The sequence below is a fragment of the Tasmannia lanceolata genome, unplaced genomic scaffold, assembly GCF_043159265.1.
Source record: "Tasmannia lanceolata isolate RefF3 unplaced genomic scaffold, GAP_Taslan_0.1 ptg000013l, whole genome shotgun sequence".
Taxonomy (NCBI): Eukaryota; Viridiplantae; Streptophyta; class Magnoliopsida; order Canellales; family Winteraceae; genus Tasmannia; species Tasmannia lanceolata.
Window position 1 is genome coordinate 33,737,454 of NW_027518690.1, and position 144,179 is coordinate 33,881,632.

The 144,179-nt window shown below is 39.0% G+C and overlaps 4 protein-coding genes and 1 long non-coding RNA gene across 6 annotated transcripts; 3 read left to right on the forward strand and 2 right to left on the reverse strand.

The window, feature by feature from the left end:
- The first annotated feature begins 31,409 nt into the window (after positions 1 to 31,409).
- LOC143891408 (phosphoribosylformylglycinamidine synthase) lies at positions 31,410 to 72,698 on the forward strand. Its single transcript, XM_077395982.1, has 7 exons — positions 31,410 to 32,164; positions 44,362 to 44,417; positions 50,287 to 50,396; positions 51,465 to 51,624; positions 51,930 to 52,022; positions 55,553 to 55,684; positions 72,445 to 72,698. The coding sequence occupies exons 1-7, from the start codon at positions 31,444 to 31,446 to the stop codon at positions 72,487 to 72,489; spliced, it is 1,317 nt and encodes a 438-aa protein (XP_077252097.1). The 5' UTR covers positions 31,410 to 31,443; the 3' UTR covers positions 72,490 to 72,698.
- LOC143890551 (uncharacterized) lies at positions 36,852 to 38,387 on the reverse strand. The gene is made up of 3 exons (XM_077395280.1): positions 38,115 to 38,387; positions 36,908 to 37,981; positions 36,852 to 36,864 (listed from the first exon to the last, which is right to left on the reverse strand). Exons 2-3 carry the CDS (start codon positions 37,978 to 37,980, stop codon positions 36,852 to 36,854), a joined length of 1,086 nt encoding a protein of 361 aa, XP_077251395.1. The 5' UTR covers position 37,981; positions 38,115 to 38,387.
- Positions 72,699 to 73,405: 707 nt separating the features above from the next.
- LOC143891409 (uncharacterized) lies at positions 73,406 to 77,001 on the forward strand. Of its 2 annotated transcripts, none has more exons than XR_013255315.1 (4): positions 73,406 to 73,924; positions 76,145 to 76,305; positions 76,389 to 76,569; positions 76,776 to 77,001. It is a non-coding gene; the product is annotated as an uncharacterized LOC143891409 (long non-coding RNA). The 2 variants fall into 2 exon arrangements; XR_013255314.1 differs by having other exon boundaries at positions 76,392 to 76,569.
- Positions 77,002 to 79,321: 2,320 nt separating this feature from the next.
- LOC143891182 (protein FAR1-RELATED SEQUENCE 5-like) lies at positions 79,322 to 80,539 on the reverse strand. The gene has a single exon (XM_077395815.1). The coding sequence runs from the start codon at positions 80,537 to 80,539 to the stop codon at positions 79,322 to 79,324; it is 1,218 nt and encodes a 405-aa protein (XP_077251930.1).
- A 5,550-nt stretch (positions 80,540 to 86,089) lies between these two features.
- On the forward strand, positions 86,090 to 87,247 carry LOC143891183 (protein FAR1-RELATED SEQUENCE 12-like). Its single transcript, XM_077395816.1, has 2 exons — positions 86,090 to 86,576; positions 86,718 to 87,247. The coding sequence occupies exons 1-2, from the start codon at positions 86,090 to 86,092 to the stop codon at positions 87,245 to 87,247; spliced, it is 1,017 nt and encodes a 338-aa protein (XP_077251931.1).
- The last annotated feature ends 56,932 nt before the right edge of the window (positions 87,248 to 144,179 follow it).

Consider the following 144,179-nt stretch of genomic DNA (forward strand, 5'->3'; position numbering starts at 1 on the left):
TTAGGGATATGATGTATTCTAGAAAATTACGATCTCTGGAATTTTTCATGATTTTAGAAATTAAATTCGATTTTTAATAATTTTTCAAGGTTAAGTCAGATTGATGACATTACAAAACAACACATAGTAAACAGATTCCAGATCAAACCAAAATTTTACAGTGACATGATGATCATGAATAAAACATACTGTAAAAATTCATCGAGTTTTATTATGATTTGCTATCCATTCCAGTCATATCCAAAACAGGCTATTTCGAAAGAAAAAATAAAAAACCATGCTTTCTGGAATCCTAAAATCATGAGAAAATTAAGATAGACTGCATATGAATAATAATATTTTTCATCCAAATTTTACAACTCGTAAACCAATATATCTCCAGAAACTCAATTTTTATGAAAAACACCAATGGTTTTCTTGAAATTCAAATCTGTTTTATCATTAAAAAAAATCAAAAATCCTGTCAAAACTTCATGAAATCCTATGAAAATATTTATATAACATACAAGTAATATATATTACTGGTTTGTAAAGAAAAATTCTGAAAATTATCTATTTTAATATGAAAAAGAATTATAGCACATAAAACGAAGCTTTGATTATAAAGTAATATAGAAAATAGATTTTTCTAAATTTTATTCTACGAAAAATTCCAAATATCTTTAAACTTAAGATCTGAAAAGTTTCATGAGTTTTCAAATTAGTTCGCTATTTATTAAAATTAAGCCAATTTTAAAATAAGATCAAATAAATTCAAAAAATTCTGAAATTTCTTGGGTGATCTAGAAATATAAAAAAATGATTGAAAATTTTATTCAGTTTTGACTTGATTTGATACGTTGTTTATTTTATTCGTCGAAAAATAACAATTTTCTATGTTACCGATCGAAAAATAAAACCAAAAATAAATCAAGCCAACCATGGCTGGAAATTGGGTTTGGCAGAAGTTTTTGAATTTACTATAATCTAAAAAAATACTTGTTTTAGAAAAACTCCAAGATTTGCATGAGTTGTTTTGAAAACCAAGTTGGAAACCCATCTCGAATGAAAATCAAAAGAAAATTAATTTTTAATGGAGAAAAATTAATTTTCTAGCAAAAAATCTAGAATTTAAAAGATTATGATTCATATTCCAACATACTAAAATTTCATCCAAAAATTCATCCATATAGACCATATGCGAAAATCAAACCCTAAAAACAACCTAAAGATGTTTTTTCTAAATCTAAAATTGAAAAGAGAAAGAAAACCTACCGTTGATCGCAAATCCTTGTATCTAGAGTGTGTAGATCCGGCATATTCGCTTTGTAACACCCTTATAATAGCTAGAAAAACCCCGAAGAAAGTTCTAATAATCTCCAATACGTCGAACATAGAAGAAGAATGAAAGAAATAATATGGCACTTTGGAAGAGGTGAAGTGGAGAAGATGATCCAATGCTCTCAATCAAAAGTGAGCGTTTTCCTAACGAGGAGAATAATATTGGACAAAAAATTTTGATCATCCTCATCTAGGGTTTGGTGTGTTGTTTATATAGAAAATCAAGAGTTTGAATTGAATAAGAAGTTTCCTTTGTGACGACTCCATATTTAGTAAGTTTTCAATATTTTTCTCTTTCTTTCTTTCCTTTACTTTCTGAAATAGAGTTATTTTCTAATTAGGATTCCTTGCTAAGCAAGAATCTTATTCTAATTATACCAAAAGAGATTTTTCAAGATTATTCTTGAAGCTTTTCACACATGGGAAGCACACCCTTTTATGAAATATTCCCGTCCAAAAAAGACTGTCCAACGTTGGAGCTCATTTTTTACCTATTTAGAGGCAGAATTAGGAAAAGTCGTAAACTATAAAGTTGTAGCCCTTTGAAATCCCTTTCCAACACATATTTACACTTTAAATTTGGCAAATTGGTTGAAAAGTTAAGATAATTTTAATGGACAAAAATTCCCATCAAAATGGCACTGCCTGATTTTAAAGTTCCTTTTTGACTTGTTTCGTGGAAGAATCACGAGAAGTTGTAAACTAAAAAGTTATAACGAGAGGGGCGCGACCCGCCTCCCTCTCTTGGTCTCTCGTACCCACGCGATTGGAGTGTGCTCTTTGATTATTAATATAAATCATCTTTTTCGTGAACTTGGGATCACCAAAGCAATCCGAATTTCACGCAAAAGAGAATGACCAGAGTCGCCACCTAGGTAAGAGACCTATGACCCATAAGTGACACTGCAATGATCTGCAATCCCAGAAGTCTAGATTTGTTACCTGATTACGAGAATGGATTACCGCCATATGCATCATTCCTGCCCGATAATCTGGTCTTCAATTCCAAAGATTAACTCATTTAAATCTCTTTTAAAAAGCTCATTTAAACTCCCTTGATGCGATCTATGTGACATGCACCCTAAAAATCTAATCTCGATGTGGTTCCTAGGTGCGTCTTTTGATTCTCTTAAATTTGTTTGATTCGATCTATGTGAAAGTTCTCCTAAAATTTAATTTTGGGAAGATCCTAAGTGTTTTAATTAATTTAATTTAGGGTTCAAAAAATGATAAAGAAGCAAACAAAATAAAACCCTACTAAAGTGTATAGGGCCGACTCGTGCAAGGAATGTCGTCCAAACATCCAAGCTGCCTACGTACCCAAGCTTTGCTAGGATCAGAGTCGACATAGTTTGGTGGCCTACACTAAGCTACATGCCTAAGACATCTAGAACACCTATCTAGACTTGATACACTGTTTCAACAGTTTTAGAGAAATTATTTAATTCAAGTTGGGTAGATTTTATTATCCTACGATTCCATCTAAGATGTTATATGGTCCTATCTAAGTGCAAAACATCCCCTAGACTAATGCAAGTGGGCCCTACATCCTAGGTTAACTACGCATGTCCTATAGGGAAAAAGAGGTTAACTAGTGAAATCTAATCTAAGGCTCAGTTGCTATCAATAGCAACCGGCGTGATGGGACTGAACTCCTAACTCTAGGACACCCTAAGACCTAGAACACAACGTGATGTAAGTGTTCCTAAAGGGGCTCTAAGAGTTCCTACGAGGTGTGACCGCAATCCAACGGTTCCAAGATCAACTTGAACTTGGGTTTGCCCAACCCAAATTTATTATTAACTTGATGATTTTTCTATTTTTTAAGGGTTCCTAACACCTAAAATTCAGGGAGAATCTAAGGCTTTAAAGGCTGACAAATCTCATGCTTGGGTTGCATTCATAGAAGGGAATTGTGATTTCCATCCTTATACAATTTGGCACATAAGTTATAATATATTATTGCCTGGCATATTCTCAAAATTTTCGTGGACAATGACCTCGGAGCCAACAACATATTATAATTTAAAACCTTAAACTGTTAAGGATTGATCGCAATTAGGATACGATTATGAATACAATCTTCGCATCTAGAATAGCAAGTTTACAAAAGAGATGAATGATTCCTAAAGTTTTTGTTTCAGCCACTTAAGAATTACATGTTTTCTGAAAAATTATGATATTATGGAAATTTTCATGGTATTTAGCATTAAATTCAATTTTAATGATTTTCTCACAATTTAGGCCATATTAGCACTTTGTGAATGAAGTTATTGATTTTTAAGGTTTCTGTTTAATTGGCTAACAGATTACATGCATACTGGAAAGCTAAGATATTCTAGACTTTTTAACGATTTTTGGAATTAAATTCAATTTTTAATTATTTAATCAAAATCAGACCACGTTGTTAACATTAAAAAACATCACATAGTAAACGTGGACAAAATTAGTTCAACATTTTACAGTAACTTAATAATAATATTAAAAGCCTACTGTAAATATTTCATCAAATTTTACGATGATTTGCTACTAATTTAAATTCTAAACAAATCTGGATGTTTTGAAAGAAAAATCAAAAACAAATAATTACTGTACTCCTAAAATCATTAAAAATTCACAGACGATCAAATATTAATCATATTATTTTTTTTCCAAATTTCAACCTTTTGAAGATAAGTAAAGTTTCCAAACCTCAATTTTCAATGAAAAATCAATGATTTCCTAGAAACTATAAACTCAAAACACCATAAAAATTTAAAATTTAAATCAAAACTTTGTGAAAATTAATAAAAACTTTTCTACATCATCTCAGTAACATAAGTAACGGGTTTGAAAAGAAAACTTTTGAAAAATCTCAATTTTACATGGAAAACTGTAATCGCACGTAAAACGATGCTTCAAATAGAAAACCATGAAGAAAAGTGATTTTTAAAAAATAATTTCATAAAAACCTCCAAATATATTTAAGATATTGATCTGGAAAGTTTCGTCGCTTTTCGAATTCGTTTGGTATTTTTAATAATTTACTCAATTTTAAATTAATTTTTAAAGGTATTAAATTATATAAAAAATCTCAAAAAAAATTCAGTGATTTATAAATAATAAAAAACTACTGCAGTCAAAAGTTCAGCTAATTACAACTTGTTTTGCTATATATTTAATTTTTCTCTTCGAAAAATTCTTTTTTAAACAATTGCTCGAAGAGCGAAATTGGCGTCAAAACGAATCAAACTTGGCTAAAAATTTAGGTTTTCAGAAGTTTTAAATTATGTTTTAATATCATAAAAAATTAGGTTTGAAGAAAATCATTGATTCAAACCACTTGCTTTGAAAATCGAGTTTAAACCCATATCGAAAGAGATTTGAAAGAAAATTGATTTTAAATCAAGAAAAACTAATTTTCCAGCAATAATTTGAATTTAAAAAGAATGTGAATCATATTAGATCATATCAAAAATTCAATTAGAAACACATCCATATGCATCACGAAACCAAAGAAAATCAAAAATCTAATCTAGCATGCTTTTCTAGTTCCTAGTTTACATGAGAGACGAATACTAACCGTTAATCGCTTTCCTTGTCTCTAGGGTGTATATATTGAATTTAGAAGAACGATGGAATAAATAATATTGAACTTTGAAGAAAATGAAGTGTGGAAGATGATCTCTACACCCCAATCAAGATGGGACGTTTTTCCAAGAAGGAGGCCAAGTTGGACATTTTTGCAAGCTCTCCATCCAGGGATGGAGCCAAGGGGGGTCCAGGGGGCAATTGCCCCCCCTGAAAATTCAGAATTTTTTAAAAGCCTTTTTTGGTAAATCCCAGGATTCTTATCCGTGAAGTGAGTTTTAAAGCATTTTTCATAAGCACCTCTCTCTCTCTCTCTCTATCAACAACAAAATATCTTAGAAATTTGAGGGCCAAAAGCGGAAATAATTGAGATTTTATATTGTGTGTGACGGTATGTGTTTTTCAAAAAGGACTGTACCCAATTTCATAGGATGATCCAAATTGATCATTTGTTTGGCCACAATGTAAATAGTTTGTGCTCCATAAATCATTTTCATAGGATGATCCTAACCCTCTGTGGACCCCGATCCCGAGGACGGGTGCCGAGGACACGAGATCCCCTACAATCCTCAAAGATCTCCACAATGTGAAGGAGAGCTCTACCAAGGAACTCTCAAAATGTGTGCCACTCTCATAGCATAGCATGAATGGCGATACAAAATGAATAAGATACTTCTTGATTCAGAACCAGGGTTCGAAACCAAGACATACTTAAAAATAACTCAAAGTCGTCATCCATGTATACGCCATGGAACCGAAAACAAATGTTCTGTTGCAATGGATAACCAGAGATACAAAAGGTTCGTGCCTGGTGACGAATGGAGAAGGTCCGAAGAGCGCCCCCAATTCGCCCGAGTGCGAACACTTGGTCTCTTATGCCATTTATTTATGAACCTTGAAGAGTTTTGGGCGAAAATCATGTAAAATGGGAACGAAATATCCCCGAGAAGACATCTATCTAATCATGCATGACCCGGGGATGAAATAATGAGCACATACAAAATAAAATGAAAAAAGTGTTACCTAAGCATTGCTAGGTTATGAGTGACATGCCTAATGGGTGTCTAAGTTCTTATGGATAGACACATGCATGCTCAACTATAGGTATAAGGTCCGCACAAGATATATCAAATACAATAAACAAGATAAATGATGTACAACTAAACATATGATCAAGGTAAACAAGCAGGTAAATATTACAGCTAAGCACGTAAGTAATCAAAGAAATGAACGCACATTATCAAGATCCTATGCAAAAAATCATCATCAAAATACCAACATAAACCCTAAAGTACTAACAACAAATCCTAAGACTCTAATGCCTAAACCGAGTCTTTAGATGATCTGATGCTCATCTAAAGAAACTTACGTATCCCCGCCTCCACAAGAATCAAAGTCACATAGTTCTTCGCGCCTATTCTAGGCTATGATGCCTAAGACATTTAGACCTCTATCTTAGACTCGATCTAAAAGACCTGACTATTTATTAAAGCTTCTTGTACGATTATTTAAATTCTAATGGATTGTGGATTTTAGGACAACCTATATGCCCTTAACTAAATGCAGGTTAGCCCTAAGCTAATGCAGGTGGTTCCTACAACCTATGTGTAACTAGGCTGTGTGTCCTAAGGAAAACAATGGGATCGCTAACGCATCCTAAACTTATTCATCAGTCGGCGATGTGAATCACCAAATGACCGGACGGAGGCGGAACAAACTCCTAACTCTAACACAAACACGAACAAACACTCAACACATCAAAGACAAACTCCTAACTCTAAAAAAAAACTCTCTATTTAGGACCAACTCCTAACTCTAGAGGAAGATCTTTTTGAAAATAATGTTTTAAAGATTTTTGTGCTTTTTAAAGAATTCAAATGATTTATTTACAAAATTTGGCTGGACTTGGGATAAAGATCCCAAGTTGCACTACGTACCTCGTGGAAGAGGATCAAGCCAACGTAGTTCGAAATCGAACTCTCCTACTACTAGGGTTGCAACTTGGGTCGGGTTTTACCCGGCCGGCATCAGCCCGGCCCGAAAAAAGCATGGGTCGGGTTCAAAGTGGCCAGGTAAGTTGTTGGGCCGGGTTTACTTTTCCAAAGCCCGAGTGATTCTCGGGTTGGGCTGGTTTTAAAGGTGGAAAACCCGGCCCGCCCGAAAACCCGCATTTATTCCTTTTTTAATATTATAAGTTATAAATAATAACATTGATATGGGTAATTTAGTAATTCTCATTTCTCATCTCACCAAGACAGTAAGAGTGTAAGACACGAACGAAAGAATGTCTATTTCTCGCATTTATGCCTCAATTGCCTATTGCTCTGATGGCCATCAAAGTCATAAGAAGGTCTATTTCTTGCATAAAATAATCTTTGTAGTTCTTTAAGTTGTTTACAGTGGCATCTTTACTCATATTTGATTGTCCATTTTATTCATGCTTTCCATTCATGTACATGTTTGTAGGATACGTATCAGTATATCACCACCACAAAAATAATTTTATGTCATTCTCTATAGGCAAACAGAGGCCATGACTACATTCTCTTTTTATCGAACCTTAGAACCTGTGTTTTGCATAAATATTTAGTGAGTAGTGTTTAAAAGCTTACAGATAAGTCTGGCCACTAACGAGTTCATTGAGAATTAGAAAATGTTTAAATCATACTTTGTCTAATCATATCACTTACCAGCATGTTTCAATCAACATGTTAAAATCAGGTTTAAAGTGGGTTTAGAGTAAATTAGGACAATTTGGAATAAAAAGGAGGGCATTGCATGAAGTTGGAGGCGGCAATGCGGAAAAACCCAACCCGACCCGACCCGAGAAATTATCTCGGGTAGGGCCGGGTTTAAGAATCACGGGTTTTCCCCAAAAAAACCCGGCCAGACCCGACTCGAGGTTGTTTCTTGGGTAGGGTAGGGTTCTAGAAAACCCGACCCGAGTTGCAACCCTACCTACTACGCTCCTAAAATTCAACACTTTAGATTTTTTAAGGTTTTTGATGTTTTCAAATGTTTTTTATGTTTTTGGAGTTTAAAATTTTCCAATGCTTTTTTGTAAATTCAAATGATTTCAATGCTCTTGCGATTTTAAGATTTCAAATGTTTATGGATTTCTAAAATTTCAAATGCTTTCACCCTTTTGGTCAAAGGCCAAAAGGAACACACAAAGCAACACCCTAGGGTAAAACCCTTAGGGTAAAGGGGAAACCCCAAACCAACAAACTAGCATCCCAAAACAAGATGTAACAATCCATGAAGAAGTAAATAAGCATCCCAGGAATAGAGAAAACGATCTAAGATCCCTAATAATCAAGGTTCTAATAAGACTGAGTTAGTCTCTAATCAAATAAGGATGACTAAAACTCTAAAGGAGAAACTCCTAGCTACAACACTAAAGAAGGAGGGCGAATGAGTCAATGACTCTCTAATAATGTTACTAAAATTTGAGGGGAAATAAGTCAAAGACTCTCTCTAGGAGAAAGGGGGCTCTAACATGAGGCTAGGTAAGCCTCCTAAAGGGGAAACTCTCCAAATAAGACAAAGCTTGCCTCCAAATAGGGCTCTATAAATGAGGCAAGGCATGCCTCCTATACACAAATGTTGGCTCCAAGTATCCTTATCATCGCCCTTGCAATGATAAACATGGATGAGACAACTAACAGACTGAGTTGGTCTCCAACTAGTAGGGTACAAGCTTGGGTACAACTTAGAAAAGATTCTATGAATGAGGCAAAGTATGCCTCATATCGGCTAACTCTAAACCAAGGTCGAGATTTACTCCCTAAGGGATAGGCTCTAAACAGCAAGGCTTGTCTCCAAATGAGAACTGCCTTAATAAGAAAGAGTGTGTCTCACAATGTAACTCGCTAATGAGACCACAATGGTCTCCTAAATGGAGGCTCTAGATAACTCTTTCATTACCCTTGCAATGAAAATCTCACAAGACACTTTTTAAAAAATATTTTGGTACAAGAGTCAATATGAATTTTCACAAAAGAAGTCCTCTACTTTGTTTTATTTACAAAGGTAGTCTCTTAATTTAGTAACTTGCAAATACGGATATCAAACCAGAAGGAATATCGCAAAGGAAGCCAACCCATCGATTTATGACCTAAATAGTTATGTGCCAAAAATTAAGAAAAGTGACCCTAAGAGAGACCAAAGCATCCATGACACTATAAATGGATATCTGCAAGATAAATCAAACCTATATCCAAGCCCAAAGAGGCTCAGACACAAGGGAATTATATCATTCTAGCAATATGAGTCATCATGAGTATTTTGGTCTTTTGTGAAGCACTAGTATTATCATAATATGACATCCCTTAGTTTTTTATTTTTATTTTAAAGTGAAATGTGCCATTGACGTTTTGGGCCACGAATGAACAAGTTAACCCAATTTAAAACACTCATTAGAGCTTGGTAATCACACATTAGCAAGTTGCTAAACAAGGAGACCCTCTCAACATTTTGACTAAATAGAAAACTTCAAGTGTTAAAAAAAAATGCAAGCTACACAAGAGTATCAACATCTGCATAGAAATGACTAAAGAAATAGTTTTAGAATAACCACATTTCAGTGTTCCCAAAATTCATCTTGTTTCTTAGCATCGAAAGGCTATCAAAAGGTGATTATCTTTTACAAAAGAACATGCCACTCAAGATGTTAATGGTCAAAATAAATCTGTAGTTATTCTCACATAGACAACAACCTTCGTGTGAAATGAAACTAGTGAAAAATGAAAGCCAATTTCTCTTCCATTCTTTGTTATAAAGGAGGCAAATGTCAGGATATTATTACACTCCTCATGAACAGACTAAAGAAAGAAGAGTAGGGGGAAAGATAATTGAGGTAAATCACAGTATATTGCAGATAATTGCAGATGATTTTATGATGGGAATGAAGCATATCTACACAAAAAGTTCCGGGCATTCAATGGGAATCCATGGCTGGAAATGAAAATACTAAAGAGAAAATAACTCCAGCAAAGTTATTGGGCTACTTGAACATTATCCAAATTGCAAAGAGTATTATCATTTAGGAGTTATCTGAGCAATTTAAAGACACTGAACTTGATTTGTTGCTATAGTATGTTAGCAGCCACTATATAATTTCAATGTATGAGATCAAAACCAATTCCTAACACAGACCATTGCTCAATCCATTTGTAATCATAGATCATCAAGTTTAAAATCACAATAACACATAGGAACCATGTAAAAATCAAATCCACATTATACTATAAGAAACAAATTCCTTCCAGACAAACAAATGGGACAGATCTTATAATGTACGCCATGTAAGAAAATGAAATCGGAACAGAATTATTGAATGGACAAAGAATCAAAGTCATAAGATGAGAAAAGAAAAAATACCTTAAATGATGAGGGCGGGCCCTGTTGCTTGAACGTTTTTTTTTTAAGCTTTACCTTTGTTAATCAAGCTGGATCTGCTTGAGGTGATGATTGTCGGGATAGATCACCAGAGATCACAAATAGATCATCAAATGCACATTGAGGATTGTCCAGATGTAATGGACAATCGAATTGTGATTTCATATGTTTCAGAAATTGCAGGAATTAGTTAGATCTAGGTTAGATCTAAGGTTTGGGGTGAAGGTAGAAGGGGAGAAAATGAGATTAAAGTGATGGCAACTCGCGGCTATCGGAACTCAGGCAAAATCTCGGAAAAGATGATCGGAGACCACTCTCTTTTCCCTGATTTCTCTTAAATCTCTCTTCTCAACTCTCAATTTCTCTCCTCTCTCTGATTTTTTTTTTAATCTGTTAGCCCCTTCCTCTATCTCTCAGCTATGCTTTCAAACCCTCTCTCCATGCTTTCTCCCTCGGATCTCTCTCTATTTCTAATTTCCCTACCAAAAGAAGCAAAAGATCATGTTGATGATGACAAAAATGTTTTGGCCGGATCTAATAAAGATCCGATGAAGATTTTGCCGGAATCCATGGAATTTTTTGCAGAAGTTTGGGTTTAGATTAAAAGAAAAAGGATTAGGGCAGTGAAGAAGAAAATGAGGATGGAATCGGTAGGTGTATGAGAGGAAGATGGAAGTGGCAATGGGTTTTGTGGTGAAGATTGCCAGCCGGCAAGCTCGAGCTCCCCTCTGCAAATCCCCTCTCTGCTAGGGTTTTTTTTTTCTCAGATCTCTCTCTGCTTTAAACGAAAATGAGAATCTTCTCAAATCCTTGCTCGGAGGATGTGACCGGGTCAATGGTGATGAGGGTTTGGGGGTGCCGGTCAATGGTGGAAAAGGTGGAGATGAAAAACAGAGAAATGGGGGATGCAGCTGGAGGTAGAAGATGAAGAAGAAGATGGTGGCGCGGATTTGGCCGGAGCTCTGATGGGAGATGGAGCCGGAGAAGAGGGTGGTCAGAGGTGGGTTTGTGATTTTTTTCTCCTCTCTCTCTCTCTCTCTGTTTGTTTTTCTCCCTTTTTTCATGAGAATGGGTTTTTTTATATAAAGGGAAAATGATGTATTCACACCCCCTCTCCTTACTTAGACAGCCACCTATAGTGCATTTTGAATACCTTTTTAACACACAGGAGGGGTGGTCTCGGGTAAGACAAGCCTAAGCTAAAAATTATGTAATTGCCCCCCCTCCCTTTCCATGGACAGCCTCCTCTGGTGCATTTATAATTATCTTTTATACTGGCAGGGAGTGCCCAAGTAATTAACAAAAGGGAAATTTTTATGAAAAATATCTTCTCCTCCTTTGATCTTAACCCTTCAAATCACCTTTTTATTCAAGAGTTAAGATGAAAGAAATCTTAACCACCCAAGGAAGCTTCATAATATTCCTTCCCAACTAGTCATAGCCTTAAACATCATTAGCTCATGATTAGGCCTAATTGTGACTTGATAAGGAAGAAAGAAATCTTCCCTATATACCAAACTGCCCTGCTCAAGGATAATGCACCCCCTAATTATGCTACACATTAATCTGCATACCTATATATCTTCCTGGACAGCCCCATCGTAGTAAATTTGAACTGGCTTTCCAGATTCCAGCACACCCCATTATCTGGCTAAATCGCCACCATTATTCCTACACTACAAACTTCGCTCGTTTACTAGGCAAATCGCGACGGATTCAGACGAAATTTTATGGGGATCTAAATGAGACTCTAACTAATCTAGGAACAGATTGAGGACACTAAAACACTAGTTTGATAGGGTTTCTATCCTAACGACGTTATTAGGGTTCGGTCAAAATGGGGTGTCTATACCCTCCGATCTAAAAGGGATAACCTCTACAGATCAGAGGGTAAGGATCATCATATGGAAATGAGTTTTGGGGCACAACCTATCTATGGTTGGGCCCAACAAATGAACGGTTTTGGATCATTCCATGATGTGGGCTGTACAGTCCTTTTTGTTAAATGGTGGACCATACATCCCAACACTAAACTCATAACTGAGATAGGTAATTACTGAAATTTAATATGTTGTCTGCAAGTGAAGTCCAATGTTTTTCAAAAAACTATTGTGTGGCACTGTCGCCCACTTCATAGGATGATTCAAATAGTTTATTTGTTAGGCCACAATGTAATAGGTTGCACTCCTTGAATCTTCTCCATAGGATGATACTAAAGCTCGGATCTACAATGTGATTGCTTCATAGGATCATCTTATGGAGATTATTTATGCGTTGCAGCCCATTTATGTTGTGGCCCAACAAATGAATGGTTTGGATCATCCTATGAAGTGGACTCAGTACTTTTTGAAAAATATTGGACTACATGTGTGGGTAACATATAAAATTTGGAGAATTATTTGGATTCTCATAGCAGAAAGGGATCTTTTTTTTCTTCTGGGCTATGGTATGTATAGGCTATGTCCATCATAACATGAGGTGTAAATATTGGGCCCTATTATATCAAAATATGAGGTTTAAGTTTTGGGCTTCACCTTATGCATGGGATAGGGGGAGATGGTGGGCCCACCTATTAAAATTTGAAGTCTAAAATGGTGGGTTCCAACATGCTATAACGCCATTCTTTGCCCCCCGTGGAGCAAATTCCTAGCTCTGTCCCTGTCTCCATCTAGGGTTTGGTGTGTTGTTTACATAGAAAATCAAGAGTAAAATTGAATAAGAAGTTTCTTTTGTGAGGACTCCATATTTAGTAAGTTTCCAATATTTTTCTCTTTCTTTCTTTCCTTTACTTTCTAAAATAGAGTTGTTTTCTAATTAGGATTCCTTGCTAAGTAAGAATTCTATTCTAATTATACCAAAAGAGATCTTTCAAGATTATTCTAGAAGCTTTCACATATGAGAAACACACCATTTTATGAAATATTCCCGTCCAAAAAGGACTGTTCAACGTTGGAGCTCATTTTTTACCTATTTAGAGACAGAATTAGGAAAAGTCGTAAACTATAAAGTTGTAGCCCTTTGAAAGACCTTTCCAACTAGGGGTGTAAATGAGCCGAGCCGAGCCGAGCATGGCCCAGCTCGGCTCTGCTCGTTAAGCTTGATACCTGGGCTCGGGCTCAATCCAGGCTCAAGCTCGGCTCGGCTCGGCCAAGCTCGCAAGCCTTACCGAGCTTGTTAATGGGTCAATTGAGGATTCATTGAAACCCTAATCAAATCCTTGTTGCAGGATCTGATGCAAGAAATCTGAAACTATAAAATGTTTTTTCTTAAATCAGTCTAACAAAAAATGGTTTTTCTTAACTCAGCAGACTGATGGACTAAGTTAGATGAAAGAACTTAAAAATCAAAATCTAGATCCAGTTTTTTTTACTTTTTTCAAATTTTTGCAACAAAAAACAAATTGGACAAGAGAAAGAGGGAGAGGCTTGACTGAGAAAAGTAAGTTTTTCTGGGTATTTGCTTATAAGGGAAGGGAAAACAGAGGTTTGACTTAGAAACGCGAGTTTTTCTGGGTATTCGGAGGATATTCTATCATGAATCTTGAAGAAGAGAGAGGTCCAAATTGTTGACCGCTTCCTCTTGCTTCTTCTACTACTAAGGAGGGGGAATGAAGATGGCAGGTAGAGTTGGCGAGGTGGCCGGACTTCGGAGGTGGCAAAGGGAGCTCTCAACCCCTCTTCTCTGTGTAGAACAACCCCTCTTCTCTGTGTAGAAAACCCTAGCAGCGCTCTTTTTCATTTTAGAGGTGTGTTATATCAGCACACCCTTGTTTTGGTAGTCACACCCCTTCTTTTTTTATTTTAGTAGAACAAGGGGTTACGGGTGTGTTGATATTACTATGTCTATATAATATATTAAGTTCTTAACGAGCCTTAACGAGCCGAGCCGAGCCTGCCCTAGCTCGAGCTCGACTTGTTAAGCTTAACGAGCTGGCTCGGCTCTGCTCGTTAAGGATTCAAGCCCAGCTCAAGCCGAGCCCTTACCGAGCCGAGCTCAAGCGAGCTTCCGAGCCCGAGCCTAAACTGACACCCTTATTTCCAACGCATATTTACACTTTAAATTTGGCCAATTGGTTAAATAGTTATGACAATTTTAGTGGGCTGGAATTCCCATCCAAATGACACTCCTAATTTTGAAGCTCGTTTTTTACTTGTTTCCTGAAAGAATCATGAGAAGTCGTAAACTAGAACGTTATAGCGCTTCTAGAGACGTTTCCAACAAATACAAGTACGAATTTTTCGGATGAGTGGTTAAAAAGTTATGGCCGTTTTAGTAACTTTACCATATTAGCCCTTTTCTCTTTCTCATCTTTTATGAAATCCAACCCATTTCAAAGAATAATTCAAAATTTATAATGGTGGGCCCACACCATATGATGCACATGGTGGGTTGTGGACCCCGATCCTAGAGAGGTGGGGGACGAGCCCCCAACGGCCTCTGGATCATCCACGTGCAAAGGAGAGCTCTACCAAGGAACTCTCGAAACAGATGACACCCTCATAGCATAGCACGACTGGCGATAAATGAAGAATACCTCTTGATCTAAGGATAAATCCTCAAACCAAGACGTACCTAAAACAAACTCAAAGTCGTCATCGATAGGCCATGGAACCCCAAAAATAAATATGCTCTGTATACCATGGATAACCAGAAATATATATGGGCTCGTGCCTAATTACGAATGGAGAAGGTCCGAAGAGCACCCCCAATTCGTCCTGGTGCAAGCACTTGGTCTCTTATGCCATTTATTATTAACCTTGAAAAGTTTCGGGCAAAAATCATGTGAAATGGGAACAAATATTTCCGAGTGAACGTCTACCAAAACATACATGACTTGGGGATGGAAGAACAAGCGCACACAAAATAATGAAAAAAAAAAGTGTCACCTAAGCATAGCTAGGTTATAAGTGTCATGCCTAATTTGTGTCAAAGTTCTGGGGACAAGGACATGCATACTATAGCTAAAGGTAGAAGGTCTGTACAGGAAAGTAAGAAAACACAACAGAACATATAACACAACCCGACTTCGCATATGATACAACAAGACAAATCCTAGACTCTAAACGTACTCCTCGACTCTTGGATAGTCTGATGTTCCTCCAAGCCGCCTACGTATCCCCGCCTCCACGAGAATCAGAGTAACGTAGTTCTTCACACATATTCTAAGCTATGATGCCTAAGACATCTAGACCTCTATCCTAAACCCGACCTAAAAGACCGGACTAGTAATTAAAACTTCTTGCGATTGTTTAAATTTCAGTGGATTGTGGATTTTAGGACACCCTATATGCCCTAGCTAGATGCAGGTTAACCCTAAGCTAATGCAGGTGGTTCCAACAACCTATGTGTAACTAGGCTGTGTGTCCTAAGAAAAACAATGGGATCACTAACGCACCCTAGACCTAGTCATCAGTCGGTGATGTTAATCGCCAACTGACCGGACAGAAGCGTTCCTAGCTAGAACAAACTCCTAACTCTAACACAGACACACAACAAATTAAGGAGGAACTCCTAACTCTAAAACTTTCTATCTAGAACAAACTCCTAACTCTAGAGGAATAGCTTTTTGAAAACAAGGTTTTAAAGATTTTTGTACTTTTTAAAGAATTCAAATGATTTATTTACAATGTTTGGCTGGACTTGGGATAAAGATCCCAAGCTGCACTAAGTACCTCGTGAAAGAGGATCAAGCCAACGTAGTTCAAAATCGAACTCTCCTAACTACCATTAAAACTTAACACTCCAAAAGATTTAAGGCTTTTGATGTTTTCAAATATTTTTTATGTTTTAAATTTCTAATGTTTTTGAGTTTTCAAATATTCCAATGTTTTAGGACCTTTAAATGTTTTCACTCTTAAAGGGAACACGCAAGCACAAGCACAAACTAGGGCAAAGCCCTAAATCTAAAGGAGAAACCCTGGACAAGCAACTAACGTCTCAAAGAGACGATCCATAACAAGTAAACTAGTGCCCCAAGTACAGAGAAAATGATCTAAGATCCCAAGTAAGCAAAGCTCTAATAAGACTGAGTTAGTCTCCAATAAAGAGGAGTGACAACAATAGTAAAGAATAGACTCTTAACTAACAATGCTAAAGAAGGAGCGCAAATGAGTCAATGACTCTCTAATAACTCTACCAAAAGATAGGACAAATAAGTCAAAGACTCGCTCTTAACACTACCAAAGTATGGGGTAAATAAGTCAAAGACTGGCTCCTAAATGAAGAAGAGACTAAAATGTGATAGTGAGACTAGACACAGAGATGGGCTCCAAGTATCCTTATCATTGCCCTTGCAATGAATAAAAATGGTACACGTGACTAACAGACCAAGTCAGTCTCCAACTAATAGGGAGTACAAGTTGGGGTACAATTTAGAGAGGGTTCTATTAATCATGCAAGGCATGCCTCTTATATGCTAATTCTATACTAAAATCAGGGTACACTCCCTAAGCGGTAAGATCTAAACAACAAAGGCTTGTCTTCAAGGAGAATGGCCTGATGAGACAACGTGTGTCTCCTAATGAAGGCTCTAGATCACTGATTTCATGGGGTTTTCATTCAATCAAAGCAATTAGGGGTTCGGTCAAAATGGGGTGTCTACATGGGTCCTACACACATGGTCTAACCTCATTCACCCCTTGGAAAAATCTTTTTTGCCCAAAGGACATCGTTTGATCAACACATATCAAAAAGTGACTAAAATGCCCTCAAACCGAACTGCCCTTGAAGGAGAAAGTTAAAAATGGAAAGTCTTCATGGTCAAACTTCTAAAATAGAAAGTTTTTAAGTTGGCTCCTTTTAGTGGGTGATATCAAACAGGCTCACTTTGAATCTTCTAAAAATGCCCAAAATGCCCTCGTCTCACAAAATTTCCAAATTAAGTGAAAACCTTGAGAAGTTCTAAATTTAGAAGGTTTTAAAAATTCATGGAATCACTCAAGATTTCTCAGACACAACTTGGGGGTCAAATGGGACACACTGGAAATAAACAAAATACCCCTATAGTGCAAAAATTGATGAAAATAGGGAAAACCCTGAGAAATTCCAAAAATAGTAGGTTTTCCTACTTGATCGGAAACTTGAATTTTCATCTTCCGGAGGCCAATGGAACCCCTAGAGACTATTACGATTGCGAATCAACTTCAAAACTTATTAAAAATGCAAAAATACCTAATCTAATGCGGAAGACCGACTCAAGACTCGATGAAACTTCCAAATCTCTCGGTTTTCAATACATAGCAAAATGGGGTGTCTATAGATGCCCCTCTTTGGTAGAGATGACGTAGTCATCGAATACCAAAGCAAAAGTAACAGAGCTATTTTGCTCAGCTTTAATCAACAAAGGACTCTCTAGACAAAATACAACATAGACGCTAAATGCTTCCTAATGCAAAACCCTAGACGAAGTCCTAGAATTGGAATGTTATAAAAAATTATTTACTCGAAAAACCATGACCCGGTAGTTTAGAATAATGGAGAACTAGATTCAATCTGGTGCAAAAATCGCGCAACCCAGAACGAAAGAAAATTATGATGTGGCGTCGTTTTCAAACGAATGATGAAGGAAAGAGGCACCGTTTACGAACGAGCTTGGAGAGAATGAGAGAATTAGCCTATCTACGAGCAAGATGGGAGGCTAATGGATTTATGATCGGATTCGATAATTGAGAATGAAACTGGAAATGACAATTTAGAAACTTGAGGACTCGATAACTAGAGAATTGGAGGATTAAGGACTTGAGAACCGGAGAACTGAGAAACCGGATAATCGAACAATGGGTGGACTAGAGAATCGGAACACTGGATAACTTAAAACTGGAGAATTGAAGATTTGTTGAACTGAAGAATTGGAGAACTGAAGAAGTAGAAAATTTAGGGACTGGATACTCGCAGAGCTGAAAACTGGAGAACTGGATAATTAAGGGACTTAATAGTCGGATAACTGGAGAATTAAAGAACTCAGAAATTGAAGAACTGGTTCACTAGGAATTGAAGAACTGGTTCATTGGGAATTGTAGAACTTGATTACTGTAAAACTAGAGAGCTGAAAATTGATAATTGGTGAACTGGGGATTAGATTGGATTGACATTTTGATTGATTCCTCTGGGATTGGAATTTGATCACTGGATGTTAGGACTGGAAACTAGAGAACTGGAATCTTGATCTAAACACCGGGAACTGGGAATCTAGAACAAGGACATACTGGATACTAGAATTGGAGTACTAGAACACTGGATTTCCAGACAATGGAACTGAGTACAGGAATTGGAGTGTCGAAATACCGAGATACTGGAATTGAAACTGGATACCAGAACTGGAGTACTGGAAAATGGAACACTGGAATACTGGATACTGCAATACTGGAATACTAGAATACTGGATACTGGAACTGGAATACTAGAATACTGGATACTGGAACTGGAATACTAGAATACTGGAATAATGGAACACTAGTTAACTGATGTCTGATTGAACTTGAGATTGGTGATAATGATATCAGTTTGATAATTGTAATTTGGGAGTTAGAGAACTGGAAATGGATAATCTGGAAGCTGCAATTGGTGAACTGGTACTGGCGAATTAGGCTTTGGTAATTGATGAACTAGTAAACTGGTTTTTACACAAGTTTATTTGAATTGTTTACTGGGGATGAACAAAAAAGTCTCACAGGGCGTGAAATATCTTGGATTAAGAACTTCCTTACAGGGGATATGAACTGGGACCTTGGAATATTTGGACACTAGTATAGAGGATTCTTCTTTTAACAAGCATTCAGACAAATATTTCTTGACAATGATGGTATTCAATGAACCGGAAGGAAATTCTAAACTTTTATGATTCACCTTTCTTGAGAAACTGGCTCAACCACCATTGCATCCGAGGCTCTTCCAAGCTTAAGGTGCCTTTCCGAGGTATGATCTTCTTATGGGAACTGCGCTTTCTGATGTTTCTGCTTCTGAACTCTTTCTGAATTGATTTTTGCTTAATCTGGATCCTTTTCACTTGATTCTTGAAGTCCTTCCCTCAGGATTAGCATGACTCTGGCGTAGTTACAGGAGCTAGCTACACCGGGCATCTTTTACCTAGACAGTTGCATCATTTGGACACAAGGATGGCGATTGACTCTTCTTAAAGAGGAAATTTAGGTAAAGGACACTATTCAAAGGATTGAGGAACTCTGAAAGAGTGAACTTAGAATAAAGATTGACTTACTACACTGACAAACACAGTGATGCTTCTGAATTTGTTAACGTTTTGTTTGGTAAGTCTAGCCTTTCCAGGAACAGTTTCTTAATTGATAAACGCTGGACTTCTTCCTTAAAACAGAAATGCCTCAAGAATTTGATTACCACTCCTAGGATTGCTTGGTTTCAAGCCCCCAATTTCTAGGATGACACCTGAACTCGCTTGAACTTCTTTTCAATCTTCAGTCTTAATACCGGCTGTACCCTTCCTATAATGATTCTCTTACCGGGACCAAGTCACCTCTTCAGGATTTTTAACTTGGTGGACCGTGTTGACTTTAACTTTTGCCTGAATCGCCCTTTCAGGTTTTATACTCAACAGGCAATTGTTCTTAAATTTTGCTTAAACCGCCCTTGCGGATTTTCAGCCGAGCAGATCTTCAAACACTATCTTTTTTTTTCTTTTTCAGTTTTGGGACCTAAATCCTTAATTCTGAACACCGGAAGGACTTTATAGGTAGTGTAGGGCTTTTCAAATAAAAGGCTTATGGCTTTGCAAAAATTTCGACCGAACTTGTAAACAGGTTGCCTACGTATCCCGATATAGGAATCAGGTCGTGCGTAGTTCAGTGCGAATGCCCCTAGTTTGAAGGTAAATTGATTTTTCTCTTTTTTTTCTTTTTGGAACAATTGAACTTTTTTCTCTGATTGATTGACTTTATTCTTCTTTTTTTCTTTTGGAACAATTGAATTTTTTTATCTGACTGGTTGACTTTCTTTTTTTCCTTCTTTCCGATTGACTTCATTTTTTTCTTTTTTCAATTAACTTTTTTTTTTAAACGACCAAACTCGGTTTGACCGAGCTGCCTACGTACCCCAGTGTAGGGATCAGGTCTCGCGTAGTTCAGGGCAAATGCCCCTAGTTTGAAGATAAATTTTTTTTTCTTTTTTTGATTGAATTTTTTTCTTCATTTTTGATTGATTTGTTTTTCCTCTTCTTGGAATGATTGAATTTTTTCTTTTGAAATGACCGAACTCGGTTTGACCGAGCTGCCTACGTACCCTAGTGTAGGGATCAGGTCTCGCGTAGTTCGGGACAGATGCCCCTAGTTTGATGGATTTTCAATGGAATTTTTTTTCAGTCTTAAAGGGTTTGCAAACGGATATTCTTTTTTACACTGGGTCATGAATTTGGGATTTGTTCGGCCAAATGAGGCTTTCCAATGTTCAGGTTTGGAATTGATCTAGGTTGATAAATTCTCTTTATCGTTGTTTTTTTATAGAGTTTGATGGCATTTCCAGGTAAGAGATAATGGGTCTTCTTTTTTCAAGATTCTGATATGTGTTTTATTATTGAGGGTATAGACTGGCCTTTAATATCCTTGAATGTGATATTTGAACTTGAACTTCATTCTGAGAATTTTGCTTAACAACTCTTGATATTGGCAATTGCTTTGCGATATTTGCTTCTGAACTTTCATATCTTGAATTTTTTCCACTTCACATTATCACCTGACGAATTTGGGAACCAAGGTTATCGACTCGAGACATGAAAGTAATTTCCAATTTATGCCCTTTGTATAGCATGTGTAGCTTACTTCCTTCATTCTCTGCTTTCTATCTATGTCTTACTCCTGATATCGGTTATAGCGTTTCTAGACAATCCTTTTATCCTCGAAATGAGTTTATTAATTCTTCGCGCTTTTTTGGAGGGTAATGCATTTTCAATTGGCATTTACTGGATTAAAATTTCTGTGCCAATGTTTATCATTTCAATTTCCTCTTTGAAAGGTCGGGATCGGCGCTCCTCCTTTTGTTCAAGCAATTGCTGTGAATCAAGTGGAGTTTCGTCGATCTCTTCCTCATTTGAGGAGGGAGTCTTATTTTTATTGTTATTAAGATCAGAAGCGTACTTGAGAAACAAACACAGAGGAGCTATTGGAATTGAAATTTTATTCAAAGAAAACCCAGTACATCAAATGACCTATCTTGAACATGCTCAGGATTCACAACTGAGAAGAAAAGCAAAAGCTAAATTGTCTGGACTAGGCATTGACCTTGAATTGTAGAACTGTAAGACTTGACTCAATAACTAGACTGACCATATTGACTTGACCCAATAAGAAGTAGTAAAGGACTAAAACTGTAACTGCTACAACCATCTGGCTTTGGAGGCTCGGCGAAGACTGGTTCATGTCTGGTGCTTTCAATTTCTGATTCTTCTTCACTGCAGATGATCCAAAGCCTCTCAAATCTAAATGGTGTCTAAGCATTATTTGGAGGTGGTGCAGCAACATGATCGAAAGCCTCTCAAATCTAAATGGTGTCTAAGCTCATTGCCGTCAATTAAGCTCTGGATCTTATATTTCAAGGCTATGCACTTATCTGTACGATGGCCAAGGCCTCTATGATATTTACAATGTTCATTTGCTCTTCAACTTCTTGGTAAGGGATTAGGAGGATCCCTGATAGGGGGTAAAGTGATGCGGCCCGATACCAAACATTGTTTCAGGATCTCAGATGGGGGAATTGGGAGAGGAGTAAATTCTTTCTTTTCCTTCAATTCAGGTGAGGCAACAGGATGGTCGTAATCTATGACCATAGGATTCTGAAATTTGGGTGATTGAGAGTTAACATGAGAGAGATTGCTGATTTGAGCTGGGGGGGAAATCTTGAATTCTTTTGAAGCAAAATTGCCCCGGTTATAAGCCCCATATGCTGTGGCCCCTTTGATTTCTTGACCCGTAGGGATCAGACTCAATATATTCTAACCCATCATAGTGCATTGCTGGTCGCGATTATCGTAAGACTTCCTCTTCATTTCCTCAACTGGCTCATACCATGGTTGGTGGTCATCATGAAGGAATGGGATTCCGCAGCTTGATAAAAGATTCTGAGGGTCAAGAAGCTTCATGTCTATAAGGTCTTGAATGTCATATTTCAAATTGAAGCATTTGTCAGTAGCATGACCAGGATGTAAATGGTAATCACAAAATTCTTTCATTTGGAAGGACCTGGGAAGAGGATTAGGAATAGGCTCTGGTTCCAACAGTGTTGTCATTCTTTCCTTGAGCAACCATTTTAGAGCAGGAGATCGCGAGATCGGCAAGTCTGTGAATTCTCTTCTTGGACCCTCGGACAGTTGCTTTTGATCATATTCAAGAATTAATGGCCCAACAGGATTCTGATGATTCCAAAAGACAGAGTTCCGGGCAACAACCTTCTGGACTTTGTTATTTTTGTCAGCGAAATGTTCAGAATTTTGGGACTGACAACAATAGATTTGCATTTGTTGCTTCTTTTGATGAGCTTCTTGTGTTAGCACAGCCATTTGTCTAGAGAGATTCACAATCAGTTCTTCATAACCCATAACCATTGAATTCCGAGAACACTCATTCACCAAGGGGAAGGTAAGACCTTTGCCATTAGAAACAACAATGGTTGGATTAAATTTCTCAGTCAGTTGAGCTTTGGTGGATCGATTTCTTTCTTCAATTCCTTCATCTACTGGAAAAGCATGGTCAAGGCTTCCATGATGTAAGAAAGCTGGGAATTTTTCACAGAGTTTGCCATGAGGATCGAAAGAGGCGATTAGAGACGCTTCCAAAGAAAATGAGAAATTAGCTCCTTACTAACCGCGAATAGATTCAAACCTAAGAAACTTTCCTGAATTTTCAGTGGTGAACAGTCCTGACATAGAAACAATGAAAAGGGTATATGAGCTTGACATACAAGGAGTGTTTCTTCTCAATGACTGAAAATGATTATGAAGTAAATATGTAATGGGGATAATAGGGTGAATCCTAAATGGCCGAGACATAACAATGATGACACAACCGCGTATGGGAATGCCTCTAGTTTAAGGATCATGAGAATGAACTCTGAGAGGCTTAGCAAAGTAATCTTGAAAAAGGTTACCCCTAGAGTAGGAAGAGACCAATGATACGAGTATGATTAGATAATCAAGATCAAATATGACCAGATCATCAGGATTGCATAATTAAAAGATTAAGACTCTGTTCCTGCCAATTAAGAGAAGGAATGAAGACATGATTGATCTCATAAGAGAAAGACAATGGACATATGATCAAAAGATTAGAAGAGATCGCACAAAATTGGTTGGATAGGTCAAGAAGAGTCTAGTCCTATAAGATCTTGGGAAAGATGGGATTTGTATCCTAATCCCATAGGGAAAGCTTTTAATTTTTTTACATCTTATCTGGTGTTACCTGAAGGCATCATATCCTAATCCTAATCTTGCGGAGTATAGAAAGGATCTCGACTCATGACTTTGTTTGTGTACCTAACACCGATCGTAACCGTTGGAAGATGGACTACGGCCTAATCTAGACACATATGGGTAGGATATCCTAATCGAGGCTCACACACGTGATGTGCGCATGTTCGTACTATATGCATGTGTGGGATAATCTAAGGGTAAGCTAAGAGCTCCCTTAGCACAAATCCATGTTCAATATACTGTACCAGTGTCCGGAGTATCAGTACATGAACAAGCGGATCCGTTTATGCACCATAAAGGTACTAGGCTAAGAGTGGAATGCTTCTCTAGTACAGCGGCACCAGGTCATGACCTCCCAGTCAACCATGCTAGATAACACTCCAGGTTCCTAGATAGGACGTGTGTATAAGTGAGATGTAATGGTTTAGATACAAGTTCTGTAAGTGTGAAATAAGTTTGCGTAATCTAAGATGCCTTCAGGTTTTGTTAGATTAAGTTTGCAGGATAATGTGATGAGAAAATAAAGCCAAATAGAAAAAACTAATCTATCAAGCATATAAGATATAAGATAGAGTTTTCATGAGCCAATTAAAATAAATTCAAACGAGTTATCATTTGAATTTTTAATGAAGTTAGGTGGTCCTAAGTAGAGTCGCCGGTCATGGGACCCGATCCCGATCATCAGATCATATCAAACTTGTTTTGTTATATATTTGATTTTTCTCTTCGAAAAATCATCATTTTCTAGGCAATTGCTCGAAGAGCGAAATCGGCGTCAAAACGAATCAAACTTGGCTGAAAATTTAGGTTTCCAGAAGTTTTTAATTATGTTTTAATATTAGAAAAAATTGGGTTTAAAGAAAACCATTTATTCAAACCACTTGCTTTGAAAATCGAGTTTAAACCCATATCGAAAGATATTTGAAAGAAATTTGATTTTAAATCAAGAAAAACTAATTTTCCAGCAATAATTTGAATTTAAAAAAGAATACGATTCATATTAGATCATATCAAAAATTCAATTAGAAACACATCCATATGCATCATGAAACCAAAGAAAACCAAAAATCTAATCTAGCATGCTTTTCTAGTTCCTAGTTTACATGAGAGACGAATACTAACCGTTGATCGCTTTCCTTATCTCTAGGGTATGTATATCCGGGATATTGGGTTTGTCACACCCTTATAAACGCTGGAAAAACCCCGAAGAACAATCCAATAATCTCTAATATATTGAATTTAGAAGAAGGATGGAAGAAATAATATTGAACTTTGAAGAAGATGAAGTGTGGAAGATGATCTCCACACCCCAATCAAGATGTGACATTTTTTCAAGAAGGAGGCCAAGTTGGACGTTTTTCCAAGCTCTCCATCTAGGGTTTGGTGTGTTGTTTACATAGAAAATCAAGAGTTTGAAATGAATAAGAAGTTTCCTTTGTGAGGACTCCATATTTAGTAAGTTTCCAATATTTTTCTCTTTCTTTCTTTCATTTACTTTCTAAAATAGAGTTTTTTTCTAATTATGATTCCTTGCTAAGTAAGAATTTCATTCTAATTATACCAAAAGAGATCTTTCAAAATTATTCTAGAAGCTTTCACATTTGAGAAACACACCCTTTTATGAAATATTCTCGTCCAAAAAGGACTGCTCAATGTTAAAGCTCATTTGTGACCTATTTAGAGGTAGAATTAAGAAAAGTTGTAACTACAAAGTTGTAGCCCTTTGAGAGACCTTTCCAATGCATATTTACGCTTTACATTTGGCCTATCGGTTGAAGAGTTATGACAATTTTAGTGGGATAGAATTCTCAGCCAAATGGCACTGCCTGATTTTGAAGCTCGTTTTTACTTGTTTCATGGAAGAATCACGAGAAGTTGTAAACTAGAAAGTTATAGGGATTCTCGAGATGTTTCCAACAATTATAGCTACAAATTTTTCGGATGAGTGGTTAAAACGTTATGGCCGTTTTAGTAACCTGACCATATTAGCCATTTTCTCTTTCTCATCTTTTATGAAATCCAACTCATTTAAAAGAATAATTCAAAATTTATAATGGTGGGCCCACACCATGTTATGAACATGGTGGATCCTACACACATGGCCTAACCTCATTCATCTTTTGAAAAAATCATTTTTGCCCAAATGACCTCGTTTGATCAACACATATCCAAAAGTGACCAAAATGTCCTCAAACCGAATTGCCCTTGAAGGAGAAAGTTAAAAATGAAAAGTCTTCATGGTCAAACTTCTAAAATAGAAAGTTTTTAACTTGGCTCTTTTTAGTGGGTGATATCAAACAGGATCACTTGGAATCCCCTGAAAATGCCCAAAATGCCCTCCTCTAACTAAATTTCTAAATCAAATGAAACCCTTGAGAAGTTCTAAACTTAGAAGGTTTTTAAAAATTCATGGAATCACTCAAGATTTTTTAGACACAACTTAGGGGTCAAATGGGACACATTAGAAATGACCAAAATACCCCTGTAGTGCAAAAATTAATGAAAATAGGGAAAACCCTGAGAAATTTTTAAAATAGTAGGTTTTCCTACTTGATCGGAAACTTGAATTTTCATCTTCTGGAGGCCAATGGAACCCCCTAGAGACTTTTAGGAATGTGAATCAACTTCAAAACTCCTTAAAAATGCAAGGATACCTAATCTAATGCGGAAGACCGACTCAAGACTCGATGAAACTTCCGAATCTCTTGCTTTTCAAAGCGTAGCAAAATGGGGGTGTCTACACTCCTCTGTCATCTCGACCCGGTGAAAAAGAACTTGCGTTCGCCTACTCCCATCAACAGTAAGGGAGGGGGAAAGATCGCCAGCACCTCCATCAGTTGGTGTCCCAAAAGTATCCTCCTTCAGCTTTTTCGTCGGTTCCGATCTCTCTCCCTCGGACGGTTCCTTCGACTTCCCAAAAAGAGAGGTCAAAGGAGGGGCGGTACCGGGTTGGTTTCCTCCATATTTGGCTCTTCGAGCCCTCTCTAATGCTGCTACCGATATAACGGGAGTCGGTCGCAAAGAAACCTCGGGCCTTTTGGGAGCCTTGTCTTTTTTAGGAACTCCAGTCTTCTCTTGAGCTTCATCCTTTTTGGAAGCCTCAGCCTGTTGAGAAGGCATTCTGTACAAAAGAGTATAATAATTATTAGACTCTTCAACAAGGACATAACTGAACGAATAGGTACGGAAGCGAGAATTACCGCTTTTTGAGGATCCAACCCCTTTGATGGAGACTTTAGGACGAATAACCTTGCGGCACAAGCCATATTCAACGAGATGGAGACTTTATGACGAATAACCTTGCGGCACAAGCCATATTCAACGAGCTTTTCTTGGTCTTTGAACGCCCGGGTGTCAATTTTTAAAGCCCGATGAGACAGATTTAAATATCTTATCCCCCATTTGCCCTAATTTTGGTAGAACGCTCAACCTAGTGGCTGAAGGTTTTCTCCAGTCGAAGGGAAAATCCCATCCAGCATTGGCAGGTGGTCGAACAAATAAAAATTTGTTCTTCCAACCCTTGATCGATGAAGGGGTTTTGGCCCCAACCATTATGTTTTTACGGTGGGTGATAGTTAACCATCCCTCATCATCTATCAACTTGAAGCACCGACGGAAAATATCGACCTATACACCGGCATTCAAAAGTTTGCTTTTGGCAAAGTAGGCTAACAAGTTCCTCCAACTGTTTGGAAAGACTTGGGAGGGGGCTACCCCATAAAATCAGAATATCTGAGGGATTATCCCTACTAAGGGGAACCTTAAACCGCCCTTGAAAGCCTCAAGGTAAAAGGCAGTCTCACCCTCGATCGAACTCTCACAAGCTCGTTCCTCGGAACTTGGCAATCGTATGACATATTCGTCAGGAATGTGATACTCAGTACGAATGTCAGAAATATCCTTATTAACAAGGGTGCAGATTTGAGAGGTGACCACCTCCAGTCTATAAGATTCCCCAAGGTCGCCTATGACCTCAAAGAAATCAGCCGATTCTTTGGCTAAGGATATGTGTTGTTCTCCTAGAGACTCCCTTATCATTAAGCTAGGAGGGATTTGATCGGGTCGATAAGCGCTGACGGTGGCCTCATAGTCAGTCTTGGTCTTTTTAGTTATCTGTGGGGCTTTCTCTCTCTTAGTAGATTTCCTCTTCTTGCTAGACTTTACCGGAGCCTGTGGCTCACTTGTACTAACCTCATCTCTAGTTTCTTCGGGCGAATAAGCCCTTGGGGGGGGGGGGATTCAGAGTTCTCCATGTGAGCCACACTCCCGGAGGGATCTTGTGAATCACTAGCATCAGACATCTCTAGAATTAAGACGTAAAAATGAAAAGAGAGGAGAAACTCACCAGCCTTTGAATAAACGGACGAAAAAAATCTCTCCTGAAGTATGAAGAAATGCGTTGACACCACACCTGGATAAAAACCACCAGATGAAATCGTCTCCAGGGGAAAGTAAAAAAGTAAAAAGCCTTATAAATAGGTTAAAGCCACTGGGCAGGAAAAACCAAGGTTACCATTCGAAAGTAAACACGTGTCACGCCCCTAAATGATGATGCTTCACATCCCCCATCATTGCGCCGAAAAAGGTGACGGTTACCATTATGAAAGAAAATGCCATTTCCCAAGACGATAACCGTCACAAGGAAAATGATCACATGACTCGGTATCTACCTTACACTCTCACAAAGTGGTTCCTATCAACAAAGCTATAATGCGTGAATAACGGGATAAATACTGATTATCTTCGAGTATATTTTTGCATCGGTAACGATCCATTTAAGATAAAAACCGATCAGTCAACTAGCGCATAAGCGAAGGACAACTTTTCGAGCGGGACTCTATCCGACCAACAGGTGCGTGGTAAAATGATCGGGAACCTGAGATCCCTACGTAAATACGTGCCTTGGTAATAGTCCTTTCTAAAAGGCAAATATTGACTAAAAGTGCACATGTATTCCTAATCGCCACCGACAAGTTGTAGAATAAAAAGAAAAGCCAGGCAACCCATCCACAGGTACGAGTAAAGTAAAAGATTCTATTGATTCGATTAACTGATTACATATCAAGGGCTTCGAAGCCAAAAACATAAAGACGAAAAGAGACTATGACCAGCAAAATAGTGGAGAAGATCGCTTGAATTCCCGCGCCACCACCAAAAAGAGGCTGCCCCCGAATCTTCGGAAAAGTGTAAAGAATAATGTTTTGCCTCTCAACGAGAACAGAACCCGAGAGTACCAAAAGCAGTCACTCGGTAGGGTGTGTTTCAGAAGGAGTTCCCGAGGGACCAGCATCCCCCGAGAGAGCTTCAAGGAGGGCACGCAGTACCGCATTCTCTTCCTCCAGGAGAGCTGCCTTCATCTCCATGTTGCACAACTCCTCCGCCAGTTCTACAAACCGGCAGGCGAACCCTAAGTTCTGATCCTTAGCACGCCTCGTTGAACCCGGTAGTTGCGAGCGTACAGCCGCAACCCCTTCAAATCAGACATCTTACACTGATTGTCCGATTGGGCGGGAGAGGGGGGGCAACCTTCGCTGACTTCTTCTTAGGCGCCAGCAAGAGAAGAGTGGGGGGCACATCAACTTCCTCTTTCACTTCTTCCTCCTCCTTTGCCACTTCATTTCCCAAGGAGGCTCTCCTAGTTCTTTTCGCCACTGGTGGAACCAGTGGCTCCAATGGTGACGTGAGGGCAACCTCTGCCTTCAGCATGGTATCAACGTCGACTATCTGAGCCTCAAAAAGCCCATGGATAGAAAGATCCAAGTCTTGGGCCATGGCAGTGGAAGGGAGAACTAAGGAAAGGAAGTAGAAGAAGAAAAGGGAAAGGGATGAAAGTCACTGACAAGGAGATTTGATGAATAAAAATAAAGGGAGAACCCCTATAAATAGAGTGAGAAAGGAGGGGAAAAGGGAATTAAACCGCCACAAAGCGCCTTTTTGGGTTTTTTTCGCCTCCTCGCCATGTGGCATGATTTCACTTGCCGCAGAAACAATGTACAACGCCCATTATGAAGGAGTCCCTTCCCTTCACGTCATTATGATAGAAACCGTCGTTTCAACTATTGAGGATAATTCGACAATTTCTCAAGATACGTAATGAAGAATGAGGAAAGCAAATGGGTCCCCATTTTTGAGATTTGGGTATTATCTCCTAAAACCAACCGAATATTCGGAAGGTCGGATTGGTAAACCGTGGAAGTTGATTCGTATAATCATCGGTACCGAATAAATCCTAAACAAACTTATCAACTACTTCCTTGACCCAAGATGGGTCAAGGAAGTGGGGGGGGGGGGGGGGGGGGCAATATGTTGGGGGAAAAATCGGCACTAACCGTTGATGAACGACACGTGGCATTTCCGAGTAATTAGAAACCGACTCAAAAGTTTTTAGGAAGAAGGGTAACGAGATATTATCTTCTCCTCATAAATAGCAATGCCTCTAGAGAGGAAACCGCTTCTCGAAGAGGAAATGGACTATAAGGTGGTAATCTTCCCTTTAAGGGAATCCTTTTAAAAGTAACTTGCTCGTTTAGGGAAATAAGATGTCTATTAAAAATAGATATCTACTTATCTCCCGGGGAAGTCGACCAATTAGGCAAGACTCCTAAAACAGTAAGATTCTAGCTATTGTGGACTCTGTTCTCTATAAAAAGGGACCCCCACCTTCATAATGGAACTACGTTAGACTTGATCTTAGAAAAAAGGGGTACGTAGGCAGCTTGGGAAGACCAGGTTCAGTCACAATCATCTCCCCCTCTTCTTCGTTGGTAATGCTCCTGAATCCCATCTCTTTCCCTTCAATTTACCCGTGATTCTGATTTCTAGCTTAATTATTGAGATATCGTAATTATGGTTCTGTTAACATCTTTTCTGTGATTACAAGTTGCTTACAGATTAACTCTATCACCGCTAGATCGGGTAGAGCGGATTTCATCATCATCAGGTGTCATTATGAGTGGAGAGAGAGAGGGAAGAGAGAGAAAGAGCATATTTCAGCATCATCAGGTGTCATTATGAGTGGAGAGAGAGGGAAGAGAGAGAAAGAGAGAGAGAGCACTACTCCCTAGAAAATTACATAGGAGACTTCTAAGGTAATGCTGATGTCACTTACTAGCAACCAAAAGAAGCATTATGGAATTTAATTTGAAAAGGATGCATGATTCGTGGGCCGCAATAAAATCCCTCGTCAAAATAGTAACAAATACTTGGAAATGAAGAATTTAACCACAGTAGCACATTTTGTTTGCATGAATTATGTGTGTGCATGCCATTTTCTCGTGGATATTGGGTTCACCCCCTCTATGATGAATTCACCCCGTATTTTTTTCAAAATGGATTATACAGCCCACACCATAGGATGATCCAAATCGTCCATCTCGTAAATAGGTTGTGCCCCAAAAATCATTTCCATAGGATGATCCCAACCACCCGATCTATAGAAGTTTCCATAATGTGAGTCCCTCTTTAGATCGGAGGGTTAGAATCATCCTATGGAAATGATATTTGAGGTACAACCTATTTTCATAGCAGCCCATCAAATGGGCGGTTTGGATCATCTTATGGTGTGGGCTGTACAGTCCAATTCGAAAAAAAATAATGGGATGAAAAAAAATAATGGGTGAATTCATCCTAGAAGGGGCTGAATCTACCACTGCCCTTCAAAGATTAGGCATAAAAAAGCTATAAATTGGGAGCTTTGAGTGCACCCCAAACGTCCTCTTTGGTATGTGATGAACGCCACTCTAACCTCAGCTTCTCCTGCTTTCTGCTACTTCCATGGCCAAAAACACCAGAGAAGAAGATACCAAAACCCTAAAAACCGATCAAATCTCGAAATCTCCTCCTCTCTCCGTCGCAAGAATACCAAAATGGGAAACCCTAAATCCTCTTCCGATCAGAGACTCGAGATGGTGATCGATCTAGATGATGTCACCAATCGAGCCTCGGCATCTCTAAAAAGGTTCTTCACATTATCTGAAGCAAAATTCCACAGATTTATCTCCTCCGGATCAGAAACCCTAACGGATTTGCAAACTTTGGTTACGTTCGATCGGCAAGGACGAATGATCGTAGGCTGCCGTTACTCGTCTCTGCAATTCTTGGCTAATTTCGCCGTTTGGAGTTTCGTATTCGTTTATTTTGTTAGGTTTTTGGTGAAATTAGGGTTAGGGTTAGGGTATGGGATGGGTTTTGGTAATTGGGATCTGGTTCGGAGGCGGGATCGGAGTCTTGCGGGAAGAGAGGTGGTTGTTGGAAGGAAGAAGGATTTTAGGGATTTTAGGGTTTCTGTAAATCCTCTTTCAGATGGGAATGACACGAAGGTGAGAAATTCAGATTTCAGGGTTTCGAAGCAGGAGGCTCTGCCGAGGTGGTGGCCGGATTTGGTTCCTTCGCCGGGTTTGACAGTGGGCAAGGAGGATCTGCAAAGAGAGGCAAATAAACTAATTCGAGGTCTGTGTTTTTTCATCTGTCATAGTTCTTATATTGTTACACATTGGATGCACAATAAAATAGTTTTTCATTGCAATCCCACAAAATACTATACATTGCATGACAAAATTTAATACAAACTAATTTATTGTGAGCGCGGTCTCATGTAAATGCAGTTGTACCCTTGCGATATTGTTAGCGATATTAGAGAATGAAATCAAATCAAGATCAAATATTATGAGATTAGAAGATTTGATTTGATTAGGGTATATTGGTTGGTTGGGTTAGATTAGGCAAGTGAAATAGATTAGGATAGTGTCTTTCCATAATTATCTTATTCTCTTGCTATATTTATCATTTGAGTGTTCTATAAAAACACTCCTTTTGCTTAATGTAAATCATCCAAGATTAATATAATTTTCTATTATTTTACAAGCGAAATGGCAATATTGCATTCAAAGTATTTTATTGTGCATCCAATCGGGGCCTTCTATTAGTTTGTAAACTGTTGGAGGGAAGCAGATGATATGCCATTATAGATAGTTTCCCACCCATATATTCTCAGTTGTACCTTCAAGCATTCTCAAAGCTTGTGATACGTACCTCTATGGTGTATGTGCTGTAGTTGCAAAGTAGTTATTTATGTAGGGTTGTGGATGCTAGTTTTATTACGAGTCATGTTAGTGGGTAGAGTTTGTGGGTTAATGGGTTGTTGATGTGGCACTCTCTTTATGCATGTATTTAAGTTCTTGTATTTGAATGAAATGGAAAGAAGAGAATTTTACAGTACGGGAAACTTTGTGGGAGAGTCATGGTTCCTCTCGAATTGAACCTCTAGGAGGTCCGGTTGTCTCGAATCAACCTTTCTTCCCCTCTTTTCTATCTTTTTTCTTGTCTATTTCCGTTATAGCCAATTAGGCATGTAACAGCTTGCATCTTGTGTAATATGCCATGCCATTCTATCAATCCATTGTGTCTCTTGGACTGTTAGTGAGTAGCTACAGATAAGGAGTTGATTGATATAGAGCCTGTCTTGTAAAAGAGGCAGGCCGGCCTTCTTTTTTGAAATCTGTCATTGATAGGTTGTAGCTTGTAAGCCATATCTTTTGAAAGTTCTTTATGCTGGTTTAGAGAGTTTACTTTTTAATGGTTAAACTTACAACTCCCATCATCATGCTTTTATTCTTTTCCAAATAATTGGAGGAAAATTTGAAATAAATACGAATTATTTGTAAAATTTGCAATTAATTTTAAAATTTCTCAATATTTTTCATTATTTACGGGAAAAAACTTCTTAATGTATTTTTCGATTTTTTTTATGAATTTGTGGACATAGGTTGTGGGCTACAAACTGCATATTAAACCTATTGAAGGTGCAAAAGAAATGTTTTTTTTTGGTGGTGGTGGTGGTGGGATCCATTTACCATATTTTGATCCATTTTAAGTTAAAGTTCAGGTTTAAGACAAGACACTAACTTAAATACTTTTCATTGTCCTGTCTGCTTTTTAAAGTCTTTAGGGGATACAGTTAAGGGTGATAATCGTTCACATCCTCCCAAGAGAGTGCACCTTGCCGCATCTTTTCAATCTCCCAATGCAACTGATAAATATGAGCCAAATCATCTCAATTTCATGCATTCTCCGGAGAAACAAAAACAATTTCCTGTGTTCTCCGGAGAAACAAAACTGCGACTAATATTGGGTTCCATTGAATGAGAAGCCATGATATAACAGTGAGATTCTCATTTTCCCAGTAACCATCTCCGTTCGACTCTTTCAATTTGCCCGTTCTATAACCCAATTTTTTTTTGGCTTCCGATAAACATTCTTGCCCACTGTTCGCATTGAATGTAGTTTTTTCCATTGAGTCTAACCACTGTGATCATCAAACTTGGGTGATCATTGTGATTACTTCCCATAGTTGAGACACTTTTCATATTACACTCTCCCTGATACATTATTACTTCACTCATAATAATAGGCTTAAATCGTTCTTCAAGGGGAAAGAAAAGCACATAATAAGCAACCTCAAAAATCGAATCGCATTTGATTGCTATTCTTCATCAACAAACCCTATACACCTCCATGAAAAGGCTTTTGTAGGGTTCTGATCAGATTTTAGATCGGAAGCTGCTCTGGTACAATGATAAAATCAAGATTAAGAATTCAAGGAGAATCCAAGACTAGAAGAAAAGAAAGAAAGGCAAGAGATCAGGAAGAAGAGGCTCTGTTTCCTTTGTATTTTTTGCTGTCCTTTGCTGTTTTTCCCTTTTGTATTTCTGGTGACCTTCTCGGTTCCCTTCTTCAATATATATTGCCATTTCAAAAAAAAAGAAAAAAGGAAGAAGAATAGAAGAAGAACGAAGAGGAGCAGAAAAGAAGAGGAGATGAGAAGAATCGAAGGTAAGGCTGTGTAGTTGGAAGAAACTCAACTTGTAACCTTTATTCACTTCGTTGGGAAAGAAAACACACTCACAAATGTGGGGCCCACCACTTAAGTCTCAAGATTTAAGTTTTACGTTACTTAAGTGACATGAATGATAGAAATCCCCCCTTTCTCATCATTAGAAACATAAATATATAAACACACTTAGTTACACTGATGTTTTAAATAACTCATTCTTTTCAAGGACCTTGGTCTAAATTGTCTAATATTTGACTAGAATAATGCTTGTTCTTCTTCCATCTCGTCTTGTAGGCCTCAGGATGTCTAGGAACCCTCCCACTTAGACGACCGAATTAAGCTGAATTTTGATGGCTTAATGTATTCAATGGATTCCAGTTCATTAGTTAGAAAGGCTGGTTACAAGGGGACTGCCTAAGTTAGATGGATGTGCGGCCACACAAGGTTAGATAGAATTAAAAATGAAGACATCCGTAAAAAGGTGGGGGTGACACCAATTGAGGAGAAGATGAGAGCACCGCTTAAGATAGTTTGGACATATCCAACGTAAGCCTTTGGATGCTTCGGTGAGAAGAGGTGACTCGTGCCAAATTGATGGAGTAAAATGAGGTAGGAGCATAGTTGTAAATTCCGTTTCGGTCGCCATTTCGTTTTGGCCACCGAAACGGGATTTCGGTGGGATTTCGGTCATTTCGGTGCATTTCGGTCGAAACTTTTCGTTCACACAAAAAATATATTAAAAAATATGAGAAAAATCCAAAAAAATAAAAAATCAATAGAAAAAGATGAAAAACTAATAAATAGTCCAAAATATGTGTCCCAAAAGGCATATTCATTACTTAAACACATAAAGTCTTGCACAAGTGCAACTGATAGTCTGATACATAGAAAAACATTAAAAAAAAAAGATACATGAAAATGAAACATAGACAATAGCTAGTAGCAACAACTCTCAGTCATCATAACCCGGATGATCATACTCAATGTCTTCGTCGTCGTCGTCGTCATCACCCCCTGGACCACCAGTATGGACATCTTCTTCAAGAGGCATGAGAAAGTCGTCGTTGTCGTCCCCGGCTCCAACCACAACAGTAGGTGCTTCAAGATTTTCCCACCCAATGTCTTCCGGCGTGAATATGACATCTTCTTCTTCTGCAACCCAATCCATCATGACATCCAGATGGTCTATGCTCAAAGGGTCACTAGTGGTAGATGATTTCCTCAACAAGTTCCTGAAAAGGAAAACATTAAGTTTAATCAATGTCAAAGGTTAAACTTAAAAGCTTAAAGTGACGAGGTGAGAGTTGAAAACATTATATTACGTTGTATACCTTTCTCGAAACTTAAGATTGTAATGGACAAACACCAAGTCATCTAATCTCTGGTGCTCCAACCTATTTCTCTTTGCAGAGTGAATGTGTTCGAAGGTGCTCCAATTCCTTTCACACCCAGTCGCACTGCAGGTCTGACTGAGAATTCTGATCGCAAATGTCTGTAATTCTTCCACGTCACCTCCGAATTGATTCCACCATGCAACTGTAAAGTAACAAATAGTAAATCATTATTTGTTGAGAAACTGAAAGTTAAAATGAATTATACTTAATTAAACAAAAAACTCAAATATACCTGGTCCCAACTTCGTTCGGTTGCGGATTGCAAGCTTCATTCCAAACATACCCTTAGCCTCTCGATAATCCTCAATCTGATTGGTGATGTGGTCTTGTGTACCTTCATCAGGTACCAGTCGAGTGATGCATGCCAACAAGCCTCTGGTTACTTCACTGTGCCTAGAGAAGGTAGGAGTGAAAAAGAGAGCAGGGTTAAGAAAATATCCTGCTGCATGGAGGGGACTGTGGAGTTGCCTATCCCATCTTTGGTCGATGATCCTCCAGATGGGATTGTAATCTGATTTTCTCTTCAACCTCTCCTTGATGTTCTCTTTGGCCTTATCCATAGCTTCATATAGGTAACCCATCGCCGGTTTGTCCTGCCGATCTACCAAGCGCAGCACTCTCACTAAAGGCTCGCTGATGTTTAGAATGTACTTGCATTGGTCCCAAAAAGATTTATCCAACACAGTACTAACTACCCCTTCACTCAGTGGGTGTTGGACAAACCTACTAGTACTATACTCATCAGACACAAACATCTGCTGAAGTGCTTTCCGATTCAACACCAGACTTTGTATGCTAATGAAATTTGTAGCAAATCGGGTTGCAGCAGGGCGGCACAACTCCTTCCCTCCTGTGAACTTCTTCCTCATCAAATTCAAGAGGCTTCCATGGTTGTAGATGAACTTTGTAATCATTCGAGCCCTCTCAATTGTGGTTGCTATGTGAGGAAATACAGTCGGTTTGCACAGATGCTCTAAGATGAGATCTAAGCAATGAGCTGCGCACGGAGTCCAGAAGAATGTACCAAACGCGACTTCTAGTCTTTTCCCAGCAGCTTTGTAACTTGGCTCACTGTCAGTTACAAATTGCACCACATATTCCGGATTCACCTCTCCGACAATCTTTGCAAAGATATTGTATAATTCATCGGCATTCTTCACTATGCCAGATGCATCAACGGATTTGAGGAATATGACTCCTTTAGGGCAGTACACCAAAAAGTTGATTAGGGAACGTTGTTTGGTGTCTGTCCATCCATCTGCCATAATGCTACAACCAGTGTATCTCCACGACATCTTAATTTCCTCCAAGTAGTTGTTTACCTCATCCACTGTATTCTTCAAAATGGGACCCCTTAAAGCATGATAAGTAGGTGCCTTATAACCCGAACCCACGGCATTCACAGCGTCAAACATAGGTTGCCAGAAAGGTGAATTGGCAACGTTGAAAGGGAGATTGGCATCGTAGCAAAGCATGCCAACCGCCATGTCTGCTCTATCCATTGTTTCTTTAGTAGCCAAAGCACTTTTAATGCTTGGCTGGGCTCCAGGGGTTGTTCGTGTTGCAAAGAAATTCCTGATCCCTCCTGTGATTCCCTTCTTCTTCCTTTTTGTACCACTCGGTTCTACAAGAACTTCCTTACCTCTTCGTTGAGGGACTTGAGGCAATTGTGTGCCAAGGTCTTCTTCATCCTGCTCTTCTTCTTCGTCTGGTGTGCCATAAAAACCTCCAACCTCTGCTCTGGATATGCTCATCCTAGCCCTTTCTTTTCTCTTTGCATCTAAAAGGTGCTTCATTCGATATTTTACATCTTCAGTCACTTTTTTGCATGATGCTACTTCACCAGGAACAGCCGCTAAATGTTCTTTCAAGCGGGTTATACCTCCACCCGATATGACTTTGCCACAGAATATGCAAGTTATTTTATTTCTTTGACCCGGAACCAATGTACCGTAAGACCATGCCGGGTCATCCGATCTAGCGGGTGCCGAACCAATAGAGGATGCTCCTGCAGAAGGTCCCGAACCCGACCCACTCATTCTGAAATGAAGTAGAAGAAGGGGAAAAATGAATTAGAAGAAAGAAAATTAAAACAAATTACAAAAAAATGAAGTAGAAGGGGACAAATGAAGTAAGAAATAAAAGAAAGGAAATGGAAAGAAATAAAGAGAACCTTGGGGTTGAACTTGAGTTGAAGAGAAGAAGAAAAAATTAGCCTTCACTCACTTGAAATAAGCCTTTGGAAATAGTTCTTGACTTCTTGTAGTGGTAAGTTGAATGTATGCCTTCCCTTTGCTCCAAAATAGACTTGGATTGAGTTGAAGAAGAGGGTAGACTTGTAGGAAATTTAGTAGAATAGATAGTGTAAGTGAAAGTAGAGAAGAGAAGGAGAATCACTTATGTGAAGGTGGAGGAAAAGAAGGTAGGGAAAATGCTATTTATAGAGTTTTTTTTATTGATTGTGCATTTAAAAATGACTAAAATACCCTTCCCAACAGCTATAAACAGTCACATTTTGAGGTTAAAATGGTCAAAAACCAAAAAGAGCCGTTGCAGGGGCATTGTTGTAAATTCTGCAAGTCAAACTAGCCGTTATGGACGATTTCGGCCGGAATGGAGAATTTCGTCCATTCCGGACGAAATTCCGGATTTCGGAAAATTTCGTCCGGAATGGACGAAATGGAACGAAATTTCGTCCGAAACGAAATTTTGTCAATTTCATTCCGGAATTTGAATGAAACCGGTTCGTTTCGTCCATTCCGGACGAAACGAAACGGTATTTACAACTATGGGTAGGAGCAGACCGAAAACAACTTGGGTAGAAACAGTGAGGAAAAACTTGATAGCTAGGAACATAACAGAGAACATGACCTTTGAGAGGATAGAATGGAAGGAAATGATCCACGTAGAAAAACCCAACTAGAGCCAGGATTAGAGCCGGGTAGATTCCTTTCACCTTCTTCATGAAATTTTTCTAAAGGATTCATTTAGCCGACCCCAACTAGTTTGGGACAAAGGCTTTGTTGAGTTGAGTTGAGTTGAGAATGGCAACACAAACTCGTTGCATGGGTGCGGAAGTGGCATACATTGTGGTAATGAGTTTGCAGGTGCATTTAAGCTATATTCCTTGATCGCAAACATAGCTGTCAACCCGTGACTCGACTCGCGGCTTGATTTTTTAATTTTATGACTCGTGACTCGTAAGAGTTTTTGACAAGAACAGAAATTTAGTAGAAAAAAAATATAATTATATATCAAAAGATGAAGCATGTAAAAAATATAATCCAATAGCATATAGATAAAGCATTAAGCCAAAAATATAAATGACTGTATGCTTTTAACTTACATGCACAAAAATAATTATGTACTGATTCGAACTTAATAATGGGTGAAAACCCTTCCTTGCGTTAGATTTGTATCCACATGATTTATGGTAGATAGAGCATTAAGTCAAAAATATAAATGACTGTATGCTTTTAACTTGCATGCACAAAAATAATTATGTACTAATTCGAACTTAATCATGGGTGAAAACCCTTCCTTGCGTTAGATTTGTATCCGCATGATTTATGGTATGGTTAGAAGGAGATTTGTGGTGATTCAGGCTAAGAACTGAAGATTGTCCAACACTGGGAGCCTTTCGCACATGTTTTTTTGAAGCTTAACATTGACGAGTCTAGCATGCGGAGCCCTGGTCCTGCCGGAATTGGGGGAGTTGAGGGATGAATTTGGAGCTATTAAATGGGCGTTTGCTCGCAGACGCAGACACTGATGGAGCTGAAGTGCTTGCTTTCTACCAAAGAATAAGGTATCTTGAGAATGAAGATTTGAATAAGGTAGTGGTAAAATGACACTTGCTCAATGTGATAAGGTGGCTTAGTGGCTCTCATTCCTTCCCTTGGAGATTTGCCTCTTTCTCCGATGAGATCCAAGACAGGGTGGGGGATGCATTGATTTCTTTCCATCATGTTAGGTATTCAGCTAATGGTGTGGTGGCCAGCTTAGCTAAAGATGGTGTTTAGGGAGAGAGTTGAGCTATTTAACATCGTTCCTCCTCGACCTTTGCAGTGGGCTTGTTCTTGTCTTTCTTTTCTTTTTTTTGTCTCTTTATTTGTATAGACCTCCTCGGTCTATTTTTCACATTCAATGCAATTGCCTACCATTCAAAAAAATAATAATTAAGTTTTAAGTTCCAACTTTCAAGTTTTCAACCATCAAAACAAGAGCCCAACGACTCGACTTGTCTCATAAAAGTCTTAGTTTTTTTACTCGACTCGCAGCGACTCGTAAGTAGGGCTGCAAACGAGCCGAACATTGGGGTGTTCGTGCTCTGCTCGCTCGGCTCGTGTTCGTGACGAACTTTTTTTTTGGGCTCGTGTTCGGCTCGCCAAAATTCAACAAAGCTCGAGCTCGGCTCGTTTAGTAAACGAACGAGCCCGAGCCGAGCTTTTAATGAGCCGAGCCGAGCCAGGTTCGAGCTTGGTTGGGTTCGGGTTCAACTCTTTTAGTAAACACATCAAATAAATACCATTAAGTAATATATATATATATATATATATATATGAGAATAGAGTTACTAAGGTGTCACCTCATATAGCTTATATGAGGTGGCGCTCACAAAACATAAGGGGCCCACATTTTTGGGGTGATCCAAACCACTCATTTGAAAGGCCCTTAGATGGATATGGTGCCTACAAAAAATCAGGTCCATAGGATCATCCTAACCCTTCCATTTATGGAGGTTAAAAATAGGCAAATTTATGGAGGTTTATACCCATCCATTTCAACCTCCACAAATGGAAGGGTTAGGATGATCCTATGAAGTTTATTTTTTGGGCACAGCCTATCTATGTGAGGGCCTATCAAATGAATGCTTTGGATCATCCAAACAAAGTAGGCTCCTTATGTTTTTAAGCGCCACCTCATATAAGCTATATGAGGTGACACCTTAGGAACTCTATTCTCTCTCTCTCTCTCTCTATATATATATATAATATATCTATATATATAGTAATATAACGAACATAATCTGAGCTTTAAAGCTCGGCTCGGCTTTATGAACTGAGCCTAAAAAGTTCACGAGCTTGTCCGAGCCGAACTATACAAACCTCGAGTTCGGCTCGTTTATTTGACGAGCCTAATTTTTGGGCTCGGGTTCGGCTCGTTTAGTAAACGAACGAGCCCGAGCCGAGCTTTTAATGTGCTGGTTCATTTGCAGCCCTACTCGTAAGAGTCTTCAACAGAGGCGAGTCACCCATGAGTCTCGACTCGAAAGCCCAACGACTCGAGAGTTGACTCGTACAACTCGTAAGAGTTTGACAACTATGATCGTAAAGCACAAACTCATGTATTTATTTATTTTTTAATGGCAACACAAACTCACGTATTCTCGGTGGAATGGTAATTAGCGTATAATTTTTCAATCGTAAGTCACACATTGTTTTTTTTTTTTTTAAAATTAAGTCACACATTGTTTTCCAACCAGAGAAAAGAAAATTGTCCCATAGTGCTTAAAATGGTTTTTACCTAGCAAACTTATACCTGTATTAACGAGTTAAGACATTATTGTTTACCACTCAAAATTGAAGTTGCACTCGCCATCACACACTTGCAATCTCCAAACTATTAGAATTCCCCCAGGTATTTCATTGATGTCAATTGTTTTTTTCTTTTTTTTTTTTGAATCATAGCCGACTTTATTGCCAAGAAATAGATTGAGATGGTCGTTACATAAGGAAACAAGAAGACAAGGGAAAAATTAAGGGGAAGGGAATCAAACAAAGCCAAGACATCTGTAGATACTCCTTCTCTAGCTAAGCTATCCGCCTCCTTATTGGCTGAACGACGAACATTCTGAAACACCACCGAAGTAGAGGCCAACCAATCACACATTTCATCAAAGAATCTGTCAAATCGCCAAGGGTGATTCTGAGGCCCTTTGAGCCACCGAATAACATTCAGGGAGTCTCCTTCAACGATCACATGTTCCATTCGGTCTATAGCCAAAAGCTTTAAGCCTTGATGAACTGCCCTCACCTCGATCTCCGTAGCGTCGGCTACTCCTATGGGACCTGCAAAGGCCCAAATGACCTTCTCATGCTCATTTCTTAAAACTCCGCCAATCCCTGCCGGACTGGGATTCCCCAAGCTCGAACCATCAAAATTAAGCTTAACATATCTCATCGCTAGCGGAGTCCATTCTTGGATGATCTTTTGCTTATTCATTGATGTCAATTGTTAAATTACTCTCTTGCTACCGAGTTTAGATTTAGGTAGCAGATGCTCCTACTTTACCTCTTAAGACTCCTATGAAGAAGATATATCAAATCCTTCCTTATGTTCTTCCCCGGACATGACCTACCATGATACTGAAGCCCCTTATTCATAAGGTGCTCACCGGTTTGGGAGCATGTCTAATAGAAAAATATGGAGATGTTTTGTAAAATATGAACTTTGTTTCTAAAGATGCAGTCTCTACTTTGTAGAGCATCTTCTAAATTGGGAAAATGCATCTAGGGATGATAGCATCTTTTGAGAAACCTCTTGTAAATTTATGATCAGGACAACCAGATCATAAATGTTATGGTCGCAATCCATCCATGAGTGAGTGAAGTTGGTTTTGCTTCCAACGTTGGGCACTGAATTGAGGTATAAAATGGAAACTTCCATTGATGATAATAAAGGATTACAATGCTGAGAATTCTCCTTTTTCTTGGTCTCTCATAACCTAGTCTCTATCTAGTTGGATGGAAATGAGTCTGGAAAACGTTGACTAAGTTATTGATGGGGACATCAACAATGAGAGCGAGTTCAAGTTTTACAAGCGCAAGCGAGGGCGGGGACGTGAGGCATCATTGATGTTGGAGGACTGATTTACATGGACCATGGGCGTCACACACGCATAGGACGTCACACACGTCATACACGCCCATACATGTTACATGTGGCGTTATGTTTTTTAGTTTTTTTATTTTATTAGTTGTTTCTTTATTTAATAAGATATTGGTTATTTCTTTATGTGCTAAGTTTAGTGGGTTTAGGTCTCTTTTGATTGTGATAAGAGAAGGATGCCAAAAATAAGGGATTATACCCAAATTGTAGGTGCGCACAACACAAACTCTATATATGTGCGTGTGCGCGTTTTTTTAGAGGAATAGCAATTGACGTTTTTGTATTGAGCATTTGGCTTGGACTTCTTCTCTTCTCTTCTTGGTGGCTTGGAGCCAATCTCTCCCACCCTCCTCTCTTCTTTTCTTCTATCAAATCATTCACTAACAAGGTAAGACATCAAATCTTTTAATCTTTTGTGCTTCTTGAACTTAAAGTTTAAACCCCTAGAATCCAAATAACTTCATCTTCAAGATCCCATCTTGATATTTTGAGGGATTTATTTTGTGATTAAACCTCAGCCAAATCACCCAAGATCATTAGTTTTAAACCTTTTTAAGCCTACTTGAAAATTTCATACCTATTGAACCCTAAATCCAGTTTTGGAGATTAATAGTATAAACCAACCATCATAACCCATTCCTAGGCCTGAAATTTGCATTGTTTCTACCTTTTAGACCTTAACCTTAAAACCCAACAGCAGTTGTACCCTAATCTACAGATCTGTCCAATTCACCAAAATACCCTTTTGGCCTAAAACTGGACTGTTTTACCTTTTTAGTGCTGCTGATAGTTTTGTTTGCTGTTCTTCATTGAAATATCACTATTCTCTTATTGAAATAGATTTAATCCATTGATATTTGCATCAATTTTTAGTTATTTTAATTGGTCGCATGTTTAAACAATAGTTTAGAACTAATCTTGTCATTAACAATTCACCTTAAGGATCTTTTACCTATTGGTTGGTTTGTATAAGGTTTATCTCTTGATAATTATGTTCTTTCTAATTGTTGAATACAATTTAAGTCTCGTTATTGCTGCTGCCCGTTAATTAAATTATAATTAAATCAGCCCTAGTTTAGTTCTTTAGGTGTTTTGAGTTTTTTGTGTTAACCCTAAGCCTTTCCTAAAGCCATTATCCCATTAGGAGTGTAGGATTTTCCCTAAATTAGGTATTGTCCTACTTCAGTTATCCACTGACAAAATTGTGTTAAGAAAGGAACTGAGTTCTGCACCTCTATATTTGTGAACTAATTATAATTAGGTTGAGTTAAATCCTTTGTCACTCATTATATATACCTGTGTATAGCATGCACACATATTTGATTATCTTTTCCATGGGTTACTCTGGCAATGTGTTATCATTTTTACTTTTTTAGGCTGCACTAAATTTCAGTTACCTTGTCGTAGCTAATTGCTCAGTTTCTTGTATAGGTAAAGTGACATCTTCCCTTTGTCTTGGAAACGATTTCATAAATGCTACGATCGACGCTCTTCTCCCTCAAATCACTATCTATTGACTTGATTTCCAGCGATCATGGATAATAGAATGAGCGGAAAGGATCTTACAGAAGATGATATTATTCAAGTCAGTGCTTTTATGACCTGTATGAACTTTACATATCAACGCATCTTCTCCTTTTTGCTCCATTTCAAAAAAAAAAAAAAGTATCTCAACTATACTCGCATAGCCTGATTCTTTCCACCTGCGACACCTTATCATTGAAATGCCATATTGAAGTCATTATTGTGTGTAAAGTTTGGATAGTGAGGAAAATTGTAGATTTCTTGTGTATAAAGCCTTTGATTGATACACACACACATGTTCTTTCTCTAAAGTCATTCTATTGCAACATGTCATTATATTTTTGGAATGTTGAAAACTTGTGTTATGTTGCGACTAAAAGGTAAATGGTATTGAACTTCTATATACATCTGTTGCCATGTTTATTAGTAAGAAGTCATTGACACTGTGATGCAGATAGTAGGCGAAATAAGTGGCATATTTGCCCATTAGTATTTACTTACATGTTTTTAGTTTTTCATGTTATTTAGTTTCTAGGATTTTATTCTCCATGTTATTTGTAGGAATTTTATTTTCCATGGAATTTTAGTTCCATTGCATGTATTGTCCTCATGTATTAGGGATTAGAAGTTTGGATGATTAATTGAATTGTGACTTCTCCCCTCTACATATATCTTCTTCTAGTTCTCCTCCTTTTTCTTCTATTCTTCTACCCTCTCTTCTTCTCTTCTTCCCTCTCTTCTTCTCTTCTACTATTCTTCTTCTACTTCTCCCTAAATTCTTCTCTTCTACTTCTATTCTTCTCTTCTTCTTCTTCGTCTTCTTCTTCTTTCTCCTCTTTCTTCTATTTCCCTTCCCGGTCATACATCACACTGCTCATGTCTAAAGATATAAATTGCCATGCAGTGATCTATTGGAAACAGAGGAAAGTGTGACGAATCATGATTTGGAGATTCTAAAACCAAAAGGAACCTGTGCAAGGACCACCTGCTTTTCATCAGGACAAATTATACTCAATCTTATTCGGTAGAAATGCTGTGCAATGCTGATATTTTTTCTCCATTTTTAGCGATAATGGAAATGAATTATTGAATTGTGCTGAGAAGTGCTTCAGTGTCTCTATGTTTCTACCTAGCTCAAATGACAAGCATGCCCTCCCCAGAAACACTAGTATCTTTTCTCTTCTTTTTTCTTTTTCCTTTTTTGCATTGGCATGTTCTAGAATTTGGAAATTTACACAACTGCATTTAGATAAACACTGGCCACTTCATACCACTTTGTTGGTGAGCTAGTTGTGTACCGTCTTGCCGAGCTCTCTGATGTTCTGGTCGGTGATTTGCAGCTCATTGCATTTACAGGATTGACTGTTTCCATCTAATACATTCAATTCAAAAGTGAATGATTGTTGTTACATGTTAGCCAATGATTAATTGTTAATGATTCTTGGAGGCATTAGTGAAAATCCTCCATAGTAAAGGTATGAATTCCTATGGATCATTCCCTAATTGCTTGTCGTGTCCTTAAGAAGCTTTGGAGTATGTAATCCGTGTTTACTGTCTTCTGTAGTCTTTATATTATCCCTTTCTACTGTACATCCACACAATTTGCAAGTAATGGTTGAGTAGTAAAATTAGATGTTGCAACGAGATACAATCAGGAGTTTGTTCTTGGTTATGACAAGACATTCAACCCAAATGTTGAAATGTAATGACCCAATCTGACGGGTCACTACGAGCAACTCAACATGTCAAAATCACCATATTTTTTTAAAATAGACTTAGCACCATAAACTTGTTATCTACAATTCTTATTCCAAACAAAATTAGTCTTAACAACAGATAATTAAAACCATGAATAGTCTGAAACTCAGCATAACTCAAAGTTCTAAAAACAAAACAGAACGAAACTCCACTAGCTCTAAAGAAAAAGACTCAGGGAAATCGACGGATATCATCTCCTCCCACTTCAATTATTCTTCGTCCCACTCTTCGGACTCAAGTTTCCTCATCTACGAACACTCCCTTTTCCACTTTCTCCATACCTGGTGGGGAAAAATGGGCTACACAGGAGTTTGTAATAGAGACAATACTTGTATTGGATATCAATCAAGACAACATATTTAAATAAATGTGTATAGGTTGGAATCAACAAAAACAAGGATAGATAATAGAAATGAATGCCGAGTAGAATCATACTGGGAAAGTAAATCCATAAGGCACACAAGAATCAAGTAAGGACAGTTAAAACTATAAGAATGGTATAGGAATCGAGCTGTATCAACATAAATCAATCTAAAATTTATTTACTATATTTCTGGTTTATCATTATTGAAATATCTTTTAACCCAAGACACTCCAGTTCTCATTAGCTTGTTGTCTTTGCCCACACGGTCCATTCCTCGGAGTCGGATCCGATAGATCATACCGCCCAGAGACTTATAGTCTTCATAGGATTCCAACATCAATGAGGGGGTTGCACGACGCTCCCAAGTTGTATATTTATTTATTTATCTTTTCTTATTATCCGCGGATGGCTCTACGGCCTCCCATCACCCTTCCCCATTTACATCTTCATTTCTTCATTCTTTATTTTATTCTTTGTCTTCTTAATTTTTCCATATACTTAAATGAGGGTGGTTATTGGGTTCATTTCTTATTGAGCATTACTATTTCTAAATGACATATACTTGAACAGTTAAAACAAGTTTAACGAAAAGTCAATAACATCAGTACTAGGAAATAACTAACATCTAACACCATACACAAATCTCCATCACCATTGAATTCATTGAATAACTATACTGATAATGTCTAACTATCATCTGCCTTGGAAATTTCGAATGTGAGAAATGTTGCAATGCCTCTAAGTGAGGATGCAAGAGGGTCAATCTGTAACGAAGCCACACACTTAAAATCATTTAGCTCCCAAAGAATTAACGATTATCCTAATTATTTGGTGTGTTATTTATTCTGGGTCTGATTCCCTTTTTGTTTATTTTTGAGGCTATCTAATGGGTTTCACTTAAGACATCATCCGAGGATCCTTTAACATGTCTCACCCACGCAACACTGTTTGTAACTCAAAGTCATTAAAAATTGCTAAGTTCACCCCAAAAACATTCATACGTAATAATATGTAAAGAACTAATCGTACCCTATTTAAGTATAAGGTGCGAGAGAGAGAGGGGGGCTGTGTTGCTATAAAAACTATCATATAATCATTTGTTCCTCTTGCACATGGGCTGAAGTGTAAGAAAACTATCTATATAACTTATAGGCCAAGTATATGGGCTGTTTTTGTGAAAGTGCAGCCCTATAATATATAATTTTTTGCATGTAGATGCTGATTTATAAGAAAGAACTGTTATAATAACTTATACATATACATAAGGTTGGTTTCGAAAGGGAAAGAGCCATACCTGCATCACGCACACCACGTATGCCTGATTTTAAAGAAAAGACATCATTTGGCACATGGTTTTAGCACACATAGGTGCTGATTTTTTTGAAAGAACGATTTATCTATTCATAACTCTATGTGCGTGAACTGGTGAAATTGGAAAAATACACAAAACCACTTATTTAAATTCTATGCTAATATTACTGATGGGGGGTTGAAAAATACACAAAACCACTTATCTAAATCATATGCTCATATTACTGATGGGGTTGGAAGAATACACAAAACCCCTTATTTAAATTTTATGCTAATATTACTGATGGGGTTGAAAAATACCCAAAAACCTCTTATTAAAACCCTAAGTTCCTATTACTATTGTGATGGACAAACCTAAAAGTTTCGTTTAAGTAATCATGCGCATACAACTTTTGCGATTGAAAATATATAAAATTTTATTTATGCAGTCCTATGTGCATGATACTGTTGTGATTAGGAATTACTTAGAAAAATCATTATTTCCTATATACCAAAAGTATAGAATTTCATACGGAAGCCATTTTTTTCCTATAAAGGACTTATGTTTTATATTTTTTTTCTTTTTTTTACAAGTGAAAATCACTCTATTTCATATGTACTGATGGCATAGGATTTATATATAGAAAAAAGACAATCATTTTCCTCTCTTTCATATTACATGGTACTGATGTACCATATTTTACAATGAAAGTTATTTTCTTCATAGCACTGATGATATAGGGTAAATATACAAAAAAAATCATTTTCTTTTTTATTACTATTATTATTATTTTGCTTTTAGTTGTTAGTTGTTACACATCCATGAGTAGAAACCCGAATGAGATCTAACTAGAAGGGTTGGTGCACTTACTTGTTTTACGACAAAGATTGAAGAAGACCAAGTTGGCTTTGTTCCTCCTTCACACACACACACACACACACACACACACTCTAACTCTCTTAATCTCTTTCTCTTCTCTCTCTCTCTCTCTCACCCTCTAAATCTCTCTCTTTCTCTCTATCTTACTCTCTCTCTCTCTCTCTCTCTCTATCTCTTTCTTAAATTCCGAGGATGGAGGATATGGGAGATGCGCACATTTTTCCTTTTGGGAAACCATGGGTATCTCCCCCCCCATTAAGGCTCTATAGTTGCTGATTTGGTTGATTTAAATTAATTTCCATTTATATCTCTCAACCTAGGTGGCAAATCCTTTTATTCCTACAATATCTCAAAGGTTTGTTACCAATTAAATCTTTTATTTAAGAAAGCTTTTTGGGAATGGCAACTAAATCAGTGGGCCCACCTTCGAAACCTTTTTGGGGATGCGCACAACTCAACAATTGAGTTTGTGAGGGAAAATCGTGTACACCCCCCATCACGCCCAGTTTTCCTATTTTTTTTCTTCTTGAGTTATTTGTTTGATTTCATTTGATTTTGTTTCAATTATTTTGGTCTAGGGGATTCCTAATATATATATCTTGAGTATTTAGAGGGAAACTTAAATCTTAAAAACCAATATGAGATCCGAGTGTGCACACGGGGTGCACATGATTTCCCAAAAGGGGAAATCATGAGCCTCTTCCTATTTTAATTCTCGCCTTTTGTTTTCCTCACTTTAAGTGAAATTTTTCCATGGAAATTAATTTTCACGAAAAGTTTTCTATCCTCCCCTCACTTAGTGAATTAAGTTATAAACTTTCAATAGCCCTTGATTCTAAGATCAATGGATCTAAGTTAATCAAGGGGAAAATGAGTGACTTAAGTTTAAGATCGAGGGTTGATCAAAGGTGGATTGATGATCTCCACCTGATCTCCACCCTTGAATGTATGATCTAACGATCCAGTGGCCTAAATCTTAAGGTTTCAAAGAGGAAGTCGAATGGTAGTCATTACATAAAATGAGCATTTTATGGGTACTTTTCTCTAGCCAGTTGCAAGTGATGGATATTCAGTCAAATGGATGCAAAAGATATGTTCTTCATGGTAAGTTAAAGTACAGAGCATGCATGGAATAACTCCCCAATTTTGAATATTCTGATCTCCATGAATGTATGTGGAATCTGGAAAACTCTGCACCCTGCGCCTGGAATTTAAGGTTGTTAATATACAGACATGAGATGAATAAATCAAGAGACAATTAATTAACTTTCAGATTTCTATTTTTGTCTCTCCTTGATCACAAAACTTTTAGCTGTCCCTGCACACAGTTTGATGGTTAAGAAATACATGTTGCACGCTAATTGTATCTAATTACTCCCTATTTCTCTGGATAGTGACTCATTTATTATTATTCATTCATGCATTTACTTCACCTTTTAGGTTGAAAAAATGTTAAAGAGTTGCAGTGTCATATCTGGATAGTGACTCATTTATTATTATTCATTACATGCATTTACTTCACCTTTTAGGTTGAAAAATTGTTAAGGAGTTGCAATGTCATATTAGATCTGTGTACTTAATTTGTGTGAACTGTTCAGTCATTGATGGGTCGCCTTCTTTGTTTCAATTGGAAATCAGCTTCGCCAGATATGCAAGACTTCTGGTGCAAGGGTCTTCATTGAGACAGCTAATGCACGGGATTCCTTCTATCGAGCATCAGTTGACTTTGTTCTCAACTCTTGCTGCAGGTATTATATTCTTCCATTTCCTTGGCTCTGAATTTTAGTGGCCTTCTTATTTGCCTATTATACCCGGATACTAGTGCTTGACACGACACGATACCGATACTTGTACCGGATACTTCATGAATACTTGTCTTGGTCAAAATAACTCTTTGTTCCAAATAAATTCCTCTCCCTTCAAATTAGGTATCGTTTTTGTTTTGCTTAAAAGTGTCATGTATTTGCAATTATAATTTTGCATATATGAATTTTACATATCCTATTTTAAATTTAGAGGAAACTGTTAAGCTCACCAAACTTATGGTGAGCTAGCTTGCCCAATCACATGGGTCCCACATTTTGGGGAGTGATCCAAACCATTCATTTGCAAGGCCTTATCATAGATAGGGGGTGTACCAAAAATCAGCTCCATAGGATCATCCTAACCCCTCCATTTGTGGAGGACAAAAATGGGGCAGATTTGTGTCTGTCCATTTTTGTCCTCCACAAATGGAGGGGTTAGGATGATCCTATGGAGCTGATTTTTGGTACACCCCCCATCTATGTAAGGGACTTTCAAATGAATGGTTTGGATCATCCTAACAAAGTGGGCCCCCATGTGATTGGGCAAGCTAGCTCACCATAAGTTTGGTGAGCTTAAGCTCACCAACAGTTTCCTCTTAAATTTATTAGAAATTTTATCCTATCAAGTTAAATCTAGTTATGTTTAATAGGAGCAATGATAGAATGAAGGGCGCCGTTGCAAAAAACCAGCTTCAACGGCGCCTCCATTGGTCAGTTTCAGCAAAGTCAAAGCCGAAAAAAGTGGATGACCCAATGGGGGTGCCCTTGAGGCTGGTTTTTGCAAGGTTGCCCTTCATTCTATCATTCCTCGGTTTGTAGTGTTTTATCTATATTTTTAAATATTATTTCATGGCATGGGACAAATCTGTATCCATGTCTGTATCCACATCCGCATCTGGGTATCAAAGATCATAGGTATTTGTTAGTTCACTTGCTATGCTATGATCTCTTTAAACTTCTGTGTGTTCATAATCCTTTTCTGAATTTTGAGAACTATTGAAAATGATGCAGCATAACGGGCTACGCTACTCTCATTAAAATTGATGGTGAAGAGGCCCCAGATTTCATTGCTGGGCTAGCTGATAACATAGGGTTGGACAACATTCGGGCTGCAAGAATTGTGTGTGCAGCTGTTGCCGCACGCACACGCTCCAGATTTTTACAGGCCTGGGTATGGTTTTCTATCTCTTTGTTTTTAGGGGTGCAACTTGGGTCGGGTTGGGTTGAGCTTTTGGTAAAAAAGGAATTGGAATCAACCCGAACCCAACCCGATTTGAAGGTAAAAGCTCAACCTTAATTCGCAAAAATCAACCCGAGTTGCACCCTTATTTGTTTTGGACTTCCCTAGGCTTTATCTGCTATAACTTACTCGTCATTCTATCGCTAGCTCACTAATTGCAAGAACTTAATGCTTTTTTATGTTAAACATTTCCTACAAAATTAAAATAACTAAATGTGGTATTTATCTGGTTGTAGGCATTGGAAATACAAGGAAAACGATCAGAAGCATTGGATGAACTATTGAAGATCTGTCTGATTCATCAGACATTTCCTCCTGAAGAAAATTCTGTATGTACTTATTTATAATTTTACTACTCATAATTCAGGTGCTTGCTTTTTCTTTCTGTTCTTCTGGTTTTTCTTGGTGTCCATTTTTTAATTTACTTTATCGAGTGCTTCTATTATAGATCTATACATCTTTGTTAACTTTTTGCATTTGTGCTTTCTGGATCTATTTACGATTCAAGAATTGTTTGTGTGATTTTTATGTTCTTGGAACTTTTGTCAAGGCTCATTATTTTAGATAAGTACATCTTTGTTATCTTTTTGATTCATGCTTTCTGGATCATAGTCCTAACTATGGATAACATGAAATGTATTAACTGTTATTGTGCTTAGGCGTGCTTGTTAGGATATTATATTTATTTTCTTTTACTTGTGCTCTTTTTACTATGAAAGGGTTATGTTTGTCATCTGACCACTTTGTACTTTGTATGTAGGGGGAATATATGTACTTCATTCGCGATATATGAAAGATAATTTTTTGCATCATTTTTGAAAAGACTGCATACGCAATATTTTTCTTCAGTGCTGCTATGGAAACCGAGAGTGGAACCGAACAAATAACTACACGCCACATTGCCTAGGAGGGTGGTTTTGCCATTTTAAGAAAAAAGACAAAAAAGAAGGAACTAAGATTGCCAACTTGTGAAGAGGCTATTTGTTCGGTTCCATATTCGCTAACCATATCACTATTCTATTTTTTTCTTGTTTCTATGAATTCCTCCTATCCTATGCTGATTTTACAGATTTTGAGTTTCTAACAATATCTATGGAGTTCTCACTCTAGAATTTGCTGGTTATATATCTTTCCTCGTTATAGGCTTCATTTGGACTGGTCTTGTAATTGGATCAGCTGAAGAAGCATCCTGGGGACCCTTGGAAATCACCGCTCTATAAAACTGAACTTTGATGGATGTAGTATAATCAAGGTTTTAAATTTTGGTTTCGGAATGCGTTTCGGTCCTCACCGAAACCGAAATTTTGGGCGAAATCTGACGAAAACAATTAAAAGATATTTTATCTCGTCCTAAAATTTCGGCCGAAATTATCGCAATTTCTCCCTGAAATTTCGGGAGAATATTAAGGGGCCGTTTGGATACGCGGATTTTTGAATCCCGGATTTTAGTTTGAAAACAGTGTAAAAGATGGTTCGTGATCTCGTCTTGGATTTTAAGTAAGAGAACCAGGTTTTAGAAACCTCTCGAGAGGTTTCTAAAACTTGGTTTTCTTACTTAAAATCCAAGAAACGCTGCCAGGACAGCATGCTGCTGCGAGATCATGAACCATCTTTTACACCGTTTTCAAACTAAAATCCTGGATTAAAATATCTGCGTATCCAAACGGCCCTTTAATAAACTAAAAAATTCCGTATTTTTTGAGATTTTCCTTAAAATATCGGACCGAAATCTCAAAATTTCGTAGGGTTTCGGGTTTACCTGATTTCAGTTTCGTTCTCCATCGAAACCCGAAATTTCGGTCATTTCGGTCGAAAATTAAAACCTTGAGCATAAGTAATCAGGAAGCTGTGGTTCTAGAGGGGTTTTTTAATGATAACAAACCTTCCTGCCCAGGTCACATGCTAGACCATATGATCTTCTGTAGGATTTTTCAAGATGCAGCGATTTTACTTCCAGGGGACATCAATGTTTCCAAGTTTCACCAATTTGCCCTGTATAAATTGAATATGATTCTAGTGTTGGTTTTTTAAGTCAAGGAGTCAAGGAGTCGATTCCAGCTTGAACAGATGCAGAGGTTCAAGGCTATCCATATCCATCCTCAATATTCTGAGGCTAACTTGATTACTAAGGATTTATCCAACTATGAGGTCATTATGGGGGACCTTTTAAGACTTAGGGTTCATGTCTCTTAGACCGTTCTCTCTCTTTGCTGCTTCTACTTTCTCTTTCGAATATTGCCTATTATTAAGTTCCAATGACTTCTTGAATACATCTGTTTCTGTATCAGAAGTTTTAAAGTTATTGCCTCTTCTTGACTTGAGTTGAATTAGTATCAAATTTTTTCGAGGATTCTTTAGAGATTTGTAACATTAGGTTAATCACTGAAATACTGGCAGCAAATTATGCCCAAAATTAGCTATATCATCGTCTCTTTCGGAAATATCTGAAATGAAGTCTGTCATATGCACCACTTACTAGTGAGCAAGGTGTTAAATGTTGGTTATTTTTTTGGTTTCGGCTGAAATCATGTAAAATTTGTAAAAAAATTTTGGTGGAAATTTTTAAAATTTTGGTAGAAATCTTGTAAATTTCGAATTTCCATCGACAATGTATATTTCAGCCAAAATTTCTGATTTCGGCCGATGATAGTGAGAAACTGAATAACCCAGGTTGTAATCGAAGACTACAAGGATATGGGCTCCTGGAAAATCTTGGAGCAAGCTTTTTCTCAGTTGAGAGTATAACTGCTTTTGAGATAAAGATCCCTCAAAGCTATAGAGTGTTTTCCTGTGCAAAATAAGTACGAAAAACAGTCCACCTTTTTAGTGCTGCCCTCTTTTTTATTTTTAAAAATTTGAGATTGAACTTTTCAGCAGGATCAGGGCCACATTTTGCTAACCAAATAATGTTCCTGACAACTGCTTGGTGGGTAACAAAGTCTCTTATGCTTTATGGAGGCTAACAATTTTTGCTTCCTTAGATGTGTTCTAAAGGACAGAAGTAGTTTCAAGTCCATGTAATCACGGTATGGATCATACTGATGTCATCAGGGCTGTTCTCTTTTTATAATTGATAAGGCATCTGTTGTTAGGTCCGGTGGGGAGTTGACCTCTAATTTGATTGGGAATTGGCATACCTTGGACATAGATTTCCATCCATTTATTCGCCTTGTTTCTTGTTCCATTCACTTACAGTTGCTCTCTTGGTTTTCATGAGGTGCTGGGGACCAATTTGGTCTTGATTGCTTTCGTTATGTACATGCATGTGTCCTACATCTCATGTGAAAGCAAGTCTAAGTGAGGAGTTAGATGATGTAATCTTGGGCGCCATGTTTCTTCTGGTTTATTGGGTGTGATGGGTTTGCATCAGTGCAGGAGGCTACTAGGAAGAGCTTTATGGTTCTTTGCCCTTATTTCAGTACCCAATTATTAGAGCAGGAGGATACCTTTAGGTTATTCACTTGTTCATATTTATCTTCTCTATTATGAACGATCATGGATATAATCAATAGGGGGCTTTATGAGTGTAACCTTTTTCTTTACTATAAACATTGTCCTCTCGTTCATATCCGTGTTAGAGGCCATGAACTCTCAAACTCTAGCAGAATGAGGTGAAGGAATACAGGTTTCTATGATTTTCCTCACAGATTTTGGATAAAATTTGATTGCTTCTTTTAAACTCTTCTGTTTATGTGTTTAGTAGTTGGTTACCTTTTAGATTTCTAAGAATTTTCTCTGGTGATCTAGACGAAATTCAAAAAAGATAACTTCTGTAACTTGCATCCAATAGGAGTCACTTATCGCTCTTTCCATTATTGTTACATCTAATCCTTGATAAGTTTGTAATTTGTGCATGCAGCCTGAAATGGAGATGGTGGCTCGAGGTCTTCAGAAACATCTAACCATAGAGCGAAGGGAACACCTGTTGAAGCTGTTTGGGGGAGTATGTGGTGCTGGGAGTCAAAGATCTGCAGCAGAAGCCCTTGGTCTGGTATGCAAGCTCTCCTTATTAGAACATCTCACCTTCCAACCCAGTTATTGATACATGATGAATGATTTGATACATTGTGGCAATTTCTTACCTGGAGAAACTACGAGTAGTTAGATGCCTTCTAGAAATCTAACCGCAAAAGTCCAAATTGCCATAGAACTAAACCAACATGATTTTTTAATTGGCAACAGATATACTGATTCCTGGATAGTATGAGTCCAATATACACAATGCCGCACTGATGCCGATACTCCATGCTTTATCCTTGCTTTTGTTTGTTGAATTAACCATCATGCATCGAATATATGGCATCCTTTCAAATTAATTATCATGTTTATTATTTGTTAATATTTCACGTTTGCATTTTAAACTCGTGTGTCTTGAAGATGTCATAACTTTCTAATATAAATCTAGTTGGGTTTTCAAATCAACATATTATGTCGTGTCATATCACATGGTATGAAATATCCATATCTTATCTGTCATAATTTTGAATTATGCCAAGTTGTATCTCTGCTCCCTTTATTTGTGTCCTTGTCCATTTTGGATGTCGCAACAGCTAAAAATACAGTTTAAAAAGCTCAAGTCTTAGTTGCTGAGTTTGACTGTCAAGTTGATGGCTGTGGTCGAGCCTTTACTTCTTTCAGCTGTTAACTTACCAACTTCTCCAAAAGCTTAAGCTGTTGGAGAAAGGCGTTATTTATCGTTTATACTTTAACACTCCCCCGCACGTGTGGCCCTCTTGGCAAACACGTGGCACATGTGGTCCCACTTTGGGCCGACCATCGCATGTGGATTTTTGCTATCTAGGAGGTTTGAACTCGAAACCTTTGGCTTTGATACCATGTTAACTTACCAACTTCTCCAAAAGCTTAAGCTGTTTGAGAAAGGCGTTATTTTTCTTTTATACTTTAACATCAGCAAATATAAAAAAAATGTTAAATGTATATTATTTACCGATTGCATCCTAGGATTTTTCTTGAATGCTGGTAAATTTTATTAGAGAAAAAAAGGACCGACATGGTCAATACAAGGTGAAAGGGCAGCAAGCAAGTTAACGAAACAGAAAAACACAATAGAATCAATGAGGGAGGAGGTCAAAGAGTTCAAGATTAGCTCGACCCGTTCCTAATTTGGCTAATCAGTCCGCCTCATTGTTGGCTGATCTCTTGACATGATGGAAGGAAATCCAAAAGCCTTCTAGCTAACATTGGATCTCCTCAAAATAATTAGCAAACCTCCAAGGGTGTGGACTTCTCTTCGTCAGCCTCCTAATGACGTTTGGGATTCTTCCTCCACTATTAGCCGGTCCAAATCTCCTCTCTATGTACCTTATGCCTTGCAAAACTGCCTTGACTTCTGCTTCATTAGTATCCATGATCCCAATAGGTCTAAGAATGACCACTTGGTTGAGCCCAACTCATCCTTGAGAAGGCCTCCTATACCTGCTGGGCCAGGGTTTCCAAAACTATATCCATCAAAATTCAACTTTACCATTTCTCGGTTCAGAGCTCTCCACCCAAGAAGAAACCACTCCCACTTGTCCCTACTACTACACATCTCTCTCCAGCTTCGTCTAAGATCCGTGCATTAAATGAATTTGATGCTCGGAATAACTTTCGCCCAAGAAAATGACCAAAGAGGTAGTCTTCACATATAGGAAGGGCTTTTACTGAATTTTTGAATGTATTGCGTTTCTCTCCTTTCATAAAACACAAATTGTTGTCAACAACACCAACCTTGTTAGGGTCCTCCCTCTTGAAGGCCAAGAGCCCAAGTTGCATAAGACTAGTTATCAAGCATATCAGAGAGACTAAGAAGGAACACCCAGTCGATCCCAAACTTTCTCATGATACGGCCCCATGTCACTAGAAACCCTACAGTGAATGAACAAGTGATCTACAATTTCCCCTGCTTCTAAGCATAGGGGGCAATGGTCCACAATCAACTCCTTCAGGCTTCTCAAGTGGTCAATCATTAAAATCCTGTCCTAGCACATGGTCCAACCAAACATGCAGACTCGAGGTGGTGCAAGGATGTTCCAAACCCTATGCAAGTTCGTAGTAGAGGAGCTAGGAATGAAATGGAGTTGAAAAGGACTTGACACTGAGCTTTATATATGAGTCTCAGATCTAAACCCTTTTGTCTGTCTGTCTTCTTGATGTAAACTGGCCTTAGAAGCAGGAATCTTCCCTCATGGGTGCTGCTCCCGCCCTGAGCCGTGATTCGGCGCTCCTTAGGGGAAGGCACTTCCAAGGAGCGCGACCTTGTGATGCTCCCACCCTGATGAGCGTGACCCTGTGACGCTCCCAACCTATTGGCCCCCTCAATCTATGCTGGTATCATCGACATCCGGTGCACCAAACTCTTCCAACTCTTCAAAGTACTTCATTGAAGCAAGCATAAAGGCGTCTTCAAAAGGCACAAGGTAAGATAGGAACTCCACAAATGCTTTTATGACGCTCCCAACCTTAGACTCTTCTACACCCCACCCCCCCTTCTCTCGTGCTTCTAGCAGCCGACTCCGGAGTTCCCATAAACAAAGCTACATGTTCAAGCTTTTTGTCAAAAAATTGCACTCTTTTTTCTTTTTTTGAAAGATGACATTTATTAATAGTAAAAGATGACATCCATGGGACAAGATGTCCCACAAAAACAGTCGTTACTAATTACATCTATTTAGTTTCAAAACATGTTAACTCGCTCACTCACTTCCGCTTCGAAGACTGTGACGATGGACATCGACTCCAGTGTTATGCCTTGTTTGGCCAATTGATCTGCCATTTCATTGGCTGATCTTATCCTGTGTTCAATTTTGGGGCTGATCAATTGAACCAAGTCACGGATTTCCGCAATATAGTTTTGGATCCTCCAAGGGCCTTTTGTGTTCTACGTGGCCCACACAATTGTGTTTGATGAATCCCCTTCAATAATGAGTGGCCCTGAATTATTTGCAGAATACCATTTCAGGCCAGAGAGGAGTGCCCTTACCTCGGCCAAGTTAGCATCACAGACTCCTACCGGGCCTGAATAGGTCATCACTTTCTTCCCATTAGCATCCTGAATAACGCCGCCAATTCCGGCCCTACCCGGATTCTCAATCGAGACCATCAAAATTTAACTTCATCCATCCTACCGGCGGTGCCTTCCATTTAGGACAAAGTTTTTCCACCACCTTCTTTTCCAAGATGACAGCCTTCCAATTTTTCAGAATATCGCCAATTCCATATGCAATTCCCCTCCTTTCTTTGACCAACAAGATGAGTTCAATTTTAATTTCTAATTCGATCCGCTCCAATCTTTTTTCCTTCTCATTGAAAATCGGTTATTGCATTCCTTCCATATATGTTCCATGAGATTATGTAAGGCATTAGTTTCCACATGTCCTGACCAGTTTCGCCGAAAGATCCCTCAGTCCAGTGCTATAGTTCCCTTGTAATATTTCTCGAAAAGACCCAGGTTACGCCAAATGTTTTATCATAGAAGTTCATACCTGGAAAGAGAAAGGGCAGTGAAGAAGCAGTTGGTCCAAAGTCTCCTCTAATTGATTACATAGGACACACCAACTCGCCAATAATATTTTCCTTCTCTTCAGGCAAATGCCTGCATCCTTGGTGGGGCTAGGCTCCTCCAAATATTTGCTTTCCGCAATGATTTTTTTGCAGCCATTTTTGAGTGCAGAGAAGAAAGTCTTCGCCGAGAAGCCTCCTTGGGGTTCAGGCATCCAAACCCTTTCATCTTCTTCATATTGCGAGCAATAGCAAGAGTTTAAAAGATTAAGGAGTGAATCAAACTCACCTATGTCTTCATCCTTGAGGTTCCTCTTCTGACGGATATCCCAAAAACACATTGCCTGTCCTGCGTTCTTTTTCATGTAGTCGGAGATTTTTGAGCCCCCTGTCTATGGCAAGTCTAGACAGATTTGAATATGCATGCCTCAACGAAATATCGCCCTCCCATAAGTCCTCCCAAAAGCCTACTCCGTTTCCTTTACCAACGTGAAGTCTAATATGAGGCTGAAAATCGTCCCTTGTCGAACATACAGATTTTCAAGCACCAACCTTCTTCCTGCTACCGGGTTATTTGCATTCCATTCACCCCACTCTCTTCCATACTTCTCACCGATGAGTTTATGCCAGAGAGCGTCCTTTTCTTCTGCATAACGCCACATCCACTTGCCAAGTAGTGACTTGTTGCGTAATTTAATCTTACCGATTCCCAAACCGCCATGCTTCTTCAATTTGCTAACCTTCTTCCAATTCATCAAGTGCTTGAGCTTCTTTGTCTGTCCATCCCCTTACCAAAGGAAATCCCGCTGTAATTTTTCAATCCTTTGGGCAACTTTTGCAAGGATTTTGAATGAGGACATGAAGTAGACTGGTATATTTGCAAGAGCGGCCTTTATGAGTGTGATTCTTCCTCCAAGTTATAAGTATTTTTTCTTCCATGTAGCAAGCTTCCTTTTGATTCGCTCTACCACCGGGTCCCATTATGATATTGAAGGAAGACCATAGCCCAATGGAGGCCCCAATTAGGTAATCGGTAGTTCACTCTCGTCGCATCGAATCATATCTGCATACTTCCTCACCTTGTGATGTTCCCCAATCCCCATTAATACCCGCGATAACGCATTTGTAGAAGTTGATTTTCAACCCAATAATGATTTCGAACCAGCGAAAGATTCTTTTCACAGAGAGATAGGAATCACAATGTACTTTAAAAAAAAAGATTCTTTTCACATTAACTACTGATTCTTCGACGTCTTCAATGAAAAGAAGGGTATCATCAGCGAACTGTAGGCGGCTCACAGTGTCAGAATTTTGACTAGGCTTAAAACCTTTTAAGTAACCCTTCTGTTCCGCTTTCGAGATCATTAAACTTAGAGCCTCCACAACCATGATGAATAAGTTTGGTGAGAGTGGGTCTCCCTGTCTCAACCTGATTCTTTCACATTAACTATCGATTCTTCGACATCTTCAATGACAAGAAGGGTATCGTCAGCGAACTGTAGGTGGCTCACAGTGTCAGAATTTTAACTAGGCTTCAAACCCTTGAAGTAACCCTTCTGCTTCGCTTTCGATATCATTAAACTTAGAGCCTCCACAACCATGATGAATAAGTATGGTGATAGTGGGTCTTGATAATAAAAAGTATGGTGATAGTGGGTCTCCCTGTCTCAACCCTCTTGTGCTTCGAAAATATCCCTTCTCAGTTCCATTGACAATGACAGAGAAAGAGGCTGACGATATACAAGAACTCATCCATTTCCTCCATCGGTGAACGAAACCCATCTTCTCCTGTATGAAATCCAAAACTTCCCAGTCTACATGATCGTATGCGTTCTCGATATCAACCTTCAATAACAGTCTGCTCTTTCCATTTCTCTTAATAGTATCCAAGACTTCATTGGCAATGAAAATTCCATCCAGGATCTGTCTATTATCTACAAATGTGCCCTGATGCTTTGATATAACATCTCCCATAACCGTTTTCAATCTTCTTGCCAAGATTTTCGAAATAATTTTCGAGACACTGAGTAAGACTAATTGGTCTGAAGTCCTTGAGACCTATGATACCTTCTTTTTTTTTTTCGGAATCAGAGTGATGAGAATGTCGTGTTGGACTCCCTGTTCAATTCATAATATTCCTCTACACACGCCATGACATCTTCCTTGAGAATTCCCCAATAATTATGGTAAAAAGCCATCGGAAACCCGTCCGGACCTGGCGCTTTATCCTTTTGCGTGGAGAAAATTGCAGCTTCAACCTCTTCCACCGTGAACCTCCTTTTTAAATAGCTCCATTGTGACTGAGAGATCGAGCGAAATTGTAGTCCATCCATCTTAGGCCTCTATTCGTACTCCTTACTGTAAAGTTTGGAGAAATACCCAACAACCAGATTTTCGATATTTTCGCTGTCCTCTACCAAACGTTCACATTCCATAAGGCAATTTATGGTATTAACTCTTTTCCGCACATTAGCCATACGATGGAAAAATTTAGAGTTGTGATCACCTTCCTTTAACCATGTAGTGCCCTCGATTTCTGGCGCCATCGGATCTCCTCCCGTCGCAGTATTTCTTCCCTCCTCTCCAGGTCTTGTAAAGAAGCGTTTATCTCCTCTTTACGAAATCTATTAGCCTCCTCCTCTGATTTTTGCCACTCTGATTTTTGCTTTGAGTGAATTCAATTTCTTACATAGGATAAATCCATGCCATCCTCCCAAATCTCGTTCCACCAAGTTTTAATTTTTTCCTCAAATTTTGGAATTTCGCATAGATCCAGATAGAATTTGAACGGCCTGGGTCCACCTGTAAACTTCGAGATCTCCAGGAGAATTGGGTTGTGGTCAGATGTAGGTTTCGACTGTGCTCTTTGGTAAATCTTCGGGAAAAACACTTCCCGTTCCTTTGAGATTAGTATTTGGTCTATTCAACTCATTATTAGGTTCTCCCTGTTGTTAGACCATGTGTACCTTGCACCCTCCAAAGGCAACTCAATTAACTGTCCATCGAGGATGAAGTTGGATAGGTTCTGCATGCTGGTGGTGATCCGTCCCGATGAGTTATTCTCTGAAGGAAATCGATAGTATTGTAATCACCCCTCACAATCCATGGTCCTTGCCGTCGTGCCCTTATTTCGCGTAATTCAGACCACAATGCATCTCTATCCCTTGCCCTGGCCGGTCCATATACAATCGTTAGCTGCCATTTTTCATTCCAATTACCTGAAGAGAAAGGGATAGTGATGGAAAATTGTCTTATACACACATCCTCCATCTTGAAGAAATTGTCTTTCCATATGACAATAATCCCTCCTGCTGATCCAATAGCCTCTTTCGCCACACAATTCTGATGATTTCTGCCCATAACTTATTGATTGTTGTTTCCGTAACTTCCATAATCTTTGACTCAATGATAGCGACCGTATCCAGTTTTTTACTCTGAATCAAGTCCTTCACCGCCCGCCTCTTCTTCGTTGTTCCCAGTCCCCTAATATTCCAGAATCCCATCTTCGTATCGACCATTTTTTTTCCCCTAAAAAAGATCCATCCGCTAGCTAATGCAGGCCGCAGACTTCCCTACTCCCTTTCTCGTTTGCATTTTAATTTTCTTCTTGCTCACCTCGTGATCATCAATGTCATCCAAAATGTTCCAGGTTGCCTTCTCATTTTCAACATATGAAATCCCCAAGTCTTCACCCAATTTAACCATTTGATCTCTCTCATGTTGAGAGATATCTGTATCCGGATTATTTGAGCCGCTGGTTTTGGATAATGCTAGTCTAATCTTTTCTTCTACTTCCATCTCCATAGAATCCTTAGGAGATCCCATGTCTTGCTTCCTCCCTTCCATTCCTGAGAGTGATTGATTATCATTTATCATCATCCCCATTTCTCAAGTTCTGATCGAATTGGGTCTCTTTGATACGATTAACAGATTCGGATACCTCCTCCTTCTCGTGCTCATCCTCCACCGGATTGTGATTTACCAGGTTGACCATAGGTGTGTTTTGCACTTATTGCTTCATAACCCCCACCATCACTTGACTTTTCCCTCGATGTTTATGTTCGTTGTTCCGCCATATTGTTGTTCGTCTTCCGCCACTTAAGTTTCAGGAACTCCTGTAAAATCTCCTCCCGTCTCGTTGATTCTACAGGTTGTATGTGCCTGCGATTGATGCTAACGTATTGATTAAAAGCTTTTGTGATAACCTCCTTCCATAGATCTTCAATCAACTTACTATATTGTCTTTTGATAGTGGGGTCAAGTTCAATGGCCGGTTTATTCTTAGTATTTCTATAACCCTTCCTACTGTAACTTGCAGTAGCAAGTGTTAATCTTCTTTTGAACTGGTTCTCCGTAGGTGATTTAGATATCGTACCACTTCTGATTCCCAGTCTTCGGTATCCATAGCGCATGAAGGGTACGTGTCTCGCATGCGTGTGTTTGCTTTGCTCCCCCATGGTGGGCACCTGTTCCCATCTACACCGTTCATGACACCGCTTGAGCCTCCATCCGGACGATGATTAACATTAGAGAGATACTTGTCAGCACCCTCTTCCTTATTTTTGACATGTAGAACACCAGCTGTTCCAATTGTAGGCCTTTGCGTACGTGCACCCCCCATCCACCAATTTTCACCATGTAAACCCCCAGCTGTTTGGCAATTTTTGTTTAGCCTTATCTTTCCAAAAGACTCCTCCATTTGACTGATGCCACGCTTCCAGGTTATCTGTTGCTCACTTCCTTTCTTTGAAGTTTCTGCCAAGTCCCGCCCTTTCTTTCCTAAAAGCTCCTTCATCTGATCAAACCCATGTGTCCAGGTTAGCTGTCAATCACTTCCATTTTTGAAATTCAAATGAGCTTCTGGTTTTAGATCATCCACCCTCTTCAATTGATCTAAGATAATCCCTTTACCTTTACCTTCATTTTTTGTGTGTCGGATTCCTTTCCTCTACTCAGACCGTTAGATTTGTAAAGCGTCTCATCCGACGTCTGAGATGTCGTCTTACACAATGATCTCCCAAAACAGGGAAGATCTTCAATCTGCAACTTTACTGGCCCTTGCTCCGATCAACGATGATTGTAAGTCGTGTTCTCCGAGAACTTTGCTACACCTTTCCGCCTTTCTCCGTCAGAGTCATTCTCCTCTAAAGAATAGTGGTTTTGACTGTGATTTACCTCCTTCGCCTCCAATTTCAGTTCGTCCACATATTCCCTGACCACCCCTATAGAATACCATCTCTTCTCCACACACATTCGGACATATGAACGCAAGAACTGCCATTCTGTTGTGAACACCTTCGCCGATGCATACTCCATGCAGAAACCATGGCCACCTTCCAATTTGGTCTCTATTACCGACCCAAAAATACCACCGAGGGCTTCAATCGTAGATGAAGCCCATGCGTGTAGGGGGATTCCGTAAAATCGAATCCAGATGGCTTTAGCTCCCGTTTGATAAGCCGGATTCCAAGGGCCGAGTGACAATAAGCAGTTTCAAAAAGCTTGAGCACCTTTCTTGAAAATAGCCACCGCCTGTGACTCCGATTCAAAACCGAATAGTACCTCCTTCGCATTAAGAGAGAAGAACTTCGGTAGTGAGGGTAAGTCCCAAAACCACTTAGCTCATTCCCATACTTCATCCGACAACCATTTTTCCAGCATAATACACCCTATTAAGCAGGTTTTGAGAAGTTGGTTTCGGTCTTCCACCTCCTTGTCGGTAATCACCACCTTCAGTATGTTTCCCTCGTCCTGTATCTCAATGTGGCCATACTCCGGCCAAAACTGGTTTGCTGGATCTTGAGTTTTCACTGATTTCGCCCCACCCTTATGATTCTCTGGTTTGTTGTCGTTCCATATTCGACATTTAACCCTTCGGCTGAAATTATGATACCCAAAGTCTTTACATATTCAGTCTCCCTGCAGAACGCTGGCTTTGTTCCGGGAGAAGGGATCTTGTCTCTTTGAGTATTTACTCCTTGTCTCGTTTCATTTATCCTTCTACTTCTATCGGGCCACGGTTCATCAACACCTTTCTGCCTCCGAAACGCCATCCTTCAACCTACAGATAAAAAGGATCTTGCAACAGCTTATGAGGAAGAGGGAAGGGAGGAGAAGAAATCCATTTCTGTCAAAACCCTAAATTGAACCAAGGCGCGAGAGGAAGAGGGGAGGGAGGAGAAGAAATGCATTTCAGTTGAAACCCTAGATTGAACTAGGAAGAGAGGAAGAGGGGAGGGAGGAGAAGAAATGCATTTAAGTCAAAACCCTAGCTTGAACCGGTCGAAATCCTAGTTTTCTTTTTCAGCTGGTTTTTGTTAGATAAATGCTGTTATAAATGCACCTAGGATGACGTGGCTTCAATGGTGCCGCCCTTGTAGCCCTTTTCTAGAAGGGCTCCTGTCAAAAATTGCCCTCCGAAGTTCATCTTCTGCGAGATCTGGCCCCTCTCCACTCCACAGTCTTGAACCCAATCTTCCTTATTAGTAGCTACCTTATAAATGTCAGAGAATCTTTTCATTAAGGGCATCTGTAAATGCCGACTATCTTTCCATAACCTTATTCTATTCCCTTTATAAACCCATTCCTTCATAGAATATTACCTTCTGCTATAAAATGTCTTTCCACACTATCAACCCATTGCCTCTATACTTATCGTCTGATATCCAGCTACCCTGCCTTGCTCCATTCTTTCTTTCGATTACCATAGCCCATAACTGATTCCTTTCCTCGCCGAACCTCCACAGTTATTTACCAAGCAATGCTTTGTTCTTGAGTCTCAAATTTCCGATGCCTAATCCTCATTTTTATCGGTTTACACACCTCTCCCCAACTAACTAGGTGAAACTTTCTCTTCTCCTCTAAGCCGCCGCAAAGGAAGCTTCTTTGAATTTGCTCAAGATGCTTAACCACACTTACCTGACATCCGAAGAGAGGAATAGTAGACTGGTATATTAGCTAACACTGTCTTAATAAAGGTTATCCTGCCCCCAAGAGAAACAAGATTTTGCTTCCACAGCAACAATCTTTTTTCCACCATCTTTACTACCGGGTCCTATGCCCTCGATTTAGGTCTTCCTTCACAAAGGGGAAGCCTCATGTAAGTGGTCGGAAACTGCTCCATCGTACATCCAAGAAGAACCACTAGTTTATCTCTCTCAGAGTTTTCTAGATGAATCCCCATTCGATTTAGATTTCCGAAATTTAGATCTTTGCCCAGTCAGCCCAATCACTACCTCATAACATCACAAGACCGCTTTTAGTTTGAGCATTTTGTCTTTGAAGTGTCATCAACAAATTCTATGTGAGACATCCACTCCCGGATTCCCAAGCCCTCAATCAAACCACACATTCGACTCTTTACAAGCATTCTACGTAGAGTCTTAGCCACCACTAGAGAAAGAAAGGGGGAGAGAGGATCGCCCTGTCTTATGACCTCGAGATGATTTAGAGAACTCTTTTGTGGACCTATTCGCCAGAAATGAAAACCAAGCCGAAGAAATACATCTCATCAGCTAAGCGCACCATCAAATACCAAAACCCATCCAGTCCAAGAGGCAGTCCAAACAATACCATTCCATTGTATTCTTTTTACATGTCTAATTTGCACAACATTGCTTTTCTGCCACTTCTGGCATACATAGTACTCAGATTGCTTCATTTGCTATGAAGGCACCATCCAAAATCTGCCTCCTTTTATAAAAGTCAACCTGGTTCTAGGAATGACATAGTGCAAGGGCTTTTTCAATCTGGCTGCCAGGACTTTGGATAATATCTTGTAGATACTCCCCAACCATGCTTATCTTAGAAATCTGCATTCTTAGAAGCCTCTTTAATCTTAATGCAAAAAAGTGGTGCCAATGGTTTTGTCCAAAGCAAGAGCCTCATAGAATACTTTGGGAAAAGCGCACAAATCAACTTTCAAATCTTCCCAGCAAAATCTTCAGAAACCAGCATTTGAGTGAGATGAGAAGAGGTCTGATGGGTATAAGGGAATACTTCGGAAAACGTCCGGTAAGCCCACCGGACATCGTTTACCCAGGAAGCTGGCTATACGGTTTTTGAAGCTTTGCAGTGGCTAGAGATCGACAGAGATTGCTGTAGGAGAAACCTAATTATGTTGGACAATGGCTGTAGCTCACCATCTCCCCTGTCAAAGCCAAGCAGCCCAATTGAACAGGACTCACTTACAGGAAGCAGAGGTAAAAGGTTACCAGAATTTCTTCCGAATCGCAGAAGACAAGCAGGAAATTGGTCTGAAAATCATTCAGTCAATTGGACATGCGGAACCTGCAAAGATTATAATTACGGTATGCTCAATAGATGCCGCAAGTGTTCAAAATATAGAGATGAGGAGCTGGAAAAGGAAGAAAGAGATAGATCAAGACTGGATAAGAGAGAGATATCTGTTCCTTTTGACATGGGAACTCTGGGGAAATATCCCGAAATTGAAGTAACAGGCAAAGAAGTGGAAGACCGCAAAAAGGAGCTCAAAAAATGCTTGATTGGGTGTATGAAAACCGGTTTATGGGACCTTGAAGAGGTATGACAGTGGGCTATTAAAGAATGACGCCCCTACCATTACTATCAAAATGACTCCTCATTAATACCAGGAGGTTTTATTTAGATTTGACTTGGAACAACAAGCACTGCAGATTCTACGTAAAGCGAGAGGGACGCCCTGGGTCATAATATATCTCTCCCTGCTCTCATGGAACCCAGCTATACATTCTGGAGCCAAAACAGTATGCTTAAGATTTTATGGTATTCCTCTTCGTGCATGGTCATTATCAATTGTTGAAGCTTTGGGAAAGCTTTTCGGGCAAGTGATCAAAATTCAGTTATCAAGGAACCATGATTATTGTGTGGCCTTCGCCTTAGTGAAAGTCCTAACAGAGTACTGGAAGTCGATACCACCTTTTATTAAGCTAAAAGTAGATAACAAATTCTACTCAGTTCAAGTGAAATGCATGTCTGAGGCAGAAAATGAGGAAGCCTCCTCTCAATTGACTAGCTAGCTAGGAAACAATATCACCGGCCTTCTCCCTCCGTCACCGGATGAAGGCGTAGTGTGGGGGGGGATGCTGGCAGATTGAGGCAAGAACTAGAGGGCCAAAAGGAACTGTTGAATTCAAAATTGCTAAGGATAGAGTTGCTAAGCAGGTAGCATTAAATGCCTTAGCACATGTAGACCCCTGTCAGGATCACCCAAACCGCGGTGGTCTAAATCTTAGCCAGGAAAAACTTCAGTCTTTTAAAGGTGCTGCCTCTAATCACAAGGGAGTAAGGATTTCAGACTAGGAATAGCCCCGAAAAATTTGAAGTTTGGCTTCAAAAAGATTTCTTGCAGTCAAGACTCCAGAATTTCAGCGAAGAGTCACCTCGTTTGGAAAGGTGAAAATGAACGGAAATCGCAAAGTTTTCGTACAAATAAAGGCGCTCCTCGTTAAGCCGCCTCGATAAAACCAAAGACCCTTTCCCTCTCAGAGAAAGTAGGAAAGGTGGGTCCGCGTTTCACAAGAAACGGTGGGGGAGAAATGTCTCAAATAGCAAGGACCAAAAATGGAAACAATTTATTTCAAAAATAATAAAAATGCTAGAAAATTATGAGAGATAAGGTGACCCGCCGCTCTCAGAAGAGGAGGAAGGGATAAGTATAGTAAAGGAAGGGCGCATAAAAAAAGAGGTCGGGGACAAAAAAGGAAGCTTTTATGATGTATCCCTATCGAGAAGCGAGATTGCGAAAGAATTCAAGAAACTCCAACTCTCAAAACTTAGGCAGGATGCCGTGGCTTTCGAAGACAGACTTTCAGAACCGCCAGTTCCCCGGGAATGAAGGTTGCGGCCCTCTGCATAATCAGCAACATTGTAAGGAAAGGAATTGGCAGGTAAGTAAGGAATGGCCTGAGGCTAATTGGGCAGGAGAAATGGCAAAGGAAATAAAATCACCCCGGATGAAGGATGCAAAATGACAAGAGACTCGATGGAAGTGGAACTCGGTGGGAAAATTAAATCTTGCATTGAGAGGGGAGAACAACTATCAGTAGGAGGGATGAAAACCTCTGAGGAAGAAAGGAAGGTGCTGAGTCCCGGCGAGGAGACTTTAGAAGAGGAAAGGGAAGTAACGCCAGACGCAGAGGAAAGGGTATCCGCTGAGGAGTTTGAAAAAATGTCAAAAATGGGGAATCACCTGGGAATAGGATACAAGGAAAGTATTGAAGAAACAAAGAAAATGTTCTTAGCATAGAAAAGAGGGATTCTGGGCTAAAAAAAGGAGGAAAAACCCTAGGAAGAGGTATTAGGGGACTTTACGCTCTCAGAAGTTAGGGATCCACTCCTCTTTTGATTGGCTCCTCTGGACCATAAGTTTTAGGTCTTTAGACCGTCTTGAGCGAAGATTGCTGATGGTTCGGGGTTCTGATGTTGGAGCAGTTGGCCTTCCAGTTTGAAGGATTTTGGAAGAACTAAGACGAAGCTAGCTCACGGTAGAAGGAATCGCAAATACCACGATCATCCCCCATGAAGGATTGGAAAGTCCTAGTACTTTAACATGGGTGTTACACCTGGCTTCTGTGGGGAACTTTTGTGCTTGAAGAGTCTCTTCAGTGTTTTGGAAAAAATGTAATGGAAAATGTAAAGAAAATAGTTTAGCATAAGGGGGAATGGGTTTTCTGTTTGGCCTTGGAGAATGCTACTGGGCAATTCATACTATGTACATCCAGTGGGACTACTGGTCCCTATTGTATATTTTGCTAGTTTAAAAAAAATCTTCCGAGCAAAAAAAAAAATCTTCCCATCAACATTGAAAAAAAGCTGAGGGGTTCGAATTATGAGTTAGAAAATAGCTCCCTCCCTAGGATGACGGAAACCCTAGGGAGGGAGGTAGATCTCTCTCTCTCTCTCTCTCTCTCTCTCTCTCTCTCTCTCTCTCTCCTGGTTGGGAGGCGACGCGAGGAAGGAGTCGATGGCCACCAAGATCTTACCGTCGGGAGGCCGGATCTCTCTTGCCTTCTCACATGCCTAGGGTTGGAAATAGAAACTGCCCGACGGGAGACTGCCGAGAGGTTGGATCTGGCTATCCAGTGGCCGGATGTAGCCAGAGGATTTCAACTCGTCTTTCGTCTTTCTATGTAGACAGAGAGAGGTTCGAGCTCAGCCTGCCGAAGGCCTTTGAGGGGCCGTTGTTAGGCTAGATTTGACCGTCGAGAGGCCAAATTTGGTCGGGGAAGTCGCTGGGAGGCTGGATCTGTCCGGGAGTTCAACGGGAGGACGTGAAGCTGTCGGGAGGCCGGATTTGGCCGGAGGCCGTTGGGAGGTGGCCGTTAGGATGCTTTTGAGGCTGAGTCTGGAAGGCCGCTTAGGTCGTGGAGGCCATGGGAGGTCATGGGAGGCCGTGGAGGCCGTGGGAGGTCGTGGGTTAACGGATATAGCAATGGAGAGGATGGTGGAAGAATCAGACTTGTTGTCAGATTTAATGGGGTCCGCCGGAGCTTGGAGGTGGTGCGAGGTGGAGGTCGCCAGAGATCAGGGGTGAAGATGGCTATTGTGCACGGTTAGGTGCGCACAATAGCCCTAGTTCTTCGAGCGGGACTTTTGAAAATTGAAATCGACAGCTGAAACGAGATGGAGAAATCAGTGTGGCATGGTGGACACATATCATGACTTGGTGGGGCCCACAAATATGGCACTTTTTGGTTGGATTCGATACAAGTTAGGCTATTGGGTAATGTAATGGGGAATGGGGAGGGGTAGCATATAATGGATATGTAAGCCAATTCTACTATGGGGACAACTTGTCCCTTATTTGGCACTCTTTGGAATAATAAATATCAATTATCAAAAACAAAAAAAAGACATTGGAAAAAAGCAAGGTTAAAGCCATTTCGGTCCAGTTGTATGGTCTCTGCTCATTGAGAAGACCCCAGTATTAATTTCCCCCTCATCAGAATGCACTGAATGTCACTGCGTCTTATGAATTATTTATCGAAACAGTTAAAACTGGTATTAGAATTTTATATAGTATGGAGTTATAATCACAAAATAACTAAGATGCAAGATTTGGAAACTCAAATAATTTTGGTCTAACTCGGCAAGGTACCATTTTTTGAAATGAGATCCAATGTGTTGGGTCTGGCTCAATCCGAACCCGACGGGTTCAACCCTATTTTTGCTCGGGTTGGGTTGGCATTTTCTCGGTTTGGGTTGGGAAAAGCCAACCTGATTTAAATTCGGGTTGGGTTAGGGTTGAGGCCTTGGCAACCCGACCCGACCCAACCCGAACCCAACCTCTGTCTTCTAATTTTATCATGATTTCCTCAGGATTATGTTTTTCTTTCTTGTACTTTTCTGTTTGGCCGTAGATGAACCCGATCCCAACCCGACTCAATACAAACCCAACCCGACCCGATTTGGAGGTGGGTTGGGTTAGGGTGGAGCATCCTCAACCCGAGGCTCGGGTTGGGTTGAGGGAATGTTATCTCGGGTTGGGTTAGGGTTGGCCTCAACCCGACCCAACCCGACCCGAGTTGCACGCCTACAAGTTAACCATGACAGGTTGACACCTAAAACCAGAGAGGAATGGGTAAACTGACTTCTTTATATCCAAAACTCGTGCAAACTCGGTGTTAATACATTTGAATTGGTCCATGTTAACTCGATCCAGTTATGCTTCAACACTTTATATCTTGACACATTTGAGCTGACTAGTCATGCAACCAGGCCAACTCTTGACCCTTGACACTTAAGCCAGCATGTTTTCTGTCATGGTTGGTTCATGATTTAAGTTTGAGTTCAACTCGGCATCATCCTATTCTGGGTCTGGGTTTTTAAATCTTGGTTAACACAAGTATTGGAAGAATCATAGACAGCATAAGGCCTTAAATGAAGCACTTAAATGCTGCTAGTGTTACCATTCAAATAAATAAATAAATAAATGCTGCTAGTGTTCAACCCCCTTCTTGCATGGCATAGAAGGGATGGAAGGCTTTATTACTATTGAATTTCTGCAATTATTGAAAACCTACAAGACAAACGCAAGAATATGCACACGAAGTTTTATTTCTAATGCAAGACACAAAGCAAACATTGAACTTATTGTCTATTTTGATAGGATACCAAAAACCAAAGTAATACTGATTCCTGATGTATGCACTTTCTTTTCTTCCTTTTCAAGTTCATACTTAATTTCCTTTAAATGAACCTACTAGCTTTACCATCAGTTTATTTACTATTTCCTTATCCATTTTCTTCCAGATGCAGTTCATCTCACCTGGTGATGGTCCAGCCGATGGGTATTGATAATTCTCCTTCCATTCAAATTTCATATAATTGTAGGTTAATTTAGGGTCTGTTTAATAAATTATTGTTAATTGTTAATTGTTAATTATATATCACTTATCACATTGTAACTTGGTCATATTTTTTCAATGTGTATTTTTTTCATAAATGCCTTTTTACCGCTGCGGCGCTTGTATTTTTAACCAATTAAAATCCAATTATTTGAACGATTCAGATCTTACAATTCTCTTTAGGAAATGATATCTGCGCCATAGTGTTACGTTAGACAAGCGCTCCACGTGTTTGTCGTGTAGTATTTAAAGGAATGTCAGAGAATATTACGGTTCTCAAAAAGCCCTTTAAATACTACACGATAAACAAGTAGAGCGCATGTTTATCGAAACACTTGGCGCCGATATCATTTCCCTTCTCTCTCTCTTTTTTTTTTTTTTTCTGTGACCGATTGGTGGGGATGCTATATATCGTTCGCCGCTACAGGAAATGGCATGGCATGCTAGAATATGATCTTCTTCAAGTTATGGTACCAAAAGACTGAACTGCCAATAACTAATTTTTCTATATTACAGATTAGAATAATTTCTTTTTATTTTTTATTTTTTTGTTAAACAGAAAAGTTAATTAACTGTTCAGTACAATTTATATATGCTTTGATTTATTTTCTTAAAGATTAAATTTTTTTATGATTTGTGATTTCATATAGCCCTTTGTAAAAACATGGTTGTGCTGATATCATTTCCTTATTTTAAATGTATTTGTGATTCGTTTTACAATATAACAATAATAATTGGAGGAATGATAGAGTGAAGGGTGCCCTTGCAAAAATCAGCTCCAAGGGCGCCCCTATTGGTGTATTTTAGTAAAGTGGAAATGCACCAAAAAATGGAATACATGTTGACTTTGCAAAAATCAACCAATGGGAGTGCCCTTGGAGCTTATTTTTGCAAGGGCACCCTTCATTCTATCATTTCTCTAATAATTGAGAGTTGATATCCACCTTTTGTAAAGCAGTGGACTCCGCACAATTGTTAGATCTTATTCTAAGAAAAATATTACATGCTGCTGAAAAATCGTTATCATAAGCATGGATGACACCTATGTTCCCGATGTACTTAGGGGTGCAATTTAGGGTTGTTCGGGTTGAGCTTTTGCTAAAAAGAGTGCTATTTGGGGCGGTTCGGGTTTGCCTCAAGCAAATCCATCAAATGATCAAAGGAAGAAGCCTATGTCCAATCTAAGGTAGAAGATACCTAAATTACGTTCAAATTCTCACAGATTGACACCATGTGCTAGAGGTCCCCTGGTTTCTGTAGAGCCAAGTACTCTTTATCTTCTTTGGAAGGAAGTAACTCGGCCATTGAGATCATATTTCGATGGTGGGCATCCCTCTTTTTATGTGACTGGCATATGCTGTCATTAGCATAGCATTGTCAATGAGGTACTTGATGACTACTCCATGTCTTCTAGTCTTTATTTTTAAAGCATTAAGATATGATGTTATTTTGTTTCAAAAAAAGAAAAAAATAAAGATATGAGGTTATTTGATACAACGGCAGCTTCATAAAAACTGGGCGGGTGTTGGATCAAATATCAAGGGCGGTACCTCCAACACAAGTGTGTCCACCCACTCCGCATATAAAATCTCTCTCTCTCTCTCTCTCTCTCTCTCTCTCTCTCTCTCCATGTATATATATATATATATATATATATATATATATATATATATATATATATATATATATATATATATATATATATATATATATATATGAGGAAAGTGTTTCTAGTCCGGCCGACTAGAGATCATTCTCTAGTCCGCCGACCAAAAACACATGGGTCCCACATATTTGGGTGATGCAAAGCATTCATTTGATGGGGCCTGACATAGAGACGGTGTCTACAAGAAATTAGCTTCATAGGATCATCCCAACCCTATGATTTGTGGAGCTTAAAATGGACGGCTATAAACCGCCACAAATCTGTCCATTTTTTAACTACACAAATCGAAGGGTTAAGAAGATCCTATGAAGCTGAATTTTTGTGGACATTCTATCTATGATGAGGCCTATCAAATGAATGCTTTAGATCACCACAAAATATGTGGGACCCATGTGTTTTTGGTCGGCGGACTAGAGAATGATCTCTAGTCGGCCGGACTAGAAACACTTTCCTCTATATATATATATATATATATATATATATATATGAGAAAACTGTTGGTATGCTTAAGCTCACCAAGCTTACGGTGCACTTAAGCGCCCAATCACATGGGGGCCTACTTTGTTAGGATGATCCAAAGCATTCATTTGAAAGGCCCTTACATAGATGGGGGGGTGTACCAAAAATCAGCTCCATAGAATCATCCTAACCCATCCATTTGTGGAGGTCAAAATGGACAGACCTTGTTTGTCCACAAATCTGCCCATTTTTTGTCCTCCACAAATGGAGGGTTAGGATGATTCTATAGAGCTGATTTTTGGTACACCCCCTATCTACGATAGGGCCTTGCAAATGACTGGTTTGGATCACCACAGAAAATGTGGGACCCATGTGATTGGGCGCTTAAGCGCACCATAAGCTTGGTGAGCTTAAGCGCACCAACAGTTTCCTCTCTCTCTCTCTCTCTCTCTCTCTCTCTCTATATATATATATATATATATATATATATATATATATAGAGGAATAAGATTGTGGGGTCGACTGCACCAAGCTTAGGTGCGGTCGAGGGCCCCAAACTCGTGTGGGCCCACTTTGTTAGGATGATCTAAAGCATTCATTTGAAAGGCCCTTACGTAGATGGGGTATGTACAAAAAATCAGCTCCATAGGATCATCCTAACCCATCCATTTGTGGAGGTCAAAATGGATAGATACCGTTTGCCACAAATCTGGCCATTTTTGCCCTCCACTTTTGGAGGGGTTAGGATGATCCAATGGACCTGACTTTTTGTACACACCCTATCTATGATGGGCCTTGCAAATGAATGGTTTTGATTAGCACAAAAAATGTGAGACCCATGTGTTTGGGCACTCGACCGCACCTAAGCTGGTGCGCTCGACCGCACACCTTTTCCTCATATATATATATATATATGAGAAAAGTGTAGCTACACATACGTGTAGCTAACTTAGCTACACCGACGCCTTAAAATACATTTGATGGGCCACCACATAGATAGGGCCCCACATTGTTTCGGTGATGCAAACCATTCATTTGATGGGCCATCACATAGATAGGGTCATCCCTACCCTACGATTTGTGGAGGCAAAAATGGACGTGTAAAAACCTTCACAAATCTGTCCATTTTTGCCTCCACAATTTGAAAGGTTGGGATCATCCAATGGTGCTGATTTTTTGGGCGCACCCTATCAATGTGAGGGCCTATCAAATGAATGGTTTGGATCACCCAAACAATGTGGGCCCACTGTATTTTAAGCCGTCGGTGTATCTAAGTTAGCTACACGTATGTGTAGCTTCACTTAACTCTCTCTCTCTCTCTCTCTCTCTCTCTCTCTCTCTCTCTATATATATATATATATATATATATATATATATGAGGAAAAAGAGTATGCGCTCGACCGTTTTTACCATTCATGCGGTTGAAGAGAGAGGTGCACTCTCATTGGCTGTTGAAAGTGGGCCCATGCGTATGCTACAGAAAAAGAGTATATGTTGTTAAAAAAACCAGCAGCAAAGAAATTCCCAAATCGGAGAGGTCTCAAAGCCGACGATCCTCCGACGGAAACGCTCGCCCAAAACTCCGACACGCACCGACGATCCATCCGACGGAAACGCTCGAACGATCTTCTCCTCCCACAGGTTAGTGCCTTCTTCCTCTTTTCCTCCTTTTTTTTCCCTACGGATTTGTCTGTAAAGAAGAGGGTTTTTTCATTTTTTTTCAGCAGGAGAAACCCAAATCCTCGAGGTCTCGAAGCCGACGATCGTCCGATCCTCCTACCCAAATCCTCGAGGTCTCGTATAAACCCAAATCTCCGATCCTCCTACCCACCAGCCGTATAAACCCCAAAGAAAACCCTCATCCGACGGAAACGCTCGCCCACGAACAATCTTCTCCTCCCACAGGTTAGTGCCTTCTTCCTCTTTTCCTCCTTTTTTTTTTGCCTACGGATTTGTCTGTAAAGAAGAGGGTTTTTTCATTTTTTTTCAGCAGGAAAAACCCAAATCCTCTGTGAGATAAATTTCTTTGCTACGGTTTCAGCTTTATTTTAACTTCTCTCTCATTTTCTATTTCTTTGCCGCAAAAATCTTGCAGAAATTTTTGATTTCAGCAGGAAAAACCCAAATCGTCGAGGTCTCGAAGCCGACGATCGTCCGTACCCAGCCGGAAAACCCAAAACTCCCGTCCCCTCCGACGATGGGTTTTTTCAATTCTGCTCAGTTTGTATGATTATAGGATCAGATGAACTATTTGTGATGGGCCCTACCATGGATGGGCTATCACACAAAATTAACAATGATCCAACAGCTATTATTCATCAAATTAATGATTTTTTTTTCTCATTTGAACGTTCCAAAATGAGCCAGACATTTGACAAGTTGGATTGTTTTTTGGGATTAATTTGCTATCGTTCTTTAGGAGCAAATATTAAATTTTAATGAAAACGTGAGAAGTGCCTATCATTTCCATTTTTAACTTTCTATTTGTGGGGCAGTCGAGTGTTCACATGTATAGTGATGGGCTCAGATCGGTCCCACTGAATTTGAGAACCGATTGCAAGTCGAAAAGTGATTACTGGACTAGAAAGTAAACACATATTTGTGTGTGATGATCAGTTTTGGGCTCACAATCGATTCTCAAAATCCAAAATTAACAGGGCTTTGGTTCACGAGCTTGGAAATATTTGATTTCCTTTCTCCTTTCACTCATCACTACTTAGTCAGTTCAAAGTATAGAAGTAGCCAAAAGATGCCCCTGCAACGTTTCCAGTCTGCTAGCTTGTTTTGGTCAGGAATTGCTCCACACTCAATGGGGGCAATTAGATTGAATTTGTGCTCTGATGCCACTTCTTATTCTCAAGTAGGATCTGAAGAACACTCCGACATCAATCTGACCAATAACAAATTTGAATGGACCGTGACTACCAGATAGTTGGATCCGATCAGAAGTCGACCCGTTGACAGCCGAACCCTGTAGTCTATTTATGAATATGCTTTCTACACTACAAGGGGTTAGTAGTAGTGAGTAGGGGAAGAGAGAGGGCCAAATTACAAATATATAATTTCCTTTAATTGGGGTTGTGGATTTGAGGGGCCACTACTACTTTATGGACGTAGTAACTGACGAGAAGATGAGTGGTGGGAAAAGTAGGAAAGTGATTTGTGAACTCCTTCTTTTCTCAAAAGTCAATAGATGTGAAGGAAAGAGACCTTGTACATCTTAAATGGGCGTGAGGGGCCCCACACTACCATTTTTCATTTGAAGGTGGATGTAGATAGCTATGGTTGAGAAGACCATCTAGGTAGTTGTTCATTTTGTCATTACCAACCCATTCCAATAAAGCCTTTTTTGAATGTTGATTATTGCCCAGTCTTTGCAAACCATTTTTGCCAGCTTGTGATTGATCGTATGGTTGGGATCATCTAATTAGTGCAGATTTTAGCTCATTTCAGATCGATCCAATATGGGGCCTCTCAAATGAAGAGACTCGATCATAGGAATTTCATGAATAGTGCAGACTTTTAATTGGGGTTGTTGATCCTAGCCCTTGATCCATCGGCTCACTTTATGGTCTTCCAGATCAACGATCTCAATTACAAATGCATGTCCCTCTGTGGAACCCATAAATTGATTGTTAACATTGATTTGGTCAGTGGTCATCTATCTAATGTGAAGTTGATCTCACTTTCAAAATCCTGCTTTTTGGTAGTAACTCCGTAACTCTTTCATTAAACATTCAAACTACAAATAACGTAGGGTTATCTTCAAATTTTCATGAATCTAAACATGCCCATAATTTTCCACCTAATGCAAAAAATATGAAGGAAAGAAACTGAAACAAGCATATTTTTTTTTCATTTTTGAACAGCAAGAAAGAAAATGAAAGAAAATCCAAGACCCATTTTTAGAACACTACATTCTGTTAGCAAGAAAGGAAGTTTGGCATTTTTGTTGCCATGATTGATAGAAAACTGATAATGGCACACCTCCCATCTCCATGGATTGAAGGCAAGTGGATCTTCATAAGTTGCAGGATTCAAGTGGACGGCTAGAGGACACACCATAATCGCCCATCCTGCTGGAATTGTATATCCATCTGCAAACATTACTCACGTAGGTAAAACAGTCCATTATAGTTACAAAAATATTCATGTGTTGTGCATGATTTAGACTTTTGAGAATCTAGATTATAGTTACAAACATAGTCATAACGGATTTGATGATTGATCACCATGTGGGCTATGTCCACTAAAACACAATCCGAAGCAAATTTACAACCAATAGACATGTCCAGTAAAATGAAAAGAACACCAATGGGCTGGTTGTGTTCATTTTGGCAATTGTATTTTTAGACTTAAAATCTTCTTCCAATTCGGCTTTACGCTGCTCAACCAGTGCCTTGTCGTATTGACCCAAGAATTCAACTAAGGAGGTGTTCTGGTTAACATAACCATCAAAGAAGGAATTTACGCTTTCACTCCGTTGACTAGATGTCATTCCTGCTGTGAATGTGTCTCTCCAATAGGCGGGAACCCAATGCTCGCGGATATCCCACATTTTTCCTAACCAATGACTTTCACCAATGTCATATTTATCAGCCAGAGATTTCCATTCTGTCTCAGAATCCTCTATTTCCCTCCTGTAAAACTAGTGATTTTAATCCTTGTAGAAATCAGTGTCGACATCTCTCATGTCCGCAACATGCTCAAGGAGATGCTTCTTTATGTGCCACGAACAAAACCGATGCATGGTATATGAAAATACTTTTCGAATTGCATTTCGCATAGCCCCGTCCATATCAGTTATTATAGCACCTGGAGCTTTACGAAACATACACGTGAGCCACTGCTCAAATAACCAGGTGAAAGTCTCCTCTGTCTCGTCGGAAAGAAGCGCACATCCAAAAAGAGTCGACTGCCTGTGATGGTTAACCCCAGTGAACGGTGCAAACGGCATTTTAAACCTGTTCGTTTTATAAGTCACATCAAATACGATCACATCACTAAACGTAAGGTATGCTTGTCTCGCCCTGGAGTCAGCCCAGAACATCGAACGCAAAGTTCCATTCGCGTCTAACTCCAACTCAAAATAGAAGTTCGGGTCTTCAGACTTTCTCTTTTGGAAATGGTTCGCCACTATCACCGCTTCTTTACTCATATTGTTCTCCCTAACTGCTCTCAAATGGGCAATAACTTGATTTGTTGAGATCACGGGAGCATTGGAAGTAGAGTTAATGGCATTCTTTATTTGAGCAGGCTTGAAATTGCTTCCACTGAGCTGTTCAATCAAATTCTTACAGCCTTTGTTTTTACGGAACTGACTATGTGAACGATGCATTTGCGTTTTAAGTGGTGAAGTAAGGTCATGAGAATGGATGTCGTCAAAAGTTGTAACTTTCCACTCTTTATTTCTCAATTTGATGATCATCCTTGCTTTACAATTCATTCTGGCAAGGCGACGCTCCCTCAAGTCCTTAACATCATCTCTCTTCTCCTTATCATTTTTCTCTCCCTCTTTATTACATACAAACGTTCTCGATATCACTGTCTTTGTTAAATTTGATATGGTAGTACTAGATTTTCGTAGTCCAAAACCAGTAGCATACGCATAAGCATTGTAGAACTCATATGCAACTTCCCAAGTTTGAAAAACTTGGTCCTCAAACGGCATATTCACAATACTATCTTCACCGACAACCTTGTTGGGAGTAGTAACTGTATGACTACAACCCTCATCTCCGTCTTTCCCATCAGTAGCCTCCCATTGTAGATCATCATCATTGACATTCACCCAATCATTAATGTCAATTATATTCCCATCCCATACTAAATTATCATCGTTCAGATTAAACCCATCGTCAATAGAGGGGTCCATTTTTTATACCTAAATAGAGAGAGCAGAAAATAAAGGGGAAATGATATCAGCAGTTACCACTATCATAAATAGAGAGAGCAAAAACAGAACAAGAAATGGCCGATTGACTAATTCTACAAAACTATTGTAGATTTCACCAAGAAATGAATTTTAATAAGAAAACGACAAATTAGATTACTAATACAAATGAATTTGGCACTGTGCATGGAAAATGGGAAACTCTTTCCATGGTTAACAAGGTGAAGGTAACTACTAACTACAAAAAAAATTAAGGGAATAGCATGATGTAGATGGGGTGAAATCATAAAAAAAACCCTAGCAGAACCTCAAGAAGATAAAAATAACTGAGAATTGAGTATGACAATAAGCTATGAGCATAAGAGAAAACCTAAAATAGAGAGAAAATCAAAAATTCCTGCAACATTCATGATTTTTGCAGGAAAAAAGGAGAAAAAGAGAGAGAAAATCGAAAATTTGTGCAACATTCATGATTTTTGCAGCAATAAGCTTCTGTGTTAAAATTTTAAACAGGATTTAGGGTTTAAAGTGGAAGGGGGTTTCATGAAAAAAAAAGCCCTAAATCGATTAGCTTTTAGCAACCCACTGTACAACAAAAAAAACGGAGAGAACCGTTACAAATTAAGCATCAACAGAAGAAAAAAATTAAAATATAGAACCCAAAGGGGGTTTCATGGATTTATGGTTTACAGTGGAAGGGGGTTTCATGAGAAAGAACCCTAAATCGATTAGCTTTTCAGCAGAAAAATAAAAAAGAGAGAAAATCAAAAATAAAAAATTTCTGCAAGATTTTTGCAGCAAAGAAATAGAAAATGAGAGAGAAGTTAAAATAAAGCTGAAACCGTAGCAAAGAAATTTATCTCACAGAGGATTTGGGTTTTTCCTGCTGAAAAAAATGAAAAAACCCTCTTCTTTACAGACAAATCCGTAGGCAAAAAAAAAAAAAAAGGAGGAAAAGAGGAAGAACGCACAAACCTGTGGGAGGAGAAGATCGTTCGTGGGCGAGCGTTTCCGTCGGATGAGGGTTTTCTTTGGGGTTTATACGGCTGGTGGGTAGGAGGATCGGAGATTTGGGTTTATACGAGACCTCGAGGATTTGGGTTTCTCCTGTTGAAAAAAAATGAAAAAACCCTCTTCTTTACAGACAAATCCGTAGGGAAAAAAAAAGGAGGAAAAGAGGAAGAAGGCACTAACCTGTGGGAGGAGAAGATCGTTCGAGCATTTCCGTCGGATGGATTGTCGGTGCGTGTCGGAGTTTTGGGCGAGCGTTTCCGTCGGAGGATCGTCGGCTTCGAGACCTCTCCGATTTGGGAATTTCTTTGCTGCTGGTTTTTTTAACAACATATACTCTTTTTCTGTAGCATACGCATAGGCCCACTTTCAACAGCCAATGAGAGTGCACCTCTCTCTTCAACCGCATGAATGGTAAAAACGGTCGAGCGCATACTCTTTTTCCCCTCTCTCTCTCTCTCTCTCTCTCTATATATATATATATATGCAACGAGCGCAACACTCGTGTTTAGTTGCCACCATTGAGTTTGGAACCCTGAACAGACTGGAACACATCAGCACTCCAATTTTCATGATTCTGATACTATCTTGATTACGTTTTACTCCCTTGTTTTGTTGCCTCTGCCATTCTATGAGTCTCTTCCTTTTTGCGTATGGCATCGGCACTCCCTTTGGCAGCATCCACTAATTCGGAACTTAATTTGAAAGCCATATTTCGACCCCCGACATTTGGAGAAAAAAAAGAGGGGGGAGTCCCTGATGATTAAATAAACCAAGATTTTACCATGACTGCAATTTTAGAGAGACTCGAAAGCACAAGCCTATGGGGTTGCTTCTGCAATTGGATAATCAGCACTGAAAATCGTTATATATATATATATATATATATATATATATATATATATATATATATATATATATATAAGAAATGGTTTGTGAGCAGCATCTCAGATAAGCTTATTTGAGTAGAGCTGACAAACATAAGGAGGGGTCACATTGTTTGGGTGATCCAAAGCATTCATTTGATAGGCCCTCTTATAGATAGGGTGTGCCAAAAAAAAAAAAAAACCTTAATGGAATCATCCTAGCCCTACAAACTGTGGAGGCAAATTATGGACAAATTTGTGAAGGTTTATACACGTCCATTTTTAACTCCCCAAATCGTAGGGTTGGGATGATCCTATGGAGTTGATTTTTTGGGCAAACTCTATCTATATGAGGGCCTATCAAATGAATGTTGTGGATCATCCAAACAATGTGCCCCCCCACTATATTTGTGAGCTCTGCTCAGATAAGCTTATTTGAGCAGCTGCTCACAAAACATTTCCTTATATATATATATATATATATATATATATATATATATATATGAGGAAAAGGATTGTGAGCTTGAAGCTCATATAGCTTATATGAGCTTGAGGGCCCAAACACATGTGGGCCTACATTGTTAGGATGATCCAAAGCATTCATTTGAAAGGCCCTTACAAAGATAGGGTGTGTACAAAAAATCAGCTCCATAGGATCCTCCTAACCCATCCAAAAGTAGAGGGCAAAATGGACAGACACCGTTTGCCACAAATCTGCCCATTTTTGCCCTCCGCTTTTGGAGGGTTAGGATGATCCAATGGAGCTGATTTTTGGTACACACCCTATCTATGATGGGGCCTTGCAAATGAATGGTTTGGATCACCACAAAAAATGTGGGACCCATGTGTCTGGGCCCTCAAGCTCATATAAGCTATATGAGCTTCAAGCTCACAATCCTTTTCCTCTCTCTCTCTCTCTCTATACACACACACACACACACACACACACGGAAAAGTGTTGCTACTCGATCTTGTAGCGAAGCTTATCTACTCGGTCGGGTTAAATACAGTGGGGGCCCACATAGTTTGGGTGATCTAAACCATTCATTTAAAAGCCCCTTACCTAGGTAGGGTGTCCACAAAAAATCAGATCCATAGGATCATCCTTATCCATCCAACAGTGGAGGGGAAAATGGGAAAAAAATCGATAGACACAGTTTGTCCACAAATCTGCCCATTTTTCCCTCCACTGTTGGATGGGTTAGGATGATCCTATGGGTCTGATTTTTTGTGGACACCCTATCCAGGTAAGGGGCTTTCAAATGAATGGTTTGGATCACCCAAACAATGTGGTCCCCCACTGTATTTAACGCGACCGAGTAGCAACACTTTTCAGATATATATATATATATATATATATATATATATATATATATATATATATAGAGAGAGAGAGAGAGAGAGAGAGAGAGAGAGAGAGAGAGAGAAGTGTTTCTAAGCACGCGCTTAGGGAGCTCCCTAACCACAAGTGGCTTAAAAAGCCACTAATTGGTCGCTTTTTGTGGACCCCGCAGAGGTGGACCCGCCATATGAACCAATCGGTGGCTTTTTAAGCCACTTGTGCTTAGGGAGCTCCCTAAGCACGTGCTTAGAAACACTTCTCTCTCATATATATATATATGAGAAAAGTTTTCCTAGTCGGCCCCGTAGAGAAGGTTTTCTAGTATGCCCTTCTAAAACACCGTCAGATCTAAAGTGGTTTAATCTAAGCCCTTCAAATACAAAACCTAACGATGTAAAGAAAAGAGAAATTTCGACGCCCTATTCCCTCGTTGTCTCTCGAACGAAAGTAGGGTTTTGAAAAAACCCAACCTCGCTGAATCTCTCTCTCTCTCTCTCTCTCTCTCTCTCTCTCTCGCGATAGAGAATCGTTGGGTTTTTTCACCCAACATAGACCTGTCCTCTCCACTCTCTCTCACCGTCTCTCTCTCCCTCTCTCGCTCTCACAGTGAGACCTAGTTCTGGGTTTTCCCTACTTTGGCTAGGACAAATCAGAGGGTTTCAGAGACATCTCCTAATCAAAGGGTTTCAGAGACATCTCCAACCGAATCTTGTGAGTTTCTATCTTTTTAATCTTGTTCTAAGCTAGGGTTTCTTAAAATCTTGTTCTAAGCTATGATTTTTTGAAATGTTTTAAATCTTTTTCTAGTGATTGGGTTTCTAATAATCATAGAGAGGGATTTTCTAGGATTTTATCCAACATTTTCAGACATTTTTTGGGATTATATGTACTGATATTTTAGGGGTTTTGAAAAAATTTTGCCTTGTTCAAGCAGGTATTCTTATTGTTCGAGCAGGTATTGTTGTTTGCACATCTGTGCGTTTCCTGGATCTGCAAGGCCATTCTAAGGCCCTATTCGAGTAGGTATTCTTGTTTGCACATCTTTGTGTTTCCTGGATTTGCAAGGCCATTCTAAGGCCCTGTTCAGTTTGGATTTTGACAATAAATTTGAGTCCAAAAACTAATTATTGTGCTCAAAATAGTGTTTAATTTTGAGTCCAATAATCAGTTTTGGACTCGAAGTCATTTCTCAAAATGTAAAATGAGCGGGCCTAACTTAAGTTTTCATATATATTGGCATTGGCCTAATCTATGCTGTTCTATATCCCTTTGAATGAAAAAAGCCATTTTTGTGATAGTAGAGGATAGAATGCTGATAACTAATTTAGGAGAGAGAAACCCTAGCTTAGAAATTTCTAAATCAATTTATCTAAATCATTTTCTAAGGTAGGGTTTTTAGAAATCTGTGTAGCTCTAATTTGGCTTGCCATTATAGTTTTCACAATGAACTGATAAATATTTCTTTTGATTGAGGTTTTTCTTATTAGAAGAGACTACTTGATGGATACTAACTTGGAGCTAAGTGTTGGGTTATCAATTGATGACATCGACGCTAATAGGTTACTTTTTGATGAGGAGGGTGAAGCTTTTGGGTTATTAAACAATGAATCTGTCGGCAATCAATTACTTTTGGATGAGGAAGGGGGAAATCCAAATGAGGGTGCCTTAGCTTCTATTCAGAACTAGGAGGGTTGTAGTGGTAACACTAGTACCCCTAGTGAAGATGATGGTGACAGTCCATGTATTTAAGGAACCATTTTGTAATCAAGAGTTTGAGACTGAGGAAGCTGCGTACGAGTTTTATAATCTTTATGGATTGGCCAGAGGTTTTGGTATAAGGAAATCCAATAAGGAAAAGTCGAAGGCAAATCATGAAATAATAACGAGGAGATTTGTTTGTGCTAGAGAGGGGTTCAGAAATACTAAAGATAAGAGGCAAGTAGGAAAAAAAGTGAAGTTGCATAGAAGTGTAAGAGAGGTGGAGATTAACAAGAAAAATGACAAGTGGGTTGTGTCTAAATTTGAAGCCAAACATGATCATGAACTCACCTCTCCTGGCAAAAGACAAATGCATCGTTCACATAATAACTTCTTTAAAAATGTAGTTGCCAAAAATTTGATAGACAGTCTTAGTGGACACGGGGTTCATTCTTCTAAAATTGCTAGGTTTCTTACTTCCACATCTAAAGCTAGTGCTGTCACAGCACATCAAGTTATGTCCCACGTGAGAGTACGCAGGCAGAACAATATGGGGAAAGAAGCATTCCTAGTAGTCCTACAGTTCCATTAGATAACAAGGGGAATTTGCAACCCATGTTTTGGGCCGATTCACGGGCTACGAATGCTTACTTGGCCTTCTCTGATGTCATTGTGTTTGATGTGACCTACATGATGAATAGGCTTCAGATGCCTTTCGCACCATTTACTGGAGTTAACCATCATAGGCAATCTATCTTATTCGGATGTGCGTTATTAGCAGATGAGAGAGATGAGACATTTACATGGTTATTTGAGCAATGGTTCAAATGCATGTTTGGTAAAGCTCCTGGTTGTATTATCACAGACATCGACATTGTTATGAGAAATGCAATCAGAACTATTTTCCCAAACATACGTCATAGGTTTTGGTCGTGGCACATACAAAGGCACCTAGTTGAGCATATTGCACCCATTGGAGATTCTGATAGTGAGTTTAGTAAGGATTACAATAGGTGGTATTTTAAGAAAAACATACATGAATGTGAGGAAGAATGGGGAAAATTTGAGCAGAAATATGAGATTGAAGGAAACAGTTGGCTAGGTAACATGTGGCAGCTACAGAGTCATTGGGTGTCAGCTTATTTTAGGGGCACTTTCACTGCTGGCATGTCATCCAGTTCACGTAGAGAAAGCATCAACTCATTCTTTGACATATTTGTTAATTATAGCACTACTCTATAAGAATTCGTCGAACAATATGATAAGGCACTTGATGATCGTCGAAAAAAAGAAGCTGAAGAGGATTTCAGGACAAAATCTTCAAACACAATATTATTATCTTCAAGGAACAAATTGGAAGCACAAGCTGGCAAATGTTATACAAGGTCAATGTTTACCCTATTCCAGATAGAGACGAAGGATAGCAATAATTGTTGGTTTGACTTATTGGGTGAGAATGACAAAGTGACAGAATACAGTGTAGGATTGAGTGATAAGGAGACTTGGAGATGGTGCAAGGTTGTCTATGAAGATTCTGAAGAAGGGGTTATGGCTACATGTGAGTGTGCCAAGTTCGAGATGGAGAGGATTTTATGCAAACCCATCCTTCGCATAATGTCCCTGAGGCATTTAAGTAGCATTCCCGAGCGATATATATTGAGTACATCGACAATTGGAGCAAGATTTGTTTTCGATGGTGGGGTGTCTATGGCCGACGAAGATAATGATGAGATGACACCTCTTCATAAATGGTTCCTAATTTCAAAGTATTAAAGATATTTAGATGAGTATCAATGTCCAAAGAGCTTGTTCAAGAAGATAGATGAAACTCTTAAGGAATCGATTGCGGATGGTGAACGGTGTAAGAAAGAAAAGCAAAATGCCTTGTCTACTAGCGGAAGCCAAGTACAGTCTAACATTGTTATGGAAACCCTACAGATATCTATTCACGACCCCCCAGATTGTGAAAACCAAGGGCCGCCCGAGAAATGCTACACGGTTTAAATCTCCGATAGAGGTATCCTAAGCCGGATCCAAGAGACGGAGGTGTAAAAAATGTGGAGAATTAGGCCATAATATGAGAACCTATAAAAAGAATTCAAAGGTATGGATTTGTACTTCCTTGTCTAGTTTTTTTAGGGGAGATAACATATATATATATATATATATATATATATATATATCACTTTTTTCATTTACTATGTGTGCTAATAGTGTTGACAAAAAAGGATCAAGAGGAATTAAATGTGGAGGGACAAGAAAAGGAAGACGAAGCAGAAGAGGACCTAATGGCAGATTGAACAACTACAACAGGTTTGTGTAATTTTTTTTTAGTTGTGCTCATAACCCAAACACTGCAGAACATTATTTTTTTCTCATTTTCTTGTTCCTTTTAATGTGTCTGCTACATATAACTTACCTGTGCTTTACTATGTTACAGATTAATTGGCAAAGTGTAGATGGTGTTGTGGACATCCCAACTTCGAAGTATGAAAATGATTAATCTTTAGATATCTATTCTCTTCTGTTGAGAGCAGGGGAACAAAATTTATCACTTAACTATTTCTTTCTTACAGGGACTGATATACCGTCCTCCTTACAGAACCCAGGATGTGGTGGTTTTGCACATGGAAACTGTCACTATTTCTTTATCTTTCATGAGCCATGTGTAGAAAAAAAATCTGTGCTTAAATTATGCGTCCTCTACTAGTTGGTTGTAACTTTTGCCGAGTGTCAAACTAATTACTGGTGCTTTTTGGCCATGGCCCATTGTTTGGACGGTCTGGATAACTGATTTGAATACATGATTTGGTTGTATGGGCACTTTAAGCCAATGGAATTCCTTTTGTTCTTGACTTATTTGTATACATGATTTGGTTGTATGGGCACTTTAAGCCAATGGAATTCCTTTTGTTCTTCACTGATTTGTATACATGATTTGGTTGTATGACTACTGATTTGTATACATGATTGGGTCAAGAAGACATCTCACAGGTGAGTTCAAGAAGACATCTAACAGGTGGGACGGCTGTTCTTTAATGGCTTTTCATCACATCTCCACTTTCTTATAAGGGTACAGGGTGTGTTCAATGGAACTTATGAAAATGAAATAAACATCGAACCTAATCAATTTTTATAGTCCAAATATATGGGTTTGTTGTAGTAGTTCACCATCTAAATAAATCCTTTTAAGGACCAGACTCAAGCCCATACACAACTCAAGAAGAATAGATCAACAACAGCGAAAATGGGTTTCTTGCTTTTCAGTTTTTAAGTCCAATCATGGTAAAGTTGCAGATGTTTCTTCGCATTCCAAACTAGAGAAGAGGGAGACCACAGAGAAAAATGAAGAGAAGAAGAAAAGTGAGAAGAGTACACCAAGTGAGAAGAGTACACCTATTGTAATGCCAAATTTCACTTCATATTATCGTCACTCACTTCTTTAATTGACAGGGATGAGAGAATTAGGGTGATTTTTATTCCCTGGGTCTTTTTTCTATTTTGCCCAACATTGTATGCATTTATGCAATTATGTTCATCCATTGATTTTTTTTTTGTAATCCATTTTATCCGATTTTTTTTTAATTAATAGATTCTTTATATTACATTTACATGGCTATGCCCTGTTTGGGATGCTGGAACTTTCCATAAATTCAAGTAGTAGGCACTGAGTAAAAAGGAGTTAAAAGGCAGAACAGGTCATCAGCATCTAAAAATTTCAAAATGAGCATCTCTACTTTCCAAATCCATTGCAATATGACTACTACAAAACTCACCACTTTCAAAACATTAATGCTCTTTTCTTTATGATTTAATGAAGAAACTTTCCTTAAGATGGGTCACCTTTGGCACTTTATGATTTAATGAAGAAACTTTCCTAAAACTAGTTATTTGAAATGGTACATGTTTGATGGTTGAAGAAACAGTTCTCCATCAGCACTGAACCCTAATTTACATAATCCAAGCCAAATTCAGCTCTCAATCTGACACAAGGGCTTACAATTACATTTGCAGAACCTAAGACACAAGAGAGAGGAGGCAAAGGAAGAAGAGCCAAAATACACAGCACAGATATACAAAATAGTCAACCCAATTGACAACCCATTTGACAATTAAGTGTCCATACAGCACAGATATACAGAAACTTTTAACTCAAATGGATACTATTGATAGTGTGCAAAAAGAAACTTAAAAAAAAATTAAAGGTTAAGATCATCCAATCATAACAGTTTTAGGGTCATGGCAATCCAAGGTAAGGATCTGAAACTTTTGAAGAGATACACTGGAATAGGTACCGAAAAACCAAAAAAAAAGGGGCAAGAACTCCAAGTACTTTATTCCACCCCTTCTCATTCTCTAGTATTGTCGAGCGTCACAGCAAGAGCTTCAATTCAGTTACCGCTTCCTTCGTCTCTTTAATCGACATGTTCAATCTCGATACATCATCTCCCAAGCTTCTCAGATGGTTATTGGATTCTCTCTGCTACCCAACCAAGCTAGATAACACATCTCCCAAATCAGCTACCGCAAGGGCCGTCTCTTGCGTCGACATGTTCAATCTGGCTACCTCTTCTCCCAACCTTATCAGATGGTTATTGGATTGCCATTCGCACCCAAATTCCGGGTTGTTTAACACATCGTCCACCCATAGAAAATAATTGTACCTCAATGTAATACCATCCTGCACGTTACACAGATGTAAGTTCGACCTCTGAAATTGCCTAGAAATAAAATATCAATTAAACCATGTTTACTTACATTGGAATGGCATGAGTAGAAGGGTATCAGTCTCGGCTATCTTCAGAGTAGCTTTCTTGTTACATTTACATTGAAGTACGAGGATTCTGAAGAGGGTTGACCTTCCATCAGTATTGGTAGATGAAGCCATCCTTGTAAAAATAAAGAAAATATTAGAAAATGAACTGTACTTTAGGTAACTTGTAGTGCAAATGGTTAAGAGAATAATTGAGCTTTATGTAAGTTGTAATACCAGATGTGAAGTAGAAAAATTGAGATACACAACTGGCGGTGTAGACATTTGAGAGGAGAACTAAACTATACAACTACTAAGTATACACTGAACCTGTAGTGCAAACTTGAACTGGATATGAAGAGACACATTTGAGTTAAAACAGGTTCTGAACTGAGCATATCCAAAAAAAAAGATGCTTTTAGACATAACAGTCCCTGAAATGATCCATATCTGAAAACTGTACTTCAAGAAATCCTTCCCACCTTCCACCACTATAACCAACTGGATCCACCATCAGTACAATCTTTGAGCTAAGTCATGACATGATATAGCTAGTGTTTTGTTTAAAAAAATAGATGCGTAGTTTTGCTAGCTAGATGTTCTGATTTGAAGGCTACCAAATATGCTTAATGGAACCTAAAGTATTATCCTTTTAATATTAATCAGGCTACCAAATATGCTAAATGGAGCCTAAATTATTTACCTTCTAATATTATACTAGTAACTGGAAAGTAACTCACTAGATTTGTAACACTACTTAAGGCCCTTTATCCCAGTACACTCTGAATAGAAGGATTTAATCACAACTTGCTTGGAAGCACTAGGTAAATGTACACAGGTATTCAGGCACACAAATATATGTGGGCATACCTGTTGTTTTAAATTTGTTTTAAAAAAAAAAAATTAAAACGCATTAAACTTTTTTTTATGGCATTGCAAACCACCAAAATCACCCCATTCAGGCTACGAATGCAAAAGAATAGCTCTATTGCAAAAACCCCTAAAATGACTGAAAAGTTCATAGCAAAAACCAGAACAACAATTTTTTATGAGCTTTAAATGGCTGAAAATGGCAGAAAATGGCCTTGCAAACCACCAAAATCACCACATTCAGGCTACGAATGCCAAAATATAGCTCCATTGCAAAAACCCCTACAAATGGATGAAAATTTCATAGCAAAAACCAGAACAAGCATTTTTTATGAGCTTTAAATGGCTGAAAATGGTAGAAAATGGCAGAAAATGGCCTTGCAAACCACCAAAATCACCCCATTCAGGCTACAAATGCCAAAATGTAGCTCCATTGCAAAAAAAACCTAAAAATGGATGAAAAATTCATAGCAAACACCAGAACAACCATTTTTATGAGCTTTAAATGGCCAAAAAAGGAAGAAAAATGGCCTTGGAAATTGCTAAAATCACCCCATTAAACCTTGCAAACCAGAAAAAGATTTCTACAAACCCTAGCTTAGAAAAAGATTAAAAACATTTCTAGAAACCCTAGCTTAGAAAAACATTTCCAGAAATCATAGCTTAGAATAAGATTTCAAGAAGCCCCAGCTTAGAAAAACATTAAAAAGATAGAAACTCACAAGATTCGTATGGAGATGTCTCTGAAACCCTTTGATTTGGAGATGTCTTTGAAACCTTAGAATGGCCTTGCAAATCCAGGAAACACAAAGATGTGCAAACAAGAATACCTACTCGAACAGGGCCTTAGAATGGCCTTGCAAATCTAGGAAACACACAGATGTGCAAACAACAATACCTGCTCGAACAATAAGAATACCTGCTCGAACAAGGTGAAAATTTGGGTTCAAAACCCCTAAAATGTTAGTACATATAATCCCAAAAGATGTCTGAAAATGTTGGATAAAATCTTAGAAAATCCCTCTCTACGATTTCTAGAAACCTAATCACTAGAAAAATATTTAAAACATTTCAAAAAACCGTAGCTTAGAACAAGATTTCAAGAAACCCTAGCTTCGAACGAGATTAAAAAGATAGAAACTCACAAGATTCAGTTGGAGATGTCTCTGAAACCCTCTGATTTGTGCTAGCCAAAGTAGGAAAAACCCAGAACTAGGTCTCACTGTGAGAGCGAGAGAGGGAGAGAGAGAGAGGCGGCGAGAGAGAGTTGAGAGGTAAGGTCTCTGTTGGGTGAAAAAACCCAACGATTCTCTGTCGCGTGAGAGAGATTCAACGCGGTTGGGTTTTTTCAAAACCCTACTTTCGTTGGAGAGACAGCGAGGGAATAGGGTGCTGAAATTTCTCTTTTCTTTTCATCGTTGGGTTTTGTATTTGAAGGGCTTAGATTAAACCACTTTAGATCTGACGGTGTTTTAGAAGGGCAGACTAGAAAACCTTCTCTACGGAGTTGACTAGGAAAACTTTTCTCATACACACACACACACACACACATATATATATATATATATATATATATATATATATATATATATATATATATATAAGGAAAATGATTGTGAGCTTGAAGCTCATATAGCTTATATGAGCTTGAGGGCCCAAACACACGGGTCCCACATTTTTTGTGGTGATCCAAACCATTCATTTGCAAGGCCCCATCATAGATAGGGTGGGTACCAAAAATCACCTCCATTGGATCATCCTTAACCCTCCAAAAGCGGAGGGCAAAAATGGGCAGATTTGTGGCAAATGATGTCTGTCCATTTTGCCCTCTACTTTTGGATGGGTTAGGATGATCCTATGGAGCTGATTTTTTATACACACCCTATCTATATAAGGGCCTTTCAAATGAATGCTTTGGATCATCCTAACAATGTGTGCTCACTTGTGTTTGGGCTCTCAAGCTCATATAGCTATATGACCTTCAAGCTCACAATCATTTTCCTCTCTCTCTCTCTCTCTCTCTCTCTCTCTCTATATATATATATATATATATATATATATATATATATATATATATATATATATATATAGGGAAAAGTGTTTGTGAGCTAGAGCTTATATAAGCTTATATGAGCTAGAGCTCACAAACTTAGGGGGCCCACATTGTTTGTACGATCCAAAGCATTCATTTGATAGCCCCTCATATAGATAGGGTGTGCCCAAAAAATCAACTTCATAGGTTAAAATGGACAGGTATAAACCTCCATAAATCTACCCATTTTATGACACATGTTCGTCCTTAGGTAGCATAGTAGAAATGACATGCTCAAAGGATTCACAGATCTAAGGGAGCAAGGAGATATGACATCTCGGTTCTATGCAAGCCTTAATAGTTCCAAGTTGGGAAAGAGACTAGACATCTCTTTCTGTATACAACTAGCACCAGTCTTGCCTACATGCATGTGTCGTGAGGTAACTTATCTCGGTCATCTGGGTAGTGGACCTTAAGCAAGAAGAGTGGGTGCGACGAATTGGATCACGCAACTGAACCGGATCAAATAAAGAATAACTTGTGGACAAGAGAGTATAAAGTTGTTCTTCTAGACAGGACCCTTCACATGTCCTTAGACTTGAGGGATCTTATTGGTCTGTCGGCTCGTTCTAGGGTCCTAGTCTATCTTATAGTGATTCTAGTTTATAGTCACTTTCGGATAGAGCTATATCTTAGAGCAAACCCTCGAGACCAATAGTGATACTCAATATGAGATTCTTTGCCCTAATTTTAGGGATTGACATCTACAATTTTGTCAGAGCGGTTGGCCTATTAAATAGCCTGGCCAGGCAGACTTGATAAAAGGTTTATTGAACTGTTTTATGAAACAGTGAAATATTTTCAAAGGATTTTACAAATGCATTTGGAGGCTGAACACTGCTTGACCAAAATGGTATACCAAGAGTGGGCCAAGGAGGTAAGAGATGTCCACCCCCCCACATGACTTAACTCAAGAGATGTAGTCAAGAAGAAATGACTTGCACATACAAGATGTGATTAGGGGTAAGATGATCTGACGATCATCTTCAGGGTTACGTCTTGATGGAGGCCACTGACCTAATGCGAGTGTAGTTTAACTATAAGAGCGAGATCGCAATGGGGCCCACCATAGGATTCTGCAGGATCGACCGTCGGATCCTTGCAACGATCCCACTCATAACTCGAATGACCTGATACCATCCAAACGGATCAGGGTTCCGCATTTTATGTAATTGCATGGACGTATACTATTCGTTAGATTAATGTGGATATTAATTAAGTATGTATATATATATATATATGTCTTTGTTAATAGTTAACCAGAGACATTGAGAGAATTTTTCGAAGACAAATTGGAGCCGAAATAACTCCCATTGGATGCGAGTTAGTAATTAATTAAATGGATAATTAATTAATTATTTATTATATATTATTAATATGATTAATAATAAGTATAATAATGTGAACTCCAAATGAGGATAGTTATTCCCAAACCAGTTTTGCAAGAGTTGAGGAATTGGAACGGAATTGGGAATTGGGATAGGACTATACATTTAGATAAGCTTGGTGGGACCCACCACAAGTCCAAAAGAGTCGGTGAGCTGGGCAAAACATTCTCAATTCCTCAAAGACTTGGAGTTGCACTCAAACTCCTCTTTGGATAAGAATTGCTAAAATGTAGGATCTACGAAGCAAGCAATTTGTTTCCAACACCAACTCTTATGAGATAAGGCCACAAGGGCTGGAGAGAGACTTCAATACACGTTCCCCAAGGTTTTTTGGGCGTCCCCACAAAGCCTTGGACGTTTGGGAAGAGTCCCAATTCGTCAAGGAGTCTTAATGCAACTAGTCTTCGTATTGGATAGGAATTGAGAGAGATAAACATGGGGAATATAAAACCAAACTCTTATTATTATTTAAGAGGGCGGCCTGAACGAATTTGGAGTGTATTCCATCTCCAAAATTCGTCAGCCACTTTTTCTCACCTTGGAAAATTATTTTCCACTCTCTCTTCATATTCTCCAATTGTTGGAATTTCACTCCATAGATTCAAAGAAAAAGGCTTCCAATATAATTCTCTGATCTTTATATCAAAGGTATTGATTAGATCAGACCTTAAAGAAGTGAATAAGTATTATTCACATCCATGATCAATGGTGTAAAGAAAAGAATCCATCGGTTTAACTTGTGGGGTTCGCGGTGTTGAGAACGATCGCAACCGTTCAAGGAGTAGATCAAGCAGCATGGTTCTTTAATTTTTTCTTTATGTTTAATTAACATAATTAACTAATCTAGACTCTAGGATCTTGGGCAAAAGCAAAATCGTGAAGAAAATTTAAAGTTCTATGCAATGTTTTGTTCCGCTGTTGTAGACACCCCATTTTGCTCTACCTTAATCGATAAAGAAATTAGGGTTTGTTTTCCGTCGGTTTTCCAATGTCTTTCTTTCCCGCATCCGTTTGTTACATTTCTAAATATTTTTGGTCGTTTCCGTCGTGTTTCGTATTTTCCCGCTAAATGTTGAGAAGGATTATTCAGAAAAATCTAAACCAGAGAGAATTGGGACCCGTTTGGTGGGCCCGCATTGGGTGCTTCGATTAAATTTGGATCGAGAAAGTTGGACCCATTTGGTGGGGCCGCATGATGCATTTTGATTAAATTTGGACTCGCATTGAACATTTGTTTAAAATCGAATCAACCGAGGGCCCACATTGTGGGGCCCGCGTTGTGGGGCCTCAGTGGGGCCTCTTGTGAGGCCTCTTATGAAGAGCAATGATGGTAGCTCTCCACTAAGACAACATGATGGGCCCTCCACTAAGAGCAATAATGATGGACTCTCCACTAAGAAACATGATGGGCCCTCCACTAAGAGCAATAATGATGGACTCTCCACTAAGAAACATGATGGGCCCTCCACTAAGAGCAATAATGATGGACTCTCCACTAAGAAACATGATGGGCCCTCCACTAAGAACAATAATGATGGATTCTCCACTAAGAGGGACAACATGATGAGCTCTCCACCAACATATCTCTCTCTCTCTCTTTCTCTCCCTATATATATCTCCCTTCCCATCCATAATGAGGAGAGGAAAAAAAAAGAGAAATTTATCTTCCATTATCTCTTTCTCTTCCATTATCTCTTCTAATCACTCCCTCCAATCCCTTTCCTCAATATATTCTTCCATCCCTCTCCCTAATATTCTTCTTCCATTATCTCTTCACTCCCTCAATCACTCCCTCTAAACACTCCAGAGAAAGCGAAAGACGGCGGAGCGGATCGGCGGCGGCAGGATTTTTTATATTTTTTTGGATTGGGCGGAGATCTTCACCACAGGTAGGTGCATTGTTCTCAAAATATTTCTGTATTTTTCCGAATTTTTCTGATTTTTTCCGCAAATTGTGTTTTAAAAATGGAAAACTCTTCAAAAAACATCTTTTGACGAAGAAAAATTAAATTATATACCAAACAGATTCTAAAATTAATGAAATTTCGTGGGAAAATAATATGTTACTGATTCATTTTACCATGAATTTATAAAGATTTTTGGAGTTTATTTGGTATATTATTTAATATTTTCTTTGAAACTTATCAGATTTTAGGAGAATTTTTACTAACATCAGATCATCATTAAAATTCATAAAATTTTTACAGTAGTCTTATCTTCCATATTACTTGTTACTGTAAAATTTTCGTGTTATTTGGATCTGTTTTAATATGGGATGTAGTGTTAATTTATAATCTGGTCTGGAAATTGTAAAATCCGAAATTGGTAGTAAATAATTTCTACAATTCATGAAAATCTCACTGCATGCTATTTTGATTCATATAGTATTTCTGTAGAAATTTCATAGAATTTAGAGTTATATTTCTACTCGTTTATGTGTTAATTGTGCAATCTGGACATTTAATGGTTTAATCAAGATTAAATGTGAATTTAATGTAAAAATATGCAAAACTCATCCTGTAAGCTACATACATTTTCATCTTGCTGCTGTAGAAATTTCAAATCATTTTGAATTTATTTGCAACAATTTCACTTGTAAAACCGCTCATATGCTTAAAATTGATAAAATCCATGGAAAATTCGAAATTAATTGAAAATCATATAAAAATTCCTAATGAACTTTAAAATTCTGTCACATGTTCACTCCTTAATCCATTGAAACAGAAATTTTAGGATCTTTAGATTTTCCTGGAAAAATGGCCAGTGCATCCATAATCGTATCCCAATTGCAACTTGATCTTTGATAATTTGAATATTTAAGTTATAGCATGTTGTTGGCTCCGAGGTTATTGTCCACGGAAATCCTGAGATTCTGCCAGGCAATAAGATGCTATAACCTAAGTATTAAATTGCACAAGGAAAGAGCGCACGATTCCCTCCTTTGGATGCCATTCAAGGCCGAAATTGGTGAACCCTAGAACCATTGGTAATCCTTAAATGTCTAGAAACTAAAAATCTTCGAAATCTGAAACTCATTAACCTCGAGAACTTAAATCGATTTATCTTGTGTCTTTCGGAACCATTGGATTATGGTTTCCAATCTAAGAACCATTAGAGCCCAATTTAGGAACACTGGTGTCGTGCCGTGTCCTAGGTTTTAGGGAGTCCTAGAGTTAGGAGTCCAGCCTCATCACGGACGCTTGCTATGAATAGCAACCGTACCATAGGTCTAGTTACACTAGTCACCCAATCTTTCCTTAAGACAAGCCTAGTAAACTAGGATGTAGGCAAACCTGCATTAGTCTAAGGAACAACTTGCATTTAGATAAGAATCATACAGCATCTTAGATGAAATCCTAAGATAATAAAATCCTCAACTTGAATTAAATAACTACTTTTAAAACTGTTGAAACAGTCAAATCCGTTTAAGTCGGTGTCCTAGTTGAGTTAGGCATAAGTAGCTTAGCTTAGGTGCACCGAACTACGTCGACTCTGATCCCAGTGAGGCTTGGGTACGTAGGCAGCTTGGATGTCTGACGGCATACCACCCGCGAGTCGGCACCACAACAAATTGTGGTGTTTTGTATATTAATTTTCTTGTAAATACTTAATCAAATCAGTTAGGGTTTTCCATGAAATTAGAATTCTAGGAGAACTTTCACTTAGAATGAATCCAGACAAATTAATAAATCAAGATACACATCTAGGATTCACATTGAAATTAGATTCTAGGATGCATGTCACTTAGTTCGCACATTAACATAGAGTTGAATGAGCCATTTAAAATAAATTTAAAAGAGTTGGCTTTTGGAATCGAAGACCGATTATCGGACAAGAATGGTGCATGTGGTGGATAACTCCCCATACCTTCCATTCTCGTAACCAGGTAGCGAGTCTAGATTTCTGGTTAATTATGGGTCCTAGATCCCACATCTAGGTGGCGACTCTGTCAGTCTCTTTCGTGTGGAATTCGGATTGCCTTAGTGATCCCAAGTCCACAGGAAAGACGAATTCAAATCAATATTAAAATGCACACGCCAATCGCGTGGGAACGAGAGACCAAAGGAGAGCGCGCGGCGGCTCGCGCCCCACGCCCCTCTCGCGGGATCATGTCCCACAGTCTGGCGACTCTGCTGGGGACCACCTAACTTCATTAAAATTTCAAAAGATAATTCATTTGAATTTAATTTAACTGGCTCATAAAAACTCTATACTTGTTAGATTAGTTTGTCTCGTTTTATTTTCTCATCACATTTTACTCGAACTTAATTTAACAAAACCTGAAGGCATCATAGATTGCGCGAACTTATTGCACACACTTACATCACTTGCATCTAAACCCTTGCATTTCACATGCACACACGTCCTATTTTAGGAACCCGGAGTGTTATCTAGCATGGTTGACTGGGATTTCATCACCTGGTGCCTCTGTGCTAGAGAAGCATTCCACCCTTAGCCTAGTACCTTTATGGTGCGTAAACGGATCCCTTGTTCACGTACTGATACGCCGGACACTGGTACAGTATATCGAACATGGATTCGCGCTAAGGGAACTCTTGGCCTTACCCCTAGATTAACCCACACATGCATGTAATATACGAACACATGTACATCACGTGTGTGAGCCTAGTTTAGGATATCCTACCCATTTGTGTCTAGATTAGGCCGTAGTCCATCTTCCAATGGCTACGATCGGTCCTAGGTACACAAACAAAGTCATGAGTCGAGATCCTCTCTCCACTCCGCTAGATTAGGATTAGGGTTGATGCCTTCAGGTAACACTGTTAAAATGTGCGAAGACTAAAAACTTTTCCTTTGGGGTTAGGATATAAATCCCATCATTTCCAAAGATCTCATAGGATTAGTTATTCTTGATCTACCCGTTGAAAGTAATCCTATGCAATCTCACATTTTGATCATGTGTCTATCATTCGTCTCTTGTGGGATTCGATTGTGTCTTCATTGGCGGAAATTGTGTCTCAATCATTTGATCGTGCAATCTTGATGATCCAATCTTGCCTGTACCCTTGATCTCTTCCTCCTCTAGGGGCTACCTTTTTCAAGAATATTTCTGCTAAATCCTTCAGAGTTTACTCTCATAATCCTTGAACTAAGGGCATTCCCCTCATCATTTGGATTCATTCTATTGTCCCAATTACTTGCTTAAATGTGTAATATTTTTCAGTCATTGAGAAGAAACACTCCATGAATGCCAAGCTCATATACCTCGTGTTCATTATTTCCATGACAGGGCACTAAACACCATAGCTAACCCTACTATTCCTTGGGTTCGGATCTCTTCTCGATTGTAGAGGAAATCTGTCTCCCCGCCACCTTCTCTGAGGACCCCAGCATCTCCTTCTTTCCCATCCTCATCCTCCCCAATGGCAGAAAACCAGAACAGTAGTCTTCCACCCGCTGCTATTACCGATACTCTCACCTTGATTCTCCGGCAGCTTCAAGAACTCAAAGAAGAGAACCAAGTTATCAGGGCCCAGCTTTCTGAAAAGTTGGGGCCATCGTTGTCCAAAGATAAAGGGTCCATGCACCATACAGTTACTTCAGCCGCACCTGCCCAGCCAGTGTTCATTCCTATCCCTGACAAAACTGAAGAAGATTTTGAAAAAGAGCAGTACAGCGAAGATCGCAGCAGGCCTTCTCAGTCCATGGTTGATAAAGTAGTTATGGAGAAATTAGAAAGTCTTACCAGGAAGGTTCAGGACATTCAGTTTCAGGACCAGGGTGGTTTCAATCCAAGTGACCTCACACTGTTCCCAGAAATCCGTCTCCCAGCCAATTTTCAAATGCCGGACTTTGATAAATATGATGGTGTGGGTTGTCCAATCACACATTTGCAAATGTTCACCATCATGTGTCAACCTCAAGGCTTATCTTCTGAGCAAATGGCTCAATTGTTCCCGGTTTCCCTAACCAAGGTTGCCAGGAGGTGGTTCATGGTCTTGGACAAGACTCGTTACAGGACATGGAAGGATATCGGCGAGCAGTTCATCAGGCAATTCAAATATGATGACGGGACAGAAATCACCAGAAAGGATTTGGAAAGGACAAAGCAAGACTTGAGGGAATCCTTTCTGACCTTTGTGAAAAGATGGAGGAGAATAGCAGCTCAGATGATGGAGCGCCCTTCTGAGGAAGAGCAGGTCCAAATAATCATGAAAAATATTTCCCCCCAGCTCCAGTATCACATGTCGTTGCAGTATTATCCGGACTTCAAACACTTTATCGTGGCAGGCACCCAAATAGAGGAGGCTATGGCTCAAGGTGTGTTCAACCGAAGTAACCCGAATACCAAAGAATTCAGGAAGCCTCCATCAGCTGAAATTAATAACCTTTCCCGCTCCAAGCCTCAGCCTTCAAAACCTCAGAACCCCATGGTGATGGATTATACCCAACCTGCTGTCGCACCTCGGCCACAGGCCCAGACAGAATTTACCCCTCTCCCTCTTCCACCATCTGTGATACTCAAGGAGTGTTTAGCCTCAGGTCGCATAATCCTACCCGACATTAGGGCTCTTCCTAATCCTTTACCAGCAAATTGGCGAACAGATCAACACTGCGAATACCATAGAAATTCTGGCCATCTCACTGATAATTGCATTGCCCTAAAATTCAGAATCCAGAGGTTGCTCGACAATAAAAGCCTTGTGTTTGAGCCAAGTCCCGTTGCTACCAATAACCCATTACCGAATCATGCAGTACTGCCGCCAGCCGTTCGCAATGCTTAAATAACTGAAGGCTCAAAGGGGCACAGGTCCGGTTGCAATGAAAAGAATCAGAAGTTGAAAGTACCATTTATGAGCCAGCTTTCGCCGAGCCTCCAAAGCTAGACAGTTGCAGCAGTTAAAGTTTTAGTCATTTACTATTTTATGTTGAGTCAGTCACCATGGTCAGTACAATTGTTGAGTCCGGTTTTACAGTTCAAGGTTAATGCCTAGTCCAGGCAAGTTATCGTTTGCTTTTCTCTTTATTCAGAGTTGTGAATCCTGAGCATGTTCAGGATAGGTCGTCAGATGTAATAGCCTTTCCTTTAAATAAAATTTCAAGTTTCAATAGTTCACTTGTGTCTGTTTCTTAAGTATGCTTCTGATCTTAAAGTAAGACTCCCTCCTCAAATGAGGACAAAATTGGCGAAACTCCACTTGAGTCACAACAATTACTTGAACAAGAGGAGGAGCGCCAATCTCAGCCTTTCAAAGATGAAATTAAAGTGGTAAACACTGGCACTGAAACCTTGATCCAGTAAATGCCGATTGAAAATACATTACCCTCTGAAAAGTGTGAAGAATTGGTAAACCCATTTTGAGGATAAAAAGATGGTCCGGTAAGTGTTACCATTAATGCCAAGAGAAAGACCCAGATAGAAGGTTCAAGAAAGAATGAAGTGAATATCATATGCTATGCAAGGGGCATGGAGTGGAAACAACTTTCATATTTCCAATCAATGACCTTGGTTCTCAAATTCATAACATGAAGCCATCAAATTCGAGATAAGAAGTTCAAGAGCAAGCATTGAAAAGTGATCATCAGATATCAAGAGTTACAAATCCATAGATGGAGGATGTCGAAGAACAAGTTTCGCTCTATGAAAGTCGAAGGCACGTATTAGAATCTTGAAAGAAGAAGATTTATTATCTCTTACCTGGAAATGCCGTCAAACTCCGTAAAAAAAAGAAAAAGAAAATAAAAAAATAAATAATCAGTACCAGAGGGACTCTAGTAAACTAGATCGACTCCCAATCTGAACATCGGAAGGCCTCCTTTGGCCGAATAAATCCCAAAATCAGAACCCAACGTCAAAAGAATACTGGTTTGCAAACCCTTCGAGCCTAAATGAAATTTTCTTGAAAACCCATCAAACTAGGGGCATTCGCCCCGAACTACGCGAGACCTGATCCCTACACTGGGGTATGTAGGCAGCTCGGTTAAACTGAGTTCGGTCAATTCAAAAAAGAAAAGCAATTCAATCAATCCAAAAAAAAAAAGAAATTCAATCCTTTCAGAAAAAAAAGGGGACAAGTTCCTAAAGAAGAGAAGTCAATTATTCCAGAAAGAAGAAAAAAAAAGAAAAATCAATAAACTTTCGAACAATTTATCTTCAAACTAGGGGCATTCGCCCTGAACTATACACGACCTGATTCCTACCTTGGGATATGTAGGCAACCTATTCACAGGTTCGGTCGAAATCTTTGTTGAACCTTAAGCCATTCTTTGAAAAGCCCTATCCTACCTATAAAGTCCTTCCGGTGTTCAGAACTAATGATCTAGGTCCCGAAACAAAAAAAAAATGATGATGAATAAAAAAAAATGGAGTTTGAAGATCTGTTAGACTGAAAACCTGAAAGGGCGGTTTAGGCAAAATTTAAGATCATTCCCCTGCTAAGTTGAAAACCCGAAAGGGCGACTTAGGCAAAAGCTAAGGGAATAGCCTGCTGGATCGAAAACCTAGAAAGGTGGTTCAGGCAAAAGTTAAGGCTAGCGCGGTCCGCCAAGTCAAAAACCCTGAAGAGGTGACTTGCTCACGGTAAGAGAATCGATATAAGAAGGCTACAGCCGGTATCAAGACTGAAGATCAACTGAAGTTCAAGCAAATTCAAGTGACATCCTCAAAACTGGGGGCATAGAAGCTAAGCAATCTTAGGAGTGGTAATTAAATCCTTGGGGCATTACTGTTTTAAAGAAAAAGTCCAGTGTTTATTAATTGAGAAACTACTCTTTGAAAAGATAGACTTATCGAACAAAGCGTTAACTAAGTCAGAAGCATTACTGTGTCTGTCAGTGTAGTCAGTCAATCTTTGTTATTCTAAGTTCACTCATTCAAAGCTCCTCAATCCTTTGAGTAGTTCCTTTTATCTAAGTTTTCTCTTTAAAAAGAGTCAATCGTCGTCCTTGTGTCCAAACTAATGCAACTGTCTCGGTGAAGGAGGCCCGACTTCGTCAGCTCCCTTCGATTGTACCTGAAAGAGATTGAGAATCCAGTCAAACAGCTTCATTTCAAAGATGATCAACTCAGAAGAGTTCAGAAGTAGAAACATCAGAAAGCCCAGCTTCCGTAAAAAGATCATACCTCAAAAAGGCATCTTAAGCTTGGAAGAGCCTCAGATGCAATGATGGTCGAGCCAATTTCTCAGAAAGATGAACCGTTAAAATTCAGAATTTCCTTCCAGTTAGTTAAATACTATCCTGGTCAAGAAATGTTTATCTAAACACCTATCAAGAGGCAAGTCCCACTTTTCCATGATTATATCCAAGAGAGCCGTTGTTCTAGATTACCAATTTTAAGTGTCTTGTTCAAGGTTTCAGTTATCCAAATCCCCAAAGACAAGACCAGCAGTCTCTTTGAGAAAAATCTTGTTGAAGTTTCATAAAAGTGTTTCTAATCCATTCTTGTTAGTAATGGTTCTTCGGTTTGCCGTTTCATCATTCGTCAAAGTCCTAGTTTCCGATATCTTTGTCAGGCACGATCTATAACATCCTCGATTTCATTAAGTTCAAAAAAAATCAAAAATTCATCAAATCCAATCCTATGTCAAATTCAAGTTTATGAAAAATCTCTAAATTCTTCGTGGTTGAAGCTATCTTGTTTCTTTGAGCCCATTTGTGAACGGTGCCTCATTTCTCGAGTCCATTTATGAATGGTCTCATGTTCTCCTAGAGCCCGTTTGTGAACGGTGCCTCGTTTCTCGAGTCCATTTGTGAATGGTCTCGTCTTCTCCTTAAGCCCGTTTGTGAACGGCGCCTCATTTCTGAAGTTCATTTGTAAATGGTCTCATGTTCCCCTTCATCCCGTTTGTGAACGGTGTCTCATTTTCTGAAGTTCATTTGTAAATTGTCTCATATCCTCTTCAAGCCCGTTTGTGAACGGTGCCTCATTTTCTGAGTCCATTTGTTTATGGTCTCATGTCCTCCTTGAGCCCGGTTGTGGACGGTGCCTTATTTCTGAAAAATCAAAAATTCATCAAATCCAATCCTATGTCAAATTCAAGTTCATAAAAAAAAAAAAACTCTAAATTCTTCGTTGTTGAATTCATCAATCAAAGCTATCTTGTTTCTTTGAGCCCGTTTGTGAACGGTCCTCTTTTCTCGAGTCCATTTGTAAATGGTCTCGTCTTCTCCTTAAGCCCGTTTGTGAACGGTACCTCATTTTCTGAGTCCATTTGTGAATGGTCTCTTATTCTCCTTGAGCCCGTTTGTAAACGGTGCCTCGTTTCTCGAGTCCATTTGTGAATGGTCTCGTCTTCTCCTTAAGCCCGTTTGTGAACGGTGCCTCGTTTCTCGAGTCCATTTGTGAATGGTCTCGTCTTCTCCTTGAGCCCGTTTGTGAACGGTACCTCATTTTCTGAGTCCATTTGTGAATGGTCTCTTATTCTCCTTGAGCCCGTTTGTGAACGGTGCCTCGTTTCTCGAGTCCATTTGTGAATGGTCTCGTCTTCTCCTTAAGCCCGTTTGTGAACGGTGCCTCGTTTCTCGAGTCCATTTGTGAATGGTCTCGTCTTCTCCTTGAGCCCGTTTGTGAACGGTACCTCATTTTCTGAGTCCATTTGTGAATGGTCTCTTATTCTCCTTGAACCCGTTTGTGAACGGTGCCTCGTTTCTCGAGTCCATTTGTGAATGGTCTCGTCTTCTCCTTAAGTCCGTTTGTGAACGGTGCCTCGTTTCTCGAGTCCATTTGTGAATGGTCTCGTCTTCTCCTTGAGCCTGTTTGTGAACGGTACCTCATTTTCTGAGTCCATTTGTGAATGGTCTCTTATTCTCCTTGAGCCCGTTTGTGAACGGTGCCTCGTTTCTCGAGTCCATTTGTGAATGATCTCGTCTTCTCCTTAAGCCCGTTTGTGAACGGTACCTCATTTTCTGAGTCCATTTGTGAATGGTCTCATATCCTCCTTGAGGCCGTTTGTGAATGGTACCTCATTGTCTGAGTCCATTTGTGAATGGTCTCATATCCTCCTTGAGGCCGTTTGTGAATGGTACCTCATTGTCTGAGTCCATTTGTGAATGGTCTCTTATCCTCCTTGAGCCCGCTTGTGAAAGATGTCTCATTTAAAAAAAAAAAAAAAAAAAAAAAAAAAAAAAAAAAAACACCGCTTGAGAACGATCTTTGTTCTTTCTGTTCGGAATCCATTCGAAAGTGGTATCTCATTCTCTCGTTGCCCGTTTGTGAACGGCACCGCATCAGGATTTCTTATTATGTTCTAATTCTAGGATTTCATTTAGGGCCTTGCATTAGGTAGTAAATGTTTGCGTCTAAGTTCCGTTTGTGTAGAGTCTTTTGTCGATTAAAGCTACGCAAAATGGCTCTGTCATTTTGACTTTGGTATTCGATGACTACGTCATCTCTACCAAAGAGGGGCATCTGTAGACACCCCATTTTGCTCTACCTTAATCGATAAAGAAATTAGGGTTTGTTTTCCGTCGGTTTTCCAATGTCTTTCTTTCCCGCATCCGTTTGTTACATTTCTAAATATTTTTGGTCGTTTCCGTCGTGTTTCGTATTTTCCCGCTAAATGTTGAGAAGGATTATTCAGAAAAATCTAAACCAGAGAGAATTGGGACCCGTTTGGTGGGCCCGCATTGGGTGCTTCGATTAAATTTGGATCGAGAAAGTTGGACCCATTTGGTGGGGCCGCATGATGCATTTTGATTAAATTTGGACTCGCATTGAACATTTGTTTAAAATCGAATCAACCGAGGGCCCACATTGTGGGGCCCGCGTTGTGGGGCCTCAGTGGGGCCTCTTGTGAGGCCTCTTATGAAGAGCAATGATGGTAGCTCTCCACTAAGACAACATGATGGGCCCTCCACTAAGAGCAATAATGATGGACTCTCCACTAAGAAACATGATGGGCCCTCCACTAAGAGCAATAATGATGGACTCTCCACTAAGAAACATGATGGGCCCTCCACTAAGAGCAATAATGATGGACTCTCCACTAAGAAACATGATGGGCCCTCCACTAAGAACAATAATGATGGATTCTCCACTAAGAGGGACAACATGATGAGCTCTCCACCAACATATCTCTCTCTCTCTCTTTCTCTCCCTATATATATCTCCCTTCCCATCCATAATGAGGAGAGGAAAAAAAAAGAGAAATTTATCTTCCATTATCTCTTTCTCTTCCATTATCTCTTCTAATCACTCCCTCCAATCCCTTTCCTCAATATATTCTTCCATCCCTCTCCCTAATATTCTTCTTCCATTATCTCTTCACTCCCTCAATCACTCCCTCTAAACACTCCAGAGAAAGCGAAAGACGGCGGAGCGGATCGGCGGCGGCAGGATTTTTTATATTTTTTTGGATTGGGCGGAGATCTTCACCACAGGTAGGTGCATTGTTCTCAAAATATTTCTGTATTTTTCCGAATTTTTCTGATTTTTTCCGCAAATTGTGTTTTAAAAATGGAAAACTCTTCAAAAAACATCTTTTGACGAAGAAAAATTAAATTATATACCAAACAGATTCTAAAATTAATGAAATTTCGTGGGAAAATAATATGTTACTGATTCATTTTACCATGAATTTATAAAGATTTTTGGAGTTTATTTGGTATATTATTTAATATTTTCTTTGAAACTTATCAGATTTTAGGAGAATTTTTACTAACATCAGATCATCATTAAAATTCATAAAATTTTTACAGTAGTCTTATCTTCCATATTACTTGTTACTGTAAAATTTTCGTGTTATTTGGATCTGTTTTAATATGGGATGTAGTGTTAATTTATAATCTGGTCTGGAAATTGTAAAATCCGAAATTGGTAGTAAATAATTTCTACAATTCATGAAAATCTCACTGCATGCTATTTTGATTCATATAGTATTTCTGTAGAAATTTCATAGAATTTAGAGTTATATTTCTACTCGTTTATGTGTTAATTGTGCAATCTGGACATTTAATGGTTTAATCAAGATTAAATGTGAATTTAATGTAAAAATATGCAAAACTCATCCTGTAAGCTACATACATTTTCATCTTGCTGCTGTAGAAATTTCAAATCATTTTGAATTTATTTGCAACAATTTCACTTGTAAAACCGCTCATATGCTTAAAATTGATAAAATCCATGGAAAATTCGAAATTAATTGAAAATCATATAAAAATTCCTAATGAACTTTAAAATTCTGTCACATGTTCACTCCTTAATCCATTGAAACAGAAATTTTAGGATCTTTAGATTTTCCTGGAAAAATGGCCAGTGCATCCATAATCGTATCCCAATTGCAACTTGATCTTTGATAATTTGAATATTTAAGTTATAGCATGTTGTTGGCTCCGAGGTTATTGTCCACGGAAATCCTGAGATTCTGCCAGGCAATAAGATGCTATAACCTAAGTATTAAATTGCACAAGGAAAGAGCGCACGATTCCCTCCTTTGGATGCCATTCAAGGCCGAAATTGGTGAACCCTAGAACCATTGGTAATCCTTAAATGTCTAGAAACTAAAAATCTTCGAAATCTGAAACTCATTAACCTCGAGAACTTAAATCGATTTATCTTGTGTCTTTCGGAACCATTGGATTATGGTTTCCAATCTAAGAACCATTAGAGCCCAATTTAGGAACACTGGTGTCGTGCCGTGTCCTAGGTTTTAGGGAGTCCTAGAGTTAGGAGTCCAGCCTCATCACGGACGCTTGCTATGAATAGCAACCGTACCATAGGTCTAGTTACACTAGTCACCCAATCTTTCCTTAAGACAAGCCTAGTAAACTAGGATGTAGGCAAACCTGCATTAGTCTAAGGAACAACTTGCATTTAGATAAGAATCATACAGCATCTTAGATGAAATCCTAAGATAATAAAATCCTCAACTTGAATTAAATAACTACTTTTAAAACTGTTGAAACAGTCAAATCCGTTTAAGTCGGTGTCCTAGTTGAGTTAGGCATAAGTAGCTTAGCTTAGGTGCACCGAACTACGTCGACTCTGATCCCAGTGAGGCTTGGGTACGTAGGCAGCTTGGATGTCTGACGGCATACCACCCGCGAGTCGGCACCACAACAAATTGTGGTGTTTTGTATATTAATTTTCTTGTAAATACTTAATCAAATCAGTTAGGGTTTTCCATGAAATTAGAATTCTAGGAGAACTTTCACTTAGAATGAATCCAGACAAATTAATAAATCAAGATACACATCTAGGATTCACATTGAAATTAGATTCTAGGATGCATGTCACTTAGTTCGCACATTAACATAGAGTTGAATGAGCCATTTAAAATAAATTTAAAAGAGTTGGCTTTTGGAATCGAAGACCGATTATCGGACAAGAATGGTGCATGTGGTGGATAACTCCCCATACCTTCCATTCTCGTAACCAGGTAGCGAGTCTAGATTTCTGGTTAATTATGGGTCCTAGATCCCACATCTAGGTGGCGACTCTGTCAGTCTCTTTCGTGTGGAATTCGGATTGCCTTAGTGATCCCAAGTCCACAGGAAAGACGAATTCAAATCAATATTAAAATGCACACGCCAATCGCGTGGGAACGAGAGACCAAAGGAGAGCGCGCGGCGGCTCGCGCCCCACGCCCCTCTCGCGGGATCATGTCCCACAGCTGTGCATAGCGATCTTCCAGAAGGGGATAACCTTCCTTCAGAACAACCTAAGGACTCGGCTACAAGTACACCCGACGCTAAGGCATTCCGTTCCAAGTATGAGCTATCAAATCGCATGAGTCTTATGATAATGAAAAGTACCATAAGTAAGTCCAATAGGGGTACAATTCCTGATACTAAAGATGGAAAGGAATTGACCGCCAAGGAACACTTAGCAGCAATTGAGGAGCAATTAAAAGGACTTCAAAGGCACTTGCTACCACTCTAATGATGCGGATGTTGACCCTAAGGTTGACGGACAGAGCGGTGTGCGTGAGCAAATAATGAAAATGAGCAATATGGCCTCTCAGCTTAAAAAGATAGAAATGGAAATTTCTGAAGGTTTCCTTGTCCACTTCATAATGACTTCTCTTCCTGTACAATTTGGACCTTTTAAAATTAACTATAATACGCCGAAAGAGAAGTGGACCATGGGGGAGTTAATTTCCATGTGTGTCCAAGAAGAGAAAAGGTTGAAAGAGGAAAGGCCGGATAGTGTTCACTACATCGCATTGGGTCCGACGAAGACCAATTTTAAGAAGAAAGGCAAGAAGGGAGGAAACAAAGGCAAGAATGGAAAATCTACAGATGGCACTACCCCTAAGGTCAAATTGGGTATCAAATGCCATTTTTGCAAAAAAAAAAGAGGACACATAAAGATTGAATGTGCTAAGTACAAAGCATGGCTTGAAAAGAAAGGTAATAATTTAGTTTTTATCTATTTTGAATCCAATTTGGTTGACGCACCTAAAGATACTTGGTGGGTTGATGTTGGTACATCTGTTCATATTACAAACTCTATGCAGGGTTACGTGTAAAGTCAGAAGCTGAGGAAAGGAGAGCAGACCACTAAAGTAGGGAACGGGATAGAGATTGATGCGGAAGCCGTAGGGACATTTCGTCTCATTTTAGATACAGGCTTCTGATTAGATTTAGTAGATGCTCTTTATGTTTCAAGTATTACTAGGAATTTAATTTCTGTTGCATGGCTTGATTTCTATGGTTTTGAATTTAAGTTTAGTAATGGACAATTTATTTTATTCCGTGGATCCCATATGGTTGGATATGGTGTTTTGACAGATAATTTATATACGATTAAATTAGATTCCTCCCATGCTCAAAATTTACTTTCTCTGCATGAGTGATAAAATTGGAAATGTTGTAATAAACGAAGTCGAATGGATAAGAACTCCTCACTTCTATGGCATAAACGGTTGGGCCATATATCGAAAGATAGGATGGAACGACTTGTGAGGGAAGGAGTTATTGAACCAATTTGATTTTTCTGATTTTGGTGTGTGAGCATATTGCATAAAAGAAAAATACACTAAAACTAGTAAGAAAGGGGTCACTAGGAGTACGGGTCTACTAGAGATCATTCAGACTTATATCTGCAGACCTTTTCCAACTCCGATAGTTAGTAGCCAAAGATACTGTATAACCTTTATTGATGATTTTTCTTGCTATGGCTATTTATAAAAAATCAGAAGCCCTGGATGTGTTTAAGGTTTATAAAATTGAAGTTGAAAATCAACTTGATTTAAAAATAAAAGTTGTGAGGTCCGATAGAAGAGCAGAGTACTACGGTAAATACTTCGAAACGGGCTGCAATCTAGGGGCTTTTGCTATGTATCTACAAGAGAACGGTATCGTTGCTCAGTACACAATGCCAGGAACACCTGAGCAGAATGGCGTGGATGAGAGGCGAAACCGTACTCTTATGGATATGGTATGATTGGACCTTAAAATTGTTACTTGCTATTTCATTAGTTATCCTGATAGGTCTAAGTGTTTTAGATTTTATTGTCCTAGTCACAGTACCCGTATCATAGAGACTAGATACACCCAATTTTTGAAAGATGGAGATTCTAGTGGGAGTGTAGTGCCAAGGAAGATCACTTTTGAGAAAAACCGTGTTACGATTCCGTTAACAGTTTTTCAAGAAAAGGTAGTGCATGTCCCCATTCATGAGGACATAGTCAAACCTAAAGGTATTCCAGACATAATATCGGGCCAAGTAAAAGTTCCTACTGAGTATCATTTGCGCAGGTCACAGAGAGAAAGGAGATCAGCCATTTCAAATGACTATGATGTCTATCTTAATGAGTGTGAGTATGAAGGAGAAATGGATGACGATCGCCATCAAGCTATGAAAAGTGATCAATTGGCTCGATGGCTTCAAGCCATGAAGGAAGAGCTACTTAATGGAGAGGAACCAAGTTTAGAAACCCACTGAGTTATCAAATAGAGTCAAGCTAGTTGGCTGCAAGTGGGTCTTTATGACCAAACGTGACTCCAAGGGTGGCATTGAGAGACATAAAGTAAGACTGGTTGTAAAATGGTATACTCAAAAGGAAGGGATAGACTACAAAGAGACTTTATCTCCAGTTTCTAAGAAAGACTCTTTAAGAATATTCATGGCTTCAGTAACCCATTATGACTTAGAGTTACATCAAATGGATGTTAAGACTGCTTTCCTAAATGGAGATTTGCATGAGATTGTCTATATGACACAACCTGAAGGTTTGCAGAAGCTAGAGCATAAAGTTTTGATTCCATAGATGACAGAGCAATATAAGTCAGTCTCTTTCACTTCCATGCAATGTGGCTCCACCCAGTGTAAATACATAACCATTGGTAGATTTACTGTCTCCTAATTCTGAGCCCCAAGATGCATCAGAATATCCTTTCAGGATAGGAGGATGGCCATTATAACATAGAGCATATCCTTGAGTACCCTTAAGGTATCTCATTAGCCTCATAAGGGCTTCCCAATGCTCATGGATAGGATTACTAGTAAAAAGACTCAGCATGCCAACATAAAGGCTATATCTGGTTTAGTGCAACTCATCGCATACATGAGACTACCAATCAGTTTAGAATAATTCAACTGATCTCTTCATTAGGTCTCAGCTTTTTGGTACAATCAAATGGTGTCTCAATCGGTCTACACTCACTGTATCCTCATGTAGAAAGTAGTTTCTCAATATAATGGGCTTGGCTAAGAGTGATCCCTTGCCTTTCAAAACTTACTTTCATACTAAGAATGGTGTCTACCACACCAAGATCTTTCATGTCGAATTCTTTAGCCAAAGTTGATTTCACGGCACTAACTACAGAGAGATCGAAACCAAGAATTAACATGTCGTCTACATACAAGCAAATCATCGCAACCGTATTTGACACAGAACGAAAGTAAAGGCATTTATCTGAGTAACTGGTCTGAAAACCAAAGCTCTTTACTACATTGTTAAATTTTTGATGCCACATTTTAGGTGCTTGTTTAAGACCATACAAAGATTTGTGTAACTTACAAACTTTGTTCTCTAAACCTTCCATGACAAACCTTTCAGGTTGGTACATATAGATTTCCTTTGTGAGGTCTCCATTAAGGAAAGCCGTCTTTACATCCATTTGATGCACAACATACTGCTCAATAGATGCCAAAGCACGAAGAATTCTTATCGTAGACAAATGACAGACCGGTGAGTAAACATCAAAGTAGTCTATCTCACTAACTTGAGTATAGCCCTTAGCTACTAAATGTGCTTTATATCGAGCTATGGATCCGCCAGGATTAAGTTTCTTCTGTAAAATCCACTTACAGCCAACAGTCTTAGCCCCTTTTGGTAAATCAACTAGCTGTCAAGTTTGATTTTGTAACAGAGAGCTCATTTTATCATTAATGGCTTCTGCCCATTACAACGAGTCCCTAGATCTAATCTCCAGGTATGTTCAAACCATGATCTCTGAGAAATTTATTCTCAAAGAATACTGCATATCTAGATTCTATAACCATATTGGTAGATAGATCCAAAAATTGATCAGTAGCACTATCTTCTGCACCACCTAGATAAACACAAGTGTTGGTTCTAGGTCCTACCTTAGGTCTCCTAAGGTTTTCTATCCTCACATAAGCAATACAACCCCAAGTCTTAAGATTGTCATATCTACAAGGATGTTTATGCCATAACTCATAAGGAGTGAATGTTAACTTAGAGTGTGGTACTCTATTCAGAATGTGATTTGCAGTTAAAGTTGCTTCTCCCCAAAAGCTAGAAGGCATGCCAGCTGTCAATAACATAGAGTTTAACATTTTAGTTAACGTCCTGTTCTTACGTTTAGCTATGCCATTAGATTGAGGCGAGTAAGGAGGAGTAGTTTCAAGTATTATGCCCTGAGAGGTACAAAATTCCTTGAACTCTGTCAGAGTGTATTCTCTTCCTCTATCACTCATAAATCTCTTAATTTTCAAGTTCAATTGATTTTCAACACGATTCTTAAAAATTTTAAATTTATTAAAAGCTTCATCTTTCGATTTTAGGAGATAAATATGACAATATCTAAAAAAATCGTCTATAAAAGTAATTAAATACATCTGGTCACCTGTAGTAGTGAAACTTTTAAAGTTACAGAGATCAGAATGTATTAACTTAAGAAGTTGTGTGCTTCTAGAAACTGAACGAAAAGATTTTCTAGTGATCTTTGTTTGTGCACACACCTCACATCTGTCAAATCTAATCGATGTATCTAAAGGTATATTATAAGTTTTAGCAAGTTAAACCATTTTCCTATTGTTCCAATCTATTGTGTAACAACTTAGGATCAATAAGAGTTGAACTAACTTGACTAACAGTTTCATTTGCTAAACTCAATCTATACAAACCATAGATTAAGAAAGCATAGCCAAAATAATAAGAGTTAACAGTTAAAGTTACTCTACCACAAAAAAAAGATGAACACATGCCAGCATTGTCTAAAAGACTAATAGAAATTAAATTCTTTTAAAAAGCAGGAACTACTTTAACATTTTTTAAAGTTAGTATTTTACCTGAAGAAAGGACCAAGTTTGCAGTACGAGTGTGAGTCACCTCCGCCTCTGCTCCACTAGCCACTGTAACGGTCTCTTTTACTTCAACAACATCTGTAAGTAGTTTCTTGAGTTGCAAACATGGCAGGTGGTTCATGTATCTAACCACCAGTCTGAAGAGGTATTGGCCTTACCATTGCCCAACATAGCAACAAAACCTTTAGGTTCACCACTGCCCCTGATCATATGAGCTTCCTTCTGTGGTGTGTCAGATTTAACCTTCTTAGGTTGCCTACAATCTGCAGCAAAGTGACCCCACTTTCCACACTTGTGACTCTTTTTTTTCTGAAAGATAGTCTTTTGGCCTCCAACTTGGGATGTTCAAATTTAGGTGACTTGGAATTCCGAGGAAATTTCTTGGGATTTGTTACCGCGTTAGCAGCAGACTGTTGTTGTCTAACCATCTCCAATCTATTCCTGCCTTGATTCTCATCTTCGATTAGAATGAATCGTTTGAGATCATCAAGTCCCACTTGCACCTTTTTCCTATATATTTCAGTTTTAAAAGAGTGGCATGCAGATGGTAACTTATATATGATTGCACCTACAAGAAACGAATCACGGACATCAGTTTTCTCATTGTTCAACTTAGATCTCAAATTCTCAAGATCAGTCACTTGATGAGTGATTTTCTTGTCCTCTTGAAGCATTAAATCCTAGCTCTTAAGAAAAAAAAGTGGACGTCTCCCTCGAAATTGTTTTTGGCCATAGGGTCGTCTGCGTCTCTCTCGTGTTGTTGTTCCACTGAGTATTCCAATAGAGACGTTTACTTTATTCAATTGGGGGAAACGATTTCATAAGCCATCGTTGGTAACTCACTCAATCGACGCCCATCAGTTATAGATCTCACTCACACAACGTTTTTTTTAGAGTTTTGATTTTCTTTCTCTTCTAGTTTTTGGGACTTTTCTGAACATGGGTTTCAGAAAGAGAACCAGAGAAGGAACTCTATTGGGTACATCATAGATTGGGGATATTAATCAACGGCAAGCCCTCTCTCTTAGACGGAATATGCTCGTTTCCTCTTTGAAATTTTGTCTCTGCCATTTGGGCGAGGGGTCTGCTTAGTTTTCCTCTCTGAAATTTCGATTTAATTTTCACCTTGAAGCATTACACCCTAGGTATCTAGTTTGGAATACCTAGTTTATTGCCTCTAGCCCCTATATATAGAGATACACTAGGGTTATTGAATGGTTAATGGACTCTAGCCCATGTAGGCCCACTACACCGGTCCATTATCTTATTGGGCTTATATTAGAACATATATGGGTTACACTATATACCCAACAATAAAGCCCATACAGGCCAAGTGGGAGATTGTTGGAAGTTACTAAAGTTTGGAGTTTCTAAACTTAAAAGTTTCCTTTTGATTTGGATTCTCTAGAACATGGATTGCCATGTTTCGAGTTACTAAAGTTGTATGGCCTTGCATATTTAGAAACCTTTTATGTTCATAGGGCTCTTGAGTTTAGAAATGTTTGGAGAAGGAAAGTTAACTCAATGACACTTGCTAATTGGAGTGTAAAATAGCCAAATGAATTGGGCACTAGAATAAAAGTTCTATGGGAGCTTTGCCTATAAAAGGAGACCCTTGGTCCCTCTTTCTACACATCGTAAACTTGAGACCTTATTGAGAGAGAGAGAGTGTGGACCCCGATCCTGAGGACGGTGAGGGAACAGGTCCCTAACACCCTCTGGATCTCCACAAAGTGAAGGAGAGCTCTACCAAGGAACTCTCGAAACGGTGCCACCCTCACAGCATAGCATGAGTGGCGATACAAAACGAATGAGATACATCCTGATCAGGAGCCAGGGCTCGAAACCAAGATGTACCTAAAAATAACTCAGAGTCGCCATCCATGGACACGCCATGGAACCAAAACAAATGCTCTGTTTGCAATGGATAACCAGAGATACAGAAGGTCCGTGCCTGATGACGAATGGAGAAGGTCTGAAGAGCGCCCCCAATTCGCCCGAGTGCGAACACTTGGTCTCTTATGCCATTTATTATTAACCTCGAAGAGTTTTGGGCAAAAATCATGTGAAATGGGAACAATCCTCAGGAGTCGTCTACCTAAGCATGCATTTCCTGAGGATAAAGATAATAAACACCCATAAAATAAAATGAAAGATGTGTTGCCTAAGCATAGCTAGGTTATGAGTGACATGCCTAAAGGGTGTCTAAGTTCTGGTGGACGAACGCATGCATGCTACAGCTAAAGGTATAGGTCTGCACAAGAAAGTAAGAAAACACAACAAAACATACAACATAACAAAACAACAAATCCTAAGACTCTAAACGATCTAGCCCGAGTCCTCGGATGGTCTGGTATTCATCCAAAGAAGCCTACGTATCCTCGCCTCCACGAGAATCAAGGCAACGTAGTTCTTCGCGCCTATTCTAAGCTAGGATGCCTAAGACACCTAGACCTCTATCCTGGACTCGATCTAAAAGACCGGACTAGTTATTAAAGTTTATTATATGATTATTTAAATTCCAGTGAATTGTAGATTTTAGGACACCCTATATGCCCTAACTAAATGCAGGTTAGCCCTAAGCTAATGCAGGTAGTTCCTACAACCTATGTGTAACTAGGCTGTGCGTCCTAAGGAAATCGATGGGATCACTAACGCATCTTAGACCTAGTCATCAGTCAGCGATGTGAATCGCCAACTGACCGGACGGAGGCGCTCATAGCTAGGACAAACTCTTAACTTTAACACAAACACACAACAAGCACACAACAAAAAACAAACTCCTAACTCTAACACAAACACACAACAAGCACACAACAAATAAAAGACAAACTCCTAACTCTAAAACTCTCTATCTAGGACAAACTCCTAACTCTAGAGGAAGATCTTATTGAAAATAAGGTTTTGAAGAAAAATGGTTAAAGCATTTATTTATAAAGTTTGGCTGGACTTGAGATAAGAATCTCAAGCTGCACTACGTACCTCGTGGAAGAGGATCAAGCCAACGTAGTTCGAAACGAACTCTCAAACTACGCTTCTAAAAGAAACACTCACACTTCATATTTTTAAGGTTTTTTATATTTTCAAATGTTTTTGATATTTTTAAAGTTTTCAAATGTTTTTGAGTTTTAAATTTCTAATGTTTTTTTGAATTTTAAGGCTTTTCCAATGCTCAGGACCTTTAGATGAATTCACTCTTACAGAGAACAAACAAGCATAACCATAAACTAGGGCAAAGCCCTAAAGCAAAAAGGGGAAACCCCAAACAAGCAACTAACGCCTCAAAGAGACGAACCACAACAAGAAAGATAGCGTCCCAAGAAGAGAGAAAACGATACAAGATCCCAAGCAAGCAAAGCTCTAATAAGACTGAGTTAGCCTCTAATCAAAGCGAAGTAATCAACAACTCTAAAGGAGAAACTCCGAACTAACAACACTAAAGAGGGGAACAAATGAGTCAGAGACTCTCTAATAACACTACCGAGTCAAAGACTCACTCTAAAAGAGGAGGCCACTCTAACATGAGGCTAGGTAAGCCTCCTAAAGGGGAAACTCTCTACATGAGACAAGGCTTGTCTCCGACACACAAATGACGTAAAAAGGAAATAAGAGACCCTGTGCATATTTGGCAAAGGTAAAACACCCAGCCGGGCCGGACAGCTACCTAGCCCTAGGGTGCAACAAATGTGCAACCCAATACCCATAAGGGTAGGGGTATGCTTCCAAGCCGAGTAGGGTGTTCTCCCAAAACCAAACGACGCACAAAGAGGAGGTCTAGCAAGAGAATGAGACTGGGCAAGTCTCCTATATACAAAGGAGGGGTATGCTACTTGGACTGAGCAAGTCCCCCAAGGATGGGCTTGGGCTAACGCCTTCATCGCCCTCGCAATGAGAGGGGATTCTAGTATCTAAAGAAATTTAACAGAAATCTATAAGACTGTGTTAGTCTATCTAAAGAGAGAGGAAAAAGGATACCAGATAATCTCAAATTTTCAATCAATTATTATAAAAACAAATCAAATATCAGCAAAATATGATCTACAACTAAAGAGTGCACAACCTGTAGAAATCATAAAATGATAAACAACATTAGTTAGTCCAGACCAGCCGCTTGATAGCCTAATAAAGCAAAAAAAACAATATCAAACACTTCTATACCCAACCACAAACACCACCCCAATATGGGGATGAAATCAGATGATGCTAAAGTAATCATCTGATGTCATAATACACATGATAATATTTCTAATCCCGCCTTGAAATCAGACAGTACTCATGTCGATAATATCGAATAGAGTAGTCATCTGATCTCCTTCTTTCCTAAAACAATTTATTTAAATAAAATTTAAACAAATATGATAAGCTTCAAAATAATCTCACCTGAACAGTCCATTCATTATTGTCTTCAGAACCTAACTCAATGCTTAAGATAAGAAGAGTATTAGAAATATCAAAAGATTATGATAATTCCAATTAGTAAAAATTTCAGTGCATACAGGGGACATCAACTTGTGCAGATCCAAGTGCGAAGCGGTGAGCCACAAAACATAAAGACGGGCTCCAAGTAACCTTATCATTGCCCAGAGAAGGGTTCTTTTAAAAAAAATGGTTAAAAGAAATCCAAAAGGCTGGGTAGGCCTACTAAACAAAAGAGGGGAGCGCTACTTGGATTGAGCGAGTCCCCTAAAGATGGGCTTGGGCTAGCGCCTTCATCGCCCTTCTACTTTCCCTTATGCTTAAGTGCTGAGATCATAGTAGGAAACTCTACAAAGTTGGATAAAAATAACATAAAACCCTGCGCTTTTATTAGAACTTCGAACTCAAAAAAGGTCTAAGGGATGCAAGGCTTGAAAAAATTCTGATTGCAAGCCCCCTAGTACTATTAACCCCTAACCATAGAATGAGGTCCAACAGTCTAAGAAGAACAGATTTAACTACATTCAAGCTTCTTAGAAAAACAGAAGTGCATGCTTGCCCCTTGTACTTTGCTACCCTGTTGGATCCACATCATCTGACAAGTAAAAAAACATAATAGGCTCACCATGTTGTTGTCCTAAGATCCAACAAAGCAAGCATACATTATTTGGAAAACTAACATCGCAATTCCAAACCATTGAGCGGTTCAATAAAGCAAGCTCAAGTTATCTGACGGCCAAACACAAACATCACAAGAAAACTCAAAGAGCAACTATTGAATCAACAAAAGTTCATGAAATGAATAAATTGTCCTGAGTCTACCATTATTCATAAGTGACTTGGTAACAGGAAGCTCTTTTTCAACAAGAAATGGAAATCAATTCACAATATCTATAAGATCATTGAATTCACTCACAATTATGAAAGGGGCATCAAACCAACTTATGCTTCTATGCAAGAGGAATTGGAATTGATTTATATGGCATCAAAACCACAAATATTACCTGATAGAGATTATGGCCAGAATTGATAGATTTCTAACTAAACGATAAAGAAAATCATCATCTGAAGATGACCACCCTAAGCTCAAGCTTGCAAATCAAAGGGGCATTGAATCATGAAACACCAAGAATAGAGGTGACAGAATTTCGAGAAATAAGTCTAAAGAATTTTTCAGAGATCACAATTAAATTTCAAAACTAAGTCAGACAAACAATCCCTGCTGTAAATTCTGACCAAAGTGCTTAAGAGGGTGAGAAATTACCTGAGCTGGGGTAGAGGAGGTAGATGGCAAGGCGCTCGAATTTTTCACAAAATCCTACTGAAGATGGTGATTCTCTACAAAATTGCAGATGGGAAGGGAAATTCGAAGTGGGTTTGGGAGGTGAAAAATGGTGAAGATGGTGGTGAATGGTCAAAATGAAAGGGGTTATGGCCGAACCTGGGTTGGAAAATGATGGAAATGGAATGGGTTTAGGGAAATGGGAATGGGGTGGTAGCAGAGGTGGCTGAGGGTGGAGGTAGGTGGTGAAATGGGTTTGTAAAAAATCAGAAATGGGAGAGGTTTAAATGAAATGGGTTTTGTGGTGGTTGAGATATATAAGAAGAAAAGGAAGGTGGTCGGTTGGAGAAGGCACGGCCGGATTCCGGTGAGGAACCCACCGGAGAGGATGGGTTTAAGGGTTTTGGATTTTGCAGGAGAAAAGAAAAATGGAGGTGATGGTGGTGGTGTTGGTGGTTGGATGTGGGTTTAGGAGAAGAGAAGGGGGTTTCAATGGTGGAAGAAGGCCGGAGATGGTGGTCGGAGGATGAAGCTCTCTCTCCCTCTGTACGTTCTCTTTTCTTCCTCTGCAATTTAGGGTCTGATGATGGAGCTTTGGGATGGGTTTTGGGTTTTAGAGGTGGCGGCTCTAATGGGTTTTGGTGGGATTCCGGTGATGGCGATCGGAACAAATGAAGAGATGAAGGTTGAAGACGAGGGTGGTTAAGAAGAAGATCGCAGAGGGTGGTGGCTTGCGGTGGAGGTGGAGGTGAGAGGATATGGGTGCTGGCCGGAGTTCCGGCCGATGGGAATGGTGTTGGGGACGGCGGCTGAGGCAGAAGATGGTGGATGGCGGCTCCTCCTCTTCCCCTCTCTGCTATTTCTCTTCCTCTCCTTTTTTCCCGAAAAATGAGGCGCCCTCCCTCCTGCCCTAATTCGGTTTTGGGTTTTAAATACGAGAATGATAAAATTCGCCCCCCCCCCTACTTCTCCCTTGTACAGCCCATACATAGTATATTTGTAACTATTTTTTTCAACATAGGGGGTGGCTTAGGAAAGAACATGGATCAGCACTTGGGCCCTGTTTCATTGTATACGATGTTAATAATGGCACACCCTGGCTGGGTAATTCACCTCTCTTTTGCATTGGTTTTGGGATAAGAAATGGGGGGGCAACTCGGGTTAAATTTCCTGGGATTCAAGCTATGCCCTCAATAAAATCGGATCAGGTTCAGGCCAATTAACCTCATTTCTTCACAAAAATTTTGACTTGAAATGACCTAAATTGCACATTTAAGAGCGAGGTATCAAAGTCAGCGATTCAAGGCTCGAATAATGGGGTACCGGCATCAAAGCCCTTTAGGCTTCATAACAATGGTCAAGGATATTGGGGCAACTAAACAAGGGTCTCAATAGGCACTTCAGGACCATTCAGGCTTCAAGAGATTTCGAAAATTATCCACCAATGAGAATTCTTTCAGGATTTATTTCATTTCGGCACTTCGACTCAACTTCAGAAATGTATTCGATTTTGGGGAAAAGGGTCCGGTCAAAATGGGGTGTCTACAGAGAGAGAGAGAGAGAGAGAGAGAGAGAGAGAGAGAGAGAGAGAGAGAGAGAGAGAGAGAGAGGTCATCTTTGAGAGGTTTCCCATAGACCGATTGGTGTGCAAAGGAAGAGAAGAATCAAGGGGCGTTTTTGGGTCTATGTCGTACTCGGGAAAGCCACAAAGATTGTCGGTTTACACACGTGTTCAACCACAGCCATGGCACAAGGTACTACAAACCCATCTCATTCAATTTCGAAGTTTTTCTTTGATTTCATTTCCAAAGATCCAAAGGGATCACTAAAGTACTGTAAAAGATTAACATTTTCTGCCAGCAAACAATACAAAGCTAGGAATTCATGCCTAAATAAATGAATAAATGCAAGCAACTTCACTTCCATTTTTGTCTGTACAGTCAATTGTGACAAAATTATAACTATAAGCCGTGACATTTTCTGTATTAAGAGATTATCATCTTTCTTCTAATCTAAGGACTCACAACCCACGCCCAGAAGCAACAAATATGGGAGGAAGGATCAGAACAAAAAAAATTATTAAAAAGAATATGTTCCACAAAAAATAAAACTTCAACCCAGAAAAAAAATTGTAAGACTTTACAAAGAGAGAGAGAGAGAGAGAGATTTACAAAGATTTATCAAGAGAGATTGAGAGATTAAGAGAGGAGCAGAGGTGGCTTTACACACAGATAGAGTGACAAGGATTCATAGAGAAAGATTGAGAGAGAGCCTGTGAAACTCATTTCTAAGTTGGGAGAGGATGGGTTATTTGATCTCCCAGAAACCCTTAAATTAGAGAAAACCTGACATTTCTACTTTCAATTATGACCTTATCTTTAGGATCATAAAGCCTGTATGCTTTAGAGTTCTCAACGTATCTAGTAAAGATGCATCTACGAGACCTACATGACAACTTGTTTCTTGATGGGTCTTGGTCAAGGACAAAAGCAACACATTCCCAAACTCTGATGTATGCTAAACTTGGTTTTCGGCAATAGAAGATCTCATACTATGTTAAGGATAAGGATTTAGAAGGAAGACGGTTGAGAATGTGGACCGCGGTGAAAAGGGCTTACCATTTTCTCTTTAATAGAAATGGAGTACAGTAAAGAGGGGTTGCAACGTGGAATATAGAACGATTTGTTTTTCTAGAAAGAACTTTTGGAATTCCAAAAGTGTAAAACAGTGTGCAACATTTCCTTCAACCGTTTTTAAATTTTGATATGCAGTGGGGGTGCTACGTGGCGACACCCCAGCTTACCACATTCATCTATATAGATATAGATAGATTATAATTATCAAGCGTTTTTAAATTTTGGGATGCAGTGGGGGTGCCACGTGGCAACACCCCAGCTTACCACATTCAGCTTTATAGACTTAGATAGAATATTTAAAAAGGGATAGACATTGTTGATAGATACGAAGAGACGTAGAGAGACGTAATACCCCAAGTTTCAAAACGAAAAGTTTCTTTACAAATTCGCAAAACCCCAAGTTTTTAGGGATTTTAATTTATAGCTTTCTCTCCCTACATTATTTCTCTCTCTCTCTCTTTTGTGTTTTGGAATACTAAACGGATAAATATACAGTGAATAAAGGATATTTATGATAGATATACGGGGTAGAGAGAATCTAGAATGGGAAACGTTCCGCAGAAGAATTCCATTATTGAACTGCGTTATAGATAATGGGCTCCACGTGGCACAACTCCAGAGTCCCACATTCCCTTTTATTCAGTAATTGTAACTATCAAGTTTTTTTTAATTTTGGGATGCAGTGGAGGTACCACGTGGCAACACCCCAGCTTACCACATTCAACTTTGTAGATATAGATAGATATTAGATTATATATATATATATAGAGAGAGAGAGAGAGAATAGATGAGAATAGAGTTCCTAAGGTGTCACCTCATATAACTTATATGAGGTGGCGCTTAAAATCATAAGGGGCCCACTTTGTTTGGATGATCCAAAGCATTCATTTGATAGGCCCTCACATATATAGGGTGTGCCCAAAAAATCAACTTCATAGGATCATCCTAACCCTTCCATTTGTGGAGGTTGAAATGGATGGGTATAAACCTCCATAAATCTGCCCATTTTTAACCTCCATAAATGGAAGGGTTAGGATGATCCTATGGACATGATTTTTTGAAGGCACCATATCCATCTAAGGGCCTTTCAAATGAGTGGTTTCGATCACCCCAAAAATGTGGCCCCCTAACGTTTTGTGAGCGCCACCTCATATAAGCTATATGAGGTGACACCTTAGGAACTCTATTCTCATATATATATATATATATATATATATATATATATATATATATATATATATGTGTGAGCATGGTTTTAAATTTTGACCGAAATTTCGGATTTCGGTGGAGACCGACACCGAAATCACTCAAAACCGAAACGGTCATTTATTTCGGCCGAAATTTCGGTTTTTCCGAAATTTTCCCCAAAAAATCTGTTTTTTAATATTAATTTAATATTCCACCGAAATTTCGACCTTAATTTAATATTGAATAAAATATTAATTTCGGGTTTTGTACCAGATTTCGATCGAAATTATCGAAATTTTGAAATTTCAAGGTTTGAAACTGGTACCGACACCGAAATTTTAAACCTTGTATATGAGGAAATGGTTTGTGAGCAACTGCTCAGATAAGCTTATCTGAGCAGAGCTCACAAACCATGGGGGGCCCACATTTTGGGGGTGATCCTAATTCCTAAGCATTGATTTGGAAGGCCCTACCATGGATGGGGTGTGTACCCAAAATCAGCTCTATTGGATCATCCTAACCCTTCCATTTATGGAGGAAAAAATGGGCAGATTTGTGGACAAACAATATCTGTCTATTTTCCCCTCCACAAATGGACACCCTAAGATGATCCAATGGAGCTGATTTTGGGCACACACCCCATCCATGATGGGGCCTTCCAATAATGCTTAGGATCACCCCCAAAATGTGGGCCCCCCTATGGTTTGTGAGCTCTGCTAAGATAAGCTTATCTGAGCAGCTGCTCCCAAACCATTTCCTCTCTCTCTCTCTCTCTCTCTCTCTCTCTATATATATATATATATATATATATATATATATATATTGAAAAACTGGGGCGCCGATCCTAACCGAACCCTTATCGGGCCCGCACGGCCCGAATTCGGCTCGCGACTGTTCATCTTCTTCACAAAACAATAATAAATTTTCAAAATTTTTTGAAAATTCACTCAAATTTCGATTTCACACTACAGATTTGTTTGACATTAGATTAAGGCGCCATTTGAGCCATTGGACTCGTCTCTCGACGAATTGCTCATCTATGCCAGAAAATCACCGGTTGGAGCAACAGGTCGCTGGCTGCACTCCGTTTTCTGACGATGCCCAAAACTTTAAAAAAATTGAAATTTCTTAATTTGAATCGCCACCAAATACAATGCAGACATCGGATCAACTAACCATTTGTTGCGTTGGACTCGTATGACCGCAAACAACATTTCAATGCCATTCATACAATGATCCGACTTGAGAATTGCCAGTGGCAATCAAAATACAAGTTTTCACATACAAACCCTATTTCATTCGGGTTTCTTTTTTACCAATTTTAGTGCAATTTTCATGCCGGAACCGTGACTTTGATACCACAATGTTGGTGTTCATCACAACACAAACATCTGCAAGGGATCTTGGCGATTCAATATTGAGAAAACACAGTTAACTTTATGTTTTTAAATTGAAACAGTAAAAGAGCATACCGGAATCCATGAGTGGTGTTTTCTTTTCCCTGTAAGGGATTCCTCTTCAGTTTCTCCTTGCTCCACATCTGACGGTGATAGGGACCGACTTCCCCTCTCTTTTTGTCGTGGATTGTAAAGAGAAGGATGTAACAGATAATGTGTACAAGCAGGGACAAGAAGAGAATATATAGATGTTTGTGAGAAGGGATGCAGCTCCCCATCACGCTGATCCCTCTCCGCCATTGTCTCCTTTTATTTACTCCTTTTCATTTAAAAATCTTCACTTAGTGCCTTTTCACAAAAGAAACTAACTAACCAAAATGATCTAGGCCATTGATCTTGCAAAGGCGACATCCATCGTTAGGATTATTTTCTAGCAGTCTTAACTATCTATAACTATAACTAATAGAACTCAACATAGTCAATGAGTGGGCAATAAACAATAGTTGCCGTCCTAGGACTGTGATACATAGCCTTGTAGAAAATGCAATGACCTAAGTGTGAGCAAGGTCTCACACATGATATGAATTTTTGATAGAAAATAAAGTTTACCGCATTTTTAAACTCATTTTTAATGGGAGTTATTTTCCAAAATAAAAACTTTTACCTGTTTCCAAGGAAAATTTCAAACCTACCAGACCTTGGTTTTCTAACCATGGAATATACTTTTCATGGAATTCTTTAAGCCTTGTGCATATCATGGGCAGGGCCCATCATTTCATTCATCTTTTGATGGGGGTGACCCCACCATTTTACATCTCATGTTTTGATGGCGTGGGCCCACCATCCCCTCCAAATCCATACATAGGGTGGGGACCTGCATTTTAAACCCATCTTTAGGGAAGTGATATATTCGGATCGAAATTTCGGATCGAAACTTCGGTGGAGACCGACACCGAGACCACTAAAAACCGAAACGGTCGTTTATTTCTTTTGACCCAAAAAATCTGTTTTTTTTTTTAATTAATTTAATATTTTACCGAAATTTCGACCGAAATTTAATATTGAATAAAATATTGATTTCGACTTTTGTACCAGATTTCAACCGAAATTTCAACCGAAACCGAAATTTTAAACCTTGTTTATAACTACACTTTGTACACTAAAAGGTGACGCGGGGAAGAAAAGGGGGCGAATATATCATTTCCCCATTTTTATGCAGCGGGCCTACCAATTTAAAATTTGTTGTTTGTGTTTTTCTTAAAAAAAAAAAAAACAAAAGGAGAGGGAAATGCCCACTGATGTAGTTTCTAGAAACTTGTTACAGGTTTGTTTTTTTCCCGTAGGTAAGCTGGAATTGAACCCCCGACCTCCAGGTCAAAGAACAAAGCCTTGACGATTGAGCTAGAGGCTTAGCATCAAATTTTTTGAAACAGGTTACAAAACTTTAAAACATAGTAAGTTATCTATCAATCCAATTGGGTGGGTCTACTAGTTTCTTTCGCTAGTTGTCCATGCATGTTGGCACCATAGGAATAGATATTTGCACACCCTTGTTTTGGTTGATACATCCCTTTCTCTTTATTTTAACATCCATTGGTGCCTGTTTAACAGTTTATTAGAGTTGTATTTGAAAAAAAGTCCAATCCTTTCTAAGAGGTCATGACATGGATCCTACATGACATGAAGTGGGACGACCATGCCCTTTGTAATGGTTGTTCGAAAAGACCGAAGAGAAATACAAGGGAAATGTTATCAGCACTACTGTATTTTGATGAGGGCACTCCTCACTTTATTAAAAGTACGGTATGGCCCACACCATAGGATGATCCAAACCGTCTATTAGATGGGCCACAGCCTAAATAGGTTGTGCCCCTAAAATTATTTCCAAAGGTTGATCCTAACCCTCCGATCTATAGACGATTAGGGTCAACCCTCTAACATTCAGATCGGAGGGTTAGGATCAACCTATGAAAATGATTTTTCGGGCACAACCTATTTGGGCTGTGGCCCATCTAATGGACGGCTTCGACCATCCTATGGTGCTGGTCATACTGTACTTTTAATAAAGTGAGGAGTGCCCTCATCAAAATACAATAGTTCTTATAACATTTCCCAAATACAATTAGAACATACAAAATAGATTAGGGAAATGATATCGGCACAACCATATTTTGATATTTTCACAGACCATCTTGTCTTTTAGTATTTAAAGAGGTTTCAAAAGGTTATTACATTTCCCAAAAAGCTCTCACAAGCCAATAAAAGAAAAAATGAAAGCTAGGTTTGTGCAAATATCAAAATATTTGCACCGAGGCGTTGGCTCTTCGGCATAAAGTCATGGGTTTGCTCCCTATTGACGAGTGTTCGAATCCCACCCCCGACTTACCTGATACCCGTGGTGAGTGGGTCGTTGTGTGTATCCGTAGGGACTAGTCCTACTCCCGAAGGGGGTGGGGACATCCTATGTCATAAAAAATAAAAAATAAAAAAAATCAAAATATTGTTGTGCTGATAACATTTCCCAATAAATATCCAAGGCTTATCTCTGAACAAAGATTAAAATCTGTTTAAGTCATTCAGCCTTCTTTAACTCTTAGATCTGTAACTGCCCAATGGCAGCCAGGATGTTCAACATCATGATTACTTCTTAGCAATAAATAATCTTCCTCTGAGTAATTAGAATGCCCTCGTCCCTCCCTTTTCACCAGTTGGGCACGCCTCCTCAAATGAGTCATTATGGGTTGAGAGTGGGTGTTTTGGTAATTTTCACTTTAAAGGAGTATGAGAGGTGAGAAGAGCTATTTGCTTTAGTCCCACATCGATGGAAAGCACTGGAAATATGACGCTATATACCTTTCCCAAATTGAAGAGTTTGCTGAGCTTGTAACCCAAGTGGGGGCTTTAGGGTGATGGGAACAGTTAGCCCGTGCCCTTTGGGTTGGGTTTGAGGTGCAGTCTTCTGACTTGCCCGTTCCAAGTCAAGTAGTTGAGTCATGTGACCTAGGTGAAGGCTTAGGTTTCATGGTTCTTAGAGTGGAGGGCATTGCGCCAGGCTGGCTTCACAGAGCAGCGAAAACCTCCTGCTCTTGACAGTGGAAGGATAACAAGTTAGTGCATCATCTTCCCAGCACGCCCGTGGGGCTGGTTGCCATGAAATTGCACCCACTTGTATCTAAGGCCCCCAAGAAAATAAGATTTTTCTTCAGATCTGGGACATGCCTCACATCCAAGGTTTTAAATCTCGGTTTCGGTACGAAATTTAGGACTAAATCTTGTAAAAATTTCACCGAAATTTCACCTAAATTTTCAAAATTTCCATGAAATGAAACATTTCGGTTGAAATTTCCGAAACGTTTCGGCAAAGTTTGGTACTTTTCCGACTCAATGTGGATTTCATTTCGTTTTCCAACAAAACTGAAATATTTCGACCGAAATTTAAAACCATGCTCACATCAGATGGAGTTCTCACCATCCCATCAAACATCTTGATTTTAATAGTGCCTATGTCGACCGTCTTACATTCTGCATCATTCCCCATCAGAACGGTTCCTCCATTATAGGGTTGGTAGGTGTCAAACCAATCCCTATATGGACACATATGATAAGAACACCCTGAATCCAAAATCCAGGTCTCATTCAAGTGATTTACTTGCGTGGAGACTGATAGGACATCTCCATCACCGTCTGAACTCTCAGCTGCAACACTGGCCTGATCAGAAGTTTTATTCTTCTTTTCATCCATCACTTGCTTATATTGTTTGCAGTTCCTCCTTGTATGGCCTTCCTTATTACAATGGAAACATCTGAATTTACCATATTTTTCTCTCGACTTAGATCGAGACCCCTTCCTGAAAGGACTTTTATCTTTTGACCTTCCTCTCCCCTTATCACTACTTTTCCCTCTTGCTACCAACCTTCACCTTGGGAATCATCCCCACTTGGTTTCTTACGTGTATCATTTTCTAATAATACTACAGTGACATCATCAAAAGCCAAAGTGTCTTTCCCAAATAACAAAGTAGTAACTAGGTTATCATACGATGGAGGAAGGGAAGCAAGAAGAAGTAAAGTTTTATCTTCTTCTTCAATCTTCACCTCAACACTCAACAATTGAGTTATAATCTTGTTAAATGTATTAAGGTGGGACATAAGAGGAGTCCCTTCTTCCATTCGGAGTCCATACAATTGTTTCTTCAGAAATAATTTATTCGACAAATATTTAGCCATGTATAGACTCTAATTTCTTCCATAATTCAGGTGCAGATTTAATTCCAAGGATATTGTACATTACCTCATCTGAGAGACATAGTCGGATAGCACCGACAGCTTTCATCTGGAGTTCCTCCCACTCTTCTTCTTTCCTTGTTTTTGGCTTCTTGTTTTTCTTCGACAATGTCTTCTATAACCCTTGTTGAACCAACGAGTCTTGAACTATTTGTTGCCATAGGCTGAAATTACTCTTGACATCAAATCGCTTCACCTCAAACTTCATGTTTGAGCCTTTCGCAGCCATCTTGGATCAAACGTACAAACTCATCAGGAAAAACTCCACCTCGACGAAAATCCACCGCAAACGCCGAACGCTTCGCGGTTCTTGACCGGCAAGATCAATCCAACATCTCTAATACCAATTTGTAGAAAATCGACGGACAATGGTCCGATCAAAATCGCGATTCAAAGCAAGGTAAAATAAACCACACAATAGCAACTACAAAGAACACACTGATTTTATGTGGTTCGGCAAAGCCTACGCCCACGGGCGATCCAAGAGAAATATTCGCCTTCGCCCTTCTCCACAAGCCAAAAGAATCCCTTCTTTTCCCTTGTATTCAAGAGGCACAAAAAACCCTTATTTTTGTTCTTCTTAATTCCAAGAGGCACTAAGCAACAAAACCTTTCTTCTCTTTTTCTTAGTCCAAGAAAAAACGTCACTTTTTCTTTTCTCACTTGTAAAGTCGTGAGAGATGTGGGGAATATTTCCTCAATGGTTTCACAAACCCAAAAGCAACTTTCTTTATTTGGATACCCACCAATATTGGTAACTATTACCATAGCTTGGGAAACAAGCCACTTTCCCAACAAATAAGAATCTAGCTTTGATACCAAAGTGGTGCAAACTTAAGCTTTGATATCAATTTGGTGCAAATCCAGCTATGAGACAATTTTGAAGCAAACCTAGGGTTCGGAGGTTGATTTATGGGAATTAGAACCAACTTTGTCACAATATAATCAACCACAAGTAGTAATCAAACGACCATTAGGTTTTCACAAAGATTCCAAGCTTTTGAATTCTTTTGCCAATAGAAATCAAATCAGCCAAGAGAGTTCCATAAAATAGATTATAAATCAAGTAAATCAGCTCGCTAGTCAATAATAACCAGATGTCTAATCAGGTCCGACAACAAATCATATCTATAAAATAAACTCCCTAACTATGGCCCAGAGGAATCTAGAAGGGGTAATGAAATAAGGGTAGGGATATGTGTAGGGTATAGGGTTAAGGGGAAATGATGGTAGGCTATAATGAAAATAAGAATGTAGGAAACATTTGCACTTGGGCAGTGTGCAATACCTCGACCTTGGTCATCTATATCAATGTTTCAAAACGCAGATTTGGGTCAAAATGTGGTCGAAGAAAATCCTAGCATTTGAGCAGTGTCCAGGACCTCGACCTTGGTAGTCTAGATCAATGTTTCAAAACACAGATTTGGGTCAAAATGTGGTCGAAGAAAATCCTAGCATTTGGGCAGTGTACAGGACCTCGACCTTGGTAGTCTAGATCAATGTTTCAAAACGCAGATTTGGGTCAAAATGTGGTCGAAGAAAATCCTAGTCGACTCAGCACGACACGCTCAAGTACTCAGTTGACGCAGCCATAGCTTGGGGAGAGTCAAAGGAGCTTTTATTGAGCTCTGTATGGCAAAACACGGAAGCCGGCGGCAAAACGTGGAACACGCCCAAGGGAAAAGAGAGTCGACTCGGGGGAGTCCACGATGACGTGGTGGAGTTTTAAAATTATGGTCTAGATATATGTAGCCTCCAAGAGAAGAAAGAGATATAGCTAGAGATATGAGAAGGAGGGGCCGCGAAGACAAGGAGAGATGAATAAAAGAAGGATTAAGGTGATCTCGAAAAGGAAGAAAGATCGAGATCCATAAAAGATCAAGATCATGATCAAGGAAAGAAAATAAGATCGAGATCGAGAAAAGTTCAAGCAATGTTACCTGGAATGCGGTTCGTTCCGGTATGTGGTACGGGTATGGGGTACGATGGTAGCCCGGTACGATGAGGATATGCTATGTTGGTTCGCTATTCGGGGTCGCGGGTCAGTTTGGAGCGCTAATTCGGACTCACACACACATATATAGTTTCATATATTTTTACAAGAATATTATTCCATAGTACACTGCATACATTTGATACACAGAATATAAAAACCTCGTGTATGTCATACATATGAATATCCTTCCATAGTCTATACTACATCCATCTAATAAACAAAAAAAAAAAAAAAAACCTCATGTATGCCCTACATATTTTTTAAAAAGAAAGCTCTAGTTCTAATGCAACGCAACATATATAAAATGTGTAGTTCTCGATCCATCTCTCCCTTAGTCTATATACATCTCTCTCTTTCTGTCCCGCGGGTCGTCATTTTTTGTGATCCGGGTTGCTAGCGAACCACTTTTGGGATCGTGCGACCCCGGATCGCGTCGGAGGGTGTGGACCCCGATCCGAGAGAGAGCGGCGGTGAGGGACGAGCCCCACACGCGAGTCAGTCTCAGGATCATCCACGTGAATGGAGAGCTCTACCAAGGAACTCTCGAAAGAAATGCCCCTCACAGCATGAGTGGCGATACGAAGGGAGATACCTCTCGATTCGGGGACTAACCCAGATTCGAGGCGTACCTTAAACAAAGAAGAGTCGCCATCCAAGGAAGTGGGCCAAGGATCCCATACTATGCTCTGTTGCAACGGATAACCAGAGATTATAAAAAGAGGGTTCGTGCCTGGTTACGAATTCGGAAGGTCTAAAGAGCACCTCGTCCGCCCAAGTGCAAGCACCTGGTCTCTTATGCCATTTATTATTGATTTTGAAGAGTTTTGGGCGAAAGTCATATGAAATGAGAACGAATATCTCCGAGAAGACGTCTATCTAATCATGCATGTCTCGGAGATGAATAATAAGCACTTATAAAAGAAGTAAAAGAAGTGTCGCCTAAATATAACTAGGTTATGAGTGTCATACCTAATTGGTGTCTGAGTTCTGGTGTGCAAACACATGCATGCTACGGCTAAAGGTATAGGATCTGTACATGGAAATAAGAAAACACAGCAAAACACACAACACAAATCAATTCTATACATGACTAGACAAAAATGAGTCCTAACTCTAATGCGACCTGACTCGGACCAAGATGGCCGTCCATCCCAGCTGCTCTACGTATCCCGGCCTCGGGAAGAATCGGAGTCAACGTAGTTCGATGCCCTATTCAAAACTATTATGCCTAACCATCTAGAACCACTATCCTAGACTCGATCCACTAGACTCAACTGATTTTTAAAGCTTTTTGTACGATTGCTTAAGTTCAGGTGAATTGTAATTTTCAAGACTCTCTATATGTTCTAACTAATGCAAGTTGATTATCCTTAAGCTAATACAGGTGGGCCCTACATCCTATGTGTAACTAGGCTGTGCATCCTAAAGAAAACCATGGGCTAACTATATGCTTCCTAGTCTAGCCATCGGTTCGACTAAATGTCTAACCGATCGACTTGAGGCCTCCTAACTCTAGGGACACTCACACGACAGGACACACCATATCAATACAAATCAGGACAGACTCCTAACTCTAAAACACCCCAAACAAACTAGGACGGACTCCTAACTCTATGGGAAGATCTTTTTGAAAAGGGTTTGAATATTTTTGTAATTTTGAAAGGTTTGAAATGCTCTTTTTTAAAGGTTTGGCTGGACTTGGGATGTGAATCCCAAGCTGCACTACGTACCTCGTGGAAGAGGATCAAGCCAACGTAGTTCGGAACAGATTTCCTAGCTACTCCTAATGACTCAAGATTTTTGAGATTTTTGGTTTTTCAGATGTTTTTGTTGTTTTTAAATATTTTTGACTCAAGGGGGACAAATCCTATCATCATAAGGGGAGGACAGGCTCCCGATATCCCGCAAAGGTTGGACAGCATCCTATGCTTTGCAGGGGAAAAAGACAGAAACACGACTCTGCAAGGGTTGGACAGCATCCTATACCTTGCAAGAGCGGATAGAAGAACATGATCTGATGAAAGGTTGGATAAAATCCTAACCCCTATGATGATAGAATTCGATTCCTGAACAAGAGGACTGACTCTCTAGACTAAGGACGGATTCCTATGCTAGTGGACTATCAAACTAAGATAAAGCTCAACAAGTAATAAGGAAAAAGAGACCTTGTGCATATTTGGCAAAGGTAAAACAACCAGCCGGGCCGGACAGCTACCTAGCCCTAGGGTGCAACAAATGTGCAACCCAATACCCATAAGGGTAAGGGTATGATGCCAAGCCGAGTAGGATGTTCTCCCAAAACCAAATGATGCACAAAGAGGAGGTTTAGTAAGAGAATGAGACTGGGTAAGTCTCTTAGACACATAGGTAGGATAGAGAAAAATGTTAACAAGGAAAAAGAGATCTTGTGCATATTTGACAAAGGTAAAACACCCAGCCGGGCCGGACAGCTACCTAGCCCTAGGGTGCAACAAATGTGCAACCCAATACCCATAAGGGTCGGGGTATGATGCCAAGCCGAGTAAGGTGTTCTCCCAAAACCAAAAGACGCACAAAGAGGGGGTTTAGCAAGAGAATGAGATTGGGTGAGACTCCTAAACACAAAGATGAACTCCAAGAGAGGTGCTGACGAGACATGGCATGTCTCCTAAGGATGGATTCACTAATGAGACAAAGCTTGTCTCTAAAGGATACAACTTTCTCTGTCTGAGACATAGCCTGTCTCCCTGAGAGGGCTCTAGAGAACTCTTTCATTGCCCTTGCAATGAATGGATTTCTAATTTCTAGGGGATACACACCATAAAGACTTGGACAAGTCTTTTAAGCAAAGAAGGGAGTGCTACTTGGACTGAGCGAGTCCTCTAATGATGGGCTTGGGCTAACGCCTTCATCGCCCTACAAGAAAAGGAGATTCTAGTATCTAAAGAAAATTAACCGCAATCTATAAGACTGTGTTAGTCTATCAAAGAGAGAAGAAAAGTCTACCAGATAATCACAAATTCCATTCTATTCTTATAAAAATAAATCAAGTACTAAACAAAGAAAAATTTTCAATAAAACAATACACGATCTATAGCAATTATAAAATGATAAACAACATTAATTAGTCCAGACCAGCCGCTGGATAGCCTAATAAAGTAAAAACAATATCAAACACTTCAAAACCAACCACAAACCCCAATACGGGGACTCCAATGAAATCAGATGATGCCAAAGTAATCATCTGATATCAAATACACATGATAATATTTCTAATCCCGCCTTGAGATCAGACAGTACTCATGTCGATAATATCGAATAGAGTAGTCATCTGATATCCTTCTTCCTATTAACAATTTATTTAAATAAAAAGGAATGAGTATAATAAGCTTTGAGATAATCTCACCTGAACAATCTATTTATTACCGAATTTGGGGTGCCCAAGAAGATTGTATAGAATATTTTAAAATGATCAAATGAGATAATGATAAATAAAAAAAAATGCAGGAGGATCTTGTTAATACAAAAATGAAATATTCTAAACATTAAAATAATAAGATGTCAGCAGTCTATACCTTTCTTAAAGAAATGACATCATCCCAGCTCAAAATATTATCAATGACAAGTCTCTTTTAGAAAATTTAAACAAGCATGAATTATCACCTAAGAATATAGCCACTTACAAAGGCAGTAGCTATGTTAAGTTTGGCACGTTAAAATGAAAGAAAAATGAAACCCAGTATGATCATTTGTGAGTGCCATCAAGTGTAGGAAATAATGGACAGCATCTATGAAAGATTGGCACATTAAAATGAAAGAAAAATGAAACCCATGTGATCATTTGTGAGTGCCATCAAGTGCAAGAAATAATGAGCAGCAACTATGCTTCGGAACAGAATTAATGGGCGACATTTATGTGCAAGAATAATGAGCAGCAGCCATGCTTTGGAACAGAATTAATGGGCGACATTTATGTGCAAGAATAATAAGCAGCAGCCATGCTTTAGAACAGAATTAATGGGCGACATTTATGTGCAAGAATAATGAGCAGCAGCCATGCAAATATATCTGTCCTCTATCATTTTCCATATTACATTTGGATCATCAAAAGAAATGAATTAATCAAGTGAGGGATCACAACAACCAAAGGAATGAAATATTTTTAAAGGTTCTAAATTTGTACAGAATTCTGAATATAGAGCCTAAGAAATTTGGCACAGAGAATGAACTATGCAAATTTTCTCTTCGAAATTTATATCACTGTAGCCATGTCTCTGCACTATTCAGATATTCTTGATCTTCATGGCAAATGTGAATGATGAATTAGAGGGATAATGAATGCTAAACTCACAGAATGCTTAGAACATGGCTAAAATAAAATGCTGGAAAAGATCATATTCCAATGAAAAATGTGATGAGATGTAAATTGATGTAAATTCAGCAAAAGATTAAGTCGGAGATAGCAGCCACCTATGGGATTTATAGGCATGAACAGTAGAATTGATTCCAATGGTAAGGGTTGTTATGGACTGAATTAATGCAAAGCATAGAATGAATTGATGCAGAGCATGGCTAAATTGTAGGATGGGTTAGCACAAAACATGAGATTGAATTGCAGACAAATGAGCTGAACGTTTATATGAACATGACTTTCCATAACTTAAAATGTTATCAAAATAACTGGAAAAAGAAAATGGTTATGAACATAATGCCTTAAATAGAACCCAACATACCTTTCACAATTAAAACAAAGGAAATATTTTCTTGTCATGATTCTTGAGAAACATTCGACATCTCATATTGTTCAACTAAAAACAAGGACTCATACGAAAAGAACGAAATTCAATTTAGTCAAATAAAATCATTCAATGATATTAACTCTCTTCCAAGGGAAAAAAAAATACAGTCAAACGATTATGCGAACTTAAAAGTCCTGGGAACAAAAGATGAGTCTTATGGCATGGATACAGAGGCAAGAACTCCTTCAGTTTATAACCAAGTATCTAAGACATGGAACCTCTGTGGAATTGTACATAACAGTTTTCTTAAATTCACTCTTAACATAATCATTTCCTTGTTCAAGAGAAAACAAATTCTAGAATCAACACATTTACAAGTAACTCTCTATCCCAGATGGTCTAATGACTACTAACGACTGGTATCCACTAAAGCAAGTCAATAAGCAAAGGGAATTATGGTAAATCCCATCCAAGATATCAAAATTTGAAACCTCAAAAGAAAACTCACATATGAACATGATAATTTGAAATGCACTCAGGACATCAATCAATGGAAAATTAAAAAGAAAGAGGAAGAGCACCTTCTTTAATCGCGCCACGATCTTCCAATTATTTCTTACTACCGTCTTCCTTTCTCAAATTTTTCTGATTCAACTCTTCCTTTGCAGAGATTTTTCAAGGCTTGGATTCACTGGAGCAAAAGTATCTGGTCGGAGAAAATGAGCTTGCCGGAGAAGAACAGATATAGTTAGGGTTTTGAGGCGGTATATCAGAGAGGATGACCGGAGCTTTGATGATCCCACCGGAAAAGTTGATCAGAGAAGACGAGAAAAAGAATTTGTCTCGTTTTTCTTTTACAGATCTTGATGATGAGATCAAGGTGATTAAAACAGATCTTGATAATTCCTCTGAAGTGAGATTTGTCTTCCTCTTTTATAGATCTGAATTTCTAGATGAACAGATCTACGGTTTTGATTGTTAGATCTAAAGCTTCGAGGGACAAATCTAATAAAAAATGAGAAAAGAATTAGAGAGATCTCTTGACCGGAACTCTACCGGAGTTAGGCCGGAGAAGAAAGAATTCTGATCGGAAAATACAGAGGTTTTAATCCAGATCTACTTTCTCTTGCTAGAAATTGAAATAAAAAAACTAGATCTCTCAAATGAGAGTTAAGAGATAGTGAAGATGATCAAGTTCTAGGTCAGATTCTAGGGATCTTGCTGATATTGCAGAGATTAGATCTGCTAGAGACAGATCTTAATCAAAGAAAATGAAAAATTGCAATTGCAAGATCTAGGGTTTGAAAGAAATCTCGAAAAAAAAAGCAACAGCAACTAATAGAAGCTGAAGAAGAAGACAAGATAATCAAAGTGAGAATTCAGTCGGAGCTCAGACGATCTTGTCGGAGGGATGATCGGAGAAGAAAGGGAAAAAGGGGAAGAAAAACTCTCACACTCTCTCTCTCTCTCTCTGCGAAAAATCTTCTCTCCTTTTCTTTTTCTCCTCTTTTTTTAACAGAGAAAACCATATTTATAGGAAAAATTGAGATTTGATATTTGCACTAAAATTGATAAGCGCACAAATGCGCGACCCCATTTGGATAATGCACCCCCCACGCTTGATAACTGCACTAACTCCACTTATCTTTTTCGAATTTTTTCGTCGGATCTTTCTGGAATTTTGCAGGGATTTTTCTGGGGTTTTAAGGTTTCCAAAAATGTATTTATGGGTACTTAGGGTCTTTGGATAACTTGAATTTTCCCTAAAATACAAGGTTTTTAGGGTAAAATGAAAAACCTAGTGGGCCATCCCCTATTTACACTACACACACCCTCTCAGCCCGATTGCTGGGCAAACGAGTCCCGATCTTGATGAAATTTTGCAGGGGGTTAGAAGAGACCCTAATCCAGCCTAGGGCGAAGTTTGGGGTTCTATCTCATTCATTAGATGAGGCTTTGCTCAAACATGAAGGGATTAGGGCACGGTCAAATGGGGTGTCTACAGAGGGCGGATGACGAATCCGATAACTATGAGTTCAAGATCATGAAAAGGGAATGAAGATCAAGGGGAAGAAAAACACAGGGAAAGTGTTTATAATCCCAACAGAGAGTGAAAAGGGGGGAAAAAGGGGATGGTTTATAGACCCAACTGGGAATTCTCTCTCCATCTCTCCCTTAGTCTATATGCATCTCTCTCTCTCTCTCTCCCTCTCCCGCGGGTCGTCATTTTTGGTAATCCGGGTCTCTAGCGAACCACTTTTGGGATCGTGCGACCCCGGATCGCGGGTCGGAGGGCGGATGACGAATCCGATAACAATGAGTTCAAGATCATGAAAAGTGAATGAAGATCAAGGGGAAGAAAAACACAGGAAAAGGGAATGGTTTATAAACCCAACTGGGAAGAGTGAATAGGGGGAAAAGAGGGAACGATTATAAACCCAATCAGAAAGGCTGAAAAGAGGGATATGAGAGAACGGTTTATGAACCAAACCGGGAAGGGTGAAAAGGGAAAAAAGTGAGATAATGAAGGTAAAATGTAAGGAGGGAGCAAGAAAAGGAATAATGTAAGATGGGAGATGGAATAGTAGAAGAGGGAAGGAGAGAAGAGAAAGAACGAAAGAGAGAGGGAGGGCATACCTTGACACGAGAGGGGTTTTTCTCACATTTTTTCCAAGATTTCGGAAACTTCGTCTTTCAGGACTTTTATATGAGGGTTGAGTGATTTTCGTTTCAAGTTTTGTACTTACTAAAAATAATATCTTCACTTACTATAAATAATAAGACCATCTTTGCCGTATTAACTAAAAATTGTAACTTTGTACTTACAAAAAATAGTAAGTCCATGATGTGTGGTGTGGGTTTGGGTTTAGCTAATAGGTTATAGACGCATAATTGATAAGCAATTAAAGTGGGTCATAGGTTTGATGTGGACATCTCCCACATATCTTAAGATTTTTAAGGCTTCATCCTTTATGTCTTTTATAAGAGGCTTCAGGGATTTTTCGGCAAGCTTTATTCTCACTAAAAATAGCAAGTCCAGCCTTACTAAAAACAGTAACTTTGTCTTTAGCAAAAGGAGTAAGTCCGTATTTAATAAAAATACTAAGTTCGTACTTACTAAAAATAGTAAGTCCGTGACGTGTGGGGACGAGCTTGGGTTTAAGGTACTGGGTCATAGGTAATAAGAAAATAAAGTGGGCCATATGATTGACATCCTTTACATTTAGGCTAAAAAAATGCTGATAATTCAAATAAAATCCTAATAAAGGAAAATAACACATGTCCTATAGGGCAATAGGAAAAAAAACTCGATCTGATGGCTAATATGACTGAATCACATCAATCGAACGGGTACCAAAATCTCAATATTAAATTTAAAACAACTCTAATACCAACTGATGTAGGACAGGTAAGAGAGAGTATCATTAGACCTCAGCTTCAAATTTAGGTGAACTAGGCTATGAGAATAGGCAAGGGTTGAGGGAGCAGGCTTGGGTAAAATAACGGATAGAAAATTAGAGTAGCAGATCTAGATAGATAAGGGAAAATGGGGTAAAGGTCATAGATCTGGGGTATATGAATTACTCTGGACTTTGTTTAAAGTCTGGGATGCAATAAATAACTCAGATGATCCGTAGGGTAGGTGTCACAGGTTCTTATATGCACTGTTACAGACTGTTGGGATGTAAAGGGGACTAATAAATTTGTAATAGGCTGTAAATGGGTTCTAGAAGGATTTAGGATATGGGAAAGGTAATCAATGAGAGTAGAGGAGAATATAGGACTGGCACTTTTATAGGTTGAACAGTCCAAGAAGATGGAGTGATGGACTACAGGGTCATGGTGTAGAGGGTTATACGGTAAGGTGTCAGTTCCGTAACAAGTTTCAAAAGGGGTTTTAGTAGAGCTGATATGATTGTAGGTCAGATCTGGGATCTATTGGTGTTCACTAGATTAGCAGGTGGATTTAGTGATGGTACGAACGAGGAAAAGGTAAGGGAAATGGGCGGCAATGAGATCCGGTAAGAAACTGGATTACAGTTAAGTTTTTGTGGTTTAAAGGGGAAGGGGAATATGTGATGAAAAAGGTTGCTAGGCTGAGGTAAATGGGTCGTTGGATTTGGGGTGACGTAATGAGAAATTTTCTCTATTTTAACATTATTCAGGGTATTGAATATTGAGGACTAAGAAGCCCTTTTTGGAATGGTAACTAAGAAGTCTATTTTATACAAGCGGAATTCGTATAGTCACAATAAGTTTAGGGAAATCGTACCAGCGCAACCACGTTTTGTTATTTGCGCGGTTTTAGCTTGTCTTTTCTTTTTTATTTAACTCGTGAGAGCTTTTGGGAATTGTAATAACCTTTTGACAGCTCTTTAAATACTAAAAGACACGGTAGTTTAGCGCAAATATCAAACCATGGTTGTACTGATATCATTTCCCTAAGTTTATGCACTATCCACCATGCCAGTTTTGTCTTATTTGATTTGCTTTTACAGTTTTTACATATAGGACGACATGACATAGGTGACATGCCTAATTTTAAGGGTGTTTTACCAGCCCTTTTATACCGGTACAAAAGGAAAACAAAGACTGAAATACCCTTTATTATACCCAATATAACCAAATAATCTCTCTCTCTCTCTCTCTCATATATATATATACAGAAGAGAAAATAAAAGAATTTTTTGTAGAATTACACATCACTTTTTTTGACTTTTTTTAACAAAGGCACTCATTCATTTCTAGGGTTAGGATCAACCTATGGAAATGATTTTTGGGGCACAACCTATTTAGGCTGTGGCCCATCTAATTACCGGTTTGGATCATCCTATGGTGCGGGCCATACCATACTTATAATAAAGGGAGGAGTGTGATCATCAAAATACAGTAGTGCTGTCACATTTCCCTTGAAAAATTAACCCTTAAATAATGGTATTTTAGTCATTTACCATCATTGTTTTTATTTCCAGTTTTAGAAAGTTTTTCCTAAAAGGTCTATGACTAATTTTGCCATGTATTTTGGGTGATTAGGTCAATTGATTTGATGGGCCACTAGTGGACAACGGGTCGAGGTAGGCGTAATCAATGGAGACAGACGGGGTCGGTCTAGCGGGCCCTCAAGATCCAACCAATTAAATTAGATTTTGGACAGTTACTTCAATCCCACATATTCTTTACCAATCCATATTTGGAGATCCAATTACTGATAACAACTATCGTCTTTAGCTTTGCAGGCTTGGCTTGAGGGGCCTTGTGTTTGATGGGCTTTTGGGTTCCATATTCAAAATTAACAGTCATTTCTAAATTTGATTAGGGTAAGATGAATTACAAAAATTTACTCAAATATTTTACTATGGATCACTATAGCTTATACGGTTATTTTATCAAGGTTTAATATAAATTATAAAGGGTTTTTAATTAGAGAATAGTGTTCATGTGCAGCTGCTCAGATAAGCTATCTGAGCAGCTGCTTCAAAAACTCATGTGGCCCACATTTTTTGGGTGATCCAAAGTATTTATTTGAAAGGCCCTTCCATGGATATGATGTGTACCAAAAATCAGCCATATAAGATCATCCTAACCAAATCAAAGGTGGAGGGGAAAATGGACAGACACTGTTTATGATCATTTTTTCCCTCCACAAATGGCAGTGTTATGATGATCCTAAAGGGCTTATTTTTGGTACACACCCTATCCGTGGAAGGGCCTTCCAAATGAATGCTCTGGATCACCCCAAAAATGTGGGGCCACATGAGTTTTTGAAGCAGGCTGCTGCGCAGGAACACTTTACTCTTTTAATTAATGTTTTTTATAACAAATATGTAATTATTCACTCAGTGCACTTCATATTAACATATATTGCATACTGACCATTTTTCTCGCGTAAAATGTTACGGTACAGACGTATTGCGTAATGTCCACATGGGCCCTATTGTAGCAACAATTTTCAACCTTGTCCCCACCTAGGTCAATTTTGCCTAAGCCTAAGCCCGGCCAACCCTTGCTCAACAAATGTCGATTTATAAAAAAAAATTATTTTCCTCGTAGGAGAATTTATCTAAATTAAAATTATTTTCCTCGTAGGAGAATTTATCTAAATTGCTAATACATTCACAGATAACAATAGTTAAGATCACTTACTTTTCTACAATTGATATGGGTGTAGCCCATTCATTAGTACCGACCTGGTCTAAGTCTAATGCCCTGAGTTATTACAAGTCGGGCCTGAAAGCCCTATGGGCTGCAAGCCCAGACAAGTAAAATAGGCCAATAACTCGGTCCTAGTGTCTCGGATGGGACCGAGTTCACTTGATGACTCAAGCAAAGCAACCATATCCAATGTCTTATAGAGAAATAAAGAGATGCGATTATGGTCACATCATTCTATGATTAGGCCCATAAATTGGGCCCACCCAAAAACCAGCAAGGAAAATGATCCCATATGGGATGGGACCCACTTGAATTTAGGTGCTATTGGTGGTCCCAAATCGCACTTAGACACTGAAATGGATGAAATTAAGTGAGATTAGCATTGAGATAATAAAAAATTCTTCATGGGTTTAGATGAGTGGTCTTCAACTCAAGAACCCTAGCTGGCAATTAAACGTAGAAATTGTAAAATAAGTTCAAAGAAGTCTCCAAGCAAATGGGTATCTATTACTATATTTGGATTTAGTAGACTTTCACATGAAACAAGGTTGTCCAAAGCCCAAAGAGCTTTGTTAATGGCATATGAAAGAAATTATCAAGCAGGTGGCCCAAGTAAGAAGGGCAATATATCATTTTTCAGTGCTATTATAAGTGCACTTTGATGGAAGGGGTTCAAATGGGGTGCCCTTGCGGCTTCTTTTTTTTTTTTTTCAAGGGTCCCTTTAGTTTAGCATTCCTCAATTAAAAATACCCATAAAAGCTCATACATTACTACAATAATTAATGAAAGCTTAGAAAAATATAAAAACTTCTTCAATTATTGGAAGAAAAGAGGAAGGATTTGTACATGAAAAAGAAGGCGAGCAACCCAACTTTCAATTTAAAAAAAAAAACCCTAATAATTAATACAACAATCTAATCCATTTATCTATTATTATTTTCTAATCTAGGGCTCTATAAATCACGACGAAACAAGGTAAGATAGCCCTCGGATTGAAAACCACAAGCTCCTCAAGATCTGAATAAGTCCCGGCCCGACCCGCCACCGAATCATACATACCCCCCTCCTCAGTTTCCACTTCCGTAGACTCGGACCCACGCCGGACCCGCCCGGCAATAACCCTACAAACCAACATGGCCCCCTTACCTTCCTCGGGCCCCACCACCTTCAAACCGTCGTGGGCCCTACCGCTACTCGCGGTGGTCCCCACCCCTTTTCCCGCGAATCCAAACCTTATTATGGTGCAAACCCCACACGTGGGCCCGGACCCACATAGGCCTGTTGACCCATGTGCCCCAGGGTGCATGTTAGCGTTGTGCAGTGGGACCGGAGCAGTTCGTTCCCGTCTGCGGCACATCTAGGTCGGTGTATCTGAATATAGTGCCGGTTAAGACCGCTGCCGAAGTTGTCTGCTAAATATCTAAATATAGCAGCGGTTAAGACCGCTGCTAAATATCTGAATATAGCAGCGGGTAAGACCACTGCTGAAGTTGTTGTCACCGCAACTAAAGATCTAACAATGGACTGGGTTTTGCACCATACAGCAACAACGGTCATGACCGCCGCTAAAAGTTACAGTTTTTTTATAAAAATTTAATTTTCAGCAGATCCCAATACACGGGAATAACAAATTTGTTTGATACATAACCTGTTTTACAATTAGAACCTGTTATATACACATCACATATCTTATACCATTAAAGAACCAAAGTACAAAATGATAAAGGATGGGTGAGTCCTATCATGAATCATAACCTGAACCATCAACTGACGAGTGCGACGAAGGCTCTCCGTAATGCTTTCTGCAGCAGATGTCATTCCAGCCTTTGTCCTGAAAGACAATTACAGAGCATAAGAAGCTTATATAAAACTCCTTACTAATATTTAGACAAGATGTGGCCAGATAAAGGTAAGGAATGTTGCCTCTAATACTACAATTACAAAGTTCAAACAAGAAAGATAGCCAAAACAACTTTAACAGAACTAGCCTACCCCTTTATGGTCCAAACATGGTCCTTTCATGACAAATGAACTAGACCTTGGAACACAAAATGCCTACACTTATGCAGACA

Excerpts from the sequence above, each read along its gene's own strand:
- LOC143891408 (XM_077395982.1), top strand. The coding sequence starts at position 31,444 with ATGAACGCCACTCTAACCTCAGCTTCTCCTGCTTTCTGCTACTTCCAT. Across the intron at positions 32,165-44,361 it reads GGCAAATAAACTAATTCGAG|CGATCATGGATAATAGAATG; the intron begins GTCTGTGTTTTT and ends CTTGATTTCCAG. Across the intron at positions 52,023-55,552 it reads TTCCTCCTGAAGAAAATTCT|CCTGAAATGGAGATGGTGGC; the intron begins GTATGTACTTAT and ends TTGTGCATGCAG.
- LOC143890551 (XM_077395280.1), bottom strand. The coding sequence starts at position 37,980 with ATGAGTGGGTCGGGTTCGGGACCTTCTGCAGGAGCATCCTCTATTGGT.
- LOC143891182 (XM_077395815.1), bottom strand. The coding sequence starts at position 80,539 with ATGGACCCCTCTATTGACGATGGGTTTAATCTGAACGATGATAATTTA.
- LOC143891183 (XM_077395816.1), top strand. The coding sequence starts at position 86,090 with ATGTTTTGGGCCGATTCACGGGCTACGAATGCTTACTTGGCCTTCTCT. Across the intron at positions 86,577-86,717 it reads TGAAGGAAACAGTTGGCTAG|AATTCGTCGAACAATATGAT; the intron begins GTAACATGTGGC and ends CTACTCTATAAG.